Source organism: Notolepis coatsorum, assembly GCF_963971535.1.
Source record: "Notolepis coatsorum genome assembly, chromosome: 10".
Classification (NCBI taxonomy): Eukaryota; Metazoa; Chordata; class Actinopteri; order Aulopiformes; family Paralepididae; genus Notolepis; species Notolepis coatsorum.
The window spans coordinates 49,788,449-49,917,292 of record NC_140174.1 but is presented as its reverse complement, the minus strand read 5'-3'; the positions used below and the strand labels follow the sequence as shown (position 1 = coordinate 49,917,292).

The 128,844-nt window shown below is 46.1% G+C and overlaps 1 protein-coding gene across 1 annotated transcript; it reads right to left on the bottom strand.

The window, feature by feature from the left end:
* Nucleotides 1-7,386: 7,386 nt before the first annotated feature.
* glp2r (glucagon-like peptide 2 receptor) lies at nucleotides 7,387-127,893 on the bottom strand (the record flags this gene model as incomplete). The annotated part of the gene is made up of 12 exons (XM_084323036.1): nucleotides 7,387-7,752; nucleotides 8,343-8,384; nucleotides 14,819-14,957; nucleotides 16,232-16,320; nucleotides 39,415-39,481; nucleotides 39,577-39,596; nucleotides 40,952-41,116; nucleotides 78,364-78,520; nucleotides 79,859-79,965; nucleotides 80,288-80,409; nucleotides 81,621-81,725; nucleotides 127,824-127,893. 12 exons carry the CDS (start codon nucleotides 127,891-127,893, stop codon nucleotides 7,387-7,389), a joined length of 1,449 nt encoding a protein of 482 aa, XP_084179162.1.
* Between the last annotated feature and the right edge of the window lie 951 nt (nucleotides 127,894-128,844).

The window sequence follows — 128,844 nt, the reverse complement described above, 5'->3', positions numbered from 1 at the left end:
GACGATCTCTGATTGGCCGAATCCAATTTCTAATGTTCCAATTCTAGGTTATTCCGGCTAGGTTGGTTCCTAGGTTGGTCGGTGGAGATAGTTGTGTTGTTGTGAGAATGATGCAGGCAGCTGTTTGTCTTAGACGAGCGTGCCGTGACTGCAAGTTCTTTAGACTGTTAAGCTTAGGCACTCTTTCAAAGTTGGTTAAGGTTAGAGTTTGTCTTAGAGCATGGCGATAGAACGCCAGGTAGTTTGCAGTCTGTTCGAGCGGAAATGGACAAAGGAATGTACTTGTGTTGTGCTAACGAGCTAACACTTGGCTAACAAGCTATATGGCGGATTATACACGTTTATCAAGCTCTCCTGCCCTGGACGTTTCAACTAAACAGTGAGTCTCTCTCTCTCTCTCTCTCTCTCTCTCTCTCTCTCTCTCTCTCTCTCTCTCTCTCTCTCTCTCTGTGGTTAACGTTAACGTTTGTAAATAGTTTTTTTTAGGAGCAGTACTGTTAGGCTACTGCTGGCCATTCATGAAGCGAGACATTGCTGATTGTTTATTTATTTTATAACACAAGACTATGACTACCAACTGCCTAGCCAGCCGTGTATCAATCTTGGATGCAATAATAACGTTACGTCGTTACCACACTGACTATGTCGATGGCTCATTGATTTAACTACTGCAGCTCTCTCGGATTGAAAATACGTGGATTATGGCTTGTTCAATATCGTCTATGTTTGAATGAATGAATGAATGAGAACTTTATTAACAGATTGCAGAATGGGTACAATACAGTACGGCTCAATACACACAATTGTTAAGGGGATGCAGACCAGGGCCCCGTTCCATGTACGTGGTTCAACTAAGTCGATCAACATGTCCATTATCCAGCTTCAGTTAACCCGATGTTCGAAGCCGGGATTTTCCTGTTTCACAAACCTGGATTCAGTCTCGTTAACTCAAGCCAGACTTGAGAGTCAGGCTAGATGCGCGCTCCCGTTTTAGGTGGAAAGCCAGCACGTATCGATGGCAGAGACCCTGATTCTCAACGGCATTGATTGATTAATTGATTTAAGACTTTATTGACAGATTGCAATAGGCTCAATCGCCTCGCCGACAAGTTAAATGCGTTATCTATAGGCTAATTCTAAGTCCATCATTACCTCAATCAATCAGATTATATTTCTTTAAACTTGCCTGCTGGATTGAATAATCAAATGAGATCTTGCTAGCGAAAATAACTAGTTAACTGTTATACAGAATTACGAGACGGCTTTCTTGCCCATTGATTGATGTATAGTCAATCTTTTACTTATCTACTCTGTGGTGTAACGGGTTGTTCTTTTGACTTCCACACGGACGACCCGGGTTCAAGACCGGGGTCCTTCTTTTTGCAATATAGGAATAATTCAATTTGGTGCACGTTGAGAGCTATATAAAGAATGACATCCTCAATGCATGTAGATTTATAATATTTTAACTTAAAACCAGGCTACTTTGGCGTATAATCATTAATATTATATTCAAAAGAATCATATTGGAAACTCCGGGATTAGAACCCGGGTCGCAAGATTGGGAGTCTTGAGCACTACCGCTGGGCCACTGTGCCAGATGGGATAAATTCATTGTTTATACATTAATGAACGAGAGACCCGTGTTTAGAATATTCCTTATTTTGAATGACGTTTTATTTCTTTATCCTCATTCATTCATGTGACGTCAACGGCTCATTCAATTTCTCAAATCCGTCAAACAGCGCATCTCATCAGACATCTTAATCCCAGTTACAATTAAAATAACCACATTTTTGTGTACATCGCACGAGCGAGCGCCACCGTCGCCACGGTATATATAACGTGCATTATTTAGGACAAAGTGAATTTAATATCAGCATTTTGGGTCTATTTTACATTTCAAAAGCCCCCTCTGGAAGAATGGAGCACAAAAACGTAATTCAGAATGGTATAATGCAGATCGTAGACTGTGGGAATAGTTTCAGGAAACGAGCTGTCACTTCTTTGCGGGGGCGTGGCTCTGCGTGATCGGGCTAACTTGAACTTGAACTCTGCTTTCGAGCAGGCTCAAACTTTTGGATATGTTGTCATGGTGATTTGGGAAATCCACGTACATGAAATCGGAAAGTCAGGCTAACACAGTTATCCAGCTAAAGTTATCCGGCTAACTCGGTTATCCCGGTACATGGAACGGGGCCCAGAGAAAGACGTTTGTCTTGTTTACATCAGGGTCCCAGATTTTCGATTCATATCCATAGTTTAATAGCTAGCCTTGGCTCGTTTAACAATATGCAAAATATGTGTACAGCCCTGTACTCATACTGAAGTTATTCTTGGTATATAATAGGTCTGATTGTGTAACGAATCGATTCCACGTCGCGCTGTGTGTGAGAGAGAGAAGGAGAGAGGGAGAGATGTTTGGTATAGCGCCCCTAGTGGCGAAGTACCCACCGGCCGCCACTGCCCTCTGTAATAACCTTTGGCTCTAATATGTCAACAAAATGAAACTATAATTTTGAAAATGGCTTTATCCAATGTTCAGATTTCTGTCCTGGAATTATATGCAAATTAGTGCATATTTAAGTAGATCATGCCTCATTTGCATATTTAAACATAACATTTCAGAAAACTTGTAATACAAAAAAGTCTTGTCTTAATATAAGTAATCAACTGGGGAAGTTTCATTGTGATATCTATTAGTTAATTTTTTTACCCTATTCACCTGTAGTGTCTCCCCAAGTGAATCTACTGTAAATGCAGCAGATGTTCCGAGGCAGGCCATTCCACAGAGTTAATGCTCTAAAAACAAAAGATCTCCCCAGAGCGCTGGTTCTAGGACCTGGCAATTCAAGCTGCCCACTACTGGAACCTCTAGTGTAATGCTCGTGCACAGTATTACTAAAAACAATCTGATTATGTATAAAAACAGGAGTCTTACTGCTCATGACCAACTTGAACAGCACAAGTATATTAAAAGACAATCTATTTTCAACGTTAAGCCAAGAGAGGCGGGCATGCATACGGCTCACATTAGACCTTAGTGAGCAGCCCAGTACCAACCGTGCTGCCCTGTTCTGGACCACCTGGAGCTTCCTGAGGTCACCACTGGCAGCAGATGACCACATCGCAGAGCAATAGTCAAGATGACATAAAACTAAACTTTGCACTATCTGACATAAAAGGGGACGGGCAACAAAAGAAGCACATTTCCTGGAAATACCAATTGCTCTTCCCATTTTTAAAACAATATAATTAATATGCTGAGACCAAGACAGAGTGCAATCCAGCATCACTCCAAGGAGTTTAGTACTTTCAACTTGTTGAACTGCTGAATTACACAAGTTTAAATGAAGCTTTAGAACGTATAGTTAGAACGTATAGTTTGCAGGCAGCGGTGCGTTCCTGATATCAACTGTGATTGCACGCACGCTAATGGCGCCACGTGCACGCACGCTCCCGGCGCGTGCGCGCGCTCCCGCGCATACGCATAAATGTCCCCTCGCTTGAGCACAGACTAAAGACAGTGCCTAATTGCCTCTACGAATGGAATGTAACACATATCATTCACAAGTTAGGTGTGAATGTATCTGAGAACGTATTTAACACACCTGACGACCGGCGCTATTGATATGCAAAGTAGCCCAGGTGGGTAGTGGGTACTTATAGCGAGTTGGCGAGTGCAGCGCATTCCTGTGTGCGTGCACGCACTTCTGCTCAAAATCTTTGTCTGCACGGAGTGCAATCTCGTCCCATGAGCAACGCATGCCTGTTTGCAGGCTGTTTGACGCGGAAATGGGCAAAGACACAGCTCGTCACGCGATTGGGCAAGCGCGTCAGTGGCCAATCGGAGAGCGTCAGTCAGTGGCCAATCAGAGAGCGTCTGCCAGAAATGCGGCTATGGAAAAAAATAACGCGGTTCACACGCCGGGCGCGTCTATGCCGGGAGTTTACGGCCTTCATCGACCACAAACCCCTCACGTTCTCCATGTCCAAGGTGGCTGAACCGTGGTCCGCGCGACAACAGCGCCAACTCTCGTACATTTCTGAATACACGACAGACATCGCCGGGAAAGCCAATGTGGTCGCAGACTGCCTATCCAGGGTTGTGCAACTGGGCACCGCCTCGCGTCGCCTCGCTGGCTCTTCCGCTTCACAGTGCGGCAGCGGCCGATAAGGGGGGCGTGCTAGTGCGCGGTCACGTGGGCTTAGTGGCCAATCAGAGGAACCCGGAAACCGAACTGCGTTGTATTTGGCATAGACGCATCCCGGGTGCGTGTATAATGTAGTTTATCCACAGTTCCGTTACTTCCGTATACCAGGCTGTTCATAAACTACTACTTCTAGGAATTATACAAATTATACACCACCTCATTAGCAATTGAGATTATTTGGGGAATGAGACGACAAATGAGTCATGTGACACTAAATTTAAGCTTTAAGGTACTAGCAACGGAATTAAAGACAGCTATAATGTTCCCAAACCAAAACGTTTGGTGTGAAAAGTAAAAGTAAAGGCACCACAACAATGTGCACATCAGTTTATTTTCAATTGTATTCATCAGTTTATTTTCAAATGTATTCATTTTCAGTACCCACAGTATCTTAAACAGTATTTGGAACCTTACACAATCCATACATCAACTACGACATTGCTCCCAGGTTTATTTTGAAGTTCCAACTATGTCTACATCAGTTGGCAAAAAAATCATTTAAGTTTAAGGCTCCTTCTGACTGGAACAATCTACCTGTTCATATCCGTTCAATAACATCTTTTCACTTATTTAAAACTGCTCTTTCCTCTCACTTTGAGATTACCTGTTCGTGTTTTGACTAATCATCATGTTTTGACCATTCATCATTATCACAGTTCATTGACGCAATGATAAATAATGATGTGTTGTGTACTGTTGTAGTTATTGTAGTTGTTACTGTTGTGTTTTCTTTGTTTGTTTAGTTTAGTTCTTTGTTTTGTTCGTTTGTCTGATTGATGTTGTCTGAACTGTCTGTAAAATATCTTGTCGTAAATGTATGATTACTTTGTAATCTGGGACCTCCTTGAAAACGAGATGGTTCATCTCAAGGGGTTATTCCTAATAAAGAATTTCAATCATCATCATCATCATTCATAATGCCGTCTCCTCTCCAACTGCATTGTATGTGTGTGTTAACCCCAGGTAGCCTCTAAGAAGTCAACCCGACCCATGTGTGGCTATGCATCCAATCCCAGAAAGTGGTTCTTTAATCTGGTTTTAAATAGATTATGGACGTCCAGTGGACAAGCAGTAAGCGGTTGGATGTAAACATGTACTCTTACTTTTACTTGAGCAAGTTTTATTTCTAGACATACATTAAGAGTATAGAGAGTATAGTGAGTACATTAGATCAGTAATTTACAGTAAAAAATGTTGGGTAGATATTAGAGAGCATGAATAAAAATCCTTGTGATTTTTGTTCAAACGTAAACAGAGCCTGCAACTCCTTTACTAACATATTTTCCAGTAGCTACTATACATGCAATTTATACAATTATTCAATGTCATCATAAATCAAAACAAAAACAAAAAATGTTAGGCCAAAAATAAACCTAGAATATTTACTGTAAATCTGATGAAGCAAAACATGCGATGCGCTTTGTTTGCTCCTAATTCTTACGTGATCCATCAATAAAATAGTGTCAATCTGGGGCAGCTGGGTAGTGGTCTAAGCACTCACCTGCCACCGCAGAGACCCGGGTTCAAATCCCAGGCAGCGGTACCTCCAATTTGGTAATTCGTCCCTACAAACACAATTGGCTGTGTTCGCGGGTGGGAAGCCGGTGGGTTCCTGGTTGTTGCAATAGCAACTCGCACTGTTCATCAGGGAGGGGATCTGGGGGAGATAGCATGAACCTCTGCACGTGTTACGCTCTCCCAGTAAAACTCCTTGCTCTCAAGTGAAAAGAAGCGGCTGGCGACTCCACATGTATCAGAGGAGGCATACAGTATGGTTGTCTTAGTCTACACACTCCTCAGACTGACAGTAGCACAACATCGTCTGACGCATCTAGCACGATGAGCCACAGGCTCCACAGTCCAGGGCCCATAGTCACAAAGCTTCCCAGAGCAGCGCTGATCCACGGTCAGTGACCATGAACGCTTGTCCTCGTGACCTCATTCAATCTAATGGACTGAAGACGCCTCTACAGTACATCAGTTCTCCTACTTTGACATGTTTTGTGAATATGAAGGAGAAGTAGGAGACACAATAACTTTGATCTCCTACCAAGTCATTCACCCCCAGTCGTTTATCAGCACAGGTTTATTGGTGTCAGTTGGTACTTGCTTACTATATCTTCATCACAACAATTCACTGTTGCTTGTTTTGCTTCTTTTTTTATGTTCTTTTTCACTAGTCTTGTATGTAAGTAAGGTAAGTATATACTGTAGTATTGTGTGTGTGAAGGCAGGGTTTACAATGCTGTATGTCCAAGAAGGGCTTGTAATACTGTTATAGTGTAAAGCAAAGTGCAGCAAAGGAAATAGTCCAAATTCCTAAATTGTAGTGTTATTTCTGCAAGTGGGGGAGGGTAACTACTATGATTATAGAGCAAGTGCCTACATTTGTTTTATCACTTTAAAATACAAAGGAGTGGGCCCCCCTCTCCACTACACCCCTGCACCTCTCAGTCTATCCAAAAACTACACACAATAACGGTTTTGGTTTCTGAGATACTGAAAGTGGAAAATGTGGAAGTAAATGGGACCATGATTGACATCTCCTGGAAAATGGCGTGCGTCACGCTGCTATTGACATCCACTGGCATTGTTAACAGACGATGCTACCATTGTCTATATCCCAACCTTAAAAACCAAAAGCATGGCGCATGCACTTTTTCGGAAGGACTAAAAAGACTTGTAACAACTCTTCTTGAAAAATACAGACTATCCCTTTAATGCATCACTATACAATGCTATAAGAAACATTATACACATGCCTATAATATTTGTACCCGCTACACATACTGTACCCGTTGCACTATGTTCTTGGCTATCATATTCACAATTCACATTTTCAGACTACAAATACACTGTATTTGTATTTACATTTAAATTCCATCCGCTGTGTCATATAGATAATTTTGACTGGCCATGACATATATATTATGTATGTTTCCATTAAGTATACTCTGAGATTTACTATGTTTGCTGTAGATACAAATACACATCTTGAATATGATCTGTCAGCAATAGGAATACATACAACGTTAGAACAACAGAGCAATACAATCAAAATACAACATCGCCGTCAGCATCACTAATTCAGTCTATACATGGTTATTCATAGTTTATAGATATGATATCATAGTATGATCTTGTAGTTCATGAAATACACAAGGGAGTGAGCTCAGAACCCGCTCTCCTCCAGTATCTCCTCCATGGTCTCTCCTTGCGTGATCTCCCCGTCGCTGCTAGACAGACTCTTCCTGGTGAGGAACTCCAGTCCGGTCGCAGCGCGACCCTTCGTCCTCTGATCTTTAGCCTCTCCCCCTCCGAATCTCCCTCCTCCCTGCACTGCCACCTGGAGCAGGTGCGGGTGTGTGATGGAAACTCCGCCCTCTTCATACGATTCGCTCTGCTGGGAGCTGCGTGGGCGACGGCCTCGGGAGCACTTCCACAGGTGCTTGAGGGGCGCGCCACGGAAACAGCCCCTGGCCTGGAAGTGGTGTTTGAACAGGAAGAGCTGCCAGCGCTTCTTCAGCTCCGCCTGGACCTGAGCGTACGCAAAACAACAACAAATGAGTCACATGGCGAGCCTTTGTGCATCATCACAGGTAATTCGTTACAATAGACCACTACACTTCCGCGTTACATTGAGCTCATGGAGGAGAGAGCGGGGGAAGAAAATTAATGAATGTGGATGAGAGCCTTGACATTAAGTGGTTGTAGCTACGGCTCTGGGGGTGCTGTAGACATGATCCAAGAATAGACTTTTATACGCCAGAGTCTCCTGAACACGGAGTGAGCAGTCCCAAGTCGATCCGCACTTTCTCTGGATTTCTAGGTTTATCAATCTGCGCATGCAGAGCTCGGGAGTAGATGCGGATAGGTGACTATCGCTCGGCCGAGAAAGTGCAGATCGATCGACTTGGGATTGGTCTCTCCGTGTTCAGGAGACTCAGGCGTATACAAGTCTAATGGATCATGTCTCCCGCACCCCCACAGCCGTACCTACAACCACTTAGTGTCAAGGCTCTCATCCACATTCATTAATCTTCTCCCCCCGCTCTCTCTCCCACTATTTCAGAATACCGGAAGTGTTGCGGTGGTCTATCCATGCATGCATTGAATACAATATTTCACCTCTCCGTTGATGAAACAGTAAAGCACAGCAACCAGGAATCCCTGAAAAAAAGTTACATTTACACATTAACGGTTACCAGGACATTTGAACGTGAGAAATATTAATGTCAGTCAAGGGCCACGGGGTATAATTGGTTGGTTCCTGACTGTAGTACGCTACACTTTCTTTGCTTCATATCACAGCTGGGCAAATGAACATAGACTGAACTTTTGATCTTCTGTGCGATGGTATGTCATGCAATTCTATTTCACTTACTGAGAAGCATTTCATAATGCCTAAACATAAAACCGGGGGCCATTTATTTGTCAAACACTTACCCCGAAGTTGTCGAAATGGTCCAACTTTTCAAAAATTCTATTTAAAGTCTGTCTGTTAACTGGGTGCTGCCATGATGAATCAAATGTGACTCGGGAGTGAAAATAACACATTTTACGTAATAACAGACAGACTCAGCAAGGTTAAAATAATGCTGTATATCAATAAACCTCTCAGAAGGCACTTTATGTATGACAAGACAAGATGACAGGGGGGCCCTATCTGTGCCCACACACCTGGACCCTATCTGTGCCTCCACACCTGGACCCTATCTGTGCCTCCACACCTGGACCCTATCTGTGCCTCCACACCTGGACCCTATCTGTGCCTCCACACCTGGACCCTATCTGTGCCTCCACATCTGGACCCTATCTGTGCCTCCACTTCTGGACCCTATCTGAGCCTCCACACCTGAACCCTATATGAGCATCCACATAATAATAATAATTTAGGACCTGCTCAGAGGTCATCAATCGGCACACATGCGATGCATGCATGCAATTCGTATCTGCGATTAACCCATCCCGTCGTCCTTCCCCCCCAAGGCAGCCGGGAGCAGACAGGCGTCAACGTGAGCCGCGCCAGGGGACCAATCCAAGTGCTCCTGTCCGTCTTCGTCAAGGACGCCACAGCGTTAGCGATCTATTGTTGTGCATGTTTTTCCATTGGGTTTATCTTATCGGGGGGGAAACCCTTGCGAGCACGAAGAGAACATGCAAACTCCACACAGAAAGGCCTGGGAAATACCCCACCTGGGTAACTGGCATCATGGAAACCTGGTCCCCAAGCGGGAATCGAACCCTGGACCTTCTTGCTGTGAGGCGACAGTGTTAACCACTACACCACCGTCTATCTGTGCCTCCACACCTGGACCCTATCTGAGCCTCCACACCTGGACCCTATCTGTGCCTCCACATCTGGACCCTATCTGTGCCTCCACACCTGGACCCTATCTGAGCCTCCACACCTGGACCCTATCTGTGCCTCCACACCTGGACCCTATATGAGCCTCCACACACCTGGACCCTATCTGAGCCTCCACACCTGGACCCTATATGAGCCTCCACACCTGGACCCTATATGAGCCTCCACACCTGGACCCTATATGAGCCTCCACACCTGGACCCTATATGAGCCTCCACACCTGGACCCTATCTGAGCCTCCACACCTGGACCCTATATGAGCCTCCACACCTGGACCCTATATGAGCCTCCACACCTGGACCCTATATGAGCCTCCACACCTGGACCCTACACAAGGCCAGATTAAGACTTCAGAGGCCCCTGGGCCAGATTCTTGTGGAGGCCCCCCCACACACACATACACGTGCACGCACGCACAGTGGCGTTTTTATATGTCACATTAAAAAATATATAGAATATTTAGAAGTGGTGGGTTCTGAGGGCCAAGCTAAAAGGACTTTGATCACCCCTGCCCACTTTGACAACCTAGGATGGCTTAGAGTAGACGACAGAGTACAGCAACTTGCAATGGGCCTGGTCTACAAGATACACTACACGACCAAGGTACCCATGTACATGTCAAAATACTTCCCAAAGGTCAGTGAATACCACGATCACAACACCAGAGGGAGCTCCACAAATCATGTTAAACCCAGATTCGGCTCAAACAAGGGACTAAACACGTTTCGCAATTATGCCACATCAATGTGGAACGCCCTACCCAAAGCTGTAAAGGAATGTGAATCACTACCCACATTCAAAACTGCTCTTAAAGAGCACCTACGGGAGGCTGCAATTCGAAACTGGCCACCGTAAATGCCCAAAACCCCCACCACCTCCTAATAGACAGTCTCCTCCCCACCGCATGTACATATCCCCTCCCCGCCGTATGGATATTTCTCTCCCACCCACCCTCCCCCTCCTAATGTACAGTCCCCTCCCCATCATATGTATTTACTCTGTCAGGATCTAGGGGTAACAGTACTGAATATTTGAATACCGTTTATGTCACAAATGTATCAGTACTAAATACCTATATGTCCCTATGCCATAAATGTCATGTATGTTGTGTATGTCATAAATGTCTATATGAATTGAAAATGGGGGACCCTGATGGAAACAAGACAAACGTCTTTTTCAGGTCTGCATCCCCTTAACAATTGTATGTATTGAGCCGTACTGTATTGTACCCATTCTACAATCTTTTAATAAAGTTTTCAATCAATCAATCAAGAAGAGAAAAGAAACACATCATGTTTAGATGGGGGGATGGTGCCATCCTCAGGAAGAAAAAAAACATGCACACACTTTGGAGACAAGAATATAATATTAGAATAGTAAGCTTACTTTTACGTGAATGTCAATTTAAATTATAATTAGGGAAGGGAGGGGGTTGAAATGTGTTCTTGTCCTGTGTTACTGTCTGTGAATGAATGAATTAATGAAAATTGTATTTAACAGATTGCAGAATGGGTACAAATAATACAGTACGGCTCAATACACACAATTGTTAAGGGGATGCAGACCAGAGAAAGACGTTTGTCTTGTTTACATCAGGGTCCCCCATTTTCAATTCATAGTGACATGTATGACATGCACAACATATATGACATCATGACATTTATGGCATAGGGACATACATGACATACAGGTATATAGTACTGTTACATTTGTGACATATATGATATGCAAATATACAGTACTGTTCCCCATAGATCCTGACAGAGAGTATATACATATGATGGGGAGGGGACTGTACATTAGGAGGGGGTGGGTGGGTGGGAGAGAAATATACATACGGTGGGGAGAGAATATATACATTACATACGGTGGGGAGGGGACTGTCTATTAGGTGGGGGTGGGGCTGTATGTATGTATGTATGTATGTATGTATGTATGTATGTATGTATGTATGTATGTATGTATGTATGTATGTATGTATGTATGTATGTATGTATGTATGTATGTATGTATGTATAAAAGAAAAAAAATACAATGGAAATATTGACTAACGTTTCTTAGGTGACTCCTTCGAAGTTGGATAAGGTTAGAGTATGGAATCAGGGCTGGTGTTCTATCGCCCTGCTTTAAGACAAACTCTAACCGTAACCAACTTCGAAAGAGTGCCTAAGCTTAACCGGTGAAAGAAAGAGGCGTCACACGATTGGCGCTACCAGAAACGTCAGTGGCCAATCAGAGCGCAGAACGCGAACGCGGAACTGGAAATCCGTTGGTAAAAGTATTCAGGCGTCGTGGGTGGGATGTGGAGATGTAAGTTTTGACTTTTTATTGCTGTTTTTACCTCAAATGAAGAGGAGAAAAAATACTCAAGATTAGCCACTTGCAGACGGCTAGTTGATGAAATATTTGTATTGACTAAATATTTTAGTTGATGAAATATGTTTTCATTTCAGTGTCACAGTATGACATCGATCTCCAAAATAAGAAAAAAAATAAAAATAAAATGTGGGGCCTCTAGTGACGAGGGGCCTCCAAAAAAAATTCAAAATAAAAGTAAAAAAAAAAATAAAAAAATATTTGGGGCCTCTAGTGACGAGGGGCCTCAAAAAAAAAAAAAAAAAAAATAATAATAATAATAATTTGGGGCCTCTAGTGACGAGGGGCCTCCAAAAGGCCTCTAATGATGAGGGGCCTCCAAAAGGCCTCGAGTGACGAGGGGCCTCCAAAAAAATTAAAAATAAAAGTAAAAAAAATAATAATACTAATTTGGGGCCTCTTGTGACGAGGGGCCTCCAAAAGGCCTCTAGTGACGAGGGGCCTCCAACAAAAATGTAAATAAAAAATAAAAAATAAAAAAAAAATTTCTTTTTTTTGAGGCTCCTCATCACTAGAGGCCCACAGGCCGCGGCCCGGACGGCTCGGTCATTAATCCGGCCCTGACCCTACATGAGCCTCCACACCTGGACCCTACAGTATATGAGCCTCCACACCTGGACCCTATATGAGCCCACACACCTGGACAGATCCAGTGAGAGAACAAAGACAGGTCCTGAGAGCAGCTGAAAGGAAGTATAGAAAGTCACGCCTCACTGCTGACATCGACACATATCACAACCTCTTGTTAACATTCTCCAAAACCATCACTAATGCCAAAGCTTCTTTCTTCCACCATAGGATCGAGGCCTCTGCCAAGAATCTTCGCAAACTGCATGCTACCATGTCCTCCCTCCTCACTCCCCCCCCACCCCCCCCTCCCTCATCTTTCTCTGCCGAAGACTTTGCGATCTTCTTTGAGGAAAAAGTGGAGAACATCCGCAGCTCCTTCTCCCAACCCCCACCCATTCCAAATGCTGAATCGAGAACCTCATCCTTCACTCTGTCATCTTTCTCTCCCATTACAGAAGCAGAGACCCTGACACTGGTAACGTCAAACCGTCCGACTACTTGCCAGCTGGACCAGCTACCCTCCCCATTCCTCCAGACCATAGCACCAGACATCCTCCCATTCCTAACTGCAACCATCAACTCCTCACTCAACTCGGGGGTGGTCCCCACCTCCCTAAAACAAGCCAGAGTCACGCCGCTCATAAAAAAACCAACCCTGAACCCTACCGTCATAGGCAACTACCGTCCTGTCTCTCTTCTCTCCTTCCTTTCTAAAACACTTGAACGTGCTGTATCCAACCAACTTACTGCTTATCTCTTACAGAATGACCTCCTAGACCCTAATCAGTCAGGCTTCAGGACTGGTCACTCCACAGAGACAGCCCTCATTGCGGTCACAGAGGCACTTCACTTAGCAAAAGCGAAAGGCCTCTCCTCTGTCCTGATTCTCCTAGATCTATCTGCAGCCTTCGACACAGTCAACCACCAGATCCTCCTTGCGGCCCTCGCAGGAATGGGAGTGGCTGGCTCTGCGCTGACATGGCTGTCATCATACCTCAATGACCGCTCCTACCAAGTGTCATGGAGAGGGACCCTGTCGGCCACCCGCCCCCTGCGGACGGGTGTCCCCCAGGGCTCGGTTTTAGGACCCCTTCTCTTCTCCCTCTACACTAAATCACTGGGTAACATTATCACGTCTCATGGCTTCTCCTACCATTGTTATGCCGACGATACTCAACTCTTCCTCTCCTTCCCTCCCTCAGATATCCACGTCTCTGAGCGGATCTCGGCCTGTCTGTCCGACATCTCAGCCTGGATGACGTCCAACCACCTCAAACTGAACCTAAGCAAAACAGAATTGCTCCACCTGCCGGCCAAATCCTCCCCCCTAACCGACCTTTCAATCACAGTCGAGAATACAGCTGTGACTGCGTCCCCGACCGCCAAGAACCTTGGTGTTGTCCTCGACGACCAGTTGAACTTCTCTGCTCACATCGCAGCGACGACCAGAACCTGCCGATTCCTCCTGAGCAACGTCAGAAGGATACGCCCCTTCCTGACAAAAGAAGCCACCCAACTCCTCGTCCAATCAACAGTCATCTCCCGCCTCGACTACTGCAATGCACTGCTCGCTGGCCTCCCGGCCACTGCCACTAAGCCTCTTCAACTCATTCAGAACGCAGCGGCCCGCCTGATCTCAAACCTACCGAAGTCGCCCCATGTCACCCCACTTCTTAGGGACCTGCACTGGCTCCCCATTGCTGCACGAATCCGCTTCAAGGCCCTCGACCTAGCATACCGTGCGGCAAAGGGAACCGCTCCCGCCTACCTCCGGTCAATGGTCTCTAACTACACACCCTCAAGACCCCTACGCTCTGCATCTTCTGGCCGCCTCAGACCTACTCCTATCCAAGCTCCGGGAGGGTCATCAAAGAGAAGTCGCCTATTCTCAGTCCTTGCCCCACAATGGTGGAATGAACTACCCACCCCAGTTAGGACAGCCGAATCACGTCCAATCTTTCGCCGTCGACTAAAGACGCACTTCTTCAACCATTATCTGAATAAAAAAAAAAAAAAAAAAAAACAATAAAAAAATCTAACCCTAACTAACCGTACTGTCATGCACTTGTCCTAATAAACTAACCTACACTGTAGCACTCAACACTTTGATGAACATTGTTGCTCAGCTGATAGAGTTGTGCCCTTCCTGATGGCTTGTCGTACAGAACTTGTAAGTCGCTTTGGATAAAAGCGTCAGCTAAATGACTAAATGTAAATGTAAATGATATGAGCCTCCACACCTGGACCCTACATGAGCCTCCACACACACACACACCTGGTATCCTCCTACCTGGAAGGAGCTGAGCGTGAGGTTGATGAAGTTCCTGGCGTAGCGGCTGCTGCCCTCCACACACTCATCGATCAGCACTGTGAACACCACCTCATGGATCCCCAGCAGAGGGATGAGCACCAGCGTCGCTCTGGCCAAGCTAACATGGCACAGGCAGACGCAATATGATTAACCAGCTAACATGGCACAGGCAGACGCAATATGATTAACCAGCTAACAGGGCACAGGCAGACGCAATATGATTAACCAGCTAACAGGGCACAGGCAGACGCAATATGATTAACCAGCTAACAGGGTACAGGAAGCACAGGCAGACACAAATTATGATTACCAGAGGTAGAATGTAACTCATTGCATTTACTCTAGTTGGGTCTAATTGAGTAGATTTATTTTTTATCACAAGAGTATTGAGTGAGATCTGTTATTTACAGTAAAACACAGCCCTGGACAGCCCATTCGATCTGGACATTAACTTAAACATAAAACATAAAATTTACTTTGGTTGGTATGATGAGTAAGAAGGAACTATCCCCAAACCTTATGGTGACTGATCAAAACAAGACCATGTCAGGAATATTCAGTTAATCTTGGTCGATATTGGAGCATGAATAAAATCCTTGTGATTTTTGTTAAAAAGTAAACTTGCTTTTGTGCAGAGCCTGTAATTCATTTACAAACACATTTAATATACATGTAATTTGTACAATTATTCAATGTCATCATATATCAAAACAAAATAGTTTTGAGGCACTGTGAGCCAAAAGTAAGCCTAGATTAATCTAGAGTAAATCTGATGAAGCAAGACATGTAAAACCCTTTCCTTATACTTTTATGTGATCCATCAATAAAATAGTGTCAAAAGTATCGTGGAATATGTTTTTGTTGTTGTTTTTGTTTACTTTGGTTATCCATGCACCAACTGGCACCCAGGAGAGTAGCACTGCTGTGCCCAGGGTGTCTTCTAGATTAGAATATGTTTGTAAACAAAACCTCCGGTCCATGCCTTTGTAAACAACAGTGTAACTGTAATTTTTCAGGTATAGCTTTCTAGCTTAAAACAGTGTTCCAGTGACCTACTGTAATGTTCATAGGACACTTTGTTTAGAGGGTAACAATGCTCTAAAAGGACCAAGGCACCTTGACATCTAGTATGAGGATAAACCGCCAGACAGTAGCTATATAAATGTATTTAAAACCTGGAATATACCAGAGCAAGGCTATTATTTTGAAAGTCTCTCTCTCTCTCTCTCTCTCTCTCTCTCTCTCTCTCTCTCTCTCTCTCTCTCTCTCTCTCTCTCTCTCTCTCTCTCTCTCTCTCTCTCTCTCTCTTCTCTCTCTGGTGAAAATAAAACGTGTTCTCTGCCATTCAAGAGTAAAGCCAGTAACATTCCAAAAGACACGGCAGAAGAATACCTGTATCTGTAGTCTGTGAAGTTCATCTGATCCGCTTTCAGCTTGGAGAGTAGCAGCATCATAATCTTTATAAATATACAGAAAATAACCTGCAACATAAATGAAATATAGATTTTAAAATATATAGGCCTACTGTATATACAATACAATTGCTGACAGTAAAAGATGAATGATTAAAAAATCATGCATTGAATTCATGCAAAAATCTGATTTGAGGGGAAAAGGGTGTATTTAACGGGACGGCCATCCTAGAGGAAGAGAACTAGTGTGTACAGTACCAAGAAATGAGTAATCGGTCGTGCTTGTGACTTGCTGAACTGAATACCTCCTCCAGCGGATGTGTCACATGGCCTCACAAGACAAGGGCTGTCAAGATCAGTGTGAAATCAGAACCCATTTACCAGGAACTCACTGACATCAGAGGAACGCTACTCACGAGAGCTACGGTATTCCTGCGTGTCTGACTATCACCCACCCATCCCTTCCCTCCACGGCCGGCGATGTACATAAATGTATGCAGAGTGATACATATTCACAGCGTTCCATCGCAGGCATCTCGGCTGGCAAACAGCAAGTGATTGTAAAATCGACGAGCAGGTGATTATCATTAAATGACAACCGTGACTGGCCAATGAGCTGTGGCTGCACAGCACATCACTGGCAACAGACTGCCGGGTCATTCAAGATATCCTTCATCAGCGGTGCCTGTGAAAGGCACACAGCATCATCAAGGACCACAGCCACCCAGCACGCACACTGTTCTCCCTGGTACCGTCTGGCAGACGATACAGGAGCAGGGCTGCACGCACCACCAGACTCAAGGACAGTTTTTACTACCAGGCCATCAGGGGTCTCAACTCATAAACCTAAATATTCCACTTTGCCAATCTGCATAACCTGCTGTCGGCACTGTTTACCTAAAGATGCACAACTATGACCGCTGCTATTGAACCTGGACTGCTACAGACCCAATGTGCAACACTGTTGTATACGCTTTTACTTTTGCACACAAATCCTCATTGTCATATAGTGTTACATTCTATTTATCTCATTCCATTCTCTCATATGTCATTCCACTTATGCAATACACTTTTCACTTTTACACACAAATCCTCATTTTCATATACGTATATATACAGTGTTGTATTTTTTACTTATGTTATTCCATATTTATTTACCTTTTTTTACCCTACTTTATTTTACCTTTATATGTCTAGATTTATATGACTAGAGTTCTAATGCATCTAGTAGTGCTCTAGTAGTGCGTCTAGTAGTGCTTCTACTGGCTGACCACCAGAACATAGTGGCTTTTATTAGAGCCATATGAAATCCGTTTTATTTTTTTCCAAATTCCATTTTATTTTTTTCCAAATTCAGTTTTTTCCGTTTTAATATTTCAGAATTCTGTATTTTGCTTTGTACGCTCATTTTACCATCAGAAATAGTGTCTAATAAGTGGGAATGAATAAATTTCCACAATTGAATAAGATATAACAGTCCATTTAATAGGGCTGTCTTAAATACTTCGAAGCTTCGTTCGATGGGCATGGGATTCGAATATGAAAATAAAATGTGATTATTAAAAAATATAAAAATATAAATGATATATATATTTTTTTTTGCAAAATCAACTCTGCCTCTCTTTGTTAACTACAACAAGCAATGCTGTTTGTTATTTAAGATGAGGTTGGACTCGGTACTGACAGATTTGTGTTCATTGTGCTGCTTTTATAAAGCCTCAAATGACGGCTTACAATATTTCATGAAAGCAAAGTGTTTTGTTTGTCTAAGATTTAAAAAGGTTTAAACTTTACAGCACTGACAAAGTTGAACAAAGTGCTGTACAAGTCCCACAACATAAAAAAAAAAATTATAATTTTTTATTTTTTTTATTTACAGTTGATTCCATTTCTATTGCTCAATTCCGCGATTCCGTCCGCGATTCCGTGATCGCGGATTTCATATGGCTCTAGCTTTTATGATACACTGGATGGGTGCTTAGCTGGAGTTGAGGATGTAGAAAAAATTCTTATTGGAGACTGGAACACGGATATGCAACGTAAGAATGTACCCGTCTTCAAGGCCTTCAGTAGGTTTTGTGATCTGCACAGCCTCAGCCAGCTAATCACCCAACCCACACAAGTTTGTGATTCAACACAAACTACCATTGATCTCATTCTCGGTAGGGACCTCAAAACCTACCGAGGCCTTTAACCAAGAACTGGAGAGCCTGGACTGGTCAGATGAGCTCAGTGGTACACTAGTTGAAGAAACATGGCTTGGTTTCAAAACCAACAACATGGCAAGAACTACAAGAACGTTAGGTTATGACTATAACCAAGTTCTGTTAGTATAGCGACGCTCGGCATCGCTCTCTGCACTATCTCGCATATGTGCACGCGCACTGAATAAAGACCACAAATGTACCTTTAATCCCAATATTCGTCTGACCACACCCCTATCAGCTCACCCACACAAGCAGGGGTGGGGACACCCACTCGCCTCCTTCCCAAGCTTTCGCCACAAGGCGAGGTCAAAGGCTGCAGCGGCGTCGGATGCCGAGCGTCGCTATACTAACAGAACTTGGTTATAGTCATAACCTAACGTTCTGTTTCGTATTCGCTCTCGCTCGGCATCGCTCTCTGCACAAGGGAGGCCGAGCGAGAGCCAACAGCCGACAAATACACCCCGCTGACAGCCCCCCACAACCATCAGAACAGGGAGGGCCGAGCCCCCCTGACCCACCCTAATGGAGGGCACCCCCCCTATTAGGGGCTTCACGGGAGGGCGACGGACCCGACCGTGCGAAGAGGCACTCAAGCAACTCAACGCACAGGGTGAGCAGACCGTGGCTTGACCCCACGACTACACACACGCACAACCATGTTGCATGCCACCCGGGAACGAACGGAGGAACAACCTTGTTACTGCCCCCAGAATCACGGGGTCAAGGGCAAACCCAACCCCGTGGCAAGGCCGTAGCAGCGGAGCGCGAAGGAAGACCCAGACCCACCAAAAGGACTGGACTCCCTGGAACGGGGGCCCGGAGAAGTCCATGATGCCAGCATCAAGACCCCACCAGGTGGGCACGTAGTGCCCCGCCCCCCACATCGCCAGCGTATTCGGACAAAGGCCCCTCAGCCGAGCAGGCCCCGTCCCCCCAATAGTACACCGCCTGGCACACTGACCCTGCAACAGGCAGTCAGCATGGCCGTAAGCACACAAAAAAGGTCAACCAACGGAAGCAGGCAGCGCACCGGGGAAAAACCAGGCAACGGGCTATTAACCCTAGCCTGGAGACTGCGGACGAGACAGGCGCCAGAGGGGACAGCTGAACACAGCCGCCCCGGCGGAAGGAGCGTAAGCTGGCGGTGTTGCATGACCAAGCCTCCATTTAAAAACCCCCACCCAGAGGGGTCGAGGCAGAGAAGGCTGACACGATTGGCAGACGTCATGAACGTGCAGGGGCACCCTCAAACGGTGAACCCGGGAGTTGACACTGCTCCAACACACCAGGGAATCAACCACCTTGGTGTTACCCAATGCGGTGGTTGTTCCTATAACCCCTCAAGAAAAAACTCCACCTGCGGGTATACACCGGCTATACCGCAGTACAAGTGTTTCAGTTTCCAAAAAAGGGTTAACCCAGGCCTACGGGTCGACGAAACATTACTTCGGACCGGGCCTGGCGGTACGGGAAGCACAGGGTCACCAGAGGAGGTCAAAAACCACCCCCACAGGCCCCTCTTCGCCATGCGTGAGAGAGGAGCGAAAAAGAATGGAGAACCAGCCCCTAAGCACACCGTACTTGGTATTCCCAGGCGGTCTCCCAACCAAGTACTAACCAGGACCAACCTGTGTAGCGGCCAAGATCCGACGAGATCGAGCGTGTACAGAATGGCATGGCCGTAAGCCATTACGACAGTGCTGAGTAAAAACGTACCCAACCAGGGTCTCCATAGCGCTTAACCCTGTGACACCCGGACCGACCTGGCATTTTTCCCCCTGAAAAAAGCCCAAGTCCCTCAGGGTACCAGAACAGCAGATCTGCATCCCCGGCGGACAACGGGTTAAACTGATCCGGACCAGCGTGACCAGAACCAGTCCTGTGCCCTAACCACGCCGACATGCCTACTCCAGGAGAAAGGGCAGATATGCGTGTCGATCTTAACATGAAAAGAAGGCGCCACCCAGACGTTCGGGCGAACCGCGCCTGGTGGCTTACCCCAAGGGCGTGAGACCCCTCTACATATGTTCAGATCCATTCCGTCATCATCCCCCAGACATGAACGAGAATCCGTCGAAAACCAACCCAGGTCGTGGGATTTGGTCGTCGGAAGAGGAAAAACCCCCATCTCAGTTGCTTTATAAAAACGCCGTTTTAACCACAAGCAACCAAGGCGTGCCAGTCAGTCGCCTGTTTACAGCGAGCTAGCCCTATACGTGCGTCGGGACACACCCCCATCAATGAACAGGCTATTTAGACCTGTCATTGAATCCCCAAGGCGCCCAGGGGAACGACAAGAGGGGTGTGACACTCCCTAACTCCAACACTTTTTGAATAGAAAAGAAGGAAGCATCAACAGTATGTATCCCAGTCTACACAGCCGGGGGTAAAAAAATTTCACATTTTTACATCCCACCACCCTCCCATAGGAAGGAGACGGGGATCCCCAGAGAGACTTCCCACGCGAGCTGTACAGATTGAAAAGAATATATTGCACCTTGAGCCATGTAAAAAATTGGTTTTAGGGCTCTCCGGGGAAGAGGCACTGAACCCATACACACTCAATAATCGAATTGAATCGAATACATATACAATAGAATAGGACACCTTCTAGAGGGTCCACTCACTTTGACAATCTGAGGAGGAAGGCTCTGTACTCTGATGGAGGCTCCCTCACATGGAAGAAGGAGTCCGAACTCACAGAAGGCCCGAATAGGCGCTTGGTGAGGAGGAGCCCTGACCACCCCCCTGAAACAGATCCATCACATGGACCTGAACAGCACACGGAAGTCCTACCAACAGAGACGCGCACGGTGACGTACTCTATGGCGGGGGAATTCCTGCGGTGCACACGCCCAATATACCAGGCCGTGGGACCAGGAAACTCCCCCCCCCCCGTAACGTGCCGAACCGCCACGTGACGGGAACCTTGAAGGACAGGGGGCGTACCCCTGACCGACAGAAACAAGGAGGAGAGGAAAGGTTACCAGTTCACCCCTTTACGACCCCACACCCATGATACGATGTAATGACAAAAAGAGAATATGACACAGTCATAGTCAGCTCTATGAAGCGTTAGACAGCTCCACACAGCGCATGAGCTAACCTGCTATCTGATTTTTACTAACGAAAAAACACAGAATAGAGAGGGCTCTAAGAGCCCCGGTCCAACATACACATGTGCTTCTGTGGCCAGTCCAACCCAGTTGTAGGTCACATGACACACACAACCCACCATCACCTACAAAAAATGGCAAAAACACACTACAGAGGAACGCCGTTTTTCATAATGAGAGAATACATAATTCTCGATTAGTATCGGCCACAGGCCTTGCTAAGCACACACGACAGCGACCAAACAATCTTTTCTTCTAGGAAAATAAAGTTTCTCCAGCAGTTTTAGCACAACCTCAGCAATCAAGCTAAGGGTTACATCGCATCCCTACTAGTGCACTGCAACCTTGCCCAGGCCCGACGGGGCCCGGCCCGGCCCGGCGGGTTCGGGCTGGGTAGGGCTTTTTTTTTTATAAATAATTCGGGCTCGGCCGGGCCCAGGCACCACCGTTTTTTATTTTTAATTTTTTTTTTTTGCGTTTTTTTTTTTTTTCATATAACTAGGGTTATATGATAACCTTCGTTTTAAGATTCGCTTTCTCTTTTGCGCCAGAGAAACATTTGGATGTAATTACTGCAGCGCGCAGAGAGAACTCAGGGGACAAGTTCAACTCGATTGGTTGTGTTGGAATATAGCCAGTTGGCGAACGTTTTAATTTGTTCTTGGGATGTATGTAGCCGGTTTTGTTAACGGTGTTCAACGTGTTGCTGACGTCTGGTGAGTGATGTTTACTATTTGCTGGGTCGCGACTGCTACTTGTTTTGTTGTGATTTTCATTACGTTGCTCTGCTCGAAATCTGATTTCTGTTTTCTGTTTGTTTGTTTGACTGAGTAGGCTATTGTGTGTTGTGTGTGTGTGTGTGTGCGTGTGTCAAAGACGATTCTATAGCCTTCAATACGTTTTACGAGGCTGATGTGTGACAGTGTGAGTCAGTCTATATAAGCGAGCACTGGGAGAGACGGCATTGCGAAACAGGCTATGTAAATGCTTCTTAGTTTTGTTTATTTATTACGTTCATATAAAACCGTGTTTCGAATATTTAAAACAAATACAAAAAAAATTATATTTTAATAATAATAATAATAATAATAATAATAATAATAATAATAATAATAATAATAATAATAATAATAATAATAATAATAATAATAATAATAATAATAATAATAATAATAATAATAATAATAATAATAATAATAATATTTTTTTTCGGGTTTTCACGCGGGCTAGGGCTTAAAATATTATTTACAGTCGGTCTTATTTTCGGGCAGGGCCTGAAGTTCAAGGGCTCGGGCAGGGCTCGGGCTTTATTTCAAGGCCCTTGCAGACCACTAATCCCTACCACACAAAAGACACAATGTAGTGCAACATGTCTGATAGGAGGATGAAAAAGTCCCCAGGGAACCGGGGGGAAACACAATCCTCTTATTTTACCCTTAATACGGCCAGTTAAAACAGGAAAACCTGTTAATATGTGAACACTGTTCATTGTCATCACAGGCTGAGAAAAGAACATTCTTTTACTCACTTGTCACTAAGCATAGCTTCATAGGTTAGTTACCTTAGTTGTGAGTACACGGTACATATAAACACCATGATGTTTCTCACACAACAACCAGATCATTTTCACATCTGTAACAACAACCCGATTTGCACGGAGAAGCTAACTGCCAGTGACAAAAACAGTTCACACATAACTTGCGTCGTATCCTAAATGCATTGCAGCAACACACGTTTTGGGAAAACATCGTTATTCACAAAACATTTAGAAAAGTAAAACCAGAAGACGTGTTATAAGGTCTGGTCAAACCTTGTCCTACCCGGAACGTAGATCAGCGAAGCGCAGCTCAAGACCCCGTAGACAACACAGCCGATCCTGTGTTGCTCGAACTGGGCAGCGTCGTCGCTCCAACCAGTCGCTACAGTCCTCTTTGTTGACGCAATCCCCGTCCAGGCTCAGGGCAGGGTCGACGAACATCCCCTGTCAAGGATGACGTCGTAGTCAAGAGTGTAAAACATGTTATAATCAAAGCATGTTCAACAGAGTAGCATTAAGCTAACGGCCGCTCCAACCGTTCGGGCGCTACTGCCCCTGCTCGCGAGACGCCGAGCTAACGGCGCACGCGACCAGAAGCGAGCTCGCGGCGGCGCGCGAGGAGCTAAAGCTACCCCGCGCCAGGCCTTGGCCTATAGCAGCAAGCTAACGTTACCTAGTGATCACGACATGCTAGCGCCGCAGCTAACAGCTGACTGGCTAACAGTAGGCCCAACCTAAGTAGGCCATGCAGCGATCCCAGCAGGCTAACGCAGCAGCTAACAGCTGACTGGCTAACCGTAAGCTAAGCAGCTATCACCTGAACATGTATACAATGACATAACACTCACCCAGACAGGCCGCCGTTCTGAACCTCTCCTCACTTTTTAAGAGAAAAGAGAAACAAGATGTCAACACTGCTTTACAACGGTGATTTTACCAACACCCGACGGAATCAGCACAATACCAAACTGGCCTGTGTAGCTGACTTGAACATGGATCTGCCGCTATCGCACATCCATGCACATATCTCCTCGTGAAGGAATACTCTCATTTGGATATGAAAGAAGGGGCTTAACATGGGACAGAGAGAAATCCACTCGTCCAGAACACACAGGGATCACCAGTGTTAATGGTTGCGGCCCACTAGTTAAAACTACAATGGTATTCAGACCAAGGTCTTCTGTCGCCTAGGTGGCTGAACAAAGGACCCTAGCCTGGGGCCGGTTTCCATAAACATTGTCAAGTAGCCCCCATAGCACTAACAGACAAGTGAAGCCCGCCAGCAACAGTACTCACCCAACCTGAAACCCACCGCTTCTCACAACAGCGGCGCGTCCGACAGTTCAGCTGTGGCCTGACAGGTTTCACCCCAACAAACACAGCAAGGAACTGCAGTTGAGAAGCATGCAGCGGCGTGCTCCCAATACGAAAACCGGTGGAGGGTTTTTAGAATGATCATCATCTTCCAGACACTCCAGTACGAAGACAATATCGCCGTATTTTCTCGAAAATAGTGAGAGAGAAAATAAAGATATAATGTCAACGTATCCTTGTTTCCCAAAGCTGCTCCTAATCCTTTCTTCCATCATGGTGTCAAGTGTGGGGATCTACCGAGGCACTTCTTCCTTGTGGTGAAAGCGAGAAGGAGGCGAGTGGGTGGCCCCACCCCTGCTTGTGTGGGTGAGCTGATAGGGGTGTGGTCAGACGAATATTGGGATTAAAGGTACATTTGTGGTCTTTATTCAGTGCGCGTGCACATATGCGAGATAGTGCAGAGAGCGATGCCGAGCGAGAGCGAATACGAAACAGAACTACCAGGGTTAAAAATCGCGCTGAGCCATGGATGCACACTGAAATACTGACCGCTATGAAAACCAGAGACAAAAAATGCTCTGAACTTCATAAAAGTCAGACAAAGCTTACCAAAAGCTAAAACAGTAAACTCCAAGCCCACGTGGTTGAACTCAAAATACAAAGAAACAGACTAAGAAATGATGTAAACACCATGATCAAATCCGCAAAAGAAAATGCATCAATGACAAAACTGAGGAAAACAAAAACAAACCCTGTGAACTATGGAAATTACTCAACAACCAACTAGGCTGCAGCAAAAAAATTAAAAGCAGATTTACAAACATAAACATAAAGACAGAAAACACTCTCATCACAGACAAGCTGGATGTGGCCAAATACCTAAACAAAATCTTTACAAACATAGCCACAACACTGGTTAATAAACTACCCTCCCACTCAGGGCATTTTGGGGTAGACCACATAGTAGCCTACTACAAAAACCTAGGGGTCCGCAAAGACGACTTTAAACTTGAAATGGTAACAACAGATGAGGTACTCAAAAAACTGAGCGCCCTCCAACCTAACAAGGCCACTGGCCATGACAACATCCCCTCCAAATTCCTCAGAGACTCAGCAGCCGCCATCACCCCAGTCATAACATACATAATAAACCTCTCCATAAAACAGGGACACGTCCCCAAAGACTTCAAAATTGCGAGAGTGACCCCCCTGCACAAAAAAGGCAGCTAATTAGACCCAGGCAACTACCGCCCTGTTTCTATTCTTACCTCCATCTCGAAAGTCATGGAAAATATTTTCTACGAACAGGTCGAAAAGTACCTTGCGGTAGTGTTGTCACGATACTGGAATTTCGACTTCGATACGATACCTTGAAAAGTATCGATATTCGATACCATTTTCGATACCAAAAAATAAATAAAAAAAAGTATATATATTTTGCTTTTGTTGCTGGTTGATTCTCCTCAGCTTCTCTCTGGTACTATAAGAGAAGATAAATATAACACTTTTAAAACCATTTGTTTATCTTTAGATCAGACGTTTAAAAATAACTAAATTATCTAATCTAAATCAAACCCCTCTTAAAAACAAAAACCTGTTTAACCTAGCCATCTATAAAACATCATGCTAAAACTGTGAAACAAACTCCCCTAAAGAAAGAAATACATAGCAAACATGACTCAGTTATGCAATAGTGCTGCTGCTTTTTATTTGGTTAAAACAACAACTACAACCATTTACATGACGGCGAGAGAGAGAGAGAGAGAGAGAGAGAGAGAGAGAGAGAGAGAGAGAGAGAGAGCATTTATTAACGTTACATTTTCAACAAGATTGCTGCTACTTAAACACTTCATGGAAACGGGGTAACGTTATGTCGAGTTCATATGTGTACTAGTGTAGTTAGTATGAACTCGACTTAACGTTACTCCGTTTCCATGAAGTAATTATAAAGGTGGCCAGCTAGCTAGCATAAGCTAACGTTAGCTAATAGCTGTATCGTTGGCACTGCTCTGTAACAACGCTTGCAAATGGGCATCGTGGCATCTTTAGCTTTTTCCGAAACGGGGTAACGTTATGTCGAGTTCATACATGTACTAGTGTAGTTAGTATGAACTCGACTTAACGTTACTCCGTTTCCATGAAGTAATTATAAAGGTGGCCAGCTAGCTAGCATAAGCTAATGTTAGCTAATAGCTGTATCGTTGGCACTGCTCTGTAACAACGCTTTAGCTTTTCCTTCGTCGTTTACTTCAAACCCGAAGTACTTCCAAACAGCACTTCTGCTATTTTCTTTATCCACAAGCACAAGTTGCGGAGGCTCTGCACTGGCCATATTCGGAGCTAAAATCTTTGTTTACAAACTGAAGACAGGTCTGTGAGGAGGAGGAGGGGCAAGCGTGCTCTGCAACAGCGTGTGTCTGTCTGTCAACAACTTGCGGTAGACCAAGCCAGCTGGTATCAATACTGCAGAAAGTATCGATATTTCGGGAAATGAGTATTGAAACCGTTTAAAATATTCAGAATCGATATGTATCGATTTTTCGATATTTTTGACAACACTACCTTGCGGAAAGAAATCTAATCTATGAATTCCAATCTGGCTTCACAACATCCCACTCCACTGACACATGCCTTCTCTATTTGAACGACCACAATCAAACAAGAGGTGGACGCGGGCAAATACTGCGGCATGGTCATGCTGGACCTACAAAAGGCCTTTGACACTGTCAATCACTCCATTATGATTGACAAGCTAAAAGCAATTGGTTTTGACAGTTTATCAGTGAGCTGGATGCAATCCTACCTGGAGGGGAGAGAACAGATGGTGGAGGTAAATGGTACTCTATCCCCCCCCCCCCCTCCCAGTGAGCTGTGGTGTTCCACAAGGAAGCATACTAGGACCGTTACTGTTCCTAATCTATGCAAATGACATGTCGTCAGCTTGTGACTGCAACTTGTTCCTGTTCGCGGACGACTCAGCCCTGCTGGTCTCTGACAAGAACAAGTTACAGGTTGAAAAAACCCTCAGCTCGGAACTCGGCAGAATCTTCACCTGGCTCGCTGATAACAAACTATCATTACACCTGGGTAAAACAGAGTCCATTCTCTTTGGATCAAATAACAAACCCAGCAAGACCAACGGCTTCTCAGTTACAGTGGGTGACAATATTGTCACAAAGAAAGATAATAATAATAATAATTAATTTAATTTATATAGCGCTTCTCAATAACCCGAAGTCGCTGACAATAGTCAGGAGCAAATGTAAAAACAAAGAAACAAAAGCAAAGAAACAAAACAAAGAAACAACAAAGAAACAAAAACAAAAGGAACATGAGACCGTGGGGGGAACAGGGAAGACAGCATGATAGCACAAAAAGACTGGAAACAGACATCAATCAGGTTGGAGGGGGGGGGGGGTTATGGGTGGGGGGGGTTGAAGGCAAGGGAGAACAGGTGGGTTTTGAGGCAAGCTTTGAAGGTGGAGAGTGTAGGGGAGTCTCTGATGGACTGGGGGAGGGACTTCCAGAGTCGGAGTGCAGTACGAGAGAAGGCCCGATCTCCAAAGTTTTTAAGTTTGGATGTCGGGACAGTGAGGGAGGCAGTGGAGGAGGACCGGAGGGAACGGGTGGGGCGGTAGGGAAGAAGGAGATCAGTCAGGTAGGGGGGGGCCAGGCTGTGGAGGGCTTTGAAGGTGAGGAGTAGTGTTTTAAAGTTTATGCAGTGTTTGATCGGAAGCCAGTGGAGAGAGTGGAGGACAGGAGTGATGTGTTCGCGGGACCGGGTGTTAGTGAGGAGGCGGGCGGCTGAATTTTGGACCATTTGCAGTTTATGGAGGGAGCGGGAGGTGATACCAGTGAGGAGGGAGTTGCAATAGTCCAGGCGGGAGGAGATGAAGGCGTGAATGAGGGATTCAGCAGCAGGGGGGGAGAGGCAGTGACGGATTTTTGCAATGTTGCGGAGGTGAAAGTAGGATATATTTACGATGGAGCGGACGTGGGGGTCAAATGAGAGGGTGGGGTCAAGGAGGACACCAAGGTTTCGGACTAGGGGGGAGGGGGTGATGGTGGAGTCGTTGATGGTGAGTGTGATGGGTCCGGATCTGGTGAGGGTGGTTTTGTTGCCAATAATGAGAAGTTCCGTCTTGTCACTGTTCAATTTGAGGAAGTTGTGAGTCATCCAAGTTTGGAGTTCGGTAATGCAGGATTCGATGTGACTGAGGGGTGGGCTGTGGGGGGATTGTGTACTGATGTAGATTTGGGTGTCATCAGCGTAGCAGTGGAAAGTGAGGTGGTATTTACGGATGATGTGACCAAGGGGGAGAATGTAGCAGATGAAGAGCAGGGGGCCAAGGACTGAGCCTTGGGGGACCCCCTGTGTGACTGGGGAGGGGGAGGAGGTGTGGCCGGAGAGGGAGATGAATTGGTGTCTGTCTGTGAGGTAGGAGGAGAACCAGCCAAGTGCTGTGCCCTCAACACCCAGTTGGTACAGCCTTTGGAGGAAGATGGAGTGACACACTGTGTCAAAGGCTGCACTGAGATCGAGTAGGATCAGGATGTTGAAATTACATACCTGGGCCCTCATTTATCAATGGTGCGTACGCATAGATATGTGCGTAACCCTTGAATACGATCATTTCTAAGCAAAGTGTGGGACTTATCAATTTGAACGTGTCCTTGACTTTGTGCGTATATTTACGCACAGCTCCGACCGTGCGTACCTGGCGCCTGGTGGTAGAATATGGATATTGCAACGCGGAAATAAGCTTCCGTGCATTACTTCCAACACTGGCGCGTGTTCTGTATGAACCATAATTCATTATAGTTCATTGTAAAATAGCGACAGTAGTGTAATTATAACGTGCTCACGTGCGAACAAGAGGTTGGCCTGCTTGTTTGGCACAGGGGGGGCAGACGCAAAACACCCACCTCCAAACGCGATTAAATATTGTTTCAAATAAAAAGCTAAATACTATTATTTTGTGTCATGTTTCCAAATAAGATTGGTCACAACGAAATGCTTTCTAATTCAATTTGTTGGTTAGAATAGATGACCTCCGTTGAAACTTCACTGAGACTAACAGTCTATTTGTGAGCTCCCGCACAGACGTGATAATAATAATAATAATAATAATAATAATAATAATAATAATAATAATAATAATAATAATAATAATAATAATAATAATAATAATAATAATAATAATAATAGCTTCATTTTATATAGCGCCTTTCAAGAGACCCAAGGTCGCTTTACATAGATAGGGGGGGGGGGGAAATAACAAAGTAACAAACATAGTGGACAGACACAACATATAAATATGATGATGGAATTCAAGTTCAAGTTTGTATTGATCACATATAGGCAGATGGCGTAGGCTACATCATACATGGCAGTGAGATTCATTGTTCTTGTATATGCTCTCGTATTATTGTTTATATAGGCAACCTAATACCGACATCAAAATAGATTGTATGCCTCTACAAATCATATGCAGGTAGAAAATTGACGAACAATTTTGAGAACTTTAATCCCTGGGTATTAATCGAACAAAACGGGAAAAGGCAGTCATATTCCAGCACGGTCTTTATTAGTGTTTGCGCTGCCCAGGCAGCAATGGTTAATAGATATCATATCCGACATCACCGTACGTGTACATGTCTGTCAGTCTGTCGCGTATTTCTCCCATAACACGCTTCGCTCGGCTTAGTCCACTTTTCCACATTTCATGGGGGTGTACCATTACCATATATGGTTAATTACGGGCGGTGCTATATGCAAATACTTAAAATCGTGCACGAGCGCAGAGCGTAGAACAAATTGTATTTATCAACACGGAGTGTGCGTAGAACCTGTGTATGCACGTTTGATAAATCCATTCTAAATTCTGTGCTTAACACTTTGACGACCGTTCGGCACCGTCTAATATGGTGCTAGAGGTCCAAGGTTTGTTGACAAACCGATGTGACTTTGTAGAGCTATATCTATACTTTATAGTATTGCTATCTGTCCATTCTCATTGTCACTTGAGTTCCCTTCAAAATGGCTTAAAGAAAAAGAAAATCCATCAATAGGTTGTCATTTTATAGCGCCGTGAATATAAGCTTTATCACAGATTTCGTCTCATATATTTTCTGGAAAGCTACTTATAGAGTTAAAGGCTACTAACGTTATATTCAACAGCATTTCTGTTGTATATATTCTAATGAAATAACACAAACTGCTTATGAACTGGACTATCCCATAGCATCTATGGATGAAAGAGGGGCGGCGGGGAATGTCGATTAGTATTATTGATTACCAATAGAATGTCCGTGGAAGTAGCCACATTCACTGATCGAATGCTTGCGTCTCACAACAATGTCTAATCCGGCTGTAATTTAGGTGAATAAGGTCTTACCGTCACCCGGTGGGATCCCCTCCAGCATTTCCCCGTTATCGACCGGCATCTGGTAGATCGATATGTCCATTGGTTGATGATAAATGCCCATATTCCATGGTGAAATTTGCGATTTGAAACGTGATCCACGGTGCATAGTGTTGCTTTCGGATCAGGGTAATATCAGGCTCCGTTGGAGGTAAAAAAAATAATCCAATCGCCCACAATGATACTGCAGTGGAGCGATGGCGCCCCTAAGAGGATCTGGCCGGTATTGCATGTTGGCGAGTCCACAGAGGAGGGTAATTCTGCAGAGCCGATGGGGGATGTTGATCCGGTTATTAATATGGAATAAAACAATAACAACTGGCCACGGCTATATACGTGGCTCTGGTCCACAACGCATGGCACCGAAACCCGTATAAACTCGTGGCTGGTCCTTAATGTGTTAAGAACAAAAATAGAACACTTTCTACGCATTGTTGATAAATGAGGGCCCTCGGCCCTCATTTATCAAAAATTCTTAGAAAGTGTTCTATCTTTGTTCTTAAGCACATAATTTAGAATGTGTGTAAGCAAAAAAAAAAAAGGATTTATCACACATGCGTACACAGGTCGTACGCACACCTGTCTTGATAAATATCACTTTGATCCTACGCTGCAGCTCGTGCTTTTACGTATTTGCATACCAGAACCGCCCCGATTATCCATATATGGTAATGGGACACCCCCATGGGATGTGAAATAATGGACTGACCCGAGCGAACTCTGAGAGATTGTTCACAGAGGCGCTGCCGAACCAAGAAGACACAACCCGGATGATAATAAATAAAATGCTGGCGGACTTGTACATGGTGATGTCAGATATCATCAACGACTCCCTAATATACCAATAAAGACCGTTCGTTAACCACTGTCTGTTTGGCGCGTTGGTGTGTCATCATTATAACCATGCTGGAATATGGATTGGCTACCGGATATAATATGATGTGTGTAGAGGCATATGATACAATCTATTTTGTTGTCGGTATTAGGTAGCCTATATGAATTACATATAATAGCAGTCAGCCCATAGCCTACATTATGCAACAGTAACTTGCACATATATAATAGCACATGACACAGCCGTCGCTTTGCATTAATAGCCTATATTCTCAAATGGCATTTAATGGCTATCCGACTCCTCGTCGCTATCCTCGCGGACGGACCAGTGTATACCTTATATCATATTCCTATTCATATTCATATCATAGTTTACTCTATCAGCATACCCAGCATGTAATACGTTCTTTGTTAGAACTCAACTCGTTATTATTTTGCGCATAGATTGCAGAAATACGGGAAGGTTTTGATTTATATTAAAAGGCTTTGACATTGTAAAACTAAATACGTGGAATTCTGTAAGCATAATACAAGTCATATCACCCACACGATATATGCTCTGTGTCCAGAGCATGTATGCTTTTCATTCATTTAAGACACATTTATTGCAAGGGTTTTGTAATACACATACACCCTCTGTTCTCATTGCAATGGGTTTTTTTATTTTTTCTTATACAGTAGGAAGGGGGAAGAACACTATATCGTGGGTGTTCATATGACTTGTATTCTGCTTACAGCTTCGAAATTCCACTTGTTTCGTTTAACGTAAAGCCTTTTAAATATAATCAAAACGTTCCCGTGTTGATAATAATAATAATAATAACGAGTTGAGTTACGCGGAGCGCAGTCAGTCAGTACACCCCGTAGCATACAATCTATTTTGATGTCAGTATTGGGTAGCCTATATAAACAATAATACGAGAGCATATACAAGAACAATGAATCTCACTGCCATGTATGATGTAGCCTATACGCCATGTGTAGCCTGCCTATGTGATCAATACAAACATGAACTTGAATCCCATCATATTTACATAGTCTGTCCACTATGTTTATTACTTTGTTATTTCCCCCCCTATCTATGTAAAGCGACCTTGCATGGGTCTCTTGAAAGGCGCTATATAAAATGAAGCTATTATTATTATTATTATTATTATTATTATTATTATTATTATTATTATTATTATTATTATTATTATTATTATTATTATTATTATTATTATTATTATTATTATTATTATTATTATTATTATTATTATTATTATTATTATTATTATTATTATTATTATTATTATCACGTCTGTGCGCGGAGCTCACAAAAAAAATACTGTCTGTTAGTCTCAGTGAAGTTTCAACGGAGCAAGGTAATCTATTCTAACCAACAAATTGAAGTAGAAAGCATTTTGTTGTGGCCAATCTTATTTGGAAACATGACACAAAATAATAGTATGTCGCTTTTTATTTGAAACAATATTTAATCGCGTTTGGAGGTGGGTGTTCTGTGTCTGCCCCCCGTGCCGAACAAGCAAGCCAACCTCTTGTTCGCGCATGAGCCCGTTATAATTACACTACTGTCGCTATTTCACAATGAACTATAATGAATTACGGTTCATACAGAAGTACGGGAGTAATGCACAAAAGCTTATTTCCGCATTGAAACTAATGCATGAACTGAGGAGCGCATATGCCGTCCGTCTGCAGTAACGATATTCTACCACCGGGCGTCAGCTACGCATGCTCCGAGCTGTGCGTATATATACGCACAAAGTCAAGTTCACGTTCAAATTGATAAATCCCACACTTTGCTTAGAAATGATTGTACGCACGGGTTATGCACATATCTGTGCGTACGCAACGTTGATAAATGAGGGCCCTGGATTCCATCCTAGAGGCAAATCTTTCCTGTGACAAAATGGCATTCAATGTAATCAAAAAAGTCAACCAACGAACTGAATTCTTGTACCGGATCTCCTCTCTGGTAAACAAGAATACCCTGAAGACTCTGGCAGGAGCACTCATTCAAGGGTACTACGACTATGCTTGCACCTCATGGTACCAAAGCACCTCAAAGGCGCTAAAAACAAGATTACAAACATCACAAAACAAACTGGTCAGACTGCTGCTTGACCTTACTCCTAAAACCCACCTCACCCCTGCCCACTTTGACAACCTAGGATGGCTTAGAGTAGACGGCAGAGTACAGCAACTTGCAATGGGCCTGGGCCCTCATTCATCAACGTGTTCTACGCACAGATCTGTGCTTACCCTGTGCGTACGATCATTTCTAAGCAAAGAGTGGGATTCATCAATTTCTATTTGAACTTGACTCCGTGCTTACATCTACGCACAGGTCAGACCAGGGCCCTCATGCATCAACGTGTTCTACGCACAGATCTGTGCTTACCCTGTGCGTACGATCATTTCTAAGCAAAGAGTGGGATTCATCAATTTCAACTTGAACTTGACTTCGTGCGTACATCTACGCACAGGTCAGACCTGGCGTACCTAGCTCCCAGTGGTAGAAGATCGTTACTACGCATAAGCACTCCTCAGTCCTGCATTAGTTCCAAGGCGGAAATAAGCTTCCGTGCATTAGTGTTCAACATCTGTATGACCCGTAATTCATTATAGTTCATTGCAAAATAGCGACAGTAGTGTAATTATAACGGGCTCACACGCGAACAAGAGGTTGGCCTGCTTGTTTGGCACGGGGGGGCAGACGCAAAACACCAACCTCCAAACGCGATTAGATATTGTTTCAAATAAAAAGCAAATTATTTTGTGTGTCATGTTTCCAAATAAGATTGGTCACGAAATGCTTTCTACTTCAATTTGTTGGTTAGAATAGATGACCTCCGTTGAAACTTCACTGAGACTAACAGTCTATTTGTGAGCTCCCGCACAGATGTGATGATAATAATAATAATAACAATAATAATAATAGCTTCATTTTATATAGCGCCTTTCAAGAGACCCAAGGTCGCTTTACATAGATAGGGGGGGGGGGGGGGGATAACAAAGTAACAAACATAGTGGACAGACACACAACATATATGATGATGGAATTCATTCAAGATCCTCTCCACCCTCGGGTCTTTGCCACCGCGGCACGGTCCATCGTGATATTGGAGATGGATCGAGCAATAGACTGTTACTGTAGCTGTCAAAGCTCCATCACAAATGCAGTTATGTGAATAGAAAGGGATTCCACTCAGTCAATGTTGCGATGCGCATTTGCCTGATACATGTTATTGCTGGATGCCGGGAGGAAGGCGATGCTGAATGTTTTCAATTCATTAAATAAAACAGATACTTTTTGCAAGGGTTTACTGACTGTCATACAAATAATCAACCAACTACATACTGTAACTCTTCAGTGCACGTTCTTATTTACATTGTGACAACAGCCTTGTGAGTTCCCGCAGTGACCCGCACACAGACATGATGGAATTCAAGTTCATGTTTGTATTGATCACATATAGGCAGGCTACACATGGCGTATCTGCTACATCATACATGGCAGTAAGATTCATTGTTCTTGTATATGCTCTCGTATTATTGTTTATGTAGGCTACCCAATACTGACATCAAAATAGATTGTAGTATGCCTCTAGAAATCATATGCAGCAGGTAGAAAATTGACGGGAGATCCATCGCGATTTGGAATCAAATTGAGGAGAACTTTAATCCCTGGGTATTAATCAAACAACACGGGAAAAGGCAGTCATATTCCAGCGCGGTCTTTATTAGCCGACAACAAAATAGATGCCTCTAAAAATCATATAGCCAATCGAACACAACTAATAAAGGCATTCATATTACAGCACGGTTATAATGACACACAACCAACGCCAAACAGTGGTCAACGAACGGTCTTTATTAGTATTTTGAGCTGTCCAGGCAGAATTGCAGCAATGGTCTTAGGGAGCCGTTGATATCTGACATCACCGTTTACAAATCCGCCTTTTATTTATCCCATAATACGCGATAGTGTCTTCTTGGTTCGACAGCAGTGAATTCTCCGTGGAGTTTCTCAGAGTTCCGCTCGGGTCAGTCCATTATTTGGTCAACGAACGGTCTTTATTAGTATTTTGAGCTGTCCAGGCAGAATTGCAGCAATGGTCTTAGGGAGCCGTTGATATCTGACATCACCGTTTACAAATCCGCCTTTTATTTATCCCATAATACGCGATAGTGTCTTCTTGGTTCGACAGCAGTGAATTCTCCGTGGAGTTTCTCAGAGTTCCGCTCGGGTCAGTCCATTATTTCACATCCCATGGGGGGTGTTTCCTCACTTTCATGACCATATATGGATAATTATGCACGAGCATTGACGGTAGAACAAAGTGGTATTCATCAACACGGAGGAGCATAGAGCCTGCGTACGCAGTGTGTGATGAATCCCGACTTCCCTGTGCGTACACTAGTTCTACATTCCGTGCTTACGTGTGGAAATAGGTCATGTTCTACGCACACATTGATGAATGAGGGCCCTGGTCTACAAGATACACTACACCACTCAGGTACCCATGTACATGTCGAAATACTTCCCAAAGGTCAGTGAATACCATGACCACAACACCAGAGGGAGTTCCACAAATCAGGTGCAACCCAGATTCGGCACAAACAAGGGACTAAACACTTTTCGCAACTATGCCACAACAATGTGGAACGCCCTACCCACAGCCGTAAAAAAACGTGAATCCCTACCCACATTCTAAACCGCTCTCAAAGAGCACCTACGGGAGGCTGCCATTCAAAACTGGCCACCGTAAATGTCCCAACCACCCCTCCCACCCACCCCCTCCTAATGGACAGTCTCCTCCCCACTGTATGTATATATTTTCTCCCACCCCACCCACCCCCTCCTAATGTACAGTCTCGTCACCATCATATGTATATATTTTCTGTTAGGATCTCTGGGTAACGTATATCGTATATGTCACAAATGTAACAGTACTATATACCTGTATGTCATGTATGTCCCTATGCCATAAATGTCATCATGTCATGTATGTTGTGTACAGTATGTCATAAATGTCATTATGAATTGAAAATGGGGGACCCTGATGTAAACAAGACAAACGTCTTTCTCTGGTCTGCATCCCCTTAACTCATTGACCGCCACGTTGGGAACCGGATATGACTATGTGCTGCCAACGCATTAAACCTATGGAGTCGCTCACCTTGTTTGCAGGCCTATAACTATATATATATATTATAGCTATGGATGCAATAATATGGCCCATTTGGCATCGAGTATCTATCGTTCAAGATGTGAAAAGGAAAGACATTTTCCTTGTGTGTTACACACACACATTACACACATACGTTCGGATCGCAGGGAAGGGATTCTTAAATCAACGCAAGATTGATACAATATAGCCCTTACCTTCACTAGGATGTACTCCAAAAAGAATATTCCAATTATCTGATCGCCATTCCAAGTATTGATGTCGATCATGTTGCCAACATAATCCACCAAAGAACATGAACCGGGAGTGCTTGATTCTCCTCAAACCATGTGTTATAAACGCTTGTCCTGCCCGACCGCTTATAGCTTATCCGCAACAGTAAGTGACTTCCGGGGTAGGCCTGATTGGCCCCGACAGGCACGTGACGCGCAACTTTCTCTGCCGCGCGGCACGCTCCGCGGAGCGGCAGAGCTTGCGGAATGATGTAACCGTCCAAATCCGCTAGGACTTTCATTCGGCGCTTTAGCTCACCTCGCAGAGCAGCGGTCCTGCGATCCTGCGGTCCGTTGTTCACGAGTTCGAATCCCATCAAATTTATTTTTTTTAACGTGATTTTTTTTTTAGTGTGTATTCTTTCGCCGGTTAAGGTTAGGCATGGTTAAGGTTAAGGTTAAGGTTAGGCATTGTTTCGGAGTTGGTTAAGGTTAGAATGGTTAAGTTTAGGCGCTGTTAAGGAGCTGGTTAAGGTTAGAGTTTGTGTTAGAGAATGGCAATATTCTTTCTATGGTTAAGGTTAGGCATGGTTAAGGTTAAGGTTAAGGTTAGGCATTGTTTCGGAGTTGGTTAAGGTTAGAACGGTTAAGTTTAGGCGCTGTTAAGGAGCTGGTTAAGGTTAGAGTTTGTGTTAGAGAATGGCAATAGACAGCCTATTTCCGCGCGACAGCTCTCAGCAGCCTCGTTGCGCGTCCTGAGTTTGCCGCGTCACGTGCCTGTCGGGGCCAATCAGGCCTACCCCGGAAGTCACTTACTGTTGCGGAACAGTTACACGCTGCCCGACCAGGAAAACCCGGCCCGGACTCTTTAGATCGACACACAGGCCAAGCCAGAGAGTCTCAAAGGGAGTGCAACATCGGCTGCATACCACAAGGCAGCGGTATTGTACTTTTGCAATCTCAGACTCATTCCATATGGTTACACAGGCTCCCTGGATGGATAACGATTGGAAATAGCGAATAAAATAAATAACGACCAAATAACGTATATATACGTGGTTGGCGTTCAACAATTGGCGGACAAACACGTATTAACCCATTGCAACCGGGAAACACATTTGTGTGTATATGCAGGCTATATAGTGCATTTTTAGCAGGCGTTTTAGGTCTAAATGGGTTCAATCGTTGTTGGCGGCCATTGAGTTAACAATTGTGTGTATTGAGCCGTACTGTATTGTACCCAGGGCACGAAATTAACTTTTTGACTCACCGGCCAGTGGCGGGTAGATGGGAAGAATCTACCCGCCAAGCATATTTCTTACCTGCCAATTTTTTTTTTGATTACATTTTTGTATTTTTTTTTTTATAATTTTTTTTAATAAAATATATATATTATATAATCATACTTGTAGTTGTATTATCTGTGAGACATCGCCACCACGCAACAAGTCAAAATGCTCGCTATCTGCAAACAGCTCCACTGTCTGTGTGTATACTCGAGTAGCCTCCAGCTCCAGTAAGGATTCTCCGGCGCTGCAGCTGGATGCATCTCCGTCTGAGTCGCGTAGTTGATGATGTCACACATGCTAGACTAAGAATTGTCAACAGAACACACGGAGCCTGGTGGATGCATGAATCGATATAAATAAACCAATAGCCAATAAATGTTAAGTTATCTTTGAACCCCTGTTGTCAAGCCTCGTTAATATAACCCCTTTCCTCACTAATGGAACTGGTTTTGTGGACTCGCTGACGGTGCTTTGAGCGTTTCCAGGATTAGCAGCTAACGCCAATTAGCTTAGTTAGCTCCCTACAGTCCAAGCAGGCGCCACGGGCAGTCAGGACAGAAGAGTAGTGGATGTGACATCGGTAAACAAGCCACAAATTAGGCCTGTCGTAAGACCAAAACACACTGCAGTTTTAATTATTTTACATTACTATTTTGTGACCCGCCAAATGGCGGACAGACCTCTCAGTGGCACCCGCCAAACCTAAAATCTGGTCGCCAATGGCGGGTGGCGGGCTCTAGTTTCGGGCCCTGATTGTACCCATTCTGCAATCTGTTAAATAAAGTTTTCATTCATTCATTCATTCATTCATTCATTCATTCATTCATTCATTCATTCATTCATTCATTCATTCATTCATTCATTCATTCATTCATTCATTCGTTCATTCATTCATACGTTCATTCATTCATTCATTCAGCTGATCTGTTCTCTCGTTCCAACACGTTTCATTGTACCGTTGACCTTGTGCTAATGTACATGTGTTTTTGGTATTTGGAGAATAGGAAGTGGTTTCTGTGGGATACATCACGTACCAGAACTGCCAGAGTGATCGGAGCCCTCATTATCCACCACAGCATTCTGTTTAGATTGGCCCAGCACCTTCAGAAGACAAGGATTAAACATCACACATTTTCCTCGAGGTTCCTCATCTCTGCTGTTTGAGAGGTTTATAGAAACGTTGTCAACATTCTCACCCTGTCTTGTCATATAGAATCTGCATCACCATCCAAGGTATCACAAAGAGGCATGGTGCACCTGAAAGACATTTATAAAAGCATTAGAGGTGTGTGTGTGTGTCTATGTTACATGTGGCTCATCAATCCATCCATCCATCCATCCATCCATCCATCCATCCATCCATCCATCCATCCATCCATCCATACATCCATACATCCATACATCCATACATACATACAATATCTTATCTTATCTTACATACATACATACATACATACATACATACATACATACATACATACATACATACATACATACATACATACATACATACATACATACATACATACATACATACATACATACATACATACATACATACATACATACATACATACATACAGTATATAACAAAGATAGATTTGAGGTATGATGGCATCTGCTAAATTAAATGTTTTGAGTGTACTATATAGTATATATATATATATTAAGGCTGTCAAATATATCGCGTTAATATCGCGTTAACTCCCGATTCTATTAATGCCACTAATTTTTTTAACTCAAGATTAACAAAAAAAAAAAAAAAAAAAAAAAAAAAAAAAAAATTATTTTTATTTTTTTACTAGACTTCACTCAGGTGTATTATTGATGCTCTCATTGATACTATGTTTGTTTCTGAAGTGTGTGTGTGTGTGTGTGTGTGTGTGTGTGTGTGTGTGTGTGTGTGTGTGTGTGTGTGTGTGTGAGATATAGAGAGAGAGGGGGGTGAGAGAGATGAGGAAGGGGCAAAAGAGAAAAAGAGCTGGGAGAGTGTGTGTGTGAGGGAGAGAGGGGGGTGTGTGATTAATCAGCCCTTGTGTGTGTGAATGTAACAAGTTCCTAACGTTTTCTTTCCCCTATTATTTCATGCACACTTTATTCATTGTTTTAAATTATTATTTTCTTTTAAGTTATTTTGTGCATCACTCTGTTTTGAATTTGATGCAAATTTGCAATGCATGAGGGTCATCCTTTTGTGTTAAATGGCTGCACAAAGCAAGCATTTGTTGACTCGCATGTTGATAAGAGTATTAAAACTTGGAACTTGAAAAAGATCTGTTTAAGGTAAAAAAAAAAATTTAAAAAAAAATGCGATTAATTTGCGATTAATCGCGAGTTAACTATGGACAATCATGCGATTAATCGAGTTAAATATTTTAATCGTTTGACAGCACTAATATATATATATATATATATATATATATATATATATATATATATATATATATATATAAACATACATACAGTACATACATACATACATTCATACATATATAATATATATCATACATACATGCATACAAAGATCCATACATACATAGATCCATCCATACATCAGTTATATCGCAGTACCTTACCCCATCCTATAAGCATGTATCTCTTCACCAGGCGCCTCTTGGTGAGCACAGCTGTGAAGAGGAGGGTGTGGAGGAAGATGGCCTCAACTAACAGCCAAAAGTAATTACAGGCCACAGAGTATTCTATGGCCACCTTGGAGGCCTTACACATCACCGCTATCTGTTTGGGAAACATGTCAGACTCAGATTACTCCGCCACGTTTGATCAGTGGCGTGCAAATATGGAGACGACTATCTAAATAGAGGCTGTATCAATTTAGAAAGTACCCCGCATTCAACCCCCCCCCCCTCCCCCATTTCATATTATTACACAAAGGTAAACAGGAGAAGGACTGATGCAATGAGAAGATGGTAAAGTACATACGAGATAATTAAACCAAAAATTAGAAAGAAGGACATGGAGATTCAAGACACATTAGACTGATATACATATGACGCACACAATACAAGAAAGTGAAAACATGAAAAATACTTATGCAGGAAGAAGATGATAAAGCACATGCGAGATAATTATACCGAAAGTGATAAAAAAAGGACATGGGGATTCAAGAGATATATTGAGACAGACATGAAAGGAACACAGGAGTACACATGTCGCATAACACAATTAGACAGGAACATGAAAGTGACTAATGCAGAGCTTATGACCGGGGGCTCGGAGCAGGTCGCACACAGAAAGAGTTGGACATATAGTGCACATTTTCTAGCCACTAGGGGGAGCCCTCTCACTAGGAGAGCCACTACTCCCCACCCACCAGCAGGGGAAAGAGGGGTACGAGTGAGACCCTCAACTGCCATGGAAGTTCCAAGTGTTAATGTTGATGTTAATGTTTATTATGGTTATATGTATGTAAATCAGACGGAGATAGCAGAGGCTACAACCACAAATATTATTTTATGTGACATGGGTAGAACGGGAAAACAATTGGAAAAGAAATATGACACAAGTTAAGGGTATAAAAATGATGTAGTTAAATGTGAATGGTATGAATAATCCGATCAAGAGGAGTAAGGTGATGACAAAACTTAAGAAAGAGGAGGCGCAGGTCATCTTCTTACAAGAAACACATCTAATATCACAAGAACATGAAAAGCTGAAGAGATTCGGGTATGAAAATCTGTTCTATAGTTCTTTTAAAAAGAACCTTAGAAGAGGAGTAGCTATACTAATTAAGAACACAGTGAAGTTTGAAATGATCAGGGAAATAAGGGATAAAGAGGGGAGGTATGTAATGGTCAAGGGGAAAATGGAAGGTCAAATGGTAACACTAGTGAATGTGTATGCTCCACCAGACAGTGAGAAATATCTATTTGAAACAATCTTTGATATCATAGCGTTGGAAGGGGAGGGGGTCCTGATCTGTACAGGTGATTTCAATGTACTGAACTATGACATAGACACGACAAGCACAAAGAAATGGAGGACAAACATTAGCAAATATATGAATATACACATGGCAGAATTAAGAATCATGGACATATGGAGAGCAATGCACACACTAGATAGAGAATACACACATTATTCACATCCACACACAACATATTCAAGGATAAACTATTTTCTCATGACAACAGGGGACAGATACAGGGTAGAAGAATGCAGGATAGGGGTAACGGACATATCAGATCATAGCGCAATATATCTGACAGTGAATCTTAAAAGTAGACGGAGAAATACAGTTTGGAGACTGAATGTAGGACTATTAAATAACAAAGGTTTGTTAATGAAGTAAAGGAAGACATAATTAGATACAGAGAAGAAAATGATAACGGAGAGGTAGACCCAAACATTTTATGGGATGCACTAAAGGTAGTAATACGGGGAAAATGTATAGCAAAGACGGCATTACTCAAGAGGGCTAGAATAGAGACATACCAGAACTTGATAAAGAAACTGAAAGAATTAGAGAAAGAACACCAAAGCTCAGAGAATCAAAAGACACGTAGGGAGGTAAAGGAAGTTAGAGGAAAGATAAACAAAGAGCTGCTGACAGAAATAGAGAAGAAAGCTAGATACATGAAGCAGACATACTATGAAGGGGGACCGAGAGCGACCAGACTTTTAGCTAGACGAATCAGGACACAACAAAAATGTAACACAATACACACAATAAGGGACACGAACACAAACAAAATACTGAGAGAACCAGCTGAAATAGAGAAGACATTTGAAGAATATTATAAGAAACTATACACACAACCGATAGCGGCAGGAGAAGAGGAGATAGAGACATAAAAAAAAAATTAGATCTACCATCGATAGGGAAGGAACAGAACGAAATATTAAATGCAGAGATCACAGAACAGGAAGTATGGAATGTGATCAGTAAAGCAAAGAGTAGTAAGTCACCGGGTAGCGATGGGTTCCCCTCAGAATTCTACAAAACATTTAGACAGGAACTGAGCCCCATATTAGAAGCAGCATTCAGACACACAATGGAAAAAGGCACAATGCCACCTTCATGGAAAGAGGCCATAATTACTACAATTCCAAAAGAAGGGAAAGATAGATAACTGTGTAGCAGTTTCAGACCTGTGTCCATACTTAATGTAGATTACAAGATGTATACATCAATAATATCCAAAAGATTTGAGACATTTATGACAGATATAATAGACGAAGACCAGACCAGAGTCATTAAAGGAAGACAGACACAGGATAACATAAGGAAGACAGTGCAGGTGGTAGAGGAGATACAAAAGGAAGGAGGAAGTGCAGTATTAGTTAGCCTAGATGCAGAAAAAGTGTAAACTGGATATTTCTATATAAAGTATTGGAAACATTTGGATTAGACAAAAACGCTATGAAAACAATTAGGGCATTATATCAAGAACCGACGGCTAGGATTAAGGTAAATGGTAGTTTGACGGACCGGATTAAACTAGAGAGAGCTACCAGACAGGGTTGTTGTCTTTCGCCGACGCTCTTCGATGTATTCATCGAACCACTGGCTCAACTAATTAGACAGACCAAAGTCATCAAAGGGGTGGAGATAAGGGGAACAGAACATAAATTGGGACTGTTCGCAGACGACGTGATAGTGTATGAGGCAACCAGACATAAGCTTTCCGACACTGATGGATTTACTGACAGAATATGGATACTACTCAGGATATAGACTCAACGTGACGAAGACACAGACTTTAGCACTGAACTACACGCCAACGATAGAGATCAAAGAAAAATTACAAATTAAATGGGACATGGACAGGATCAAGTACCTAGGGGTGAACATTACAAGAGGGATGGAGGGGTTATACGATGCAAACTATACAAAGATCAATCAGAAAATCAAGAGAGACCTAGAAAGATGGACAGTAATGCCCCTAGATTTCAGCTCAAGGATCGAAATCATTAAGATGAACATATTACCAAGGTTACTATACCTATTTCAGTCTCTACCTATATTAATACCACAAAAACAATTCAGGGAATGGGACAGAAAGATATCAAGATTCACTTGGGGGGGGGGGGGGCAAGGATCAGATATGTGACTACAACTACCAAAGGAAAAAGGAGGAATGGCAGTACCCAGTTTAGAAAGCTATTACTATGCAGCACAGCTTAGAACAGTAGTGTAACTGAGGGGTACAATTCCCTGACTGTATTGTTAGATATGGTATTTAATACCACTACCTCTTGTACTTTAACTTCTGGCCATCCAGTACATGATATAAGTATGATGAACACTTTCCCACCTGATGAAACGAATCCACACAAATGTACAAATCGAATATTTAATATAGCAAAAGGTATATACAACGTTCACTTGTTTACACTTATGATTTGAAATATGCACTTGTATGGCAAATGAGTATTCGTAGGTAAATCAACATTGAATGTCCAATCTCTGGTTACGCAGGGAGTAAGTATACAACCTGGATATTTAGGAAACTATAGCGATGGTACTTAAATGATTATAGCTGGATACACTAAGGGGGGGGGGGGGTCCCGCTGGTTGTAAGACAGTAGGAGGGGGGGGTTAGAGAAGCCGCTGGCGGTATCCCATCTGGCCGACGGTTTCTTGGGAGAATTCAAAGTCTTGAACACGGTGCCCACAGAACCTCGGTCCGCAGACGAATACAGCTGGACCCTCTGGTGGACGGTAGCTGCCGGTCCACAACGGAGAGACGTGAGGCGACCTCACGGGTGTAGAGCGCCGTCTCACCTGGAGTCCTCTCCGGGGGGTAGTTCCAACACTCCGCAGTGTTGGCCGTTATCCATGGAATAATCAAAGCACCCAAAGCATAATCCAAGCCGTGGAAGGCTCGCCGTCGTCCGGGTAGAGTAATCCAATATACAGGTCCAGTCGCCCTGGCCCGGAGCTCCTCGGATGCAAGCACCACTAGGGGTCTGCCCAGCCTGGTTAAGCGTCCAGATAACGTCAGGAACGATGGGGGTACTGATAACTTTATAACTCTAACCGAACGATGCACCATACATAAATAGACTATTATTAGCTTAATAGAATACGTCCAACTCGACGGTATAGTGCCAAACTATGACTATTCAACTATTAATTCACACGATATCTCAATGCCTATTCTGAGGCCAAGTAGGCCTTACTACACCACACGTGCGTCGTGGGTGAGGCTTCGCGTCTGTCACTCTGTTGGAGGGTAAAGAACTGGACTAAAAGGAAGTTCTACTTTACTTGCGCCATATATATATGCGCTATGAACAAATAGTACCATTCGTATTTCGCCAGACGTATTCCTACGCGGAACCGGGGCTTGCCACGACATGTTGGGCGGCACGATTGAACTTGAACCTAGGGGTATGGCAACCTGGCGCCAGGTTCTCGTCCAATGGTAGAATGAAACTATTATGGGCTGTTTAGTAGACTAAAGGGATATTCAGTGCATATTGTACAAGGAATATACAGGGGATATCAAACGATATACAAACACTATTTAAATATATATATATAAATAAATATATATATTCGGTTTAATCTGATCCTTCACAACAGCCGCCCCCTAATTAGTCCCACCTAATTAGCTAAGCAGAGACAGATTAACCGCACTGTCTACCACTCAAGGTCCGCTGTAAGGGTCAGTCAACTCACAAAGTCATGGGGTCATGGTCATCATCGATAGTATCTGGGAGTCGGGGCAGTTCTATGAGCCTCGCCACGGGTCGTGTGTAAGTGCGCCCTTGGACGAGTACTTCAGCTGCTCGGACCTTGCCATCGGCACCGGTGATCACTTTGCTTACGCGGCCAGCCGGCCACATAGCTCTGGGTAGTGACTGGTCAATAATCATGACGACTGTTCCTTCTGTCAAATTGTCTCTCTCTTATACCCACTTCTGGCGGGTCTGTAGAGACGGTAGGTAGTGGAGTAGGAAGCTGCTCCAAAACTTGTCAGCTAGTACTTGACTGTACCTCCACATTCTTCGGCCGTTCGCTTCTTCAGGCCTGTACATTGTCTGGGGTAGCGCGGGGTCCAGCCGCCCCATCAGGAGTGTGTTGGGGGTGACTGGGTCGACATCTGCTACATCACTGGAGACGTAACCGAGGGGCTTTGAGTTCAATACTCCCTCGATCTCCGTGAGGACTGTCATTAGGACTTCCTCCGCCACAGTCTGGGCCCCAAGCACGGCGTACAGGGCTGTCTTTATAGAACGTACTTCTCGTTCCCAGGTTCCACCGAAGTGGGGTGCGTTCGGGGGATTAAACTGGAAGTCAATCTGGGATGGAGCGAGGTGGGTCTTAAGTTCTGGGCCCATAGCTTGGAAGCTCTCTCTCAGCTCTCTTTCTCCGCCTTTGAAGTTTGTCCCGTGATCAGACAACAATATAGACGGTTTTCCTTTCCGTGATGTGAATCTTCGGAAGGCCATAAGAAATGAGTCTGTGCTCATGGTCGGAAGGAGCTCGATATGTATCGCTCTGGTGGTCATGCATTTGAATACAATACCCCACCGCTTCTCGGTTCCTCTTCCTCTCTTTATATACAACGGGCCAAAGCAGTCCATGCCTGTGGAGTGGAATGGCTTGTCGCCGAGTCGGAGGCGACAGGGGGGTAAGTCAGCCATCCGTGGTATGCTGGGCTGCGCGCGCCACTTACGGCAGTCTAGACAGGTTCGCTGGAAGCGCCGCACTGCTTCTCTCCCTTGCAGTATCCAATAACGACGTCTGATCTCCGCGAAGACTCTCTCTGCTCCTGCGTGGTGTACATCCTCGTCGTATTTCTTTATGATCAGCTCTGTGACCTTGTGTCGGCTGTTCAAGACGATCGGGTACTTAATATCATCCAGTAGATCGGGGGCTCTCCGCAGGCGACCACCCACTCTGATGAGATTATGGGCGTCACTCTCTGGTGCCAGGTGGAGCAGTCTGCTGTCTGATGGGACGGGGTTTCCTCCCTGTAGACAGTCTAGCTCATCGGGGAACGAGTCTCTCTGGGCTCGTTGTAGTAGAAGAAGTTCTGCTTCTTCGTAGTCAGCTGCTGACATGTCAGTGGTGGACTGAATCTCTGGGTGGTGCCGCAGGAATGTTCTTTGCTGCGCACTCTCTAGGGTAATGCAGTCATCTATGTTGGGGTCTGTGGAGGCGACTGTGCTCAGTCCACAGAACATAGGTTTCTTGTTCTCAGCCTCCTCGTTACTTGCTTCCCGTGGGGTGGGCGTAGGCCACTCTCCTTCCGGGAGCTTGAGGAATTCTGGTCCGTCACTGTAGATGTTGCGACGGGTTAGGTCATCCAGAGACATTCCCCGGGTGATGACGTCAGCTGGGTTGTGTTTGGTGTCCACATACCGCCAGCTCGCTGCTTCTGTTAGCTCTTGAATCTCGGTGACTCTGACTCCCACGAAGACTTTGTATCTGCATGAATCAGACTTGATCCATGTGAGTACTGTCGTGGAATCTGACCACAAGATTGTTCTGTGCACCGGAATGGTGAGTTCACGTTGGATTAACGTGGCTAGATGCGCTCCTGCTAGGGCTGCGCAGAGCTCTAGACGTGGGATAGATTGTTGCTTTCGTGGGGCTATTCTTGAGCGGGCCAGGATGAAAGCAGTGTGTATCTTTCCTCCCTTCTCTTGGGCACGCAAGTAGGCCACCGATCCATAGGCTACTTCGGAGGCGTCGCTGAAGACGTGTAGATCAATCTCGCATGTCTCTGGCCTCACTGTGGATGGGAAGTAGCTGCGGCGTATATTGACGCCTGGGAGTGAGCGGAGTTCCGTCTCCCACTCTCTCCATGTTGAGGCAAGGTGTGCGGGTATTGGGTCGTCCCAGCCCTGGTCCTTGTCCCATAGTGCTCGTACAATCATCTTTGCCCTGGTGGTGTAAGGTAGAATACATCCCAACGGGTCATATTGTCTGGCGAGTGTTCTGTACACACTCCGTCTGGTGGTCGGTATCGCCGTCGACCTTCCCTGCTCTGGAGCCAAGGGTTTGTGTCTATAGTGGAGCGAGTCTGTTTTGAAGCGCCAGACTAGTCCTAGTGTCATTTCTTGGGCTTCTCCTGGGATGGTCGCCATCCAGGTTTCGCTGCTGGCAGCCTTGTCCGCGGGGGAGAGGCTGCGCAATACGTGCGGGTCACTGCTGGCCCACTGCCTGAGATCAAAGCCGCCTTTGATCAGGGTGCGCGTAACTTGATTAGGAGAGCCTCGGCTTCTTCTTGAGTCGAAACGCTTTGTAAACAGTTGTCCACGTAGAAACTGTTCTTCACACTGTGTTGGACCTCTTCATCTGCTGTTGGGTCCTCTGCGACGTGTTTCTGTAGTGCAAATGTAGCACAGCACGGGCTGCATGTGGTTCCGAAGGGGAGTACTTCCCACTGGTAGATGGCTGGGTTCTCATCTCCGATCCTCTCTCTCCATAGGAACCGCAGCAGGGGCTTGTCCTCCTCTACTAGTCTCACCTGCAAGAACATCCCTTTGATATCCCCGCTGATAGCCACCTTGTCCTGGCGGAAGCGCAGTAGCACGCCTAGTAGGGAGGGGCCGAGTGTGGGGCCGGGCAAGAGCTCTTTATTCAGATTTTGGGATCCGATCTGGTAGCTGCAGTTAAACACAATGCGATCCTTGCCGTTGTGATGGACCTTGTGATGCGGCACGTACCATGATTCGGTCGTCTGATCGGCCTCTTTAATGTCAATCTTTGTTACGTGTCCCGCTGTGATTAGCTTCTCAATCTCAGCGCGGTACACACTCTCTTGAGCGGGGTCTTTGGCTAGGCGCCGCTCCGTGTTCAATAGATAGCGCTCCGTGGCGTCTTTCTTTGCGTGAAAGGTGGGCATTCCCTCTCGCCTCAGGAGTGGAGTTGCGTATCTCATCACTCCGCCGACTGTGACTCTCTTTGTCCCCTGCTCGAGTAGGTTGATGGCGTAAATGTCTTCTTTAGAACGAATATCTTTCTTTTCGTTCTTAAAGGGCATTGTCTCTAGTGTCCATAGCCTCTCGACATGCTGCAGGAGAGTGGTGTCTTCTTCTGTCGTTCTGGAGTGGAGGCAGCTAGTGGCTGCTGTTCGGTTGAGAGATTTAGCGAGGGGGCCTTGTAGGGTCCACCCTAGGCGGGTCTCGACTGCTGCAGGACAGCCTCGGGGTCCTGTATGGACCCGGTCAATCGGGACTATGAGTTCTGCATGGTCGGAGCCTATCAGCAGGGTCGGGGTAGCGCCGTCTATGAGCGGGATAGGTAATTGGCGCAGGTGCACATATTTATCCATCAACTTGGCGACAGGGTAGGTGTACTGCGATAGTCCTATTTCTTGGCTGGTGAAAGCATTTGTAATCTTGTACCGTCGCTCTGGCTGCCCGTTTGCTGCGATAGTGAAGGAGACATTCTCGCCCTTTATCGTCTTTAAATCTCTTCTTATTGTCCGAATCGTCATTTCGTTCTTGCTCCCCCGCAGTCCCAGCTGGGCCGCAGCGGACGCGAGCAGAAGGGTCTTCTCTGACCCGTCATCAAGGACGGCGTAAGTGTCCATGACTTTATCTTGGTAGCTCAATGTCACACGGACTACCTTTAAGAGCACTTGGGCGCCGCTGCTGCTGGCGGGGTCAATGTACATGACACTTGCCTTGGTGCCGCTCGATGGTGCAGGTGGAGGCCGTCTTCTGTTACTGTCGTGTAGTATATCTAGATGGGCTCCATCGCACCGACTGCACCTTTTCTTTAGGCGGCATTCGGCTGCCATGTGTGGCCGCGCACATCGGTAACAGCGCCTGTTGGACTTTATCCATTGACTCACTTCTTCTGCATTCATCTTTGTGAATAGGTCACATTGTGACAGCCAGTGTTCTTTCTCACAGTAGGGACACGCTATCTTCCACTTCTCTTTTCTCGAGGGGGTGCTGTGACTCTTACTGCTCGGTACTGACTCTGATTGGTGCATGACAGTCACCGATCTTCTTCCATCATTTATTCTCCTGGGTCCCTCTCTGGAGCTTGGCGTGCTCCGCCCGAATGTATCCAGTCGTAAGCTGCTGACTTCTCTCGCCAGGAAGTCGGCTAGATCAAGGAGGGATGGCTCGGGGCCGTTGGGATCCCGGTAGTCTCTTTGCCGCCTAAAACGCTCCTGTCTTGCGGGTGGCAGCTTCTCCAAAATCCTCTCGACGTTAGAGTTGGCGTATAGCTCATGCATGCCCTTTTCCCGTTGCGCTCCCAGCATCCCTACCAGGGACTGCACTTTGATTGACAGGTCGTCTAATGAGCGATTGTCTGTGGCTGGGGGTAGGCGATCAATATGCCTTATCTCTTGGATTACGTAATCCCATATACGTCCATATCTCTGGTCCAGCGCCGCTAGGGCCGCTGTGTATGGTGTCGAAGAGGTGGCATAGGCTAGCGCTATATTGTGCGCTCGCGGTACTTTCAGGTGCTTCAGTAATATTGCATACTTGTGGCGTTCATCAGCGACATCCACCATCATTGTCTCTAAGCACATCCGGAGCTCCGTGTACTGTGCTCGACTCTCATAGGCGAAGTCTGGAAATGACGGCGTGGCAATGTATGACGCCGTGGATGGCTGATACATCGGCGAGCGTTGGGGGAGAGACCTCCTGGGCGAGTCCCCTCTTGCGCCTCGCTGTGGGCTGGTACTGACAGGGTACCATGGCCCGCTGGTCCAGGTGCTATTCCTCGGGGCTGGTCGTGCGTCGTGCTCACCCGCGAATAGAGTCGGGGGTCTGTAGCGCAGCGCCGCGGGGGTATAGCCTGGACTGTACTGGACCTCCTGGTCCGGTGGAGTACTGTGCTGTCGTCGGGCTTGGTTCTCCTCCTCTCCCTCTTCTTCCTCTATCAGATCTTCCAGATCCTGTAATCGTTTATTTAGCTTCTCCGCAGTGTATGCCGCTCCTTCCTTGTAGCTGGGTCTCGCTTGGGCCGGTCTGGGAAGGGGGTCTGCGGGGGGTCTAGGCTCGGTCTGTTGGTCAAGTTCAGGGTCGCTTGCTCGTTGAGGAGACGCTGCCCTTGACTGTTGTCTCGACGAGTTCCTTGAACCCCTGGCGGAGGGAGAGGGTGTTGCCTTGCGGATCAGCTGCTCCATTAGCTGCGCTTGTAACTTGTCGCGCTCGACTTCGCGCTTGGTGAGATCTGCTTCTCTTTGGGCACCGGCAGCGGCGCGCTGGGCGTCGGCCCGGTCTCTTGCCATATTCTCTTCTGTCTGAAGGCGTCTCATCTCCAGGCGTGTGCGCTCTTCTTCGCTCCGTTGTTGTGCTTGGAGACGGTCGCGTTCACCCTGAAGTCGATCGCGTTCGGTAGAGGCTGTCAGGCTGACGAGGAACGCCTGTTGTAGCATCCTCTCCGCTTCGCTGGGGGAAGGCGGTTGTGGAGGTGAGCCGCTCCTGCGTGAGCCGCTCCAGGGGGTACTCGTTGGGGAGTCCTGGAGCTCTATTTCCTCGGCGCTCTCCTCCTCTTCTTCCGTGCAGAGTTCTCTCTCTGTAGGGTTGTCTTCCTCCCGGGGGTGGTCGGGAACTACTTCTTCTGTAGTGGCGGGGGGTAAAGGCATGTCCGCTCCCTCCTGGTCCCCACCGTGAGCTTGGTCAGTTACATTAGGACCTACTAGGGCCTCTGTGGTCGGGGAAACCTGGTTGTAACTGAGGGGTACAATTCCCTGACTGTATTAATCAAGTACTGATATCATTGAATCACTACCGACTTGTACATTGCTGGCCAACACCGTACAAAGGTATTCTAGATGACGACACTTCACAATAACACGGTTTTCCACACAGAATACTAGTTTACAATATTTATTACACAAAGGGGATATTAGGTTACATCACTTGGTCACTTTAGATGCGCTTATAAGGCAAATAGAATGTGCAGGTAAATCAATAATGGATATTAAGGATTATCTAGGGATCTTCTGGGAAAAGGTGTACTACCGGTTGTAAGCCAGCAGAGGGGGCCAAAGCTCTATGCAAGTCAATGGTTCACGGGGGCAATATCACCCCTGGAGCAGTGGGGATAGGCAACCTGGTCCCAGGATGCGCGCCGTGTAGGTGAGAGCCGTGGAGTCTCTGCTCCGACAGAGACAGGCTTGAGTGATGGTCTCACGGGCAGGTGTAAATCCCACAGTAGCAGTGGGGTAGGCGGTTCTCTGTTCCAGCAGCTTGGTCAAAGCAATGAAGAAGAATAATCCTTGCCCGGATAGTGGCACTGCCGGTGGGGTGTAAGTCCTCCGTGGTGCTGCTGCTCCGGTGTAGATATCCTCTCCGGTGCGGTAGTGCACGGCTGAACTTGACGTTACTGTACTATTAGCACGCGGCAATAAGTGCTCTATTATAGACACACAATTACCCACTTCACGTGGTCTTTGACTCGTAATGAAGGTTTACTAATATATAGAGAACGATACGACAAACAGACGTATTTAGGATAACACGATTCTATCTTGGGCGATACGAGCCCTGCTATACCTCACGTTACGTAGTGGGTAAGGCTTTACTTGGTAACTGAACCAGACTGAACTGAAGGCGAACTGAAGAGGAACTGCAAGGGGGAACTGCAAGCGGGGTTCTGTATTCTTGCGCCATATTTATATCCACGGTGAACAAATACTACCTATCTCATTTCTGTCGCCCCTAGGTCTCGTAGCCGTGGGCGAAAGCGGGCATGTCTGGGCGAGTTTTGATTGATTGATTGAAAACTTTATTAACAGATTGCAGAATGGGTACAATACAGTACAGCTCAATACACACAATTGTTAAGGGGATGCAGACCAGAGAAAGACTTTCGTCTTGTTTCCACCAGGGTCCCCCATTTTCAATTCATCAGGACATATATGACATACATGACATACAGATAGTCAGTACTGCTACATCTATACATTTATGACATACCAGATTTGCAAATACAGTACTGTTTGTGATACAGAAGGAGTCAAGAAAAGGGAGTATATACATTTGACGTAGAAACTGTACATTGGAGGAGGTTGGGTGGGGGGGGTTGGGTACACTGGGATATTGACAACCATACTGGGTAATTTACATTGGAGGTGGTTGGGGGGGGGGGGGGGGGGGCACACTGTATAAACAAGCAAAACTGTACATTGAGGGGGGGGGAGACTCTGTACAAACAAACAAAATTGTACATTGGACTATTGACAAAACCATACTAGGTAAATGACTGTACATTGGAGGGGGTTGGGTTAGGATATTTACAGGGGCCAGTGTTGAATTGCAGTCTCCCGTAGGTGTCTCTTGAGAGAGGTTTTGAAAGTGGGTAGTGATCCACATTCCTTTACAGCTTTGGGTAGGGCGTTCCACATTGATGTGGCATAATTGCGAAACGTGTTTAGTCCCTTATTTGAGCAGAATCTGGGTTTAACATGATTTGTGGAGCTCCCTCTGGTGTTGTGATCGTGGTATTCACTGACCTTTGGGAAGTATTTTGCCATGTACATGGGTACCTTGGTCGTGTAGTGTATCTTGTAGACCAGGCCCATTGCAAGTTGCTGTACTCTGTCATCTACTCTAAGCCATCCTAGGTTGTCAAAGTGGGCAGGGGTGAGGTGGGTTCTAGGAGTAAGGTCAAGCAGTAGTCTGACCAGTTTGTTTTGAGATGTTTGTAATTTTGTTTTTAGCGCCTTTGAGGTGCTTTGGTACCATGAGGTGCAAGCATAGTCGTAGTACCCCTGAATGAGTGCTCCTGCCAGAGTCTTCAGGGTATTCTTGTTTACCAGAGAGGAGATCCGGTACAAGAATCGAGTTCGTTGGTTGACTTTTTTTATTACATTGGATGCCATTTTGTCACAGGAGAGATTAGCCTCTAGGATGGAACCCAGGTAGGTAATTTCATCTTTCCTTGTGACAATATTGTCACCCACTGTAACTGAGAAGCCGTCGGTCTTGCTGAGTTTGTTATTTGAACCGAAGAGAATGGACTCTGTTTTGCCCATGTGTAATGATAGTTTGTTATCAGCGAGCCATATGCAGATTCTGCCTAGTTCCGAGCTGAGGGTTTTTTCAACCTGTAACTTGTTCTTGTCAGAGACCAGCAGGGCTGAGTCGTCCGCAAACAGGAACAAGTTGCAGTCACAAGCTGACGACATGTCATTTGCATAAATTAGGAACAGTAGCGGTCCTAGTATGCTTCCTTGTGGAACACCACAGCTCACTGTGAGAGGGGGGGATAGGGTACCGTTTACCTCCACCATCTGTTCCCTCCCCTCAAGGTAGGATTGCATCCAGCTCACTGATAGACTATCAAAACCAATTGCTTTTAGCTTGTCAATCAGAATGGAGTGATTGACCGTGTCAAAGGCCTTTTGTAGGTCCAGCATGACCATGCCGCAGTATTTGCCTGCGTCCACCTCTTGTTTGATGTGGTCATTCAAATAGAGAAGGCATGTGTCAGTGGAGTGGGATGTTCTGAAGCCAGATTGGAATTCGTAGATTAGATTTTTTTCCGCTAGGTACTTTTCGACCTGTTCGTAGACTATTTTTTCCATGACTTTCGAGATGGAGGTGAGAATAGAAACAGGGCGGTAGTTGCCTGGGTCTAATTTGCTGCCCTTTTTGTGCAGAGGGGTCACCCTCGCAATTTTGAAGTCCTTGGGGACGTGTCCCTGTTTTATGGAGAGGTTTATTATGTGTGTGATGATTGGGGTGATGGCGGCTGCTGAGTCTCTGAGGAATTTGGAGGGGATGTTGTCATGGCCAGTGGCCTTGTTAGGTTGGAGGGCGCTCAGTTTATTGAGTACCTCATCTGTTGTTACCATTTCCAGCTTGAAGTCGTCCTTGCGGACCCCTAGGTTTTTGTAGTAAACTACTATGTGTTCTACCCCATAAAGCCCTGAGTGGGAGGGTAGTTTGTTTACCAGTGTTGTGGCTATGTTTGTGAAGAAAATGTTTAAGTAATTGGCTACATCCAGCTTGTCTGTGATGAGCGTGTTGTCCGTTTTTATGTTTATGTTTGAGAATCTGGTTTTAAGTTTTTTACTGCATCCTAGTTGATTATTGAGTAATTTCCAAAGTTCACGTGGTTTGTTTTTGTTTTCCTCAGTTTTGTCATTGATGAAATTCTTTTTTGCAGTTTTGATCATGGAGTTTACGTCGTTTCTTAGTCTGTTTCTTTCTAGTTTGAGTTCAGTCACGTGGGCTTGGAGTTCACTGCTCGTGCTTTTAGTAAGCTTTGACTGATTTTTACGAAACTCAGAGCATTTTTTGTCTCTGGTTTTCATAGCGGCCAGTATTTCGGAGTGCATCCACGGCTCAGCGCGATTTTTTACCCTGGTGGTTCTTAGGGGGGCCATGTCGTTTAGTATTGTTGAGAATTTGGTTTTGAAACCAAGCCATGTTTCTTCAACCAGTGTACCATTGAGTTCATCTGACCAGTCCAGGCTCTCCAGTTCAAGGTTAAAGGCCTCGCTAGAGTAGGTTTTAAGGTCTCTAGATGTGACTGTTTTGTGGCAGCCAGCCTTTTGTTTTAGTTTTTTGCGGGTACAGAATATCATATAATGATCACTTAACCCGCATGCTATAACCCCTTTCTTGGAGATCTTGGACTTGTCGGAGGTCAGAATGAGGTCAATGGTAGTCTGAGTTGATTCACATACACGTGTGGGTTGGGTGATTAGCTGGCTGAGGCCGTGCAGATCACAAAACCTACTGAATGACTTGAAGACGGGTGCATCTTTTCGTTGCATATCCGTGTTCCAGTCTCCAATAAGAATTTTGTCTACATCCTCAACTCCAGCTAAACACCCATCCAGTGTATCATAAAATTCACTATGATCTGGCGGCCTGTAGACTGTGCCAACCAGTAGGGATTTCGCCCTTTCGAATAGGATTTCCACCCATACAGTTTCAATTGATTTATGATTCAGGTCATTTCTGTTGATGAATTTGGTGTCCTTGTGTATGTACATACAGACACCACCTCCATGTTTGTTCCTATCATTCCTAATTATTGAGTAGTTCTCAATCTCTATCTCTGGATCTTTTACAGAATCGTCAAGCTTAGTTTCTGAGAAGCACAGTATGTTTGCCTTACCATTTATGAATAATTGTTTGATTTCATCCAATTTGTTTTTTAAGCTGTTAATATTAATGTGAAAAATGTTCAGTCCATTGGCGTTGGTTATTTCATTGATGTTGGCAGGTTCGAAGTATTGATCGTTTGTGATCTGTTCCTCTGTGTGGGGCTGGGGGGCTTTGTTGTTGAGGGTGGGAAGGGGGGAGGGGGGGTCGGGTCCCGCTCCGTGCTGGAACAACAAAGAAGGGGGGAGGGGGGGGTCGGGTCCCGCGCCGTGTTGGAACAACAAAGGACTCGTTCCTGGATGTTTCCGTTGTTAGCTCTGCTAGCTAGCCGGCTATCGGGCGTCGAGATGTTTAAATCCCGCGTCGAGTTGGTCGTCATGGTTTCGACCCTCGGTTCACCTCCTCTCGTCTCTGCCTCACGTGTGCTCGTCTGCTGCGGCGTCATTGGGGAACAGTTGCCGTCCGCGCAGTGGATGTTGCCACGGGTCGAGTTGTTGATGTTGCTGTTGGTCGCGATGGAAACCACCTTCGCTTCTTGCGCTGCCAGACCAAGTCTTCTCGCCTGAGTTCTGGTCAAGACCGGGCCTGGGTTTAAATGAATGTCTCCCGAAAGTAGTAGAACCAGGATGATCATGGTCCTACGGTCCAATCTGCCATTCGGGGGTAAGTTCTTACGTGCCGGGCTCGCTGTTAGTAGCGTGTGTATAGCCGCCGTTCCGACGTGTAGATGTTTCTTTTCATAGCCATTGAGAAGGTAGAAGTCACTGTGGGTCTCGTTAAATCCATTTTCACTTCTCTCCACTTCTGTTAGATGTTGCTTCATTGATGAATTGAGGTATAAATCCGTAATCCATATTATGAGGAGGAGAAAATGTGCACAAAACCTTGTTGTTTTGGATCGATGGTGAGAGCTCTCTGTAATGCGACTGCTCATGACTGCGCCGGCGGCAGCTTTCAAGTCAGCTCGAGTGGGCAAGGCTTTACTCGGTACCTGGCGCCACGGGATCGCTTCCAATAGGGGGATGAATATTATGGTCTGTCCTGCTAGACTAAAGGGATATTCAGTGCATATTGTACAAGGAATATACAAGGGATATCAAACGATATACAAATATTATACATGGGATCTCAGGCAATAAATATATATATTCGGTTTAATCTGACCCTTTGTAACAGCCGCCCCCTAATTAGTCCCACCTAATTAGCTAAGCAGGGACAGATTAACCGCACTGTCCACCACTCAATGTCTGTGAGGGGTCGGTCAGTTCACAAAGTCAGGGGTCATGGTCGTCATCAGGCAAGTCGGGGAGCCTCGGCGGCTCGATCAGCCTCGCCACGGGTCGGTTGTAGATCCGCCCTTGGCCGAGCACTTCTGCCACTCTGACCTTTCCGTCGGTACCAGTGGTCACTTTGCTCACGCGGCCGGCCGGCCACGCAGCTCGGGGTGGTGACTGGTCTATGGTCATGACGGCTGGACGGGATGAAGGGGGGCTTAGGAGGGAGCGGGCCTGAGACTGCTTTGATCTGGGCTTGGCTGTGCTTTCTCCTCCTCCTCCGTCTGTTTCGTTTGTTCGCTCTGTACCCCGTGTGAGGAGGGGCCGGTCCCGGCCGCCCCGTCAAGGAGTCGCTTGGGGTGCTGGGTTCGAGGTCAGCTACGTCTGGAGCGCAGCTGAGAGGGGTGGAGTTCCGAACTCCCTCTGGTACCCACGGTTCTCTCCCGGGCCTCTCGCTTAATGTCAGTAGCCTCTGCTGTATGGGGGAGAGGCCGGTGTCTTCTTCTGTGTGTAGGCAGCTAGTGGCTGCTGTTCGGTTGAGAGATTTAGCGAGGGGGCCTTGGAGGGTCCACCCTAGGCGGGTCTCGACTGCTGCAGGACAGCCTCGGGGGCCTGTATGGACCCGGTCAATCGGGACTATGAGTTCTGCATGGTCGGAGCCTATCAACAGGGTCGGGGTGACGCCGTCCATGAGCGGGATAGGTAATTGGCGCAGGTGCACATATTTATCCATCAACTTGGTGACAGGGTAGGTGTACTGCGAGAGTCCTATTTCTTGGCTGGTGAAAGCATTTGTGATCTTGTACCGTCGCTCTGGCTGCCCGCTTGCTGCGATAGTGAAGGAGACATTCTCGCCCTTTATCGTCTTTAAATCTCTTCTTATTGTCCGAATCGTCATTTGGTTCTCGCTCCCCCGCAGTCCCAGCTGGGCCGCAGCGGACGCGAGCAGAAGGGTCTTCTCTGACCCGTCATCAAGGACGGCGTAAGTGTCCATGACTTTGTCCCCGTGGCTCAGGAGCACTCTGACCACTTTGAGGAGCACCCGGGGGGTCCCGCTGTGCTGGTCAATGTGGAGCACTCCTGCTAGTTGGTTGTCTTGGACCTTCTGGTGGGCTCCGCACCGTGCTGCGCGGTAAACGGCGCCCGCCTGGGCCGCCTGGCGCCACTGGTTCACTTGGACGGGGTTCAGTGTCTTATATTCGGCGCACTGTGCCAGCCAGTGTCCGCCGTCGCAGTAGGTACAGTAGGGAGCGGTCTGGGGGCTCTTCGGTGCTGGTGCCACCGCCTCGGCGTGGTACATGACCGCGACGGGCCCACTCTGTTGTCCTGGGTGACGCTTGTTGATGTCGTGCAGGACCTCCAGGTGGGTGCCACCGCACCTGCTGCACTTTTTCTTCAGGTGGCACTCAGCTGCTAGGTGGCTGCGGGCGCAGCGGAAGCAGCGGCGGTGGTCCTTGACCCACTGGCTCACATCATCCGTGGTCAGCTTCTTGAAATCTTCGCACTGATGGAGCCGATGTTCTCCCCCACAGTACTGGCACTCAATCTTCCACTGGTCCTCTTTCGTCGAGGGGGTGTTGTGGTTGGAGTGCTGCGGTACTGACTCTGATTGGTGCATGACAGTCACCGATCTTCTTCCATCATTTATTCTCCTGGGTCCTTCTCTGGAGCCAGGGGTGCTCCGTCCAAATGTATCTAGCCGTAAGCTGCTGACTTCTCTCGCCAGGAAGTCGGCTAGATCGAGGAGGTTCGGTTCGGGGCCATTAGGGTCTCGGTGGTCTCTCTGCCGCCTAAAGCGCTCCTGTCGGGCGGGCGGTAGCTTCTCCAAGATCCTCTCTACATTTGAGTTGGCGTATAGTTCATGCCTACCCTTTTCCCTCTGCGCTCCCAGCATCCCTACCAGGGACTGCACTCTGATGGACAGGTCGTCCAGTGCTCGATTGTCTGTGGCTGGGGGTAGGCGGTCAATATGCCTTATCTCTTCTATCACGTAATCCCATATACGTCCATATCTCTGGTCCAGCGCTGCAAGGGCCGCTGTGTATGGTGTCGAAGAGGAGGCGTAGGCCAGCGCTATATTGTGCGCTCGCGGTACTTTCAGGTGCTTCAGTAATATTGCATACTTGTGGCGTTCATCAGCGACATCCACCATCATTGTCTCTAGGCACATCCGGAGCTCCGTGTACTGTGCTCGATTCTCATAGACGAAGTCTGGGATTGACGGCGTGGCAATGTATGACGCTGTGGGTGACTGATACATTGGTGAGCGTTGGGGGAGAGGCCTCCTAGGCGAGTCTCCTCTGGCGTGTCGTCTTGGGCTGGTACTTGGTGGGTACCGAAGGTCGGGTACCCAGGTGCTGTTCCTCGGGGCTGGCGGTGCGTCAAACTCACCCGTGAGTTGAGTCGGGGGTTTGTAGCGCAGGGCCTCGGGGCTGACTTCTGGGCTGTACTGGACCTCCTGGTCCTGAGTACGTCGCTGCGGGTCGGGGCTGTACTGGGCCTCCTGGGCCAGAGCACGTTGCTGCTGGTCGGCTTGACACCCCTCCTCTTCCTCCTCCTCTTCCTCTGCTAGGACCTGGAGTCTTCTGTTCAGTCTCTCGGCGTGGTTCGGTTCCGTTACCCGGTTGCTGGGTCTCGTATGGACCGGCTGGGGAGGGGGTTCAGAGACGTGGACAGGCTCCTCCGGTAGGCGGGGTTCGGAGACGTGGACAGGATCCTCCTGTAGGCGGGGTCCCGGGTCGCTTCGTCGGGTAGGGGAATGTGTCCTAGACCCATGTCTTGACGACCTCTGGGAGCTCCGTGCGGAGTGAGGGGGTGTCGCCATGGCAACCAGTTTGTCCATCAGCTCCGCCTGCAGCCGGTCGCGCTCTTCCTCGCGCCGGGCATGGGCTGCGTCGCGCGCTGCTTCGCGCTGGGCATTGGCGATGTCGCGCTGCGCGTTGGCACTGGCCTGGGCAGCGTCGCGCTGTGCGTTGGCGACGTCGCGCTGGGCATTGGCGCTGACATGGGCGGCGTGGAGCTGTGCATTTGCGGCGTCGGCGCGGCTTCTCTCGACGTCGCGCTGGGCATTGGCGCTGGCATGGGCGGCGTCGGCGCGGCTTCTCTCGATGTTCTCTTCTGTCTGGAGGCGTCTGGTCTCCAGTCTTATTCGGTCGTCTTCGCTCCTTTGTTGCGCCTGGAAGCGCTCTCGCTCGCCTGCATAATGTTCGCGCTCGCACGTCTGTTGCGCTTGAAGTCGATCGCGTTCGGTGGAGGCTGCCAGGGTGGCGATGAGTGCCTGCGCCAGCATCTTGTCCGCCTCGCTGGGGGAAGACGCCGTTCGGGGCGATCGGCTCCCGGCAGTACTTGTTGGAGATCCATTCTCCGGTTGCGTACCGAGGAGATCCGTCTCCTGGGTGCGCGTCTCTCTAGGGTTGTCTTCCTCCCGGGGCTGGTCGGGGACTACTTCTTGGGTAGTGTCTGGGGGTAAAGTCGTGTCAGTTCCCTCCTGGTCCCCACCGTGAGCTCGGTCAGTTACATTAGAACCCACTAGGGCCTCTGTTGGCGGGGTAACCTGGTTGTTAAGGTCAGACATAATTTTACTTTCTACTTTTTCCGCGTTTAACTTCCCTTTAAAGCTAGGTATTGGACTGACAGAGTATGCCTCTAGGTAGGGAGGTGGCTGTCGTCTGCGCTGCGGGCGATCTAGCTTAGGAGAACCGTTTGTGGAGTGTTCGTCATCGGCCAATTCCATATTAATATTATATTAATATTACGCTAATTATTATCCGGCTCGAAGGACCAATTGTAACTGAGGGGTACAATTCCCTGACTGTATTAATCAAGTACTGATATCATTGAATCACTACCGACTTGTACATTGCTGGCCAACACCGTACAAAGGTATTCTAGATGACGACACTTCACAATAACACGGTTTTCCACACAGAATACTAGTTTACAATATTTATTACACAAAGGGGATATTAGGTTACATCACTTGGTCACTTTAGATGCGCTTATAAGGCAAATAGAATGTGCAGGTAAATCAATAATGGATATTAAGGATTATCTAGGGATCTTCTGGGAAAAGGTGTACTACCGGTTGTAAGCCAGCAGAGGGGGCCAAAGCTCTATGCAAGTCAATGGTTCACGGGGGCAATATCACCCCTGGAGCAGTGGGGATAGGCAACCTGGTCCCAGGATGCGCGCCGTGTAGGTGAGAGCCGTGGAGTCTCTGCTCCGACAGAGACAGGCTTGAGTGATGGTCTCACGGGCAGGTGTAAATCCCACAGTAGCAGTGGGGTAGGCGGTTCTCTGTTCCAGCAGCTTGGTCAAAGCAATGAAGAAGAATAATCCTTGCCCGGAGAGTGGCACTGCCGGTGGGGTGTAAGTCCTCCGTGGTGCTGCTGCTCCGGTGTAGATATCCTCTCCGGTGCGGTAGTGCACGGCTGAACTTGACGTTACTGTACTATTAGCACGCGGCAATAAGTGCTCTATTATAGACACACAATTACCCACTTCACGTGGTCTTTGACTCGTAATGAAGGTTTACTAATATATAGAGAACGATACGACAAACAGACGTATTTAGGATAACACGATTCTATCTTGGGCGATACGAGCCCTGCTATACCTCACGTTACGTAGTGGGTAAGGCTTTACTTGGTAACTGAACCAGACTGAACTGAAGGCGAACTGAAGAGGAACTGCAAGGGGGAACTGCAAGCGGGGTTCTGTATTCTTGCGCCATATTTATATCCACGGTGAACAAATAGTACCTATCTCATTTCTGTCGCCCCTAGGTCTCGTAGCCGTGGGCGAAAGCGGGCATGTCTGGGCGAGTCCCGGCGGCAGCTTTCAAGTCAGCTCGAGTGGGCAAGGCTTTACTCGGTACCTGGCGCCACGGGATCGCTTCCAATAGGGGGATGAATATTATGGTCTGTCCTGCTAGACTAAAGGGATATTCAGTGCATATTGTACAAGGAATATACAAGGGATATCAAACGATATACAAATATTATACATGGGATCTCAGGCAATAAATATATATATTCGGTTTAATCTGACCCTTTGTAACACTGGTCGTTAAGGTCAGACATAATTTTACTTTCTACTTTTACCGCGTTTACCGTTTGTCGAAGGCTAGGTAGTTGACTGACAGTGTAATCCTCTAAGTACTGAGGTGGCTGTCGTCTGCGCCGCGGGCATTCTAGGTTAGGAGGACCGTTTCGTGGAGTGTTCATCATAGGCCATTTCAATATTAATAACACTATATTAATATTACACTAGTTACCCTCCGGCTCGAAGGACCACAATTGTAACTGAGGGGTACAATTCCCTGACTGTATTGTTAGATATGGTATTTAATACCACTACCTCTTGTACTTTAACTTCTGGCCATCCAGTACATGATATAAGTATGATGAACACTTTCCCACCTGATGAAACGAATCCACACAAATGTACAAATCGAATATTTAATATAGCAAAAGGTATATACAACGTTCACTTGTTTACACTTATGATTTGAAATATGCACTTGTATGGCAAATGAGTATTCGTAGGTAAATCAACATTGAATGTCCAATCTCTGGTTACGCAGGGAGTAAGTATACAACCTGGATATTTAGGAAACTATAGCGATGGTACTTAAATGATTATAGCTGGATACACTAAGGGGGGGGGGGGGTCCCGCTGGTTGTAAGACAGTAGGAGGGGGGGGTTAGAGAAGCCGCTGGCGGTATCCCATCTGGCCGACGGTTTCTTGGGAGAATTCAAAGTCTTGAACACGGTGCCCACAGAACCTCGGTCCGCAGACGAATACAGCTGGACCCTCTGGTGGACGGTAGCTGCCGGTCCACAACGGAGAGACGTGAGGCGACCTCACGGGTGTAGAGCGCCGTCTCACCTGGAGTCCTCTCCGGGGGGTAGTTCCAACACTCCGCAGTGTTGGCCGTTATCCATGGAATAATCAAAGCACCCAAAGCATAATCCAAGCCGTGGAAGGCTCGCCGTCGTCCGGGTAGAGTAATCCAATATACAGGTCCAGTCGCCCTGGCCCGGAGCTCCTCGGATGCAAGCACCACTAGGGGTCTGCCCAGCCTGGTTAAGCGTCCAGATAACGTCAGGAACGATGGGGGTACTGATAACTTTATAACTCTAACCGAACGATGCACCATACATAAATAGACTATTATTAGCTTAATAGAATACGTCCAACTCGACGGTATAGTGCCAAACTATGACTATTCAACTATTAATTCACACGATATCTCAATGCCTATTCTGAGGCCAAGTAGGCCTTACTACACCACACGTGCGTCGTGGGTGAGGCTTTGCGTCTGTCACTCTGTTGGAGGGTAAAGAACTGGACTAAAAGGAAGTTCTACTTTACTTGCGCCATATATATATGCGCTATGAACAAATAGTACCATTCGTATTTCGCCAGACGTATTCCTACGCGGAACCGGGGCTTGCCACGACATGTTGGGCGGCACGATTGAACTTGAACCTAGGGGTATGGCAACCTGGCGCCAGGTTCTCGTCCAATGGTAGAATGAAACTATTATGGGCTGTTTAGTAGACTAAAGGGATATTCAGTGCATATTGTACAAGGAATATACAGGGGATATCAAACGATATACAAACACTATTTAAATATATATATATAAATAAATATATATATTCGGTTTAATCTGATCCTTCACAACAAGTAGCATTGCTGGTGCAATGTGAATTATGAAGCCACAGAAGGCCTAGTGGAGGACGGGAGGGAATCGGATCCGACTGTGCGAAGAGGGTTTAGCAACTCAAACGCACAGGGCGAGCAGATAGTGGGACTTACCTTCCCACAGAAGAACCCACGACTACACAGGCGTGCAACCCACATGCCACTAGGGAACGAACATTACAATCCCTAATATCACGGGGTCAAGGTCAAGAACCCAACCCTGTGGCAAGGCCGGAGCAGCGGAGCGCAAAGGAGGACCCAGCCCCAGGAAGGGTCAGGACCCCCCGGAAAAAGGGGGCCTGGTGAGGCCAACGACGCTGCAGCATCGAGACCCCACCAGGCGGTCACTAGTGACACCACCCCCCACATTGCCAGCATATTGGACAGTGCCCATCCAAGAGCAGACCCTTCCCCCCTACAGCATGCCGCCCTGAAGCACTCAAATGGGGCTACACCCCCACAGCGGGACCAGGCAGCGCACCGGGGAGACAACCCCCAAAGAGGTTGATCCCTCAATCCAGGCAACAGGTCAAAAGGACTCGACCTGTGCCCGGAGCACTGCGGACTAGACAGGCGTCTAAGGGGTCTGCTGAAAACAGCACCCCGGCGGAAGGAGCGTTCGGTATGCTGTGCACCATGTCGCAGCCTCCACAAAAAAAAACCGACCCTCTTGAGAGGCCGAGGCAGAGAAGGCTGACAAGATTGGCTGACATCATGAAGGGTGCGGGGGCACACTCGCAGGCAGATGGGGTCAAGCCCGGCCTAACCCTTAGCACAGCGCAAGGTACAACACAATATGGACCAAGCAATAGTGAAGGATAATATGCAGTGACATAACCACGAACACCTCCATAACATCAACCCCTGCAACGCCCGGGCCAACCCGGCATTTTCCCCCCCAAAAAGCACAAGTCCTTCAGGGTACCAGAACAGCAGATCTGCGCCCCAGCGGACAACGGGTTAACTGACCTGGTCCGGCGTGACCAGAACCAGTCCCGTGTCCTAATCACGCCACCATATCCAGTCCTAAGAGGGGGGTAGGTACGCGTGTCGATCTAAAACATCACAGAGGGCGCCACCAAGACGGTCAGAACATAAAAGCACCGCGCCCGGTGGCCCACCCCAAAGCGTGAGACCCCTCCGCCAATGCTTTGATCTATTCCGTTATCTCCCCCCAGAGATTTTTTTTTATATATATTTTATTGGTGAAACATAGGTAGTACAGAGAAGCAAAAATTAGTTATGTATAACATATCACCATGTTTCTTTTTTTTGCTTTTGTGGGACATGACGAGACACGGACAGGACTGAAATTGAACAGGGACGACAAAAAACAATAAAGACAGGAACTAAACAAAGTCGAAAACAGGCAAAAAGAAAGCAAAAAAAAAAAGATATATATATATATATATATATATATATATATATATAATAATAAAAAAAAAAATAATGATAATAAGTGAAATTAAAAATAAAAATTATAATGGTTATGATAATAATAAATAACCAGGATAGAATATACAGTGGGGCGGAGTTTAAAACAGGGTATCTAAGGTGCTCACCTCAGAGAAGAAGTATTTCTTTAGGATCAGTATTTCTTTAGGATCAGTCAAGGTCAAGGGATGTGAGAGTGTTTGTGAATGTGATTAGAGGTTGCCATCTATCATAAAAATTGGCAATTGAGCCTCTTAGAGAGTACTTTACCTTTTCCGATGAAAGATATGACATCAAGTCCTTGAGCCAGGAGGTGGTGGACGGTGAGCTTGGGCTTTTCCACTGCAGGAGGATACGTCTACGGGCTATGAGTGAAGCGAAAGCTATGACATCTAGTTCCTTCCTGGAGAAACCAGCAGGTGTAAGGGGCACCCCAAAGATGGCTACTGTTACAAAGGGCCAGATTAAACCGAATATATATATTTATTGCCTGAGATCCCATGTATAATATTTGTATATCGTCTGATATCCCTTGTATATTCTTTGTACATATACACGGAATATCCCTTTACCTGGTACAGGACAGACCATAATATTCATTCTCCTATTGGAAGCGATCCCCTAGGCGCCACGGCCATACCCCCAATGTCTAGTTCAAAGTCACCGCTAAGACATGCCTGAACATGCCCGGTTTTGCGCAGTAATACGAGACAGAAATGAGGTTGGCACTAGATTATTCACCGTACGTATAAATACGTCGCAGGTGGATACAGAAGCACTTAGTCCAGTTAGTTACCCTCAAACGTTAAAGCCTTCATCACGAGTCAACGACCAAGTGAAGTGAGCAACGTTGCGTCTAAATAGAGCACTTATAACCGCGTGCGAATAGGATAGTAAAAGTGTCAGAGCTTAGTGAAATAACGTCAAGTTCGACCTAGTTAAATGTGAAGTACCGTGCACAGGAGAATCTACACCGGTGAATGCAGAGCCCTTTCCGGCTGGATTATTATATTGCTTTGGTACCGTGGCTGCTGGATCAGAGAACCGTCTACCCCGCTGCTGTGTGGGATTTACCCGTGAGGAGCATCACTCGAGCCCGTCTCTAGGAGAGGCTGGCTGGCTTTCACCTATGCTGTCGCGCATACTTGGATTATAGCTGCTGCTTTCGTCTGCCGATCAAGGGAGTAATGTACCGCCTCCCGTAGCTGGAGCTTATTGATTCCCCGTTGATCCAGACTTTTGCATTCGAACATTCCTCCCCCCTGCTGGCTTACAACCGGAGGGAACCCCTTAGTATCTCCAGCTGACCTACTAGTGTACCATATATAATTCTTATGATACAGGTGGTATTAATTATCTCCTGCGTAATATGCTCATGGACTTACGCTCTTGACCTATTCATGCACATTCTTCGCCTTACAAGCGCAACTCTCAATCTTAATAAATAATGTAAGATAATCTTGCTGCTCTTCTAATAAATATTATTATAAACAGTATTTCTTGTGAAGCCGTGTTATTGTGGGGGTGTTCATCACATATACCTGTGTACTGTATGGCCAGTAGTAATGTACATAACGCAGTAGTGGTTTAATGATACCATACTTATTCAATACAGTCAGGGAATTGTACCCCTCAGTTAAAATTGGTCCTTCGAGCCGGAGGGTAATTAGCGTAATATTAATATAATATTAATATTGACATGGCCAGCGATGAACACTCCACAAACGGTTCTCCTAGGCTGGATCGCCCGGAGCGCAGACGGCAGCCACCTCTTTACCTAGAGGACTGCGCTACCAGTCTACTACCTAGCTTTATACAGATGTTAAATACGGATAAAATAAATAAAGCGGATAGTGAAAGCATGTCAAACCCTACCGACCAGGCGACCTTGCCAGTGGAGACCCCGGTGGGTTCTAGCAAAACTGACCAAGCCCACGGGGGGGACCAGGAGGGACATGACATGACTTTACCCCCCGACGACGTCAACGGGACGGTCCCCGGAGAGCTCCAGGATAAAGAGAGCGCTCCAGGGACAGAACCCGACCCACTACCAGAAGAGAGGCGCGCCCAGGAGACGGACCTCGAGGCGCGCCCAGAGAACAGATCTCCAACGAGCACTGCCAGAAGCCGATCACCTCCGTCGGTGTCTTCCCCCAGCGAGGCGGACAAGATGCTGGCGCAGGCATTCATCGCCACCCTGGCAGCCTCCACCGAACGCGATCGACTTCAGGGTGAACGCGATCGACTCCAAGCGCAACAGACGAGCGAGCGCGAACAAGCTACAGACCAACGAGAGCGCTTTCACGCGCAACTCCAAGCGCAAGCCCTCAGTGAGCGCGAACACGCTGCAACCGAGCGAGAGCGCTTCCAGGCGCAACAAAGGAGTGAAGACGACCGCATAAGACTGGAGACCAGACGCCTTCAGACGGAAGAGAACATTGAAAGAAGCTGCGCCGATGCGCAGCACGCCGCCGCCAATGCACAGCACGCCGCCGCCAATGCACAGCGCGACGCCGCCAATGCACAGCTCCCCGCCGCCCATGCCAGCGCCAATGCACAGCGCGACGCCGCCAATGCCCAGCGTGAAGCAGTGCGCGACGCCGCCCATGCCCAGCGCGAAGCAGAGCGTGACCGGCTGCAGGCGCAGACGGTAGAACAATTGATCGCCATGGCGACACCCCCTCTCTCCGCACGGAGCTCCCGGAGATCATCCCGACAAGGGTCTAGGGCACATTCCCCTACCCGACCAAGCGACCCGGGACCCCGCCAACAGGAGGATCCTGTCTGCGTCTCCGAACCCCCTCCCCGGCCGGTCCATACGAGACCCAGCAACCGGGAAGAACCGGCCTACGTCGCCGAGAGACTGAACAGAAGACTCCAGGACCTAGCAGAGGAAGAGGAAGAGGAAGAGGAGGAATGTCAAGCCGACCAGCAGCAACGTACTCTGGACCAGGAGGCCCAGTACAGCCCCGACCAGCAGCAACGTACTCTGGACCAGGAGGCCCAGTACAGCCCAGACGTCAGCCCTGAGTCACTGCGCTACAAACCCCCGACTCAACTCACGGGTGAGTTTGACGCACCGTCAGCACCGAGGAACAGCACCTGGGTACCCGGCCCCTGGTACCCACCAGGTACCAGCCCACGACGACACGTACGGGGAGACTCGCCCAGGAGGCCTCTCCCCCAACGCTCACCGATGTGCCAGCCATCCATGGCATCGTACCTGGCACACCGACGTTCCCGGATTTTACACGCGAGGACAGAGCACAGTACACGGAGCTACGGATGTGCTTAGAGACTATGATGTCCGACGTCCCAGACGAGACGTACAAATATGCTATCCTCCTCAAGCACCTGAAGGTGCCCAGAGCGCACAATATAGCGCTGGCATATTCCAACTCAAGTACCCCATACACCGCGGCTCTAGTAGCCCTCGACCAACGTTATGGACGCATATGGGACTACGTGATACAAGAGATAAGAGACATCGACCGTCTCCCCCCAGCCAGAGACAACAGAGCATTAGATGACCTCTCTATCAAGGTACAGTCCCTGGTAGGGATGCTGGGGTCCCAAAAGGAAAAAGGGATATACGAACTGTACGCTAACTCTAATGTAGAAAGGATATTAGAGAAGCTCCCTCCCGCCCGACAAGAGCGTTTTCGGCGGCAGAGAGACCACCGTGACCCCAACGGCCCAGAGGCATCCCTCCTAGACTTATCTGATTTCCTCGCCAGGGAGGTCAGCAGCCTACGACTGGACACGTTCGTGTGGAGTGGACCAAGCCCAAGACCAGGACCTCGGGGATCAAATGATAACCGCCGGTCGGTGACCGTTATGCACCAAGCCGAATCAGTACCGCAGCACAAGAACCACAATACCCCCTCGACGAAAGAGGAGTGGAAGATTGAATGCCAGTACTGTGAAGGGGAACATCGGCTGTATCAATGCGACCCTTTCAAGAAGCTGACCACGGACGAGGTGAGTCAGTGGATCAAAGACCACCGCCGCTGCTTCCGCTGCGCGCGCAGCCATATGGCAGCTGAGTGCCGTTTGAAGAAGAAGTGCGGCAGGTGCGGCGGCGCCCACTTGGAGGTCCTGCATGACATCAACAGGCGTCCGCCAGGACAACAAAGTGGGCCCGTCACGGTAATGTACCAGGCCGAGGCGGTGGCACCAGTACCAAAGATCCACCAGACCGCCCCCTGGTGTCCCGACTGCTACAGCAGACACTGGGAGTCACGGTGCTACTCGGACGACCGCGAGTCGGCACCACTCCAGAAGATCCAAAGCAACCGACCAACAGGAGTGCTCCACATTGACCAGCATAGCGGGACCCCCCGAGTGCTCATCAAAGTGGTCAGAGTGCTCCTGAGCTACGAGGACAAGGTCCTGGACACTTACGCCGTCCTGGACGATGGGTCTGAAAAGACTCTCCTCCTCGCTTCCGCCGCAGCCCAGTTGGGCCTGCGGGGTGCCAAAGGTACCATGACAATACGTACCATCAGAAGAGACCAGAAGACCATAAAGGGTAAAAATGTCTCCTTCAAGATAGCAGCGGTGGACCAGCCCGAGAAGCAGTATAGTATTACCAACGTCTTCACCAGCCACGACATAGGCCTATCACAGTACACCTACCCCATCCCACAGCTGATGGCGAAGTATGTGCACCTACGTCAACTACCTATACCGCTTATCGACGGCGCCACACCGACCCTGCTCATCGGCTCCGACCACGCGGACCTCATTCTCCCAATTGAGGCGGCCCACATCGGACCCAAAGGATGCCCAGTCGCGGTTCAGACCCGACTGGGGTGGACGCTCCAGGGCCCCCTCTACGGACTTGACAGTCAACCCACGTCTACACGCTGCCTACACACAAAGGCGAGCGACACCGGCTACTCCCTCGTACAGCCCGTTGAGAGGCTATTGACATTAAGCGAGAGGCCTGTGAGAGAACCGTGGGCACAAGAGGGAGTTCGGAACTCCACCCCCCTCAGCTGCGCTCCAGACGTAGCTGACCTCGAACCCAGCACCCCAAGCGACTCCTTGATGGGGCGGCCGGAACCGGCCCCTCCTCAGACGGGGTACAGAGCAAACAAGAGAAACAGACGGAGGAGGTGGAGGCGCAGCCAAGCACAGATCAAAGCAGTCTCAGGCCCGCTTCCTCCTAACCCCCCTACCATCCCTTCCAGCCCGTCAGAAGCGGGTCAAGGACGGGGACAACTTAAAAGTGGACACAGTCGTCGTGATCATAGACCAGTCACTACCCCGAGCTGCGTGGCCGGCCGGCCGCGTAAGCAAAGTGATCACTGGTGCCGACGGAAAGGTCAGAGCGGCAGAAGTGCTCGTCCAGGGGCGGACATACACCCGACCCGTGGCGAGGCTGATAGAGTTGCCAAGGCTCCCCGACTCGCTTAATGACGACCATGACCCACTGACTTTGTGAATTGCCCTACTCCTCACAACGGACATTGAGTAGTGGACAAGACGGTTAATCTGTCTCTGCTTATCTAATTAGGTGCGGACTAATTAGGAGGCGGCTGTTACAAAGGGCCAGATTAAACCGAATATATATATTTATTGCCTGAGATCCCATGTATAATATTTGTATATCGTCTGATATCCCTTGTATATTCTTTGTACATATACACGGAATATCCCTTTACCTGGTACAGGACAGACCATAATATTTGTTCTCCTATTGGAAGCGATCCCCTAGGCGCCACGGCCATACCCCCAATGTCTAGTTCAAAGTCACCGCTAAGACATGCCTGAACATGCCCGGTTTTGCGCAGTAATACGAGACAGAAATGAGGTTGGCACTAGATTATTCACCGTACGTATAAATACGTCGCAGGTGGATACAGAAGCACTTAGTCCAGTTAGTTACCCTCAAACGTTAAAGCCTTCATCACGAGTCAACGACCAAGTGAAGTGAGCAACGTTGCGTCTAAATAGAGCACTTATAACCGCATGCGAATAGGATAGTAAAAGTGTCAGAGCTTAGTGAAATAACGTCAAGTTCGACCTAGTTAAATGTGAAGTACCGTGCACAGGAGAATCTACACCGGTGAATGCAGAGCCCTTTCCGGCTGGATTATTATATTGCTTTGGTACCGTGGCTGCTGGATCAGAGAACCGTCTACCCCGCTGCTGTGTGGGATTTACCCGTGAGGAGCATCACTCGAGCCCGTCTCTAGGAGAGGCTGGCTGGCTTTCACCTATGCTGTCGCGCATACTTGGATTATAGCTGCTGCTTTCGTCTGCCGATCAAGGGAGTAATGTACCGCCTCCCGTAGCTGGAGCTTATTGATTCCCCGTTGATCCAGACTATTGCATTCGAACATTCCTCCCCCCTGCTGGCTTACAACCGGAGGGAACCCCTTAGTATCTCCAGCTGACCTACTAGTGTACCATATATAATTCTTATGATACAGGTGGTATTAATTATCTCCTGCGTAATATGCTCATGGACTTACGCTCTTGACCTATTCATGCACATTCTTCGCCTTACAAGCGCAACTCTCAATCTTAATAAATAATGTAAGATAATCTTGCTGCTCTTCTAATAAATATTATTATAAACAGTATTTCTTGTGAAGCCGTGTTATTGTGGGGGTGTTCATCACATATACCTGTGTACTGTATGGCCAGTAGTAATGTACATAACGCAGTAGTGGTTTAATGATACCATACTTATTCAATACAGTCAGGGAATTGTACCCCTCAGTTACAGCTACCAAGGGGCATGGCTCTAGGTTGATGTTTAGGGCTTTGCCTAGTGTATCGAAAAAACAAGACCAGAACTCTGCCAGCTTGGGGCAGGAGAAGAACATATGGGTGTGATTGGCTGGTGACAGGCCACACCTGTCACAGATATCGGGTGTGTCTGGAAAAAGGTTGTTAAGTCTAGCTTTTGTAAAGTGGACCCTGTGCAAGATCTTAAACTGAATTAAACTTAGACGAGCACACGATGATGTGTTATTGATCCTAAAGACTGCCTCCCCCCAGAGATGAACAAGAATTCATCGAGACTAACCTAGTACACTGGCGCTCGGAAGAGACAAACTCCATCCTAGTTGCCCCATAAAAACGCTGTTTCAATGATGAGCAACCAAGGCGCGCAAGCCCATGCATGGTTCCACACAGAAGCACCCAGGGCCAGCACTATGTATACGTCGAGACCCAAAACATATCAATGGTAATTCTAACAAGAACCCAGATAACATTCCCTCCAAGCCGCCTGGGAGAGCGGCAGGAAGCTGGCCAAGACACAGATATGGGTCCCATACAGGGGTGTAAAAAGTACCCAGAAATTATACTTAAGTGAAAGTATGGGTACCGTCTCAAAATCTGACTCAAGTAAAAGTCAAAGTATCTGGCTAAAAACACACTTGAGTAAAAGTCAAAAAGTCCTACTTTTAAATGTACTTAAGTACTCAAAAGTAAAAGTAATTTTTTTTTGAAAGGGATAGACCAGGGGTCTCAAACTCATTCCATCGTGGGCCAAGTTTTCATTTTAACTATACATTGCACCAGGTGAGTTAGTTGAAGAGGTGAGCCAATTAGTGAAATCATCAGCTGGTGTTTAGGCAAGGCTGGAATGAAACCAAGCATACACTCTGCCCACAATGGAATGTGTTCTGCGATAAATAATGCTGAAATGAAAGAACAGAGGACACTTTTTTTGCATTAAAATTATTTAATGCACTTCTCCATTGAAGGTAAACTAACATGGACGGCATTCACATCACAGCATGAATAATATCACAATATTAAAAACAGAATGGTGTATCCTGAATAATATCACAATATTAACTACAGCATACTGGATTATCCTGAATAATATCACAATATTAAAGGCAGAATACTGGAGTACCCTGAATAATATCACAATATTAAAGACAGAATACTGGAGTACCCTGAATAATATCACAATATTAACCACAGCATAATGCGGATCTGACTGTCTATTCTTCTGATAGCAGGTGTCAAAGAACCCCGCTTTCTAGTGTTGCACAAGGACCAATCAGCATGGGTATGGGTGGGTTCATTTTCCATTGATGGGGATTTGATTGGCTGTTTACCTGCGGTTGCAGGATTAATAACGTTAACGTTAGTTCGGCCAGATAAACAATTAAAATATACTAATTAAAATGGTTGGACCTGTGAAATTTGTACTTTGTACTTTGTAGGTCTGCATTTTAAATGTAAGGAGTAAAAAGTATGTTTTTTTTATCTGAAATGTAATGGAGTAAAAGTACAAAGTATACAAACCTAATAATACTTGAGTAAAGTACAAATCCCCCAAAACAGTACTTAAGTATTGTAACGAAGTACAATTACTCAAGTACTTTACACCCCTGGTCCCATATGATGTGTCCGAGGGCAAACACCCCTGTCAACCCTGCTCTGTATAAAAGAGAGGAGACAGGGAACCCCCAGAGAGACTTCCCACGTGAGTAATAATTGAAAAGATATATGTAACATTGAGCTATGTGACCAAAAGCTCAAGACATATGCTACAGAGCGCAGAGCAGAAAACTTCTTTTAAAGTTCTCACACACCGCATAACTCATCTTGACAATAACAGAGGTCCACAACATGGAGCCTGAAAATAACTCACGGAAGTCTCACAACCAATAGAAACGCGCCCAGTGACATACTCTATGGCGGGGGGAATTCCGTGACCCACCTGCCCAAATATGGCGTGGGACCAGGGAACTCCCTCCCTCCCCCCCCCCCTCTCCCTACCCTGTGACGCGCTGACCCAACAGCGTGACAGGAAGCCCGAAGGACAGGAGGTCCAACCCCCTGACCAATCAGAAAAAAAGGGGAGGGAGGGTTTATCAGTTCACCCCCTCATGACCCCTCACCCCTGATACGATGCAATGACAAAGCAGAGCCATGACACCAGTCATATATGGCTTCAGGCTCATGTGCGAACCTGCCACCTGAATTTTTACACATTTACCCTAAAGGAAGAAAAAACACAGACCAAGAGAGGGGCCAAGGGCCCTGGTACAAGAGCTTACACATGTAACTTCTGTAGGCCAACACCTAACCCAGTTGTGGATCTTAAACGTGAATACGATACACACAACCCTCCATCACAACAAAAAAAGGGCAAAAGTACACTCTCACTACAGTAAGAGGAACGCCGTTTTTCATGATGAGAGAAGACATAAATCCTTGATTAAGTACTGGTCACAGGCCTTGCTAAGTCCACATGACAGCGACCAAACAATTTTCAGAAAAAATTGCCTCTCTCTAAGCAAGAGCACAACCCCAGCAGAAGCTGAGGGATTTATACCGTATCCCCAAAAACATAGTGAATCAATACACATTTTGTAAACAAAATCATATTTGAGGGGAGGGGGGGGGGGGGCCCAGTGGAAACCCGGGGAAACCCACCCCTCACCACCTTACCCCTGATACGATGCCAAATGTGTAGAGTAAGCTTTACATCATGCACGCCAGCACAGACCTTGTTTGAACAGGCACAGCCCTGCTTATGTGTGAAAAAAACTTGCCACTTGTTATTGTCATCATTACCCTCAAGTAAGAATAACAAGCTGAGAGAGGGACTCAGCCCTCGATCACATGCCACTATGCACAGCATTGTAGGGTAACCCAGCCAGTTGTGGGCTCAGCCACGTTGTCTAACGTTACATGAACACACACAACTTCTCATCATACAACAAAACCCCAGTTAATTTTTACTCACGTAAAAAACAACGCTGTTTCTAGGTAGAGAGAAAGGCACAAGCCTTGGCCAACGCTAACCCAAGGTATACAAAGCGACCAAGACAATTCACACACAGCACATGTCGTATCTCCAAATGTAGTAAAGTAACATATGTTTTATAGACATCGTTATTAACAAAAACATTCGGGAGGGGAAGGAAGGAAGAGTGGGGCAATGTCCAATGGACATCTTACCTGCACCAAGGAATGCAGGACGAAAGGCCGCAACACAGGTTGGACTACCACGTTGACGAAGGCCTCTCGCTGGCCAGGCCAGAAGAAGCAATGGCCGGAGTCACGCTCCGGTGAGACGCCTCCCTCCTGCAGCCGGTGATGGTGCAGGCCCGACTACATCTTCTGTCAAAGATGATGTCGTAGTCCGAGTGCCAGGGCCTGCTATTCTCACGGCTACGCCAATAGTTGTAGCACAAGCTAACAGCTAACTCTAGGCTAACTGATAGCATCAAGCTAATGTTCCCAGCCGAGCGAAAGCGGGTAGATAACGTCGTAGCTAACAGCTAACTGGCTAACAGTTAGCTCAACCCGGCTATCGCTAACCACTAGCTAACGCAGAAGCAAGCTAAGCGGCTACCACTGAAAACTGTACAACGTGAGAAAAGCAATACAGGCCAACACTTCAGACAGCCGCTGTCTTTTCCTCTTCTCATCCAAAGAAAGAAGGGAAAAAGGCAATACACGTCCCTCTTCAGAACGGTGTTTACCAGACACAGCGGTGCCGGCAACAAGTCCCTCTCGGACTATAGCCGACTTGAGCATGGAGATATTCTCATAATGAAACACCAAGCTCACCTCCCTCGCACCGGGTGCTTTTCATCTTTGAAAATCGGGGCCAGCACGGCGATAGTGGGTATCCGTTTGTCCAGAGACCCGGGGAATTGAACCGCAGATTCGGAATCACGGTCCCAGGAAAACAAAGCTCTTACTCGATGAGGAGCTAATGTTAATGTGGGCATCAAACCAGAACCCCCTCCACGCCGCTAAGTGGCAGCGAAAAAGGATACCAGCCTGGAGCCGGTCTTCGTAAGCTGTGTAGTTGTTCCCCCCACAACCAACACACCTGGCGCCCGCGTCGCTAAAACATCACCCGCCCCAGAGAGGCCGCCAGCCCTCACACGGCCGAGCGCCTCACAAGCAAAGTGTCCAACTGCAGAGCCGGAGGTAATGCCGGCGGGGATTGCTCAGCGACGCGAGCCCCTAATACGAAGCGCCGGTGGAAGTCAGAATGATCATCATCTTCTAGACACTCCGGTGGCGAAGACATTATCGCTGTATTTCCTCGAAAATAGTGAGAGAGAAAACAAAGATATAATGTCAACGCAGCTCCTTCTCTTCAACGTAGTCCTTTCCAACTATTTCGGTACTAAACTCAAGTGGTGTATACAGACACTTGTCTGTGGTGAAAATAAGGAAGGAGCTGTTAGTATGGCCACATCTCGCTTATGTAGAGGAGCGGATGGGGGTGTGGCCAGGCGGATCGGTGTGTACATATGAAGAAATGTATTCCGTATTAGACTGATATAGGATATGTTCCACTAGAGCGCAGAGCGTAAGCTATATGATATATAACAGAAATATGTACAACGATAGAAGGAGGAGAGATGCAGACTCGGACTAGAGAATAGGGACCACTTTAGATATTTACAGATTAGAGACTACTATAACAAGGAAATAAAGCAAGACAGAGACAAAGAACAGAATGGGGTAATTAAGATAATGGTAAAATCATACGAAGGAAGGAAGGGAAGAGGATATCAGCACTATATCAGGCAATAATGGACAGTAAGGGAAATACAACATTGTATATAAAAGAAAATTGGGAGAAAGAGTTAGAAATAGAGATAACAGAGGAGGAATGGTATAACACATGTAAGACACAACAATCAACCACAGGATCAAGGATATGGAGGGAGTTTGGGTGGAAAAACATAATTAGATACTTTATAACACCAGAAATACAGGGCAATTACACAACAACAAAGAAACCATGTTGGAGGGAGTGTGGACAAGAAATAGCGAACCACGCACACATATTCTGGAGATGTCAGAAAATAAGGCACTACTAGGTAGATAGGAGGGATAATAAATGAAATAATAGGATACGAAATACCCCAGGAAGGCCAAGTGTTGTATCTGGGGAACCTATCACAGGAAGGAATTCAAGGGGAAGACAAATACTTGATTAAGATATTGATAGTGGCAGCCAAAAAAGCTTTAACTAAGCTGTGGTACAGGGTAGAAGTGCCGACGAAGGACCAATGGATAGAGATAGTAGAGGGGATACAGGAAATGGAGAGAATCACACATCTGCTGAGGCTGCAAGAAGAAAAGTTTGAATTGAAATGGGAAAAGTGGGAAGAATATACGAGGGGAAGGAACGACATCACAGGGGATTGAAAAGGATACAAGGAAATGATGGAAAATGTAAATAAAGGATGCAAATATAGAATGGACCGAAGGACCCATGCCACACTTTTCTTTTCTCATTTTTGTATATCTATTTTAATAATTTTTTTTATTGACGAGTCTTTATAATTTTGTATGTGGAAATGTATTGTCTATGTATGTTGTTGAAAAAATGGAGAGAAAAAACGTAAGTAAAAAAAAATTCAATAATAATAACAAATGAACAAACTAACAAAAGAAAGACACCCACAATGTACTGTATTAGCTACTGTATAACAATGCCTATACATAATGTATCTGCTGGTACTACTGGGAGCACCAGTTAAGATAACATGTTTTTATTTTATCTCAATGAATGAGTGAGGATAGCATGATACCACAGAGTGTGAGTAGGAGTTCCACCCAGGATCGTCTTTGGGGAAGTTGGTGTACATGACGTGGAATATGACCTCCTTCGCGATGACGGCCGTCGCTCTCAGCATGAAGGACACAAAGAGGTTCATGTGGATGTAGTTCCTGGTACAATGCAGCCTCCTGGTATAGAGAGAGAGAGAGAGAGAGAGAGAGAGAGAGAGAGAGAGAGAGAGAGAGAGAGAGAGAGAGAGAGAGAGAGAGAGAGAGAGAGAGAGAGAGAGTCAGTCAGATGAATGGTATTGATCCATAGCCCTTACATGACAGAACGGAGAGGAAATGGATTACAGGAAGACAAATGAGCCAGCAAACATTGGCTGAGCTAAAGAGGAATGCTTCCGGGTTCTAATACTGTTCTTTAGAATGATTGATCGTGTCCTCATTAGCCATCCTCTGAGTACTGGATTATCCACAGAACAGTGGAAACCATACTGTACAATATATCATCAATCAACGACAGGAGTGAAGCTGGTGAATCTGTGTTCCCTGCCTTATTGATCTCCTATCAGGATGATTGATATCAGAGGGAATATGATAACAATATCAAATAGTTTTTTTGTCATTGAGAACTAAATGATCAAGTCCTTGTTAATTGTCTGCGTACTTGAGGACCGGCGTCTTGAGAACTCTCTTCTCAATATCCTGCTCCGGTCAAATTGTCTTTGGAACGTGTAGCGTGTGTGTAGACTTAGAAGATATAATGATGAAGGAATAACGAGAGGACATGCTGATTGGATCTTATCCGCTGCTCAAGTAGGCAGAAACAGGTGCCACCCACCCACCCACCCACCCACCCACGCGCGCGCGCACACACACACACACACACACACACACACACACACACACACACACACACACACACACACACACACACACACACACACACACACACACACACACACACACACACACACACACACACACACACACACACACACACACACACACACACACACACACACACACACACACACACACACACACACACACACACACACACACACACACACACACACACACACACACACACACACACACACACACACACACACACACACACACACACACACACACACACACACACACACACACACACACACACGCACACACACCTTACCAGCAGGAAATAGTATGTACTCAAAATATATATTATGTACAACATGGATCCCCAAAATAGAAAAACCAATGCAAAAATGTTAAAGCCCATTATTATTATAGTGGCTATACAATGCCAATTCAAACCATACACCCTTCAATATACTGTGTGTATATATATATATATATATATATATATGTACACATACACACACAAGAATCAAGAATCCTAAACAACCACTTTTTTACATTTCCATCCATCATATATATATATATTTGTGTTATTATCGGTATATATATAATATTTTGTCTTTCAAAACTATTACTGTTTATGAAGCACCTGACCCCTGACCCCAGGTGACTGACCTGAGCATGCCCATAAGGAGAGTGGCCAGGGTGAGGGAGGACAGAGACAGGGAGTAGCCGATGATTGATATGACCCTGAGTGCAGTCTGGCGAAGCATCTCTTCCTCCTGACACACACACACACACACACACACACACACACACACACACACACACACACACACACACACACACACACACACACACACACACACACACACACACACACACACACACACACACACACACACACACACATACACACACACACACACACACACACACACAGATAAACATCCATCAGTTCTTTTTGACAAAGAGAGACTTCCTAACAGTCAGATATCGACACAACGCACATAAATGTTGTAGTAAAATAGCTGTAATATAAATCAGTCGTCATTCGGGGCAATGAGTTGAGAGCTCACGTTTCATTCAGCTGTTCCTCCTCACCTCAGGTTGGAAGTAACGCTCCTCGTGACACTCTGATGGATCCCTCCAGACCTCAGAGGAATTCTCCCGCCGTTTCCAGCCACCGTTGGCGAGACACTCTCGGTGCACGCTCCTCGAACCGTCTGCATTTCGTAAAAGAGCAAACTTATAATATAATGCACTGTCAGATAAGCAGCTGATTGACAGGCTACTAGTCTGATTAAAGGGGCACTTCACCAAAAATTCTGTTAATGCTGTTGTGTTAATTACAGCTCAATGAAATGCTGTATAAAAATAAATCTTATAGGGACTGCTACCTTATCATGCAATGGAGCTGTAATTAACACAACACAAGGATTCAATGTCCCCGATGACATCACTGGTGGCCAAATTCAAACTAATTTACTCTCAATAATTGTCAAACTAAATTAATGTGTACAAAACTGTTTCGAGTTTTTGGATGTGTGTGAGATTATGTGCAAATTAAATCAGCATTGTTTTCTGGCGAAGTGCCCCTTTAATTAAGAATTTTGATAAATGATGTACTGGTTAGACTGCGTCTGAAAATGTCAACAGCAATCTGTAGCTCTACAATGAAGCTTTTTTTTAGGCCATTGCAATGCCTTTGGGAGATCTATCTCGGTCATGAAAGTCCAGTCCTGTGACTGGATAATATAGCACCACAATCTGCCTTATGATTTTCAGACAACTAAGGTCACACTTTTCAAATGTATGACGACAATATGAGATTCAATTGGATATTGAAAGTAAACTGTACAGCAATACGTTTGATGTGTTATGACTTTTGTGTACAAGACAGAAGGATATATACGTAGGCTACTGTATATCCTTGACCTTCACTTGTCTGGACAGATACAACTATACAGATGTTCAAAAAATAGCCTGCACACAGTATTCCTTCAAAAAGAGGCATTCCACCTATAATACATTCTATTGTCTCAGTCTCCAGCACTCAAATATACTGTCCAACAAATTTCAAAACAGACGGACTATGGTTCTTCTGTGCAAGGGTTGAATTATTGTCATGGTCTTCAGTTTTTGTTGTAATGCTTCTTTTAAATTTTAATTCCATATTCACTATACTAAGTATATACATCAACTGATTCATTTTAAAACTCTATTCTATTCACATTATCCCTTCATGCATATATAAACTATGTAGGCCTAACATTAATCTTTTCAGCTACATCATTTCATTGAGATGAAATCACAACAACGGAAGGATTAAATGTGATCAGACAACATCACATGAGGTTGAATGCAGATTCATTCAACTCTCCATGTGTGGCCAACCAGTTTCATCAGGGGTGACTTAACAGTGACTTTTGTTTACCCTCGTTGATCCATGGTAGGTAGGAGGGACACAGGACAGACACGTTGCCAGGAGATGAATGGGGCCAACACACAAACGTGTCAAATGTGCCATTACAATAGATTCCTGTAATACAAGAATAACATGTTTTATTATTTCATTTTATTTATTATTTTTGAGTTTTCATTTTATTTATTTGTTGTTTTATAATTTGATAGCATCATGCTAAAAATGTTAGCTCTAAAGAAATAGCCCAGTAAAAGACAGCTCACCGCCAGTTCTAGAGTAGAGTAGGTCTACACTTTCTGCTAGGGTGCGGGTGCAGTTCTCCCAATATTCAGTCCGTTTGGATATCACATTCTGAAGGGTCAAGCCTGTTGCCTTTCAAAACAACAGTTAAGAAATGTATATATTTGATTAATCTAAACATGTTTAACAGCTCTTGTAACAATACATGCTGTAGTATTTTATCTATCCACATGGTGGGGGTATTCAATCAGATTTCCATCAGGACTGTGTTCACTTTCAGTACTTGTGCTGCCCGCTAGCATAATAATTATGTGTCAGCAACTTTATCAGCACAAGTCTGCATTACGGTTTGGCTCGCAACAATACAAATATCTCTTTCCCTTACATTGATTTGTCAACAACAGGAACCGCGTGTCTGCTGCTGATGAATCGGTATTCTAAAGCCGTGGCGTGGCATCTCCTCAACAAATATAACACATTAAAAACATTTCCCCTCCTTCTGCTCATTCTTTACACAGATACACCTTAGTTATCTCAATCTCTGAGTTGTTTGTCGGCGGTAGGGCTGTGGACAGTGGCTGCACTATCTCTGGGTGACTTTCACAGTCGCTTCACACCCCAGTTAAGATGAATCTGAGCCCTCTAACCTCTCCGTGTGTCTGCTTTCCTGCCCGGTTGCTCATCCGGCACATGTTGACACAGACATTTCTTATGCCAACCTGATCACCCGTGAACCTTTCAAATTGTGCCGACCTGTTTCTTGACAAGGACCTAGCTCTCTCTCTCTCTCTCTCTCTCTCTCTCTCTCTCTCTCTCTCTCTCTCTCTCTCTCTCTCTCTCTCTCTCTCTCTCTCTCTCTCTCTCGCTCTCTCTCTCACTTTCCCCTATAAATCTGTTTAAGAACCACTACAGGACCACTCACTTAGCACTATTTGTACTGCATTGTAATGATCATAACTATCCTATGAAGTCAGATTTTCCTTGTGTTTTATTTCTACCCTTAAGATGAACAAGCAACTAAACACAAAAGGATTTTTTTTTGCATTGTGATAAGATTTGAAATTGCAGTGCATCTAATCTTCTAAAACCTGGATTTAAAGTAAAAATTCACCCCATATTATTTTTCTTTAATCTCATTATTCATGGCTGTATTCCTCAGTGTCAGATGGGTTCCATGGCTGTGTGTTATGTTAGCAGCGACATCTAATCCAAACCCATAAATCATCTGGAGAATTCTTCCCCAGGACATGTTAATGGTCTGATTGTGTAATACCTTGTAATATAAAATAAAATATATTTCAAAATAATTTATGAAGTCATATTATAATTCTCTGTATATAAAAAAAATGGAATTAAACTATAAAATGTTGATAGTTTTGTCCCTCACATAGCGACAGTGCATGTGTGTGTCTGTGTACACGCACATACTGGTGTACTGTATGTGTGAGTGCATGCATGCATGCATGTATGTGTCTCCCCAGCCCAACTTACCTGATGACTGAAGGGAATCAAGAGGAGTAAGGTCAACATTGTGTCTCTTCCTGCTACCCACCTGCCCCTGTACCAGGTTGGTGTTAACATTGGCTTTGGCATGGCTCTTTGTTTACATAAAGCGGTTCACAGCTGCTCTGCCACCTCATGCCACGATGTCCCTGGACCCGCCCGCTCCTAAGGTACCCTCTCACTCATAGTCGGTCTGTCTCACCGGCTCCTCATCGCACATTGGGACCAACGCGTGGACACAAGCCTGGTCAACGACGTATGATTCTCCTTTCTCAGTCAGGTGCAGACAATTTCAAATTCCATCTCCCCTTCTGGTGAATGTTTATCTGGCTGTGAGAGTTGCTCAATGGCTTCTGTTTTGGTTTGCAGAAGAGGGAAAACTGTGATTAGTTAGCTCTTTGGTTGGTCGTGCTGATTGGTCGGCGGAGATATCCTGTACTCTTCCTAGTTGGACTCCATTTTGAAGCGATGCTCTTTTGTCACCTTCCTGTCAGTTTTCTCTCGCAAACAGTTCCTCCCGAGGTCTCCTCTTGGCTTGTGGATTGAATGAAGTCCCCCCCCCCGGTCTTCTCCCCCGTAATGTGTGGGGATCCAGTAGTTACTGTATCTCTTGTTGCTTTGTTCAAATCAAAGTAGTCATCAGTTAGTTGTTTTCCTCTCAAGTTGTTTCCTTAAAGTTGTCGTCAGCGTCTCTGCCCAGTCTGCCTGTGTGTGTGTTTAGTTAGGAGGTCTCAGGCTGTCGAGGAGTTGGGATCTGGTTATACTGTCTGTGTCCTTCCCTATTGACCTGATGTGGTAAGAGTCTACGCCTGGGGCTCCTCACCAGTCAACGTGCCTCATCCTTCTCAGCCAGTAACCAATCAAGATAAGAAGACCCGAGAGACGACGATACATAACTGTGAGCTAACTTCGTTGTCCGGGAGCATGTAGCCACATATACAAAGAAAAGAAGAAGAAAAACACATGGAGCACACACTTAACTCAAATGTAACAAACACAAACACTCATATTAATTAGTGCACAAATGCCCACACACTCGCCATAGAAAAGCGTGTGCACAGACACACCTAATATAGTATGGATATATTATGAAAAGCACATGTGTTGACCCTGACTGGAGGTAAGTGGTTTGGAGGCAGGTTAATGCGGGTGGGGCGATGGGTCACTACCCCAGTAAGTGGGCTTCATTTCTGACACTAATGGAGATCCTATGAGGACTAATGGGTTCAGGCCCCCCCCCCCCCCCCACCAGGAAAGTAGTTAGTGGAGGTGGGGCGCTGCAATGTGAGCCCATACTGTAGCTGATCCAGTGTTCAACTTAAAGGAACACTTCACCCAAAAATGATCATTTGTATATCAATTACTAACCCTGTGTTGAGTAAGACGCATGTCTCCACAGTGATGAATTGATTAATTGAAGTTTGTGGGGGATGGGGGGCAATTTTAACAATAGCAAAACCATACAAAACTTTTCTAAAGATGATCTGTGTGCTCCAGTACCTTCCTTTTTGATGACTATTATGGTCCAAATCAGAGCAGCACCGGTCCTCATCTGAACAGGTTTAGCGTGTGAACACTCTGAAGTTTATACCAAAACATCTGTTTACAAACTCTCAAACACATCGTGCAATTATAATCCAAGTCTCATTAATCCTGTCGTATGCTCAGTACTTCCCAAGCGTATGCATTTTCGCTAAAAACGGGCCAGCGAAAGCGAAAACCAAAGTGCTGCCTTCAAATGGAACTCGCAGGTTTGTGGTCTCGACATCGAGTACACAATATGCTTGTCGTTCAAGTTGTTGAAGTCGTGAGGACACCATAGGCAACTGGGAAATAGGCAGAAACTGGGAAACTGGGCATGAAAGATTTCACTCACAACGTTGTGAATACCACGTGAACCCGGTAAATACGACCACATTTGAAGGCAGCACTTATCCGAAAATGTTTTCGTTAGCACCTTACTTAGCGAAAATGCATGTGTTTGGGAAGTACTGAGCATACAACTGGATAAACGAGACTTGGGTTATATGGCACAATGTGTTTGAGAGTTTCTAAAGGGATGTATTTAAGCATTACATCATGCACAGGAGTGGTTTGTGAAAAATAAACCATGCCTAGGGGTGGTCGTTAGACCCCCCTAGGCATGGTTTATTTTTCACAAATCACGACTGCAAGTGGTGTAATGCTTTTATACAACTGCCACATTCATCCAACCTTATTGCTATACAATAAACAATCAGAATCGAGAAATGTGCATGCCGTTGTATAATGATATATCTTTGTGTGTTCAAATTGGCCCCCATTAACTTCAATTCATCAAGTATGGTGTTTGGATTCTCTGCAACCCTGACGGTCTGCAAGGAGCCTTGCAACAACAAATGCAGATTAAATACATAGAATAATATCATACAAAATACATTAAAAGTCGAGGGCCAGGGTTAAAGGAAGTGAGATTCAGAAACACAGACAGATCAGCTCCGGATTTAGCCTACTCTGTTTCCAAGTCTTTCATAAATGTTTTAAATTCTTCTAAAGTAATCAGATTTTCCATCTGCAAGTTAGCTTGCAGACCTTGGGAATAAATGATAAGTACAGGTCAGATGAGTGTAGACTAATAGCTGACAATATTCTGTGATATATGAAAGTGCACTGATAGGAGAGGAACATACAAAGAATGGACTTCATTCAAAACTAGTTTAAGATTATATCTGCGACCGAACAATGTTAAAAGCAGATTGTAAGTATGCATAAGCTTGGCTGAGAGTGGGGGCACAACAGTACATGACTGTGTCATCAGCATAGAAGTGGAGATTAGAATTCGGAACATTTTGACCAAGTTATTGATGTAAATAGTGAATAATATTTGACCAAGGACTGAACCCTGGAGCACACCTCTGAACACATTCATTACTGTAGAGCTGGCACCATCAAACTGAACACACTGATTTATCTCAGCAAGGCAAACCAGCAAACAGCATGGTTAGACAATCCTATATCAAGTAAGTTCAAGTTCTTTAATAGTTGTCATACAGAAGTACAGAATACTTTCATACAAAATGCTTCTTACTGTTACGCTCCAGAGACTGTGCTAGACAAGATAGTATCAAATAACATAATAACATAATATAGCATGAATTTAGAAGAAGAAAATGAGGTCACAGTTGTTCGGTATAGACATATGTACAATGTTCTGAGTTACCATATAATATACAATACACAACTATGCAGTGTACTAATGTACAGTACTATCTAGTGCAAAGCAGAAATGGGATGAGGTACAATTTTAGGTACAATTTACAGTAAGGTGTACGAGTTGTAGTGCAATCCTTCATCCATAAATATAAAGTGTGGGGAGTGGGTGCTACAGTGTGTTTGTTTAAAGTGGGTGTGTGCTATAAAGTGTGTGTAGTGGGTGCTACAGTGTGTTTGTTTAAAGTGAGTGTGTGCGTGTGGATGTGTGTGCTATGTGTGTTTGGTGGTTGTTGTTGTGTAGTGTTCATTCATTGTTCGTTTAGCAGCCTGATGGCCTGGGGATAGAAGCTACTTCTGAGTCTTTCTGTGCTCGCCTTGAGACTCCTGTATCGCTTGCCTGACGGCAGCAGTTCAAAGAGGCAGTTGTTCGGGTGGCTCGAGTCCTTAATAATTCTCTTAGCCTTCCCCTTGCAACGCTTGTAGTAAATGTTCTGGAGGGTGGGGAGCCCCCCTCCAATTGTGCGTTCGGCTGAACGTGTCACTCTTTGTAGTCTGCTTTGGTCTTTTGCAGTGCTATTCCCAAACCAGGAGGTGATGTTGCCGGTCAAGATGCTCTCTATTGTACATGAGTAGAAGTTCTTAAGGATCTTCTGGCTGACTTGGAACTTCCTTAGGCGCCTGAGGAAGTAGAGGCGTTGTCGTGCCTTCTTCACCACACTGTTAATGTGTATGGTCCATTTCAAGTCCTCGGATATGTGGGCTCCGAGGTACTTGAAGCTGTTGACTCTCTCAACCGGTGCCCCGTCGATGCTGAGGGGGCTGTAGTCCTTGACCCCCGACCTCCTGAAGTCCACAATCATCTCCTTTGTTTTGCTGACGTTCAGGGAGAGGCTGTTTTCCTGGCACCATCCCGCCAGGACCTTGACCTCTTCCAGGTAGGCCCTCTCGTCGTTGGCAGAGATCAGGCCCACCACCACTGTGTCGTCAGCAAATTTGACGATTGTATTGCTACTCCGCTGAGCCACACAGTCGTGTGTGTACAGGGAGTAGAGGAGGGGACTCAGAACACAGCCCTGGGGGGCCCCTATGTTGAGGGTGATGGATGAGGAGGTGCAGTTGCCTGCTCTCACCACCTGGGGTCTGCCAGTCAGGAAGTCCAAGACCCACTGGCAGAGGTCATAGCCCAAGCCCAGGTCCCTGAGCTTGGCTATGAGTATGGAGGGGACTATGGTATTGAATGCCGAGCTGTAGTCGATGAATAGCATTCTCACATAGTTCCCCTGCCTCTTGTCCAGGTGTGATGCTGCTGTGTGCAGCACATGGGATATGGCGTCCTCCGTGGACCTGTTGGGGCGGTATGCAAATTGCAGGGGGTCCATGTTGATGGGGAGGGAGGAGCAGATGTAGCCCTTTACTAGCTTCTCAAAGCACTTCATGGCTATGGAGGTGAGAGCTACAGGGCGGTAGTCGTTGAGGCAAGCAGGCTTGGATTTTTTGGGTACAGGGATAATAGTGGACTTCTTCAGGCAGGTGGGGATGACAGCCTGTTCTAAGGACAGGTTAAATATGTCAGTGAATACTGGGGCCAGTTGGTCGGCACAGACTTTTAGGACGCGGCCGGGGATGCCGTCCGGACCTGCTGCCTTCCTGATATTCACTTTTTTAAAGGTCCGCCTCACCTCATGCTCTGTTACCCTGAACACTGCGCCTCCATCAGCAGCCGACCCCCCCCCCCCCATTGCCGAGGCTTGTGAGCTGGTGTTGTTATTACCAGCATCAAACCTCGCATAGAAGGTATTGAGGTCGTTTGCTAAGGAGATGTCACTGTTCAGTTTGAGGGAGGCGCCTTTGTAGTCTGTCATCGTTTTGAGCCCCTGCCACATAGCTCTAGAGTCAGCTTGTTCAAACTGGAGTTCAATTTTATCCCTGTAGCGCCGTTTGGCCTCTGACACTGTCCTCCTTACGTTGTGTTGCGCCACCTTGTGGTCGTTCATGTTGCCTGCCACTAGGCCGTCATTGTATGCTTTGGTGCGCTCTCTCAGAGCTTCACGGACGGATTTGTCTACCCAGGGTTTTTGATTTGGGTAAACTTTCATTTTGGTAGTGGGGATTGTTTCTTTCACCCTAGTACAGACATAGTCCAGCACTGTCTCCGTGTAGGCATTAATGTTATCTGTGTCGCGGAATACAATCCAGTCTGTGTTGTGAAACACTGACACTAGTGTATCCTCTGACGTCACATCCCATTTCTGCACCTCTCGCGAGACTACGGGAGTACTTTTAATTCTTTGTCTGTACTTTGGTGTAAGGAAAATGGATGCGTGATCTGACTTGCCAAAGCCACTATCAGAATGAGCCTTGTAGCCACCTTTAAATTGCGTGTAACAGTGATCTAGGATGTTACCGCCTCTGGTGTTGCAAGTCACATGCTGGTAGAAATCAGGCAATACCTTTCTCAGATTGGCGCTATTGAAATCTCCCAGTACTAAAATGGCGGCGTTAACGTTCGTCGCCTTCTTTTCTACTGGTCGAAGGCTTTTGACACATCGATAAAAAGATAAATGTCTTGCAGAAACTGAAAGTGAAGTGATCGCAAACCCTGTTGAAAACAATATTATATATAGGAAGTTAACGGCTTATTTGATGATGACTTTAGTATTAATGCAAGATTATCTCTTGATCTAATATCTGACAGGACTTTTGTCAATATTTTACTAAGGCCATTTTATTATTTCAAATTAAAAACATAAAGCAAACGTGATAAAACAAAAAAAAGTGGCCTAACAAACTGAGTAATTACTGCATTAAGTTATGGCCAAGCTTGCATTCACAGTGAATAGCTCGTCACACTGACCATCACAAGGTTTCATTAAGGGCACAGAAGTACTCTAAAAAGGATTCCACTGTCCCCTAACTCACACAGCAATGAAAGGACTGTTTAGTGTTCGCTATGTTAAAGCCCCATTCCCTGATCCAAAACGTAAACAAATGGATAGCCCCAGAACAAGAAACAAGACTGGAGACATGTTTTCATTATGTAGTTGATTAGCTCTTAATACAAGTACTGTACTAACACTAGACTAAACAGGTGGCCCAAATATGAGCTTTTAATTGTATTTTGCTGTATTTAGCTGCTGTACAATATTTGTTCACGTTGGTGATGTTTGTAAACACTGGAGTGAAACAGACCTATGTGATTCTGATTTACAATGATTTTTTTTTTTTTATATTTCTTTTGACAGACAAACATTAACAGTAAATATCTCAATAAATCACAGTAATATACATTCCTGTATTTGAATCAATAAATGTAGGTTACGAGATATATACCTAATCCCCATTATACATATACATATGCTCTTGCTCGTTCTTCTTCCCCCCCCTCAGGACCCCCCTTGGATAATTTACAATGATTTACAATGATTTGTGAAAATCAATGAGCATATTTTCCATCTAAACACCAAACTCTTCATGTGTTTGTGTGACTATACCCCACATTTACAATAGGATCTACAAAAGAAAATCTGGATTTGGACTTTAAATGTGTAATATCATATGAATCATAATAAATGGTGAAATAAAAGATAAATACAAAGCATAGTTTCTGCAAAGAAAAAAGTATATAGATGATTAACCAATACACATAATCAGAGCAGCATAACTGGACCACATACCGCATAACGATAGGTTATAACTATAACCAAGTTCTGTGAGTAATGGTGACGCTCGGCGTCACTACTGCACTATACTTCACTCGTGCACGCGCACTGAATAAAAAATTCCACAATGTACCTTTACATCCCAACATTTGTCTGGCCACACCCCCATCCGCTTACCTACATAAGCAGGGGTGTTGTTATTATAATACATAATATTGGTTCCGCCCTGTTGTTGTAGTACCCGGACCAAGGACCGGGGTAGAGGAACAGTGCTTGATGTACGGATGCACAACAGAGAGAGTGCCTTGATGTACGGATAGACAACGTGAATAAAAGCCAGTAAAGAAACCCTAGCCTAACCTGTTTATTCCTAGTTAGGAATACTGGAAACAACAAACATAACATGGTGTCAGATAATGGAACTGGCGACGCGGAGTTGAATCGACGTCAAGAAGGAATGTGCTGGATTCCGAAGGCACAAATGTGCGCACTGCTAGCGAGAGGATCAGCATGCGAGCATGTCTACTAGTGAAAGTGAAAGTGATCAAGCTAACGACGTGAGTGAAAACGTTTCAACCAATCAAGAAGGAGACCAAGAAAATCCTGCACCCATAGTGTTCCCCGTCATGGATAAGATCAGTCCTCCCACACCCATGCAGTTCAGCGGCAATCTTGCTGATAATTGGAAGAGATTTAAGCAGAGATTTAGTATTTACTTGGCTGCAAGTGGGGCGGGGGGAGGAGATGAGAACAGAAAAGCGGCTATATTTTTGCATGTAATAGGAGAAGATGCATTGGATATTTACAACAGCTTTCAGATAGATGAGGGAAATATAACATTGACTGAGCTAGTGACAAAGTTTGAGGAGTACTTTGTGCCCAGTAAAAATGTCACTTTTGAGAGATATACATTTTTCTCTGCCAGTCAGAAAACAGGTGACAGTTTTGATCAGTACTTAACTGAACTACTTATGTTGAGTCATGTGAATTCGAAGATTTAAGAAACTCATTAGTCAGAGATAGAATAATATGTGGAATTCCTGATAATGGGCTCAGAGAAAGATTACTACGTGAACATGATTTAACGCTAGAGAAAACAGTTCACATGTGCAGAGCAGCAGAAACCACTCGTGCACAAGCAAAGGAGCTGCGCACGGATGAGTCGGCAGCAGTGCATGCCGTGAAAAGAGAGGGACAGCGCCCAAAACAGTTTGTAAAACAAAAGCCTACAGAGCAAAGTCCCAGGAGTCCAAACAGTAGATGTGGAAGATGTGGAGGCAAGCATATGTCTAGGGCATGCCCTGCTTATGGGAAAGTCTGCCACAAGTGTGGGAAGGATAACCACTTTGCGAAGTATTGCAGAGCTGAGGCTTCAGGGATGAAAGTGAACACAGTGGAAGAAGAGCCAGAGGAGTTCTTTGTGGACTCAGTAGTACAGTCTAGCACGGCAGAGGCGGCAGAATGGATAGTCCCATTAACTGTGAATGAGACCATAATTCCATTTAAGATAGACACTGGTGCACAGGTCAACCTGTTGTCCATAGACGATTACAGGACCCTCACAGTTAAGAGCAAAATACACCCTGTGAAAGTAAACGTGACTGGTTATACAGGAGAGACTGTTCCAGTTAAGGGGTGTTGTGTAGTGACTCTAAAGCACAAGGGACAGCAGTTAAGGGCACAGGTGCTCATAGTAGAGAAGAGCGTACAGCCAATCCTAGGTCTGAGTACCTGTGAAAAGCTTGACTTAGTGAGGAGGGTGTTTGTAGTGAATTCCCAGACTAGCACAGACCACAAAGCAGTCATGCAGGAGTACAGCGATGTCTTTGAAGGACTAGGATGCTTGCCTGGTGAGCACAAGATATGTGTGGATGACACAGTGACTCCTGTAGTGCATGCGTGCAGAAAGATTCCATTTGCACTGAGAGACAAACTCAAAAAGGAGTTAGCCCGCATGGAGAAGATGGGCGTCATAAAGAAAATAGATGAGCCAACAGATTGGGTGAGCTCACTAGTAGTATTGACGAAGACAAATGGATCTCTACGCACCTGTCTCGATCCACGGGATCTAAACAGGGCTATAAAGCGTGAGCATTTCAAGCTTCCAACAAGAGAAGAGATCATGTCACAGTTTGCCGGTGCTAAATGGTTTAGCAAGCTGGATGCGTCAACAGGCTTCTGGCAGATGAAGCTGGATGAGGCAAGCTCAAAACTGTGCACGTTCATTACACCAGAAGGAAGGTTTCGCTTTCTGCGTTTACCTTACGGTATTCTGTCTTCGCCCGAAGTTTACCACAAGACAATCCATATGATCTATGAGCACATAGAGGGAGTGGAGACCATGATGGATGACATCATCGTGTGGGGATCCACAAGAGAAGAACATGATGCACGGCTGAGGGAAGTACTGGATCTGACACGCAAGTCCAATCTGAAATTAAACCGAGACAAGTGTGAGTTTGCAGTGAAAAGCCTTACCTTTGTGGGAGATGTGATTTCAGAGCAAGGTGTCAAGCCGGATCCAAGGAAGACGTCAGCCATAGTGAACATGGAACGTCCACAGAGCAAAGAAGATGTGAGGAGATTTCTGGGAATGGTCACATACTTGGCTAAGTTTATCCCCCAGTTGTCTGCCCAGTCAGCACCACTCAGAGGGCTTCTAGAGCAGAAGAACGAGTGGGAATGGTCTCATGAGCAGGAAGAATGCTTCAAAATGCTGAAAGAGATCTTAACCAAGGAACCAGTGCTCAAGTTTTATGACCCAGAACGGATCACTAGGATATCGGCAGATGCTTCTCAGTACGGCCTAGGAGCAGTACTGCTACAGATGTATGACAACAGCTGGCAGCCCGTAGCCTACGCATCTCGTGCATTGACAAGTGCTGAAGTTAGATATGCACAAATAGAAAAGGAACTTTTAGCCAGCACATATGCATGTGAACGTTTCCATCAGTACATATACGGAAAGGCTTTTGAAGTGGAAACAGACCACAAGCCCCTAGTATCAATAATGGCCAAGCCCCTCAATGATTGTCCTCTGAGGATTCAGCGACTGTCAATCAGACTGCAGAAATATGATGTGAACATGGTCTATACACCAGGAAAATTCATGTTTACTGCTGACACGCTCTCACGCGCAGTCAACAAAATGGAAAGTCCAAATGAACAGAAAAGCATAGAAATACAAGCCTATGTTGACATGATTGTTACATCACTTCCTGTGTCTGCTGAGCGAACAGAGAAGATCAGGAAAGCAACTGAACTAGACGACACAATGAAAGAGCTCAAGAAGACCATACTGAAAGGGTGGCCTGAGCAAAAGCGTGAATGCCCGGGTCAGATCCAAGATTACTGGGCATGCAGATCAGAGCTCTCAGTTGCTAATGAAATTGTTTTCAAAGGAAGCAAGTTTGTCATCCCGGCATCCATGCGCAAGGAAATGCTGCAGAAAGTGCATGAGGGACATTTGGGTGAGGAAAAATGTAAACGTAGAGCGCGTGAAGTAATGTACTGGCCAAGACTCAACCAAGACATCAGCCACACCACAGCTGCATGTGAAATATGTCTCACCTACAGGTCTAAACAACAAGCAGAGCCGCTCATGCCCCACCCTGTACCTGATCGCCCGTACCAGAAGGTCGGAGTCGATTTGTTTGACTGTAACGGTAAAAGCAACATTGTAGTCACAGATTACTACTCCAACTACCCGGAAGTTGTAACACTGCAGTCAACATCCAGCAAAACAGTCATAGCCTACCTGAAAACAGTCTTCGCGAGACATGGAGTTCCCTGTGAGCTGTTTTCAGATAATGGGCCACAGTTTTCCAGCAGCGAGTTTGCTTCGTTTGCAGAGGACTGGGGTTTTCACCACGCCACCTCTAGCCCGAACTACCCGAGATCCAATGGGCTCGCAGAGAGTTCAGTCAAGATCGTCAAGGCCCTCATGAAGAAGGCTCAAGATGGACAGGAGGAGTTCCAGAGGAGTCTGATGATATACAGGAGTGCCCCATTGGAAAATGGTTTGTCCCCAGCCCAGATGCTGATGGGAAGGCGCTTACGCACTAACCTTCCTATCCATGAGAACCTGTTGACACCAGAAGGAGCGCACAAAATCAGCTCAAGGAAACAATAACAAAAAGAGAAACACAAATTGCAACATGACAAGAAGGCAAAACACTTACCAAGCCTCAAGCCAGGCGATACAGTCCGTATCCTGGATCACACAACAGGCACATGGAGACAAGGAGGACGCGTGCAAAGAGAAGTTTCACCACGCTCATACCAGATCCAGACAGACCATGGTGCTTCTCTGAGACGAAACCGTGTGGATTTGAGACCACAGGTGACAGTCCCAGAGACAGACTCTCAACAACGAAGCACTGCAGAGGTGTTAGATGCTCCCAGGAGTGAGCATTTTTGTCAGAGTTCCCCAGACCGCAGTGACTCTGTCATGCCAAAAGGGGGCAGCACGCCCTCTGAGACCTGCTGCAGGCCTAAAAGGACTGTTAAACCTCCTGAGAGACTTATTGCACAGTGCTGAAAGGCATGTGGACTGTGGACGTGGATAGGGTAAAGAAAAGAGGACACTTGATGATGAAGGTTAAATGAAAAAGAAAATGTAAAAAAAAAAAAGAGGATTGTAAAGAAAGATTTGATGCATATGCTTATTGTTTGAATGCATACGTTCATGTTTAAAAATTATGTTTATTATTGGAATGTACAGGTTTAAGAACAGTCGGAAACGAACGTTTTGTTATAGACGACTACAGGAAAAGAACAAGTTGTGTCTGTTTAAAAGAAGGGAAGATGTGTTGTTATTATAATACATAATATTGGTTCCGCCCTGTTGTTGTAGTACCCGGACCGAGGACCGGGGTAGAGGAACAGTGCTTGATGTACGGATGCACAACAGAGAGAGTGCCTTGATGTACGGATAGACAACGTGAATAAAAGCCAGTAAATAAACCCTAGCCTAGCCTGTTTATTCCTAGTTAGGAAAACTGGAAACAACAAACATAACAGTCACCTACTCACCTCCTTCCCAAGCTTTCACCACAAGGTGAGATCAAGGGCCGCAGCGGCGTCTGATGCAGAGCGTCACCATTACTCACAGAACTTGGTTATAGTTATAACTAGGGCTGTCAGTTTATCGCGTTAATTAGATTAATTAATTACACAGCAAATTATCGCGTTATGAAAATTAACTCAAAATTAATTACATTTTTTTTTTTTTTTTTTTTTTATAATATTTTTTTTGTATCTCATTCATTCCATAAGAATGTAGAATACACATTTACAGACTTTTTTATTTTTTAATATGGTCCATTTGCATGTTCTTGGTATCTGATTCTAGGGACATCTATGAATCTCAGGGAATGTATTCCCAGTGTCAGAAATACTGTGGGTTAGATCCACAAAGAATGGATTGCGCGGTGCAAGTTGCACCCTGGTCTGCATCCCCTTAACAATTGTGTGCCGTACTGTATTGTACCCATTCTGCAATCTGTTAATAACATTTTCATTCAATCAATCAATCTGCGCGGTGATTGATTGAATGAAAATTTTATTTTGAGTAAATTGTAATGAACCAAATGAGAATATCAATAAATTTGTTTGTATCTTTGACTGTGAATAACACCATGCTCAAATTGACCAGACCTGAAAAATCTAAGCAAATTAATAGATGGAAGATGATTAAACAGAAGGTTTTGTAGATACAGTACTGAATTCTGCCATCCGGACACATGCAATTTGAAATATGATTATATAATATAGAATATCAGGCATAAAATGGTTATGCGATTAAAATGCGATTAATTAGATTAATTAATTACAAATCCTGTAATTAATTAGATTAATTTTTTTAATCGCCTGACAGCACTAGTTATAATAAAATCGTTCTGTGTCGTATGGTTCTCGCTCGGCGTCACTACTGCACAAGGGAAGCCGAGCGAGAGCCATCGCCCGACAAATGTACCCCGCTGAGGCCCCCCACAACCATCAGATCGGGGAGGACCGAGCCCCCCCGACCCTCCCTAATGGAGGCTACCCTCCCTATTGGAGGTTCACGGGAGGGCGACGGATCCGACCGTGCGAAGAGGCACTCAAGCAACTCAACGCACAGGGTGAGCAGACCGTGGCTTGACCCCACGACTACACACACGCACAACCCGCATGCCACCCGGGAACGAACGGAAGGAACAACCTCGTTACTGCCCCCAGAATCACGGGGTCAAGAGCAAACCCAACCCCGTGGCAAAGCCGTAGCAGCGGAGCGCGAAGGAAGACCCAGACCCACTGAAGGGACTGGATCCCCTGGAAAACGGGGGCCCGGAGAGGTCAATGACGCCAGGCATCAAGACCCCACCAGGCGGTCACTTAGTGACACCGCCCCCCACATTGCCAGCGTATTCGGATAAGGCCCCTCCAAGAGCGGGCCCTTTCCCCCCAATAGCACACCGCCTGGCACACTGATGCTGCAGAACAGGCAGTCAGCATGGCCGTAAGCACACAAAAAAGGTTAACCAACGGAAGCAGGCAGCGCACCGGGGAAACCAGGCAACAGGCTGTAACCTGAGCCTGGAGCACTGCGGACGAGACAAGTTTCAAGTTTCAAGTTTCTTTAATAGTTGTCATACAGAAGTACAGAATACTTTCATACAAAATGCTTCTTACTGTTACGCTCCAGAGACTGTGCTAGACAAGATAGTATCAAATAACATAGTATAGCATGTAATTTAGAAGAAGAAAATGAGGTCACAGTGTTCGGTATAGACATATGTACAATGTTCTGAGTTACCATATAATATACAATACTATGCAGTGTACTAATGTACAGTACTATATAGTGCAAAGCAGAAATGGGATGAGGTACAATTTAGGTACAATTTACAGTAAGGTGTACGAGTTGTAGTGCAATCCTTCATCAATAAATATAAAGTGTGGGGAGTGGGTGCTACAGTGTGTTTGTTTAAAGTGGGTGTGTGCTATAAAGTGTGTGGAGTGGGTGCTACAGTGTGTTTGTTTAAAGTGAGTGTGTGCGTGTGGATGTGTGTGCTATGTGCGTTTGGTGGTTGTTGTTGTGTAGTGTTCATTGTTCGTTTAGCAGCCTGATGGCCTGGGGATAGAAGCTTCTTCTGAGTCTTTCTGTGCTCGCCTTGAGACTCCGGTATCGCTTGCCTGACCGCAGCAGTTCAAAGAGGCAGTTGTTCGGGTGACTGGAGTCTTTAATGATTCTCTTAGCCTTGCCCTTGCAACGCTTGTTGTAAATGTTCTGGAGGGTGGGGAGCCCCCCTCCAATTGTGCGTTCGGCTGAACGTGTCACTCTTTGTAGTCTGCTTCGGTCTTGTGCAGTGCTATTCCCAAACCAGGAGGTGATGTTGCCAGTCAAGATGTTCTCTATTGTACATGAGTAGAAATTCTTAAGGATCTTCTGACTGACTTGGAACTTCCTTAGGCGCCTGAGGAAGTAGAGGCGTTGTCGTGCCTTCTTCACAACACTGTCAATGTGTGTGGTCCATGTCAAGTCCTCGGATATGTAGGCTCCGAGGTAGTTAAAGCTGTTGACTCTCTCAACCGGTGCCCCGTCGATGCTGAGGGGGCTGTAGTCCTTGACCCCCGACCTCCTGAAGTCCACAATCATCTCCTTTGTTTTGCTGACGTTCAGGGAGAGGCTGTTTTCCTGGCACCATCCCGCCAGGACCTTGACCTCTTCCAGGTAGGCCCTCTCGTCGTTGGCAGAGATCAGGCCCACCACCACTGTGTCGTCAGCAAATTTGATGATTGTATTGCTACTCCGCTGAGCCACACAGTCGTGTGTGTACAGAGAGTAGAGGAGGGGACTCAGAACACAGCCCTGGGGGGCCCCTATGTTGAGGGTGATGGATGAGGAGGTGCAGTTGCCTGCTCTCACCACCTGGGGTCTGCCAGTCAGGAAGTCCAAGACCCACTGGCAGAGGTCATAGTTCAAGCCCAGGTCCCTGAGCTTGGCTATGAGTATGGAGGGGACTATGGTATTGAATGCCGAGCTGTAGTCGATGAATAGCATTCTCACATAGTTCCCCTGCCTCTTGTCCAGGTGTGATGCTGCTGTGTGCAGCACATGGGCTATGGCGTCCTCCGTGGACCTGTTGGGGCGGTATGCAAATTGCAGGGGGTCCATGTTGATGGGGAGGGAGGAGCAGATGTAGCCCTTTACTAGCTTCTCAAAGCACTTCATGGCTATGGAGGTGAGAGATACAGGGCGGTAGTCGTTGAGGCAAGCAGGCTTGGATCTTTTGGGTACAGGGATAATAGTGGACTTCTTCAGGCAGGTGGGGATGACAGCCTGTTCTAAGGACAGGTTAAATATGTCAGTGAATACTGGGGCCAGTTGGTCGGCACAGACTTTTAGGACGCGGCCGGGGATGCCGTCCGGACCTGCTGCCTTCCTGATATTCACTTTTTTAAAGGTCCGCCTCACCACAGACAGGCGCCAAAGGAGTCAGCTGAAAACAGCCCCCCCGGCGGAAGGGGCGTATGCTGGCGTTGTTGCATGACAAAGCCTCCATTAAAAAAAACCCACCCAGAGGGGTTGAGGCAGAGAAGGCTGACATGATTGGCAGACGTCATGAACGTGCAGGGGCACACTCAACCGGGTAACCCGGGAGTTGACACTGCTCCAACACACCAGGGAATCAACCACCCTGTCGTTACCCTATGCGGTGGTCGTTCCTATAACCCCTCAAGAAAAAACTCCAAAACACACCTGCGGGCATAACTGGCTATACCGCAGTACAAGTGTTTCAGTTTTCAAAAAAGGGTTATTCCAGGCCTACGGGTCGACGAAACATTACTTCGGACCGGGCCCGGCGGCACGGGAAGCACAGGGTTACCAGAGGAGGTCCAAGACCACCCCAACAGCCCCCTTTTCGCCATGCGTGAGAGAGGAGCGAAAATAATGGAGAACCAGCCCTAAGCACACCGCACTTGGTATTCCCAGGCGGTCTCCCAACCAAGTACTAACCAGGACCGAACCTGCGTAGTGGCCGAGATCGGACGAGATCGGGCGTGTACAGGTTGGCATGGCCGTAAGCCATTACGATAGTACAGAGTACAATATGTACCCAACAAGGGTCTCCATAGCGCCTAACCCTGTGACACCCGGACCGACCTGGCATTTTTCCCCCCGAAAAAAGCACAAGTCCCTCAGGGTACCAGAACAGCAGATCTGCATCCCCGGCGGACAACGGGTTAACTGACCTGGACCAGCGTGACCAGACCAGTCCCGTGTCCTAACCACGCCGACATGCCCACTCCAGGAGAGGGGGTAGGTATCCGTGTCGATCTAAAACATGAAAAGAGGGCGCCACCCAGACGGTCCTCATTTAGACCGTGGTCAGTGGCCCACCCCAAGGGCGTGAGACTCCTCTACCTATGTTCAGATCTATTCCGTTAACATCTCCCACATATGAACGAGAATTCATCGAGACAACCTAGTAAACTGGCGCTCGGAAGAGACAAAACTCCATCCCAGTTGCCCTATAAAAACGCTGTTTTAACAAGCAACCAAGGCGCACTTAGCCCCTGTGTGATTCTGTCACAGAAACACACCTGAGCCAGCACTATGTATGCGTCGAGACCCAAACACATCAATGGATAGTCTAGCAAGACACCAAACATTGTTCCTCCAAGTCGCCTGGGAGAATGACACGGAGCCGTCGTGCTTCATGTACCTTCCTCTTTTTATTCAAAAAAAGAAAGAACACAGACCGACATGAATCCCTCGTGACGCCGCTGAGGGTAAAAATAGTTTACATTTTTACATCCCACCACCGTCCCATAGGGAGGAGACGGAAATCCCCAGAGAGACTTCCCACGCGAGCTGTATAGATTGAAAAGAATATATTGCAACATTGAGCCATGTACATTTTTGGTTTAGGGCTCTCCGAGGAGGAGGCACTGAACCAATACACACTCAATAATCGAATTGAATCGAATACACACACAATAGAGCAGGACTCCTTTTTGAAGTTCTACTCACCTTGACAATCTGAGGAGGAGGCTCTGCACTCTGAGGAGGCTCCCTCACATGGAAGGAGAGTCCTAACTCACAGAAGGCCTGAGTAGGAGCTTCGTGAGGAGGAGCCCTGACCACTCCCTGAAACAGATCCATCATATGGACCTGAACAGCTCACGGAAGTCTTACCAACAGAGACGCGCACAGTGACGTACTCTATGGCGGGGGAATTTCTGGGGCGTGGGACCAGGAAACTCCCCCCCCCCCCCCCTCTTACCCTGTAACGTGCCGAACAGCAACGTGACAGGAACCTTGAAGGACAGGAGGTTGGAACCCCTGCCCGTTAAAAGGGGAGGAAAGGATTACCAGTTCACCCCTTTACGACCCCACACCCATGATACGATGTAATGACAAAAAAGAGCATGACACAGTCACAGTCAGCTACATGAAGTGTCTAACAGCTTCACACAGCTCATGTGCTAACCTGCTATCTGATTTTTACTAAGGAAAAAACACAGAATAGAGAGGGCCCCCTTAAGAGCCCCGGTACCAGACTTACACATGTGCTTCTGTGGCCAACCTAACCCAGTTGTAGATCACACGACACACACAACCCTTTATCACCACAAAAAATGGCAATACACTCTGCAGAGGAACGCCGTTTTTCATAATGAGAGAATACACAATTCTCGATTAGTATCGGCCACAGGCTTTGCTAAGCACACACGAAAAGTGACCAAACAATCTTTTCTTTAGGAAAATATAGTTTCTCAAGCGGTTTTAGCACAACCCCAGCAACCAAGCTAAGGGTTACATCGTATCCCACCACACAGTGACACAATATATTGTAACAACATGTCTGAGAGGAGGGTGGGGAAGTCGCCCGGGAACCGGGGGGATCACTCCTCCTACCTTACCCTTAATACGGCCAGTTGAACAGGTAAACCCGTTAATATGTGAACACACTGTTCATTGTCATTACAGGCTGAGAAAAAAATTCATTCTTCACTCATATGTCACTGAGCATAGCTTTATAGGTTAAATTAGTTTCAAGTTTCAAGTTTCTTTAATAGTTGTCATACAGAAGTACAGAATACTTTTATACAAAATGCTTCTTACTGTTTCGCTCCAGAGACTGTGTTAGACAAGATAAGTATGAAATAAAATAGTATAGCATGTAAAATAGAAGTAAAAATAGAGGTCACAGTGTTCAGTATAGACATATGTACAATGTTCGATGGAGAATAGAAGTAACTGAGTTACCATACAATATACAATATACTATGCAATGTACTAATATACAATACTATATAGTGCAGAGCAGAAATGGGATGAGGTACAATTTAGGTACAATTTACAGTACGAGTTGTAGTGCAAATCCTTTACCAATAAATATAAAGTGTAAAGTGTGTTTAGGTGTTCTAAAGTGTGTAAAGTGGGTGCTGCAGTGAGTTGTTTGTTTAAAGTGAGTGTGTGCGTGTGGATGTGTGTGCTGTGTGCATTTGATGGTTGTTGCATAGTGTTTATTGTTCGTTGAGCAGCCTGATGGCCTGGGGATGTGCTCGCCTTAAGACTCCGGTATCGCTTGCCTGACCGCAGCAGTTCAAAGAGGCAGTTGTTCGGGTCGCTGGAGTCCTTGATGATTCTCTTAGCCTTCCCCCTGCACCGCTTGTTGTAAATGTTCTGGAGGGTGGGAAGCCCCCCTCCAATTGTGCGTTCGGCTGAACGTGTCACTCTTTGTAGTCTGCTACGGTCTTGTGCAGTGCTATTCCCAAACCAGGAGGTGATGTTGCCAGTCAGGATGCTCTCGATTGTACATGAGTAGAAGTTCCTAAGGATCTTCTGACTGACTTGGAACTTCCTTAGGCGCCTGAGGAAGTAGAGGCGTTGTCGTGCCTTCTTCACAACACTGTCAATGTGTGTGGTCCATGTCACCTCGGATATGTGGGCTCCGAGGTACTTGAAACTGTTCACTCTCTCAACCGGTGCCCCCTCGATGCTGAGGCGGCTGTAGTCCTTGACCCCCGACCTCCTGAAGTCCACAATCATCTCTTTTGTTTGGCTGACGTTCAGGGAGAGGCAGTTCTCCTGACACCACTGTGACAGATTCTCTACCTCTTCCAGGTAGGCCCTCTCGTCGTTGGCAGAGATCAGGCCCACCACTACTGTGTCATCAGCAAATTTGATGATTGTGTTGTTGTTCCGCTGTGCCACGCAGTCATGTGTGTACAGGGAGTTGAGGAGGGGGCTCAGAACACAGCCCTGGGGGGCCCCTATGTTGAGCGTGATGGATGAGGAGGTGCAGTTGCCTGCTCTTACCACCTGGGGTCTGCCCATCAGGAAGTCCAAGACCCACTGGCAGAGGTCATAGTTCAAGCCCAGGTCCCTGAGCTTGGCTATGAGTTTGGAGGGGACTATGGTATTGAATGCTGAGCTGTAGTCAATGAACAGCATCCTCACATAGTTCCCCTTCCTCTTGTCCAGGTGTGATGCTGCTGTGTGCAGCACATGGGCTATGGCATCCTCCGTGGATCTGTTAGGGCGGTATGCAAATTGCAGTGGGTCCAGGTTGATGGGGAGGGAGGAACAGATGTAGCCCTTCACTAGCTTCTCAAAGCACTTCATGGCTATGGAGGTGATGGCTACAGGGCGGTAGTCGTTGAGGCAAGCGGGCGTAGATCTTTTGGGTACAGGGATGATGGTGGACTTCTTCAGACAGGTGGGGATGACAGCCTGTTCTAAGGACAGGTTAAAGATGTCAGTGAATACCGGGGCCAGTTGGTCGGCACAGACTTTTAGGATGCGGCCGGGGATGCCGTCCGGTCCTGCTGCCTTCCTGATATTCACTTTTTTAAAGGTCCGCCTCACCTCATGCTCTGTTACCCTGAACACTGAGTCTCCATCAGCAGACCCCCCCCCCCCATTGCCGTGGCTTGTAGGCTGGTGTTGTTATTCACAGCCTCAAACCTCGCATAGAAGGTGTTGAGATCATTTGCTAAGGAGATGTCACTGTTCAGTTTGAGGGGGGTGCCTTTGTAATCTGTCATTGTTCTGAGGCCCTGCCACATACCTCTAGAGTCAGCCTGTTCAAACTGAAGTTCAACTTTATCCCTGTAACGCCGTTTTGCCTCTATTACTGCTCTCCTGACGTTGTATCTTGCCGTCTTGTGTTCTTCCATGTTGCCTGTCATCAGCCCGGTGTTGTAGGCTGAGGTGCGCACTTTCATAGCCTCACGGACCGATTTATCTACCCAAGGCTTTTGATTTGGGTAGATTCTAATTGTGGTAGAGGGGATTGTTTCTTCTACCAGAGTACAGACAAAGTCAAGCACCGTTTCAGTGTATTCGTTAATATTGGCTGTGTTATCACGGAATACACTCCAGTCTGTGCATTCAAGTGCAGCTTGGAGTGTCTCCTCTGACGTCACAGTCCAACGCTTAACCTCTCGCGATACTACCGGCGTTCGCTTGAGACTCTGTCTATACTTTGGCAAAAGAAAGATGGCGGCGTGGTCCGATTTACCGAATGGACTAAGAGCCTGTGACTTGTACCCATTCTTAAATTGTGAGTATACATGGTCTAATATGTAATATATATTAACCCCCTTAGTTGTGAGTACACGGTACATGAACACACATGATGTTTCTCAACACAACAAACCAGATCATTTTTACATCTGTAACAAACAACCCGATTTGCATGGAGAAGCTAATACCAGTGACAAGACAATTCACACACAACTCGCGTCATATCCTAAATGTATTGCAGCAACACTTGTTTTGGAAAACATCGTTATTACAAAACATTAGAAGGGAAGGAAGAAGACGCGTTTTAAGGTCTGGTCAGGACCTTCCTCACCGTGAGCGCAGACCACGCAAACTGCAGTCTCTAACAGGGCACCGATAGTAAACACAGCATCCTGTGTTTGACGACACGGGCAGCGTCGCTGCTCCACCCCGCCGCTACGGTTCTCCTTGTTGACGCAGTCCTCGCCGGCCGGGCTCCCGGTAGGTTTGACTAACATCCTCTGTCAAAGATGACGTCATAGTCAGAGTGTTTAAAGCATGTTATAGTCTCAGAACGTTCAACAGTGTAGCATTAAGCTAACAGCCGATCGGCTGATAGCCACAAGCTAACGTATACCAGCCTGGTAAACACAGCGAGCTAACGCTGCAGCTAACAGCTGCGCGGCTAACAGGTAGGCCACAACTAGCACGCAAGCTAAGCAGCTATCACCTGAACTTGTACACAAACGATATAACAAGCCACACTTCCGACAGGCCGCCGTCTGAAAACCCTCCTCACCTTTAAGAGAGAAGAGAAAAAGAGATGTCAACACAGTTTACAACGGTGATTTTACCAGACATCCGGCGGAGCCAGCACCAGTCCCATCTGGGTTGCAGCCGACTTGAACATGGATCTTCCGATAACGAACGTCCATGCCCACATTTCCTCGTTAGGGTATACTCTCATTTGTATATGAAAGATGGGGCCTACACGGTGACAGAGAAGCATCCACTCGTCCAGAGAATCCTGGGATCACCAGTTACTGGTCGTGGCCCACTAGTTGACTATAATGGGCTTCAAACCAAGATCCTCCGCCGTCGCCTAAGAGGCTGAACAGAGGACCCTAATCTGGGGCCGGTTTTCGTAAACATTGTCAGCTAGCCCCCATAGCACTAACAGACAAGTGGTGCTCGCAAGCAAACATTACTCACCCAACCTGGAACCCACCGCTTCTCACAACAGTCGGTGTGCGTCCTACAGTCCAGCTGTGTTGCTGGAGGGTCTTACCCCATCCAGCCGCAGCAAGGAGGATTGTAGTTGGGAAGCATGTCAGCGGCGTGAGCTCCTAATACGAAAAAACCCGGTGGAGGTGTAGAATGATCATCATCTTCCAGACACTCCAGTAACTAAGACAATATCGCCGTATTTTCTCGAAAATAGTGAGAGAGAAAATAAAGATATGATGTCAACGTATCTCTTGTTTTCCAACTTTCTTCTACTAACAACCTCGTCAAGTGGGGATCTACCGAAGGCACTTCCTTGTGGTGAAAGCGAAGAAGGAGGTGAGTAGGTGACCACACCCCTGCTTATGTAGGTAAGCGGATGGGGGTGTGGCCAGACGAATGTTGGGATGTAAAGGTACATTCTGGATTTTTTTATTCAGTGCGCGTGCACAAGTGAAGTATAGTGCAGTAGTGACGCCGAGCGAGAACCATACGACACAGAACCTATAGAGGTCAATGGATTGAGGATTGCATAGCAAATACTTCTCTACTTTTACTTACGTATAATTTGAAGGACTTTTACTTTTACCAGAGTACTCATTTATCTGGGTATTTCTACTTTTACTTACGTAAAGGAAATGTGTACTTGTTCCACCACTGCACGTGGCAGTAAGAAGCAGCTGAAATGAAGAGCTGTGTTTATGTGCGTCGAGTAAAGGAGGTTAATGTCAGCGATACATCATCCGGAGTAATTGTGTTTCCGTTACATGATGATAGAGAGGTTGCACGCAGCAGGGTTATGGATATGACAGGGAATCCATTCTAGGAACTGTATATGAGACAATGAGAGGGGTATCATGGTGCCGCAGTGGCCCCCAGCCACACAATCATTTCTGACTGTGATGTACGAAAACAACCGGTGAAATAAGATTACTCTACATCCAACCCCGCGAGCATGACTGTAGACAGTTGTTACAAGGGCCATCGGTCTCTACTGAGCTTGCAACTAATAAACAATTTAGAAGAGAAGGTTTGGACAAACAACAATGGGAATATATGAAAAATATCCTCGCCCGGGTTCAGGAGAATTTAAATGGGATTAAAGCAATTTCATGCAGACACGGTCCCCGGGGGGGGGGGGGGGGGGGGGGAGGGCTGCTCCAGTATTGCAATCCCATTCTGTCTGCGAGCCGGACGTGGATGGAGCCGAGAGTGAAGAGGCTGTCAAGGAGGTAATGTGAGGAGTCAAGTGTAGCCATTTGAAACCCAGATAATTCTCCGGGTGCTCAGAGAACTCTCCCCGAGAACCTCAAAGCTTTATTAGGCAAACCTCTCTGCCTAACGACATGAACAATATCTGCCGCTTGTCTGTCGGTCAAAGAGATAAAATGAAAGTATAAAAAGTTGACAAAATTTTGGGCGGAACAGGAGGAGAAGTGTCTGACATAGCAGCGGGACCATCTGGCCAGAGTGCCTCCTCATTAAAAGAGAGAGAGGAGTTACAACCACAAGTGTCTCATTTGGGTTTTATCCAGAAACAGACCGGTAGGCTATAGTTTATCTCACCGCCAGTTAACAGTTTACAAGATGCCACACACAAACTCTGTCTGTGACTTTTCACACGTTCAAGATCATTATGGTTAGAATCATTTGTTTGTCTCGGGAGGAGCTTACCTTGGTGTCGAAGTTTATTCATTTACCACTGTCTACAATTTATCTTGGCGTGAAATCGTAGTGGTAAATGAATAAACATCGACAGACGGAGACTGTATATATAAACGTGTCTTTATTTAAGGCCATGTGTTTGTGAACGGTAGCGTCCATGGGGTGTGTTTCCTTTCAAGTGTGTGAGTGCTGGAGATATCTAAAGGATTCCATTTCATAAAACACATCCACGTTCACTTTTAAGTGCTTCCCATGATCTTTAACTCTTAAAGGGGTTAAGATGTACATTTTATGAGCACAGAATATAAACACGGGCTGGCCAACAGATAATCTGAAGCCCAGTTTTCCTTTTACAGTATGTCCTTCATTGTCAGTGAGGAGAATGTGAAGCATTTTCTACTTAAAATTCCAGATTTCTAAAAAGTTACTACCAGTTTGTCTACCAGTAGGCCCTGTCTTGGCTGAACGAACACCTTGTTTAGATTAGATTAGATTAGATTAGATTAGCACAGTATGACAACAATAAATTGGCATCTAACCAGAGAGCAAGGGTGACAGTAAAGTACATTAACAATATACAATGCACAAGTGATTCAAATGGAATATATATATAAAGTAAATTATGCTAACCTGACGTGTACAGTGTTACAGTATTAGTATGTACAGTGATAAAAGTATGAATTCACTATGATAGTAAGCCATACTGGCCAGTGGTATAACTAGTAAGAGTAGGTTACAGATATAGATATAGTATACAGGTATGTATACAGGTATGTAAATAAACAGGAATGTATGCAGGTAGCCTATATTCAGACAGACAAGTATGGATATATATATACTGTATATATGGTATATACAGTAATATTGTACATGGCTATCATTTCTCACAAGGTTGCATTCCAGACCTTGTGAGGAATGATTAATGCCTGCATACGGTGGTGCAGCCTCCGGTATCACATGGTTATAAAGCAAAGAGAACTGATTTCTGAAGCTGTCTGCTGTTTTACTGATCCAATTTGGGTCAGAGATATTGGATTTTGTTCCTGACTCTAGGAGATCAGTGAGCTGAGGTGATGTGATACCTGCAGTTCTTTTTGTGGGAATATTTGCTTGGCAAACTTTTTTTTCTATGGCCTTGTATTAACTCTTTGGACGCCAGACCCGAGGATAGTCGGGTTATCTCGCCATGCTTTGAGCGCCAGGACCCCCGAAAACCCGAGTATAGTTGGGTTTTCATCGTTGTTTATTTAATTCGATATTTCCATTCATTACAGGCACACGGACTTGGGGTTAACATGGGGAATCATCCTGAGAATGCCAAAGTGCAATACCGGCCGCATCCACCCAAGTGGCAGTATCGAGCACACTTTGAAACATTATTTCTTGGCCTGTGCGTCAATCAAATGTCTCCGGGCGCACTTTTCTTTGTCGGGCGAGATGGGCGGGTATCCCGATCCCATTGAGAAGCGTCAAATGCCTCAGATGCCTCTGTTGTGGTGGATTATGTTGGCGACACGATGGACACCGGTACTTGGACTCGCGATCAGACAATTGGAATATTCTTTTTGGGGTACCTCCTAGTGAAGGTAAGGATTCAATTATATCAATCCCGCTTTGATCTAACCATGATTTCACCTTGATCGCAACGTTTGTGTAATGTTACTCCACAACGTATGCCATTGGTGACGATCAAAGCATCAACAAATGTACCCCCCTCCCCCTTTCATGCATTCATGATGAAACATAATACCTATTATATATATTTGATTTGGAAATAGTAGCGTGTCCAGGCGAGAAACGGCAACGCTTTTAGTGAAATTCACATTTTGCTGCATATCGTCGTTTTCTGGGATTAGACAGGATTACTCTAAAACTATGCTCATATTCACCACGGTATAACGTGAACGTATTGATGATTTTTTTCTTCTTCACATATTGAACGATGGATAGTTGATGTCAAATGAGCCATAGTATTGTATCCATAGCTATAATATAGAATATATATATAGCCCTGCAAACACCGCCACTTATTCCTATCTTTTGGAGCGTTGGCGTGGTAGGAACAAAGATACTCTAGGCTGATTGAGTTAAGAGACTGTGTAGCTGTTTAGGGTATAAAGCATATTCCACAGATTCACAGCTTGCCATGATGAAAATAATCTGCTACTGTATGTGGAAAAAAACATGTTATTGTATCAAATTCATATAATAAACAAATTAATGTTCAATTATTAAATTAGTGCTAGTTGAGAATGTTAACTGTAACTGTAACTGCATACGATGTAACTGTGTTAAAGGTGCTATAGATAACATTCAGACACTAGATGTCACACTAGAGTACCAGCATGTCATTTATCCAATCAGATGTATTCCATGTGGGGAAATGGAAAGTAGGGAGTACATGCCTGCAACATGTAAACAATATTCATTTAGGACATGCACATTTTTTTTAAATGATAAATGCATTATTCAAGCATCTTTTTATTCTGCACCTTTGTAAAAGCTCTGTGGATGTAGATCTACATATAAATGGTATCTCTGTGAAATGGAATGGCTACATTTACCATTATAACTACTTAGATTACTGTCATCCCATTAAATGCTGGTAGTGGTTTCACAACCCTATGCAAGTACTACCGTTCTATAATACTAGCATTGGCACAATTGGTGCATGTAATGTTCCCTACCAATACGTAGGCTACTCAGTTCACCTTGCTGCCGTATATATACACAACATAATGTACATGATATAAATGACATACATTTCTACCGTGTGGATATAGAATTCTTGCAGCTTGCACAAATAACCATAAATTCACGAGAGAGAATCTTAAGCACAGGTCCAAGAGGGTCGTCCGTATATTTACATGCCTCTATGCATTTGCTCTGCTCTCCCACCACCTCACGGCTCCATCATCCGAAAGTCAGGACACAGGCTGGATAAACACAGCACTCGGGGGGTTGGGGAGAGAGGCTGCACAGTGCAGTGCTACACACAGATGTTTACGATCCGCTGCAAATGGTGTTTAGCAGACGAGACAGGTGCTATGTGGGTTAAACGTAAATTGTTTGCTTCTCTGATGTCTCTGAGGCCCATCCTGTGGTGGTGGGAACTTGGAACGTTGCTCTCGCTTTGCAGGTGAAATGTTTTTAACTGACACTTCGGAGGAGAGAGGGAGCCTGGCGTGCGACTGCTGTTGTGAATGAGTTCCGCTCTGTTCCGTTAAAGCTGCAGTAGTTGACTTAGCAAGAGTGTGTTAACCTGCTCAGCAGAAATTGAGCAAGCTCTGCGTCACTTTTCAAGCCCATGCACAACAAAGGTTTTCCACAGACTCTCAGAGGCAGCAGAAGCTACTGACATTTTCAAAACATTTTACGCTTTCACTACCACGCTACAGAAGGTTAACCCTTTACTATCACACTGCAGATGGTCTGAAAAGTGAAAGGGTTAACCCTTTGTCGTGTGGCAGTGAAATGGTTAACCTTCTGTATTGTCGCAGTGAAAGGGTTAAACCATTTGGTAGTGTGGCAGTGAAAGGGTTAATAAAATAAAATACCAAACAAAATCGGCAGGTGGTTCTGATCGGCAGGTGGTTTTTCTCATTGTGTGTAGTTTTTGATGAGAAACAAAAAGTACACAAAATTGGGCAGAATTTTAACATCCAATCAGATGTTTTTGGCCTGCCAAGTGGTGTTGCTGGGGTCGCATCAGAAAACTGACACCAACACCATTGTTTTCCTCGTCAAAAAGTACACATAATGTGAAAAACTACCTGCCAAATTCTTTATTTCTTATGCAGCTTAAAGCTGCTGGTGCCTCTGGGAGTCTGGGGAAAACGCGTTCATGGCCTTGTGCTGGGTGATGTAAACTCACTCTTGCTAATTACTCCGAACGAAGTTGCCTACAGCAGCTTTAAGACACAGCAAAAGAATAAAGACAAAGTTACTGTGTGTGTTTAGGTGTACAGTATGTATGACTTTATAGATTGCACTGCAGCTGTAACAGGTGCAGAAAGAAGCCAAAAATACATGATAAGCATCATTCTTACCCATAAGGTTGTACATAAGATATATGCATAATATGCATTGTGTATATGCATGCATGTCCATGTGAGTACTGTGTGTCCGTCTCTGTGTGTGTGTACAAATACATGTGTGCATACTCTGTGTGTTTACATTCTTGGTGAGGAGTGATGGCAGGTCCTCTGTGGAGGGGGACTGACAAGAGCGGTGGCTCTCAGCTGGAAAAACAAACAGGGTGAGGGGTACTGAGAGAGCTGGAGTCTGGGGATGGCCGGGAACATCCTGTCCGCTGGCCTGCCTCGGTCAACACGGCTACACCTCGGGGCGGTGCATCTCTCTGTAGCTAACAACGTCACCACCACAAACATCACCACCTCGGAGCCAAGGTTGAGCCCAAGCAATCACAGTTTTGTTTCTGCGCGCAAGTACAGTGGAAATGTACAGTAGCCTACCAACACGCATTCTCTATCCATGGGTAAATTGCACAGTGATGGTTTGGCTGCAATTTCAACTGGAAAATCACTTGACCTCTCATACAGAAAGGGTCATCCTAAAGGGGAATGTCACCCATTTTAACATTCACATAAATGTTATTTATGTGCCCTAGGACAGTTGAGTCATGAGTCAGGCTCTGAAAGTGCGCACATCAGCCTACAACTCCGGCCTGGTGACAGGCAACATGGAAGAACACAAGACGGCAAGATACAAAGTCAGGAGAGCAGTAATAGAGGCAAAACGGCGTTACAGGGATAAAGTTGAACTTCAGGCTGAACAGGCTGACTCTAGAGGCATGTGGCAGGGCCTCAGAACAATGACAGATTACAAAGGCACCTCCCTCAAGCTGAACAGTGGCATATCCTTAGCAAATGATCTCAACTCCTTCTATGCAAGGTTTGAGGCTGTGAATAACAACACCAGCCTACAAACCACGGCAATGGGGGGGGGGGGGGGGGGGTCTGCTGATGGAGACTCAGTGTTCAGGGTAACAGAGCATGAGGTGAGACGGATCTTTAAAAAAGTGAATATCAGGAAGGCAGCAGGACCGGACGGCATCCCCGGCCGCGTCCTAAAAGTCTGTGCCGACCAACTGGCCCCGGTATTCACTGACATCTTCAACCTGTCCTTGGAACAGGCTGTCATCCCCACCTGTCTGAAGAAGTCCACCATCATCCCTGTACCCAAAAAATCTACGCCCGCTTGCCTCAACGACTACCGCCCTGTAGCCCTCACCTCCATAGCCATGAAGTGCTTTGAGAAGCTAGTGAAGGGCTACATCTGTTCCTCCCTCCCCATCAACCTGGACCCCCTGCTATTTGCATATCGCCCCAACAGGTCCACGGAGGACGCCATAGCCCATGTGCTGCACACAGCAGCATCACACCTGGACAAGAGGCAGGGGAACTATGTGAGAATGCTGTTCATCGACTACAGCTCAGCATTCAATACCATAGTCCCCTCCAAACTCATAGCCAAGCTCAGGGACCTGGGCTTGAACTATGACCTCTGCCAGTGGGTCTTGGACTTCCTGACGGGCAGACCCCAGGTGGTAAGAGCAGGCAACTGCACCTCCTCATCCATCACGCTCAACATAGGGGCCCCCCAGGGCTGTGTTCTGAGCCCCCTCCTCTACTCCCTGTACACACATGACTGCGTGGCACAGCGGAACAACAACACAATCATCAAATTTGCTGATGACACAGTAGTGGTGGGCCTGATCTCTGCCAACGACGAGAGGGCCTACCTGGAAGAGGTAGAAAATATGTCACAGTGGTGTCAGGAGAACTGCCTCTCCCTGAACGTCAGCAAAACAAAAGAGATGATTGTGGACTTCAGGAGGTCGGGGGTCAAGGACTAAAGCCCCCTCAGCATCGACGGGGCACCGGTTGAGAGAGTGAACAGTTTCAAGTACCTCGGAGCCCACATATCCGAGGACTTGACATGGACCACACACATTGACAGTGTTGTGAAGAAGGCACGACAACGCCTTTACTTCCTCAGGCGCCTAAGGAAGTTCCAAGTCAGTCAGAAGATCCTTAGGAACTTCTACTCATGTACAATAGAGAGCATCCTGACTGGCAACATCACCTCCTGGTTTGGGAATAGCACTGCACAAGACCGTAGCAGACTACAAAGAGTGACACGTTCAGCCGAACGCACAATTGGAGGGGGGCTTCCCACCCTCCAGAACATTTACAACAAGCGGTGCAGGGGGAAGGCTAAGAGAATTATTAAGGACTCGAGCCACCCGAACAACTGCCTCTTTGAACTGCTGCGGTCAGGCAAGCGATACCGGAGTCTTAAGGCGAGCACAGAAAGACTCAGAAGAAGCTTCTATCCCCAGGCCATCAGGCTGCTAAACGAACAATAAACACTATGCAACAACCATCAAATGCACACAGCACACACACCCACACGCACACACTCACTTAAACAAACAACACACTGCAGCACCCACTCTCCACACTTTAGATCACACAAACACACTTTATATTTATTGATAAAGGATTTGCACTACAACTCGTACACCTACTGTAAATTGTACCTAAATTGCACCTCATCCCATTTCTGCCTTGCACTATATAGTATTGTATATTAGTACACTGCATAGTATTGTATATTATATGGTAACTCAGTTACGTCTATTCTGCATCGAACATTGTACATATGTCTATACTGAACACTGTGACCTAATTTTTTTTACTTCTAATTTACATACTATGTTATTTTATTTCATACTTATCTTGTCTTGCACAATCTCTGGAGCGTAACAGTAAGAAGCATTTTGTATAAAAGTATTCTGTACTTCTGTATGACAACTATTAAAGAAACTTGAACTTGAACTTGAAACTTGAAACTCATTATGTGTGAATAATCACTCTCTCCTAAAGCTAGAAATCAAAGAGAACCCTCAAATTTGTGATGTCACTGTGATGCAATATCAGGGTCCGCTTCATAGCAAGTGAATGGGGTGCTAACTTTGTGGTGCTATAAAATGTGATGTCAAATTCTCACATCCTCAATAATTTATATTCTAGTTGTTCTAACGGGTCTGAACCCAGAGCTCTTGGGTGTAATTAATGATCTCTGGAGTAGCCCCAGATTTGACATCCAAATGACATCACATATTAAAGAGTTCTCTCTTTGATTTCTGGATTTGGGAGAGATTGGCGCCCTATTCACAAATATTGATTGAACCGTGCAAGGGCACAAGAATAACACATGTGTATCCCCCCTAAAAATGGGCGGCATTCCCCTTTAAAGTGTAAGAAAGACATGCCTATTCCTGGCGGTCTCAGCAATGGTGTGGTGGAATGGGCCAGCAGAGAGGAGACATTGGACTTATAAAGGTTAAATCAACAGTGTTGATCAATCAGCCTTGAAGAGGGTCATCATGACACACATTTCCTGCATCACTCTGGTCTGAATCACTCTACAGAGAGTCTACACCACACAGGACAAATGAACACAACGCTTTGTGAGAAAAACAAAGTGTATTGGTTTTTGTTTTTCTCATCGCCCCCTCCTGATGTCGTAGAACAATCGACCTTTCGCAAACTCCGCTCTCTTTTCCTGATCCTCCAATCACGACTGTTGCTTTGTCCGACAGTTGTGATGGGAGGATCGAGAAAAGAGGGTGGGGTTTGAGACCAATTCAAACTGAATATGACTGGAAGTAGATGGAAGACTAGGAAGATGGAAGAATGACAATATTATTTATTTGAAATGTAATGTGTAAAATACTTTGGTGATAGATTATCATGATGATGGGACAAATGATGCACTGCAAAGATGAGAAGAATGACATGAAGCAAACAGAATATAATGTGCATACACACACATACATACAGTACCGTACACACGCACGCACGCACGCACGCACGCACACACGCACGCACGCACGCACGCGCACGCACGCACGCACGCACGCACACACACACACACACACACACACACACACACACACACACACACACACACACACACACACACACACACACACACACACACACACACACACACACACACACACACACACACACACACACACACAGGAGGATTGGAAAGAATGAATGAACTGCTGGGCACTTATTATAAGCCACTTTGAGACTTTTTCTGTAAGTTCTCTTACAAATATTGGTAGGGTGGTTTTTTTGGGCTCTCTCCACTATACCTGTCTAATAAAGTGAAAAGGCCTTAAAGGAAAACTCCAACATTTTGGGAAATTAGCTTATTTGGCATCTACCCTGGAGTTAGACAAGAAGATACATACCCTTTTTCTTCTCTGTGCATGCAGTAGGAGTAGGAAGACACGCACCGTTAGCCTAGCTTAGCATCAGTCACTGGAAGTGGGTTCCTCAATTAGCCTAGTTCCAAACGTCTTCTTACTCCTACTGGGGGAGTGAAGTACGCTCGTGCTGTGACTATGACAGTAAGTGTGACTGGCCTACATTATATTCATTGAGATGGCCAGTCAAGGGTCCAAATTGTGACGATTGTCTAAATAAAAGGCCAACTTCACTGATATCACTGCCTTCACTGATATCATTACTTGGCCAGTTCATTATATGCAACTTTCATTTGCATTCATTAATTAATTTTTTTATAAGAATTTTTGTTGGCCAGTTGGTTTTGCTCAACCTTGCTAGAGTTAAAAAGAAGACATTTTGTTTACAGTATTATATATATAAATATATATACATTCATCAAGTGGCCTACAGTAGCCAAGTCGCTTCTCTTGGGCTTGTTTCCTTAGACCCGGTTGCTTGTTTCTCTGGCAAGATTTTCAACTTGGCTCGTAGAGAGAAAAAAAATCCCTTTCTAATTGCGCCCTGTGTCCTGAGGCAGGACATTACAGGGCATCCATTACAGCAGGTTAACAAGGTTGTGACCCTGGACTCAACCCTGTAATCTCTTTCAACAGGTTAAAACGTCCACATGCCCTTAGGCTCGGTTGAGACATGTGCTTCATCGTCCTCATGTCCCCTCCCTCCCTCCCTCCCTCCATTTTCTCTTTCATTTCAAGTGTCTGAAAAGCACAATTCTCTCCACCTTCTCTACGATTCAAATCTCATTTCTTTCACAACAGCGCGGGTTACCATGGATACAGGCCTGTTGGAGATGGAGAGAGAGATTATCTCTAGTGCATGATGAACACAGACGGGGGGGGCGCGAGTGGGGGGGGGGGGGGGGGGGGGGGGTCTGTTGGCCCCTGTGTCGAGTGATTTATCAACCATTTAACATTTTCCCAAACACACACTGAGCACCGCAGTCTAAACACGAGGAAAATGCTCCTAAATAACCTCACATGGTCACATTCATGAGAGAATACTTTTTTCATTATACATTTTGATCATCTTTTATCCATACCGGTATAAGATAACAGTGTGAAAGGATTCAGCGTTGAGTTGATGAAGTGTGTAATGATTACATGTGGTTCAAAATCTGACCTGAAGGCAAGTGCTAATAATAGTTTATTATCCCTATTTGCACGTGTTTATACTCATCCCAACAGTTTGTCCTGAGGAGAGAGGTCACGTGAAGTTGATTTAGTTAATGTTGTTTATGTTGACAAAAGATAAGGACTTAACTAAATGTTTTAGTGAAGAGAGTAACGTCTTCTTCCCACTTCCATTCCCCCTGAATCTGCCAAAGAACGTGTTCTGATCACGTGACAAAGCTTATTTTGCACATGCATTTAGTTTGACAGTTATTGAGAGTTAATGAGTTTGAATATCTCCTCCCTTGATGTCATCAGAGGACACTGAACACACTGTGTTGTGTTAATTACAGCTCAATGAAATGATGTAGATGAAGAGAGATGTTTTTTCATCCCTTGATAGAATATAGCATCTTTCACAAGTATATTGCATCATCCTGGAGACATTTTATGAATGCTTGTGTAGTGTGTTTAACATTCTGAAGGTGTAATCCAAATTCCCCAATGGTACATACTAGCTGTCAAGCAGTAGCACCTTATTCAACCAAAATAATCATCAAATTATCATGGAAATACCACAAAGCCCCACATAATCCTATTTTTGATTTAACCGTTTTTCTGTTTATTTTTTAAAATGTCCCTGTAGAATGTCTTATTTTCTCTCTGTTAGCTTGCTTTCAAGCTTTCAGTCAGAGATTGATTGGCTCCAGCCTGCAGATAACGATCAGATAATTAATATTTCAAGAGTTTATCTACTCCTCTGACAGCTTTGTATACACACGCCACAGAGCTGGGCGATTTTCGCAGAAATTCTAAATCAAAGCCTTTCCTGGGGAAAGCTCTGTGTGTGTCTGTGTTTGTGTGTGCTTGCGTGTGTGTGCGTGTACGTGCGTGTGTGTGCTGTCGTGTCAGTGTGTGCGTTTGTGTATGTGCTGTTGCATCAGTTTGTGTGTGCGCATGTTATCGCGCGTGCATGCATGCTTGCATGTGTGTGTGTGTGTGTGTGTGTGTGTGTGCTGTAGCGTCACATGATGTTACATTCCATTTTGTTCGTCCTTTAAGCCGAGGCGAGACATCAAAACAACACTCATAGAGGAGGGTGAGCAGGACGCAAAGAAGCACAGCTGGGAGCCGATCAAACAAACACTTCCTTTATGTACAGTACGGTGGTACTGAGTCATTCAGTGCCAACGTCAGAGTCCTTGTTGTCTCTCTGGTCTTCATAATGGTCTGCATTTATATATAGCATAGAGCGCTGTATAGTACCGTCTGTCTCATTAATGCGGCATCTCACAGATTAGCTGAATCCGATTGTTCTGTCGTGATGTGATCATTGGACATAACATTTAACATTTAGTCATTTAGCTGACGATTTGATCCAAAGCGACTTATAAGTTCTGTACAACAAGTCAGCAGGAAAGGTACAAGTCTGGCAGCTAAGTAACATTGTTCATCAAACAGTGTTGAACTTGGGTGCTACAGTCTTGAGTGCATAGTAGTATAGACAGTTTAGCATAGTCTGTATTAATATAGGCAAGGTAGATTACTTACTACCTAGCTTTAGGATAGTTTTCACTAGATTTAGAATTCAAATGAGCCTGACATGGTTTGAAACATAGATATATATAAAGACTAGATGACTCACCCACACTGCTGGCCAACGGAGACCGACATTGCCACATGGCGGCCATCTTGCTACAGGTAGCACGCCCACTCATAATATAAATGTCTATAGTGCATGTACTATTGAATTATATAGTGCATGTACCATAGCTTGCTCAATTTTCAACCGTTTGGTTTGTTAAAGACGTACTTAAAATTCTTCCAAGCTATTGGTGAGTGATCTGCACAAACAAAAATACTCTTAACTCGCTGAAATCTTGATGGATTTATAAACGGTTTGGTTTATTACAAACGTTATTAACGTGGCTATGATTCGCCACTGACGTGTTTGCCCAATCCGTGACGAGCTGTGTCTTTGCCCATTTCCACGTCAAACAGCCTGCAAACTACCTGGCGTTCTATCGCCATCCTCTAAGACAAACTCTAACATTAACCAACTTCGAAAGAGTGCCTAAGCTTAACCGTCGAAAGAACTTGCCGTCACGCTCTAAGACAAACTCTAACCTTAACCGACTTCGAAGAGTGCCTAAGCTTAACCAGTGTAGAAACAGGCGTCGGCCAATCAGAGAGCGTCTCCGAGAAATGCGGCTTGGTTTGGTAATCACGCCGCCTTGCGCCATCTAGTATTTATATATACTGTATATCTATGGTTTGAAAGATACTGGCGGACTGGGGTACATCACCCACATCTGTTCTTGACTCAACTCTAAATTTCTCATGGTCTGAACTTTGACATTTGGGATGATGTCAGTACACAACTCAACAAAATATATAACAGAGGTTTAGTAATTTTTAGACATTGTAATGGAAATGCTACATATTATATATTTAACTGCAGACACTATTTTCCTCAACAGTTTTCAGCTTTAATAGAACAAACTTGAGGAAAGATGAATAAATGAGAAAATAATGTCTTGGAGGCCGTTCATTAGAGATCTAGCGCCAAAGCGCTTCACAATTTGTTCCTCACATTTTACCTATTCACTCACACATTCACATACCGATGGCAGAGGCAACCATGCAAGGTGACAACCTGCACATCGGGAGCAATTAGGGGTTAAGTGTCTTGCTCAAGGACACTTCGACAATCAAACCGGGAACCTCCGGATTACCAGACGACTGCTCTACCTCCTGAGCTACTGTCGCACTAATCATCAAACTAGCTCTAACATCTGGTTTAGCTTATGCATGTGTTTCAATGCAAAAGTAGGATAAATCCAACTGTATGCAAACAAAATGTTATATCTCATGACAGCCCAACGCTGAAGGGTGTGACATTACAGGAGCAGAATGGAGCAGGTAAGGAGGAGTGAACAGTTGAACTCTGTTGGAGGGCTGCTGTCCATGGTGCTGAACATGCTGGGCATTGTACTGTACATAAGCCTTGTCATGATATAACATTTTCTGCACAAGCCAGGAACTGAAATCGTTTCCATTGTTTGAATATGTAATTTGTACCTATTTGTAATAAGTACACATTGTACATAAGACCGACGCTATCGCCATGAAGACTAGGTAATATATGTACCTATTTGTAAAATGTACACATTGTACATAATACTGACGCTATCGATGTGAAGCCACGTACAGTGAGATGACATACAGTGTGAGTGACCCAACTAAAAAAAGGACCCCAGTCATATTGGACAGTCGGTCAAATTGGATAGACACAGAAACAACTTGAGGAAAGTTGAATAAATGAGGAAACAGTGTCTGAGGTTCATTAGAGGTCTAGAGAGGGTTATGTACAATCAAACAAACTAGCTATATAACATCTGTTATATTTCGTATAGCATCGCGTCCCGCTCTGAGCCTTACGAGATACTCTATATCTCCTGTGATACCTAATGTATCTCCCACGAACAAAAAACACATGCACCCCACCTGTATGGGGCCCCGCCCCTTATGGTGGTACCACCCATATAACCATGACTCTGGTCATGAAACACCCTTCCTCTATTTTCGTCCCAGCGTACTGGATGCTTGCACCATACGAGCTAGCGGAATGAAAAGATTAAGGAAGATTAATAATGTTGGAAGCTTACCGGAGGTTGCTGGCCCCTGGCATCTTCGACGCATGTTTTCGGCGACACGACGGGCCTGTGATGTTCCTCGTTTGATGACTGCACATCGAGGTTCAGCTGTACAAGGCTGGCTGTCGGGCCAGCTTGTACTCAGGTAGGCCCTGTGTCTTCAGGCATGGGTATTAGTGTTAGTAATGCTGGTTTGTGTTGTTAACACAACCTTGTTGTGTGTTGGCGCCAGGGGCAAGATGGTTTGGTGAACGTTCTCTGCAGGGAACGGTTTCCAAGCTGTCTTGGGCGTGCTGCTAAAACATCTAAAGCTATGCTAACATGCTATCGCTACTGCCGCATGCTATCACTACTGCTAATTGCTATGCTGTTTTAATGTCTCCGCCGTGAGATGTTGTCACTCTCCCGCCTCTTGCCCGGTTCATCAATGAAGGTCAGTCGGTAGCTGTTGTGGGGTTTTGAGTTCTATTTACCTTTTTCGGGTAAATGGGTTGACAACGGGGTAGGTTGTGGCTAGGTTCTAGCCAGGTATTACCTTGTGTTCCGGCGGGGTTTGTTGAACGGTGTTCCCATCTGGGTTGGCGTCGGGTAGTGGGGCTATGGGTCCAGCCGACATGGTAAACATGTTGCGTGTCTGTGCACAGGCAATTGTTGTCTTGGGTTCCACATTGCCTGGCGTTAGGCTGCAGTAGTGTAAGGGCAGGGCCGCTTGGGAGAAATGTGAGGCCCTGTGCGTTTTTAGACGCGAGGCCCCCCATCTCCTGGGGCGGCCCTGTGTAGGGGGCTATTGTTTCATTTTGTCACTCTGCTATGAGAAGGTCTGTCTTGCTACAAGCTTTCTCTCCTCTCAAACCATTCATACTGACGGTCAATCGGTATACTGGGGGAGTAGTGCGGGGGGGGGGCTTTGTTTACCTTTTTTGGTAAATGGGCTAAACTAGGGCTGGTGTTCTGTTGTGAATATTTTGAATGAAGACGGGTCTGGTCCGTCTCGCCTTAAACTTTGTGTGTATGGGTTTGCTCATTCTACAGTTTTTGTGGTTTAGCTCTTTTATTCATTTAACCTTTTCATGGTCCACACCACAGTGGAGGGTGCTGTTTGCAATCACCACTGGTGCTCCATGTTAACGTCAGTCCTTTGTTTTTGATATATTGAAACAATGCCCCGCCCGGCCGACACCATGGGTCGGCCTGGCGAGTGGCTGGTGGGCTGTTAAGGCTTGTACCGCCACGGTATGGAATTGGCAACGATTAGAACTGTGTTCGAATTGGTGTTTTTTCTATTACAGAAATGGTGTCTGGTGGAGGGGCCTTGAGGGCCGGCCGACGTCGACACATCGCGCACGGTGTTGGTAAACCACTCCGTCGAGGATGTTGACGTTATTAGCTTTGACCCAGCCGCAAGCTATAACCGCTCAGGGTTCCCCTCTCCGCAGGGGATTTTGGTCTTCTGCTGGAGCGCGGGCGGTATTGTCCTAGGCCCTACACCGCCTCACACCGCGCAGCCAGAAGAAGAGAGAGCACGGCCTCGTCAGCGGCGATGACGGGGCCCTCGACAGGCGGCCATGTTTCCCCCGCCAGTGGTGCCCTGGTTGGAGAATCGACAGGGTATCGCGAGGCCGACAGTCTTGGCGGCCGAGGGATCGGCCATTTTGGGTGATTTCGGTGTTGGTAAACCACTCCGTCGTCATTTTGCCGCGAGCAGCCCGCTCCCCGCTCAGTCCGCTTTCTGTTACCCTCAGAAGCGGGGCTCTGGGTGTGTTCCTTTGGCTGCGGGCCGCGGACCTTCTTGAAGCGTATGCGGCCCCATTCTTCGCTTCTCATGGAGACAGGGGCTGACACCCAGTTGATGGCTGAGCCTGGGTCTGTCCGTGAGAATGTTGTGCTGTCAAGCGGCTCCCACACCTTGAACTGTGTTGGTTGAGCCTGGTGTTACGTCTGTCAACTTAAGTGTTGTCAGCAGGGGGGCTCGAAACCTTTTGAGGCACACAGTGCGGGCTTCCCTGGCCTCGCCTTCGCCAGGCCAGGTATCATGTTGGTGCTCCCACTCCTGGAATATTGGCAAGTGGTCGCAGCTCACATGGTTTGGGGTGGTAGTGATATCACTGCAGGGCTACGGTGTGTAGGAACCCATGGGGGCCTTACACCTTGCATGTCCGGCTGCAGAACAACTCCTTCAGCATGTTCTGGAGGGGTGTTCAGTGGGGGGGCTTTTTTGATCGGAAGCCCCCCGTATCAGACAGGCCCTTTTCTGTCGGGGTTCCCCCTTGGGTGCGATTGCCTCGTGGGTGGTGTCAGGGTCAGGTGTTCCGACACGGAACGCGCTCCTCGCACGATTCCAGGGTTGTCTTCGCACAGCGGGGGGGACCGGGCCAACTATCTACAGTTCCTGGCGGACCTGCGCCACGTGACGGCGGGTGCGTTGGGAGTGTCGTCACATATGACTACGGCAGTACCATATGTCGAGGTAGATGGAGAGAATGGTGAGGCGGGGACTTGTGTTTACACAACCCCACCCGTTTTCAGGTTTGGTACAGACCCTGTTGTCGGGGTCTCCAGCAGGGACAGCTCTGGTCGACGAGATCCAATCTCTGTGGACGAAGCAAGCCATCGTCGTGGCGTTCTCCTCCCGGTGTTCTCTGCCCGAGAAGTCGGGAGGGAGGGGTGTAAGACCCAGGCTGGACCTGTCCCATGGGAAGGTTCAGCATTTTTTGGATCGTCTCCTACCTGTTGAACACTGTCAGGTGGGGGTCTGGTTCTCCTCCATAGACCTGTAGGATGCGTATGCGCATCCCCGATCTTCCATCCTAGGGCTTACCTACGCTTCCTTTGCAGGGTTAGCGTATGAGTACCAGAGGCTGCCGTTCGGTTTTCTCTGGCTCCCCGCATCTTCACCAAGTGCGTGGAGGCCGCACTGGGGCCTCTGCGTCATCCGGGGTTACGGAGTGTTCTGCCCTGATGACGTTCTGGTCCTTCGCGGTCAAGGTGGATCGTCAGGTCTCGTACCAGGCAGGTCTCTACCAGCCTGGGGTTGCTGTAGACTGGATGTAGAGTATTCCTCTTCCCAGTCAACGGTTGGAGGGCTATGGGCATCCATCTCAGAGCGTGTTGTCAATACGCTCGGGAGGTTCCGTCCTAGGACGGTTACGGCGCTGTCTCACGTCGCGTTTTCACCGACGCCTCCCTCGCTGGTGACGCGTCGGGCCAACGCAGTAGGGGGCAGCTGGCAAACCATGCTGCCCGGTCTGCGCTACGTTCAATGTGTTGGTGTTGAAAGCGGTCCTTCTGGTCCACAAATGGTGTTGATCAGGACGGACGATACGACGTCAGTGTCGTGTATCGACAGACAGGGAGGAGTACGCTCCCCCTGTCTGCACCAGGCGGCGGGCGGCTGGCTATGGGCGTCCTCCATCTGCGCGGCCTAAGGGCTCCCCACATCCCCGGCAGGGAGAATGTGGGTGCAGGTGTACTGTCGCGGGGCGGCCCTCATCCTGACGGGTGAGGATTGCGTCTGGACATGGCCAGGCAGGTCTGGGACCGATGCCGTGCCGCCAGGGATTCTTCCCCATACATCTGTTAGGTCAGTTGTTGGGACGGGTACGTTGAGGGGCGCAGGTCCTTGATCCTGATGGTGTTACCATCTGGAATGCGCATGCTCCCTCCACTGTCGCGCTTACGCGGGCAGATGACGTATGTTCCAAGTGTGGTGTAAGGCGGGGGGCCAGGACTCAGTCTCCTGCCCCCTGGTTGCTGTCCTTAGTTACCTCCAGTCTCTCCTTGATAGACTGTCGGCTTCGACGGTGAGGGTATATGCAGCAGCTATATCCTCCTATCATGAGGGGTTTGAGGGGATGTCTTGTTCAGCCACCCTCTTGTGAAGCGTTTCCTGCTTGGCGCTCGACGCGTTAAGCCGGTGCAACGCTCCTTGGCTCCGACTTGGGATCTTCAATTGGTCCTCGGTCGGTTGTCCTTGGCCCCGTTTGAGCCGCTCGAGCGGGCGCCGTTGGGACAGCTGTCCTTCAGGACCGCGTTCCTTCTGGCTGTCACTTCCGCTAAACGCGTAGGTGAGCTCTGTGCTCTCTCGGTACGTCCAGAGTGCCTGTCTTTTCGGACCGATTGCGGTGTCACTCTGCGACCTAATCCTGCTTTCGTGCCTAAGAATATCCGGAGTTCCTTCCGCTCCCGGGATATTGTGGTTCAGGCGTTTCGTCCTCCTCCTCACACTGGTGAGTTAGATGCGGGCCTTCACCTGTCATGTCCAGTCCGTGCTTGGGGATTTACCTCAGCCGTACTCAGGATTTCAGGGTTACCGACCAGCTTTTTGTCTGTTACGGTGGGGCTCGTGCTGGTAAGGCACTGTCGGAGCAGCGCCTGTCCCATTGGTTGTGCGAGGGTGTTACCCTCTGCTACACGCTGGCTGGGCAGGATCCCCCTGGGGGCGTCAGGGCGCACTCCACTCGTGGGGTGGCTGCCTCTGCCGCTCTCCTGGGTGGGGCCTCGGTGGAGGCCATCTGTGCTGCAGCTTCATGGTCCTCACCGGGCCCCTTTGTAAGGTTTTACCTCATGGACATGACCGGGGGTTCTGTCTCCCAGGCGGTTCTGGGGTCTGTGGCCTTTCCTGCTTCCCGTCCTTTGGTCGGGTAGCAGGAGTGTATGGGTATGGGCCGCAGTGTGTTGAGTCACACGTGGTTCCGCCTGTACGGTGTGTTCAAGGGGTTCTGGCTCCCTCTTGTTCGCATTCAGGTGGAGTTGACTGCGCCCCCCCTTCGTTAGGAAGGATGGGGTGACAGGGCTCCCCGCACCCCTTGATGTGGGCTTACGGGTCCTCAGGGGGTACATCTGTCGGGTCTCGCGCCCGCTCTTCCCCATTATCTCGTAAGGCTCAGAGCGGGACGCGATGCTATACGAAATATAACGATAGGTTATGTAGATAACCTAGTTATATTAGTATTGGCTAAGCGTCCCGCTCTGCGCGCCCTGAGTTCCCTCTTGAGGGGTCTTTTCCTGGGACGGGTTTTTGGCGAGGAAGGGTGTTTCATGACCAGAGTCATGGTTATATGGGTGGTACCACCATAAGGGGCGGGGCCCCATACAGGTGGGGTGCATGTGTTTTTTGTTCGTGGGAGATACATTAGGTATCACAGGAGATATAGAGTATCTCGTAAGGCTCAGAGCGGGACGCTTAGCCAATACTAATATAACTAGGTTATCTACATAACCTATCGTTTTAGCTTATGTATGTGTTTCAATGCAAAAGAAATAAAAAATATCTAACCCTAACTAACCTCACTGTCATGCACTTGTCCTAATAAACTAACCTACACTGTAACACGCAACACTTTGATGAACATTGTTACTCAGCTGAAAGAGTTGTGCCCTTCCTGATGACTTGTCGTACAGAAATTGTAAGTCGCTTTGGATAAAAGCGTCAACTAAATGACTAAATGTAAATGTAAATGTAAGTAGGATAAATCCAATTGTATGCGACAGCTGAAATGCAACGCGACGCATCGGGAACAGATTCTCTCATTCAAAATGAATTATTTTGTCGGAGGGCAATGCCTTCATCGCAATCAGCATGACCGTCCAGTAAGTATTAGATACAGGCAATAGTTAAAAGTATCAGACAATACAGTCGACGAGAAACGTATGGCTGTATGTCCAGAAAATGTCCATTATCGTGTACAAAAAAAAATTTAAATTCTTCCTGAGCACAGCGTACAGATCAGACCTTTCAGGGCCTTTTACAACAACATCATCATACATGTTCTGTTTTGGATGACAGCTTTACTTTCTGGCAGCCTAACATCTCGCTAGTACAGTATTGTATATACATTTAGTCTGGACATACATTAGTCTGGACATGTGCACACATACACAGTTGGCCGTACAGCTGCTCGCCTTGCTAATGATTAAAGCCCCTCTGCAGCTGCTCCCCCGCCAGGCCAGTGAACCCTGGTGTCTGCCGCTCCGCCGGGGTTCCTGCGCGGGGAGAGCAATGGCGGAGCGTCTGGGAGAAGTTGGTGGCAACACTGGGTGAGAGAGAACAGAAAGCTCTGTCAAAACAGTGGATCGGAGGGGTTTAAAGCCCCCATCGGTGATCCAGACGTAAACAAATGGGGTAGTCCACCAACTGCCACCAAAAAGGAAAGAAACTAAATTGCAATCAAGTTTTTATTGTCTATAGATTGATCCAACTCTTGATACCTGGATCAACACTAGATCACGGGTAAATAAACATGTTTTTTTATAGGCTGAAGAAGGCGTTCAGCCTAAGCTGTGGTCCCTAATAAACTGATCTTCTGCAGATAAAAGTACTCCTGTTGGATAGACATCGTTGGATTATCAATATTGAAATATCCTGGGTAAGGAGACTGTTCCACAAGTTTTATTAAATTGTGGGCTATTTTTTTTAATGGCTGTAAAATTAGTGTTTATGTTGGTAAACATTTGTGAACATTGGAGTAAAATAGACCTACATTCCATTCTTATTTTCCAACAATGTACGTGAATATACCCTGAAAATAATAATATCACTGATTGTGGCTTTAATAACACCTACCACCTCTGGGGAATGTATACACAAGGATTAGCCGTCCAAGCATGTGCTTCCAAAATGCCATGCCAAGTACAGTGTGGTGCATTTGAGATTTGATTATTATCACCTTGCTATGTGGGTGGCTCACGCACCAAGCCACTGTGTTTCTGTTTGAACACTGACACTCTAAAGGCAATTTCAAGCTCCACTGTTACAAAACAAGAAAATCAGATTTTGTTTTTTTACCGACCTCAATAAATCAACCTCATCCATCCATCTACTGTATATTAGGGTTTTCTCAATGGGGGCGGTACCGAATTATTATGGTTTATCGTTGTTTTAATAAAATTATTCCAGGAAATCAAGTTCAGTATCAGGACACCTCTGTGGTAAAGGCCCCCATGTAACTAATATAAAGTAACTAATGTAACTAATATAAATGTAACTAATATAAAGTCCTGTATGAATAATAGCCTATAGGTTCTGGTGACTCCATTTCTCTCAACCACATTGTGCTCAAAACAATTCTGGGTCACTTTACTTACATGGCATATTTATTGGTTGCTATTTCTTATCAACAATGATGCCACATTCACGTTTGAATTTCAAATTCCTATTCCTATTATTTAATGATTGTGTATTATGTGGACAATAATATCTGTTACTTAAAATTATATTATTTCATTATTTACTCAGTGGCTTTGCTATTATTTCTGATGTTGCCTACTCTGTTAGAAGCCTTCATTTGACACAAAACACTGACAGGCCCAACAAACCGAGCCAAATAATAACATTAATGGCATTCATAGATACCCATGATAAACAGAAACGTTTATCTAAGTGTAGCCACCTGAATATGTCTGACTATTATTCAGGGTGTCTAACGCTAATCTTTTGCATTCCCTGTGTTCACGAGGACGTTGTAACCGGTTGACTGCTCTTTGATTCTCCCTACCCCGACATTGACTCTTAACTTGCTGCTCTCTTTGATTCCCTATCCTAAACATTGACGCTTCATTGTGGGACAGGATATAGGTGTCGGCAGGGGCGCTGGTGGCCACGCTGGGCATGGAAGACATCAGGTGAAGAAGAATGGGCTGAAGGCGGGGCTCGGACAGCGGAGAGACCTCTTCAGCGTTTTCCACGGAGGAAGAAGGAAGTCTGGAACGAGAGCTCCAGAGATTCAGCACGCGAGGAATAAACTCAATTACAAAACGGATTATCCTAGAAGTATGCGGTAATTTAGCGTTTGGTTAATGCGCCAGATAAACTCAGTTACACAACGGGTTATCCTAGAAGTATGCGGTAGCTTAGCGTTTGGTTAATGTGCCAGAGACACTGTGAATGAACCAACAGGCGAGCATCGCCGAAGACCAGGTGGTAGATATTGTCCACCTTGCGTTAGCTGTGTATAGGCGTCATAGCAGGGGGGTTCACCACGACCCACAGCTTAGCTTTGTTTAGGTTAGCACCACAGTTTAGTCCGCGTGTCGGCCCACCTCTTCAGCCCAGCAGAGGACGCCACTACACTGCACGCTCCTCCAGCCCCTCCAAGCCGTTCCCCAGCAGCTCACCTGCCCCAGCGTCTACCCCGCCCCGCTGGCTGTTATCGCGGGATCGTGGTGGTGAGAGTAGGCCCGCCATCTTGGATAAGTACAGCGGCGGTCTGAGTGCTGAAACGTTATCGGTAGACAATTCACTGTGTGGCGCAGGCTCTCTAAGGGCGAAGATAAATGGTGCTTTGAACGAACGCTGGCAGCAGTGTATAGGGGCGCCCCAACCATTTCAAGCCGGCTTTAGCTAGGACTTTTATTTGCTAATGTGGGCCCACTGTTAATTTCTTTTGAGTGTAATAATAACATGTGGTTCTTTATAAAATTCCCATTGAACTCCTTTACTATTTACCTTGTGCTCACCTACCGCGAAGCGGAGCAGTAGATAACCCTTAAAGGGAAGAGGTTCTTACTGTGTCTGTAATATAGAGTGAGAGCACTAGGTGCCCAGTGTGGGAATAACTTTCATCCATGTGGGAATAACTTTCATCCACTTTCATCCATGTGGGAATAACTTTCATCCATGTGGGAATAACTTTCATCCATGTGGGAATAACTTTCATCCATGTGTATTGTAGAGCGAGAGCACTAGGTGCCCAGTGTGGGAATAGCTTTTCTAATTCAGTAATACACTTGTAAAATTGAACTAGACTTTATATAAAGGAGACGTAAATGGGAACACTGTGTGTGTATCTTGTCTAACCCTTTTCTCTCCGGGTAATGCTCATTATTGTTTAACCCTTTTCCCCACCCCCTGCCTATAGTTTAATGTGAAAGGTCTTCTCTCATCATTAAGGAAGAGTACTGCTTTGGGGAGTGAATATATCATCCATCTTGCTGCCATCAGGCGTGGGAGGGCTCAGGAAGTATTGGGGGAAGTGTGAGTGTGTGGGGAGCTACTGCTGATCGCCCTGGAGGGCCAGAAGGACCATTCCTAGGTCAGTGAATCCTAGGCCCCATCCACTCCTGCTGCTCGACCTCCACTTCAACATTCCTGGCCTACAGTCGGGGATCCAGCTGGACTCAGCTCTGCTGCATTCTC